The 139,703-nt window shown below is 36.7% G+C and overlaps 10 protein-coding genes and 1 pseudogene across 10 annotated transcripts; 8 read left to right on the forward strand and 3 right to left on the reverse strand.

The window, feature by feature from the left end:
• The first annotated feature begins 8,047 nt into the window (after positions 1–8,047).
• Positions 8,048–8,980, forward strand: LOC122697804 (olfactory receptor 2H2-like). Its single transcript, XM_043908802.1, has one exon. The coding sequence runs from the start codon at positions 8,048–8,050 to the stop codon at positions 8,978–8,980; it is 933 nt and encodes a 310-aa protein (XP_043764737.1).
• Positions 8,981–24,126: 15,146 nt separating this feature from the next.
• On the forward strand, positions 24,127–25,077 carry LOC122696810 (olfactory receptor 2G3-like). The gene has a single exon (XM_043906940.1). It carries the CDS (start codon positions 24,127–24,129, stop codon positions 25,075–25,077), a length of 951 nt encoding a protein of 316 aa, XP_043762875.1.
• A 6,475-nt stretch (positions 25,078–31,552) lies between these two features.
• LOC122696811 (olfactory receptor 2G3-like) lies at positions 31,553–35,585 on the forward strand. The gene is made up of 2 exons (XM_043906941.1): positions 31,553–32,468; positions 35,554–35,585. The coding sequence occupies exons 1-2, from the start codon at positions 31,553–31,555 to the stop codon at positions 35,583–35,585; spliced, it is 948 nt and encodes a 315-aa protein (XP_043762876.1).
• A 4,762-nt stretch (positions 35,586–40,347) lies between these two features.
• LOC122697805 (putative olfactory receptor 2B8) lies at positions 40,348–41,310 on the reverse strand. Its single transcript, XM_043908803.1, has one exon. It carries the CDS (start codon positions 41,308–41,310, stop codon positions 40,348–40,350), a length of 963 nt encoding a protein of 320 aa, XP_043764738.1.
• A 13,066-nt stretch (positions 41,311–54,376) lies between these two features.
• On the forward strand, positions 54,377–55,315 carry LOC122696768 (olfactory receptor 2W1-like). The gene has a single exon (XM_043906914.1). The coding sequence runs from the start codon at positions 54,377–54,379 to the stop codon at positions 55,313–55,315; it is 939 nt and encodes a 312-aa protein (XP_043762849.1).
• Positions 55,316–61,137: 5,822 nt separating this feature from the next.
• On the forward strand, positions 61,138–62,085 carry LOC122696765 (olfactory receptor 2W1-like). Its single transcript, XM_043906911.1, has one exon. It carries the CDS (start codon positions 61,138–61,140, stop codon positions 62,083–62,085), a length of 948 nt encoding a protein of 315 aa, XP_043762846.1.
• Positions 62,086–67,188: 5,103 nt separating this feature from the next.
• On the reverse strand, positions 67,189–68,133 carry LOC122696812 (olfactory receptor 2H2-like). Its single transcript, XM_043906942.1, has one exon. The coding sequence runs from the start codon at positions 68,131–68,133 to the stop codon at positions 67,189–67,191; it is 945 nt and encodes a 314-aa protein (XP_043762877.1).
• Positions 68,134–85,676: 17,543 nt separating this feature from the next.
• On the forward strand, positions 85,677–86,764 carry LOC122697806 (putative olfactory receptor 2B3). The gene has a single exon (XM_043908804.1). The coding sequence runs from the start codon at positions 85,710–85,712 to the stop codon at positions 86,670–86,672; it is 963 nt and encodes a 320-aa protein (XP_043764739.1). The 5' UTR covers positions 85,677–85,709; the 3' UTR covers positions 86,673–86,764.
• Positions 86,765–92,155: 5,391 nt separating this feature from the next.
• LOC122696781 lies at positions 92,156–93,099 on the forward strand (annotated as a pseudogene).
• Positions 93,100–99,928: 6,829 nt separating this feature from the next.
• LOC122696813 (olfactory receptor 2H2-like) lies at positions 99,929–100,873 on the reverse strand. The gene has a single exon (XM_043906943.1). It carries the CDS (start codon positions 100,871–100,873, stop codon positions 99,929–99,931), a length of 945 nt encoding a protein of 314 aa, XP_043762878.1.
• A 28,293-nt stretch (positions 100,874–129,166) lies between these two features.
• Positions 129,167–130,108, forward strand: LOC122697413 (putative olfactory receptor 2B3). The gene has a single exon (XM_043908235.1). It carries the CDS (start codon positions 129,167–129,169, stop codon positions 130,106–130,108), a length of 942 nt encoding a protein of 313 aa, XP_043764170.1.
• The last annotated feature ends 9,595 nt before the right edge of the window (positions 130,109–139,703 follow it).

Below are 139,703 nucleotides of genomic sequence, written 5' to 3' on the forward strand. Positions count from 1 at the left end.
AAAGAGCCACAGTTACCTAACCGTTTTTCTTATTTGGAGGATGGTTGATTCCAGTTCATTGACTGGAGGAATCTGGGATTAAGTACACCTGGGATTTTTCAGATCTCCTCTGCCCACAGGGAAAGCTTCCAAGGGCTATGAGCCATGAGATGAGTATTTCTCTTTCACACATGTCTTCTCTGCACAAAATACTCTCCCTTTCTTCTGATGAATTACTTAGCTTTATATCTGGAATCTAAGTAAATAAGCAAATAGAGCTTTAAGTATTGTCATTAAATGTGAATATTTAATTTGACAAAGTAAAGAAATATCTTCACAAAAAATGTCTTTTCTCTTATATGTTATTCACTTTTATACATAATATAATTTTACAGAATTTGCAAAATTGTTTTTCCTCATATTGAATATAACATTTTTATCTGTTCTAACAACATTCTTTAAAATATTGACTATTCCCCATATATCCACAGTCATTATTTATAATATATGATCAAGATCCTTCAGTCAGTTCAGTTCAGTTCAGTTGCTCAGTCATGTCCAACTCCTTGCAACTCCATGGAATGCATCATGCCAGGCCTCCGTGTCCATCACCAACTCCCAGAGTTTACTCAAACTCATTTCCATTGAGTTGGTGATGCCATCCAACCATCTCATTCTCTGTCGTCCCCTTCTACTCCCACATTCAATCGTTTCAGCATCAGGGTCTTTTCCAATGACTCTGTTCTTCACATCAGGTGGCCAAAGTACTGGAGTTTCAGCTTTAGCATCAGTCCTTCCAATGAAGACTCAGGACTGATTTCCTTTAGAATGGACTGGTTGGATCTCCTTGCAGTCCAAGGGACTCTCAGGAGTCTTCCCCAACATCACAGTTCAAAAGCATCAATTCTTTGACACTCAGCTTTCTTTATAGTCCAGCTCTCATATCCATACACGACTACTGGAAAAACCATAGCTTTGACTAGACGGACCTTTTTTGGCAAAGTAATGTCTCTGCTTTTTAATATGCTGTCTAGGTTTGTCATAGCTTTTCTTCCAAGAAGCAAGTGTCTGTTAATATCATGACTGCAGTCACCATCTGCAGTGATTATGGAGCCTCAGAAAATAAAGTCTGTCACTGTTTCCACTGTTTCCCCATCTGTTTGCCATGAAGTGATAGGACAGATGCCATGATCTTAATTTTCTGAATGCTGGGCTTTAAGCCAACTTTCTCACTCTCCTCTTTCACTTTTAACAAGAGGCTCTTTAGTTCTTCTTCACTTTCTGCCATAAGGGCAGTGTCATCTGCATATCTTCGGTTACTGATATTTCTCCTGGTAATCTTGATTCCAGCTTGTGCTTCCTCCAGCCCAGAAGACTATTGGTACCAAGCCAGCCTTTGCAGGGTAAAGAGAAGGCATACAAACTTAAAATTTTGCTCCTCAGAGGAGACACTTGTCCTTACTGTGTGAGCTGCTGTGTGAGTCGGCCATCATGTTGAGTTCCAAGGCAGTAGATGGATTGTTGTTTAGTTGCTGAGTTGTGTGCGACTCTTTGTGACCCCATGGACTGTGCCCACCAGGCTCCTCTGTCTATGGGATTTCCATGGTAAGAACACTAAAGTGGGTTGCCATTTCCTCCTCTAGGGTATCTTCCTGAACCAGGAATCAAACCCATGTCTCTTTTATTGGCGGGTGGATTCTTTACCACTGAGCCCCACCAGGGAAGTCCTTGAGCATCTTGCTCTCTTTCTGTAGACAATGATTGAAATTAAACTTTCTTTGTATGTCAATAAAGCAGAAATGGATGTTTTTCTGGAACTCTGTTGCTTTTTTGATGATCCAGCGGATGTTGGCAATTTGATCTCTGGTTCACGTATTGCTGAAGCCTGGCTTGGAGAATTTTGAGCATCACTTTACTAGCATGTGTGATGAGTGCCATTGTGCGGTAGTTTGAGGATTCTTTGGCATTGCCTTTCTTTGGGATTGGAATGAAAACTGACCTTTTCCAGTCTTGTGGCCAGTGCTGCGCTGTCCAAATTTGCTGACATATTGAGTGCGGCATTTTCACAGCATCATCTTTCAGGATTTGAAATAGCTCAACCAGAATTCCATCACCTCCACTAGCTTTGTTTGTAGTGATCCTTTCTAAGGCCCACTTGACTTCACATTCCAGGATGTCACACTTTAGGTGAGTGATCACACCACCATGATTATCTGGGTCATGAAGATATTTTTGTACTGTTCTTCTGTGTATTCTTGCCACCTCTTCTTAATATCTTCTGCTTCTGTTAGGTCTCTACCATTTCTGTTCTTTATTGAGTCCATCTTTAATGAAATGTTCCCTTGGTATCTCTAATTTTCTTGAAGAGATCTCTAGTCTTGCCCATTCTATTGTTTTCCTCTATTTCTTTGCATTGATTGCTAAGGAAGGCTTTCTTATCTCTCCTTGCTATTCTTTGGAACTCTGCATTCAAACGGGTATAGCTTTCCTTTTCTCCTTTGCTTTTCGCTTCTCTTCTTTTCACAGCTATTTGTAAGGGCTCCTCAGACAGACATTGTGCTTTTTTGCATTTCTTTTTCTTGGGGATGGTCTTGATTCCTGTCTCCTGTACAATGTCATGAACCTCTGTTCATAGTTCATCAGGCACTCTGTCTATCAGATCTAGTCTCTTAAATCTATTTCTCACTTCCACTGTATAGTCATAAGGGATTTGATTTAGGTCATACCTGAATGGTCTAATGGTTTCCCCACGTTCTTCAATATCAGTCTGAATTTGGCAATAAGGAGTTCATGATCTGAGCCACAGTCAGCTCCAGGTCATGTTTTTGCTGACCGTATAGAGCTTCTCCATCTTTGGCTGCAAAGAATATAATCAAACTAATTTTGGTGTTGACCATCTGGTGATGTCCATGTTTAGAGAGTTCTCCTGTGTTGTTGGAAGAGGGTGTTTGTTATGACCAGTGCGTTCTCTTGACAGAACTCTATTAGCCTCTGCCCTGCTTCATTCTGTACTGCAAGGCCAAATTTGCCTGTTACTCCAGGTGTTTCTTGACTTCCTACTTTTGCATTCTAGTCCCCTATAATGAAAAGGATATCTTTTTTGGGTGTTAGTTCTAGAAGGTCTTGTAGGTCTTCATAGAACCGTTCAACTTTAGCTTCTTCAGCATTCCTGGTCGGGGTATAGACTTGGATTACCGTGACACTGAATGGTTTGCCTTGGAAACAAACAGAGATCATTCTGTCGTTTTTGAGATTGCATCCAAGTACTGCATATCGGACTCTTTTGTTGACTATGATGGCTACTCCATTTCTTCATAGGGAGTCCTACCCACAGTAGTAGATATAATGGTCATCTGAGTTAAATTCACCCATTCCAGTCCATCTTAGTTTGCTGATTCCTAGAATGTCGATGTTCACTCTTGCCATCTCCTGTTTGACCACTTCCAATTTGCCTTGATTATTGGACCTAACAGTCCAGGTTCCTATGCAATATTGCTCTTTACAGCATCAGACCTTGCTTCTATCACCAGTCCCATCCACAACTGGGAGTTGTTTTTCCTTTGGCTCCATCCCTTCATTCTTTCTGGAGTTATTTTAGCATATTGGGCACCTACCGACCTAGGGTTTTCATCTTTTAATGTCCTATCCTTTTGCCTTTTCATACTGTTCATGGGGTTCTCAAGGCAAGAATACTGAAATGGTTTGCCATTCCCTTCTCCAGTGGACCACATTCTGTCAGAGCTCTCCACCATGACCCATCTGTCTTGGGTGGCCCCACATAGCATGGCATTGTTTCATTGAGTTAGACAAGGCTTAGGTCAGTGTGATCAGGTTGGCTAGTTGTCTGTGATCTTATCTAATATGAAAAACTCTCCTAGGGATATTAGGAAGTCCAACTTCCTTAGCATGATATATATCTGTCCTTTTGTGATATGGTCCTTTTTAAAATCTTTCACATGTATTTCTTGTCATTTTCTATTATACTCTTTCTCCCCTAGATATAATAGAGTACTTTAATTCCCTAAAAGATCTCCGTTTCTCATACTTTCATTAACTAGAACATGAAAGACACATTTGTGAAAGATGAGATTTAAGTTGGACTTTGAGAAGTATATGGTGTAATTTCCATAAATTTAATGAAAGGAAGAAATATTTGAAAACTGCTGGGTTTCTACTGAATGAACATAAGATGAATATTGTGAGAGACAGGAGTAAGGGTATGGAGAATCAAATTTCATGCTATTCAGACTTTTACTCGATGTTACAACAGAAACAATATGTTAAAGAAATATTAATAACCTCAGATACACAGATGACATGACTGTTATGGAAGAAAACGAAGAAGAACTAAAGAGTCTCTTGATGAAGGTGAAAGAGAAGAGTGAAAAAGTTCGCTGAAAACTCAGCATTTCAGAAAACTAAGATCATGGCATCCGGTCCCATTAGTTCATGGCAAATAGGGGAGAGACAATGGAAAACAATGGCAGACTTTATTTTCTTGGGCTCCAAAATCAGTATGGACGGTGGCTACAGTCATGAAATTAAAAGATGCTTGCTCCTTGGAAGAAAAGCCATGACCAAACTACACAACATGTTAAATAGCAGAGGTATTACTTTGGTGACAAAGATTGGTCTAGTCAAGCTCTGGCATTTCCAGTAGTCATGTATGGCTGTGAGAGTTGGGCCATAAAGAAAGCTGAGCACTGAAGAATTGATGCTTTTGAGCTGGCGTGTTGGAGAAAACTCTTGAGAGTCCCTTGGACTTAAGGAGTTCCAACCCAGTCAATCCTAAAGGAAATCAGTCCTCAATATTCATTGGAAGGACCGATGCTGACGTGGAAACTCAGGATATTTTGGCCACCTGATTCGAAGAACTGACTCTTGGAAAAGACCCTGGTACTGGGAAAGATGGAAGGCAGGAGGAGAAGCAGATGACAGAGGCTGAGATGGTTGGATAGCTGACTTGATGAACATGAGTTTGAACAGGCTCTCCATGCTTGTGATGGAAGGGAGGCCTGGCGTGCTGCAGTCCATGACCTGCAAAGAGTCAGACACAACTGAGCGACCAAACTGAGCTGAACTGAACTGAAAAGAGAAACAAAAGGCCCCAAATGGAGTCAGCTCTTCTGAGACCACTTCAGCAAACCAAGACCAAGTACCTAATTTAAACACACCATCCCCAAGCAATGTAGTCTTATTTAAATACACCATCTCCAAGCAATGTAGTCTTAATCAGTCTGCAATTTTCTAGTCAGCACCAGTGAGGTAACCTGACACATAGACCCAGACCATTCCTCTCATGCAAGTGAACTTATCCTGCAACAAGCCACTCTTTCCCCTTTGGCATATAAATTCCTCCTGTTTTGTACAGCTCTTCTCTACTTGATAAATGGGATGCTGCCCAATTCATGACTCATTCAATAAAACCAATTAGATCTTCAAATTTACTAGGTTGAATTTTTGGATACACTTCAAGATATGAACTTTATTTTCAAATTATATGCATGTATTATTCTACACATAAACTTATATCCACTTTAAAAATAAACTGCACACAGTAGATCACTTCACACAAAGCAGGAGATACACCATGTGTTTTAAAAGCAACTATAAAACAATGCCAATTCTTCCAGAAGTAATAACAATGCTATGTGTGTAGCATAAATCTTTTCTGATATAAAAACTATATGTTTAGCCACTTCTAAGAAGAGTTCATGAATTTAAAATAGTCTTTCCCCTTTTACACTAGATACTAGACTCCACTTCTTCCCCAAGATTTCCTCTTACCCAGAAGTCTATAGATATATTCTTGGATCTTCATGAATTGTGTGTAAACTTCAAGCACGTATGTCCAGATGTATGCATGTCTCCATATTATGTTCAAAACTGAGTTTAACTAATAACAATTTTAATGAATTAATTTCAAAAAGTAAAAGTCTTAAGATACTATCTAAATAACATTGACAATTTTGCGCATGTGTGTTTAAAAGTTGATGCACAATTGTCTTTCAGCAGCAACAGAAGCACAGTCTCCATGGCTCTGATCTCTCCGGGGAATGTCTTCCTCTCTATTATAATGACGGGAAGTTGCCTGGGAAGAACTCCAGAGGTGTGTGCAGAGTAAGCAAGCTAACCACCATCCATCTGAAGAGACTTGAACCATGAGATGACAGGAAAAAGGGAGCCAACCAACTGCACACGTAGGGTTCCTCCACTGCTTGTCCTAGATCTGTGATCATGATTGAACTTCTCATCAAAATCCCCAAGAACCTCCACAGATGGATTGCCATTCCTTCTGGAAAGTAGTACTTTGCTGTTTAGGTGGGGGAGGGAAAAAGAAAATCAATTTTAAAATTTGAGGAAATCCAGAGCTACTTGCCTTTAGCAGCGAACAAAAGCAGTTTTTCATGTATAAACTGACATTTATTCTTAATTATGGAATACTTCCAAGCTTCATCTCTTTGCAGATATAAATCCTTTTATCCTCATCTTGATTAAGAACAGAAACGTGAAAGGGAGTGAGACCAGATTTAGTGTGGTATCTGCTTGGAAATGGTTGGTTTTTCTTGTAACATAAATACATGAGAAAATAGTGTTACATTGTAGAGTTACATCAAGCAAAGTGAGACCACTCACCTGCTGTCTTTTCCCCAGGAGATGTTGGATCTTTCAAAAGCACAGTTGTTTTACACTTTACTGAATAATAGAGGAAATTTAGCCAGGTAAGGTCAATGTCAATTTTGGTGCATCATAACACTTGGGGTTTTAATTTTACCACCAAAATGCGTGGACAGATAGAAAAATGCTAACCAGTGCGACCACCAAGATCAGTTTCTTTCTTTTGCTATAGTTCGGGAAATAATTATCATCCTCTATGCAAAACACATGAGAGTTTTGTCTTGGCCAAAATTTAAAATGCAACTGATTATTTCTATGGATGCCAAAAAAAAAAAAAAAAAATAAGCCACTTATTCTCTCTAAACTGGACTGAGCAATAATTCCCTGAGAGGTGCTATAAAGGTGAGGAATTCTTAGAAGTAAGTTTAATTTTCTTGCTAGAATAATTAAGGGGAGATCAGTAATTGTCATTGAATGGTTTTGTTGTTTATTTAGTTGTTTTTAAGCAACTTGTTTAGATTCAGTATCCAAGATAAATGACTGTACCTGTTTTGAAGACTTCAAAATTGACCATTCGGAAGTACAAAGTTTCATACTTGTGTTTCTTGATCTTTGCAAGTTAATAGTGCAAAGACACTGATAAATTCAACATAACTTACTTGAGGGAAGGTCACTGGATTGCATTAGTGGCTGAATTCATGTACTCTTGTCACAAAACTACATTAAAGCATGTGAACTATTCATGTCATATGGGGTAGAGCTTGCTTTTTGGGGATTGTAAATAGAATTTCCTGGAGAGTATATTCACAAAATAGCAGAGCTGTGACTCAAAAGGGGAGATTCAGAAGTTTTCCTCCAACTTACTGTATCAGTATTTATTTGCTTCACAGAAAAACAATGAATGCTAATGTAATTATCATTAACACTTTATTTTTGAAAATTCTAACAATTCCTATTTTGTTCCACATTTTGAATTCTATATGCCTTGTTTCTCAGACTCTTCCTCACTCAGTGTATTTGTCAATATTTTTCTTTTATATCTGTCATCTATCATGTGTGTATACGTGTAACAGTCATCTTACTTTCCATTTCTTTGGTTTTTCACAATATGCCCATTGATGGCCCGTGTATTTTGTCTTCAGAGGATTTGGAATACTTCTCCAATCTGTTCTGGGTTATTCTCTAAAGTCTATTCTATGTTTATACATTTCCTTGCATTTGGTGCTTTTAGATTCTGTGTGTCTCTTTGTAAGTAGACAACCTATTATACTATTTATTTTGCATAATTTTACTCTGGTGTTTCTCTATATAAAAAAAAAACAGTGTCAAAATGCTCAGTGACTTAGTGCTCATAACTTAGTTTGTTATATATTTTGGGTTATGATATCTGACTTTCTTTCCCACAAGAAGAATATAGGAATGATCAGGAAAGGTGACTCACCATTAAGCAATGAAAGGAACAAATGATAGCACTCTAGCCGGTTTCATCTTACTGGGCTTTTCTGACCAGCCCCACCTGGAGATGGTGCTCCTTCTCGTCGTCTCTATCATATACATTCTGACACTGATGGGGAACACAGCGATCATACTGGTCTCGTACTTTAACCCCAAACTCCACACGCCCATGTATTTCTTCCTCTCTAATCTCTCCTTCCTGGACCTCTGTTTCACCACCAGTGTTGTCCCACAAATGCTTTGGAATCTCAAGGGGCCTGACAAGACCATTAGCTACATTGGTTGTGTGATCCAGCTGTATGTTGCTTTGGGGCTGGGCTCCACAGAGTGCATCCTGCTGACTGTTATGGCCTTTGACCGCTTCAATGCTATCTGTCGACCCCTCCACTATGGAGTTATCATGCATCCAAAGCTTCTCCAGCAGCTAGCAGCTCTGGCCTGGATCAGTGGTTTTGTCCAGTCCACGGTTCAGACCATCCTTGTTTTCCAGTTGCCTCTCTGCAGCCATCATATGGTGGATGATTTCATGTGTGAGGAGCCTGCCCTGATTAAGATTGCCTGTGTGAACACAACCTTCCTGGAAAATGAGCTCTCCATAGCTTCTGTTTTCTATGTGGTGATACCTCTGGGGCTTATTCTGGTCTCCTATGGCTGCATTGTTAGGAGTGTGCTGAGGATAAAATCCACTGAAGGCAGGAGGAAAGCATTTGGGACTTGTGGGTCCCACCTAATTGTTGTGGTGTTGTTTTTTGGGACAATAATTTCTGTCTACATCCAACCCAAAAGCAAATTCACACAGAATTACAGTAAATTCCTCACCCTCTTCTACACTGTAATGACACCCTCACTTAATCCTTTGATCTACACCTTGCGAAACAAAGAAGTTATGTGGGCACTAAGAAGGTTAGTGGGAAGTAATTCAAGCTAAGGAGAAATGTGAACTATCCTCACGCAGTCCCTCAGATGTTGGGAACTTTTAACATCATCCACTTCTGTTTCTCCTTTTACTTATGAGGATCACTGCTAAATCTCTTGAATAAAATGGTATGAAATTTTCTTTCAATGACATCCTGAAGTTACCAATTCTAAATTCTCCTTTCAGAAATGTGTCACTTTTTTCCAGCTATTTTGTAAAGCTTCTATTAATAAATAAATATTTATATTATGTGCATATGTATTTGTATTATGCTTTCATAAGTCTGGAGTTACTGATCTAGTGATTAACTAGTGACAGATACTCATTAATGATAATGATACTGTTTTGACAGATCTGCTTTCTCATCACAGAAGAAATCATCTGCCTCATCGTGGTAGAGCTCACATCATAGCTACAGATACGGGGGGTTACCTGAGACCTTCCTATCACTCTCCAGGTCTCACACTCAATAGTTCCTAGGCCGTATGTGTCCTGTGCCTAGTTTATATGAAAATGAAAAGGTTCGCTGAAAGAGCCACAGTTATCTAACAGATTTTCTTATTTGGAGGATTGTTGATTCCAGTTCATTGACTAGAGGAATCTGGGATTAAGTACACCTGGGATTTTTCAGATCTCCTCTGCCCACAGGGAAAGCTTCCAAGGGCTATGAGCCATGAGATGAGTATTTCCCTTTCATACATGTCTTGTCAGCACAAAATAACCTCTCCCTCCCTTTCGATCAATTATTTAGCTTTATATCTGGAATCTAAGTAAATAAGCAAATAGAGCTTTAAGTATTGTCATTAAATGTGAATATTTAATTTGACAAAGTACAGAGATATCTTTACACAAAACGTCTTTTGTCTCTTATATGTTATTCACTTTTATAGATAATATAATTTTATAGAATTTGCAAAATTGTTTTTCCTCATATTGAATATAACATTTTTATCTGTTCTAATAACATTCTTTAAAATATTGACTTTTTCCCATATATTCACAGTGTTTATTTATTTATAAAATATTATCAAGATCCTTCAGTCAGTTCAGTTCAGTTCAGTTGCTCAGTCATGTCTGACTCCTTGCAACTCCATGGACTGCATCATGCCAGACCTCCCTGTCCATCACCAGCTCCCAGAGTTTACTAAAACTCATGTCCGTTGAGTCGGTAATGCCATCCAACCATCTCATCCTCCTCTGTACCCTTCTCCTCCCACATTCAATCTTTCCCAGCATCAGGGTCTTTTCCAATGAGTCAGGTCTTCACATCAGGTGGCCAAAGTATTGGAGTTTTAGCTTCAACATCAGTCCTTCCAATGATTATTCAGGACTGATTTCATTTAGAATGGACTAGTTGGATCTCCTTGCAGCCCAAGGGACTCTCCTGAGTCTTCTCCAATATCACAGTTCAAAAGCATCAATTCTTTGGCACTCAGCTTTCTTTATAGTCCAACTCTCACATCCATACATGACTACTGGAAAAACCATAGATTTGACTATATGGACCTTTGTTGGCAAAGTAATGTCTCTTCTTTATAATACGCTGTCTAGGTTTGTCATAGCTTTTCTTCCAAGAAGCAAGTGTATGTTAATATCATGGCTGCAGTCACCATCTGCAGTGATTTTGGAGCCTAAGAAAATAAAGTCTGTCACTGTTTCCACTGTTTCCCCATCTATTTGCCATGAAGTGATGGGACCCGATGCCATGATCTTAGTTTTCTAAATGTTGGGCTTTAAGCCAACTTTGTCACTCTCCTCTTTCACTTTCATCAAGAGGCTGTTTAGTTCCTCTTCACTTTTTGCCATAAAGGTGGTGTCATCTGCATATCTGAGGTTATTGATATTTCTCCCAGCAATCTTGATTCCAGCTTGTGCTTCCTCCAGCCCAGCGTTTCTCATGATGTACTCTGTATATAAGTTGAATAAGCAGGGTAACAATATACAGCCTTGAATACTCCTTTCCCTATTTGGAACCAGTCTGTTGTTCCATGTCCAGTTCTAACTATTGCTTCCTGACCTGCTTACAGGTTTCTCAAGAAGCAGGTCAGGTGGTCTGGTATTCCCATCTCTTTCAGATTTTTCCACAGTTTATTGTGATCCACACAGTTGAAGGCTTAGGTTTCTCAATAAAGCAGAAATAGATGCTTTTCTGGAACTCTCTTGCTTTTTCGATGGTCCAGAGGATGTTGGCAATTTGATCTCTGGTTCCTCTGACTTTTCTAAAACCAGCTTGAACATCTGGAAGCTCACGGTTCATGTACTGTTGAAGCCTGGCTTGGCGAATTTTGAGCATTACTTTACTAGCGTGTGAGATGAGTGCAATTGTGTGGTAGTTTGAGCATTCTTTGGCTTTGCCTTTCTTAGGGATTGGAATGAAAACTGACCTTTTCCAGTCCTGTGGCCAGTGCTGAGCTTTCCAAATTTGCTGACATATTGAGTGCAGCACTTTCACAGCACCATCTTTCAGGATTTGAAATAGCTCAACTGGAATTCCATCATCTCCACTAGCTTTGTTCATAGTGATGCTTCCTAAGGCTCACTTCACTTCACATTCCAGGATGTCTGGCTCTAGGGTAGTGATTTCACACCATCGTGATTATCTGGGCTGTGAAGATCCTTTTTGTACAGTTCTTCTGTGTATTCTTGCCACCTCTTATTAATATCTTCTGCTTCTGTTAGGTCCCTACCATTTTTGTCTTTTATTGAGCCCATCTTTGCATGACATGTTCGCTTGGTATCTCTAATTTTCTTGAAGAGATCTCTAATCTTTCCCATTCTATTATTTTCCTCTATTTCTTCCCACTGATTGCTGAGGAAGGCTTTCTTTTTCTTTCATTTATTTTTATTAGTTGGAGGCTAATTACTTCACAACATTGCAGTGGGTTTTGTCATACATTGACATGAATCAGTCATAGAGTTATACATATTCCCCATCCCGATCCCCCCTCCCACCTCCCTCTCTACCCGATCCCTCTGGGTCTTCCCAGTGCACCAGGCCCGAGCACTTGTCTCATGCATCCAACCTGGGCTGGTGATCTGTTTCACCATAGATAATATACATGCTGTTCTCTCGAAACATCCTACCCTCACCTTCTCCCACAGAGTTCAAAAGTCTGTTCTGTACTTCTGTGTCTCTTTTTCTGTTTTGCATATAGGGGTATCGTTACCATCTTTCTAAATTCCATATATATGTGTTAGTATGCTGTAATGTTCTTTATCTTTCTGGCTTACTTCACTGTGTATAATGGGCTCCAGTTTCATCCATCTCATTAGAACTGATTCAAATGAATTCTTTTTAATGGCTGAGTAATATTCCATTGTGTATATGTACCAGAGCTTCCTTATCCATTCATCTGCTGATGGGCATCTAGGTTGCTTCCATGTCCTGGCTATTATAAATAGCCGTGCGATGAACATTGGGGTGCATGTGTCTCTTTCAGACCTGGTTTCCTCAGTGTGTATGCCCAGAAGTGGGATTGCTGGGTCATATGGCAGTTCTATTTCCAGGTTTTTAAGGAATCTCCACACTCTTCTCCATAGTGGCTGTACTAGTTTGCATTCCCACCAACAGTGTAAGAGGGTTCCCTTTTCTCCACACCCTCTCCAGCATTTATTGCTTGTAGACTTTTGGATAGCAGCCATCCTGACTGGCGTGTAATGGTACCTCACTGTGGTTTTGATTTGCATTTCTCTGATAATGAGTGATGTTGAGCATCTTTTCATGTGTTTGTTAGCCATCTGTATGTTTTCTTTGGAGAAATGTCTGTTTAGTTCTTTGGCCCATTTTTTGACTGGATCATTTATTTTTCTGGAATTGAGCTTCAGGAGTTGCTTGTATATTTTTGAGATTAATCCTTTGTCTGTTTCTTCATTTGCTATTATTTTCTCCCAATCTGAGGGTCGTCTTTTCACCTTACTTATAGTCTCCTTTGTTGTGCAAAAGCTTTAAGTTTCATTAGGTCCCATTTGTTTATTTTTGCTTTTATTTCCAATATTCTTGGAGGTGTGTCATAGAGGATCTTGCTGTGATTTATGTCGGAGAGTGTTTTGCCTATGTTCTCCTCTAGGAGTTTAATAGTTTCTGGTCTTACATTTAGATCTTTAATCCATTTGGAGTTTATTTTTGTGTATGGTGTTAGAAAGTGTTCTAGTTTCATTCTTTTACAAGTGGTTGACCAGTTTTCCCAGCACCACTTGTTAAAGAGATTGTCTTTTTTCCATTGTATATCCTTGCCTCCTTTGTCGAAGATAAGTTGTCCATAGGTTCATGGATTTATCTCTGGGCTTTCTATTCTGTTCCATTGATCTATATTTCTGTCTTTGTGCCAGTACCATACTGTCTTGATGACTGTGGCTTTGTAGTAGAGTCTGAAGTCAGGCAGGTTGATTCCTCCAGTTCCATTCTTCTTTCTCAAGATTACTTTGGCTGTTAGAGGTTTTTTGTATTTCCATACAAATTGTGAAATTATTTGTTTTAGTTCTGTGAAAAATACCGTTGGTAGCTTGATAGGGATTGCATTGAATCTATAGATTGCTTTGGGTAGAATAGCCATTTTGACAATATTGATTCTTCCAATCCATGAACACGGTATGTTTCTCCATCTGTTTGTGTCCTCTCTGATTTCTTTCATCAATGTTTTCCTCAAAACATTGATGAAACATTGAGGAAGGATTTCTTATCTCTCCTTGCTATTCTTTGGCACTCTGCATTCAAATGGGTATATCTTTCCTTTTCTCCTTTGCCTTTTGCTTCTCTTCATCAGGATCATCTAGATCCTTACTGGTTTTAATTCTAGAGCCTGGTTAGGCATACTTGCAACATGTGATTCTTTTATAAGTGTGGCTTTTGAATATATTTAATAGAAGCTAATCCTAAGGAATCATTTTAAGAAAGATAAGAAACTCTAGCTGAACATAATAGAAAGTTAAATGGAATGGTCAAAAGATATTCAACCATATTGGAGAAGAAAAACATGATGAAGTCAGAAGCCATTGATAAGGTAAGTTAAGTGTTATCTCTGTTTTTCTGTTATCTCTGTATTTCTCTAATTATGAGACAAACTTTGATTAGTATTAATTTGCAACCCTATGGACTGTAGCCTGTCAACCTCCTCTGTTATGGAATTCCCCAGGAAAGAATACTGGAGTGGGTAGTCTTTCCCTTCTCCAGAGGATCTTCCCAACCAGGGATTGAACCCAGGTCTCCTGCATTGCAGGCAGATTCTTTACTGCCTGAGCCACCAGGGAATCCCAATAATTATTATTGTAGTAATATTCAAATAAATTATTTCATTTATGGTTTAGGGCAGCCAAAGGTCTAATAAGCGATATGATTACCCAAATAATTTAAATTCTTATTATTTCAAATAGACATCACATTTTAAAAAAATAATAAAAATGACACTGTTATGCCCAATATTGCATGTATTTCCTTTTCTTTGTGCTTATTTTCCTGGGGGTAAGGGGCTTGACACATGCCTCCCCATTTGTTCTTCTACTAAATAGCCTATGTTCAAGTCCAGCATAGCTTCATCTCCTCTCTTGAACTTTCTTCCCAACAACTCCTCTCCCTTACCCCCATAATAGTCACTTACATGCCCCTTCCACTCTGTGTTTCCACCACTCTGTAACTGCTATTTGAACACTTATACTACCCCAAGGACAATTAATTGTTCATGTCTTCCTGAGCATAGTCTCAGACACAGACACAGAGTGAAGAATTTTATGAATGCTAAGCTTTACTCTGGTTGTCCATATATTCTGCCCATTGGCACATATTCTGTTTTCTGAAGTGAATTATGGATAAATCTCTCTTCCTCAAATATTTCAAATGTTATGGTTATTTTTCTCTCATTCTAATCATCACTATCAATTCCTAACAAAATATTGCTTGTTCTTTTTGTGGATGTACCACAGTTTAGCTTGTTCTTCTGAAATGTCATCAACCAAAATTCTAAACAAATTTTTCCATGAAAATGGCAGAAGGATGAAGAGGTTTTACTTCCATTCTTCTGGTCTCTATCTGTTCATTAGCCTCATCTGAGCTTAGGCTTTTATATTCATTCATAACACATTATTGTTTATTCCTCATTACCATTTGATGCCAGAATATAAAAAAACAATAGTATGTTTTTTGAGGTTCCAAATTATTATGAACAGCAAATGTACTGGGGTATTCACCAAAGAATATGTATAAAATGTGCATATACATGAACCCATGTACACTCACAGAAGCACACACATTCAAATCCATACTGAATAGCATAGAAATGGTTATTCTGGATATATTCTATCAGGGTTCAGCTCCTAGTACAGCCATCTAAACTAGGTTAAAAATTAAAATTTTCTTAAATATCTGTTTCTCAATTTTACCATTTGTAAAAGGATGTGATAATAATACCTACCTATTTGGGTTGCAATGAAGAGTAAGTGGGTTAATTCCCTTAAAAGCACTTAGAAAAATGGCAAAGTACTTAACAAGCATTAGCTACAGCAGTACCTATATATGATACAGGCACACTGTCATAATAAATTTACCTTCATATACACTCTCTCTTATCTTTCTGTATGCAGAGGCAACAGTTAGAACTGGACATGAAACAGTGGACTAGTTCAAAATTGGGAAAGGAGTACATCAAGGCTGTATATTGTCACCCTGCTTATTTAACTTATATGCAGAGCAAATCGTGTGAAATGCTGGACTGGACGAAGCACAAGCTGGGAATCAAGCTTGCCAGGAGAAATATCAATAACCCACATATGCAGATGACACCACCCTTATGGCAGAAGTTGAAGAGGAATTAAAGAGCCTCCTGATGAGGGTGAAAGAGGACAATGAAAAAACTGGCTTAAAAGTCAATATTCAAAAAACAAAGATCATGGCATCTGGTCCCATCACTTCATGGCAAATAGATGGGGAAACAATGGAAATGGTGACAGACTTTATTTTCTTGGGCTCCAAAATTCCTGCAGATGATGACTGTAGCATGAAATTAAAAGATGCTTGCCCCTTGGAAGAAAAGCTATGACAAACCTAGACAGCGTATTCAAAAGCAGAGACATTACTTTGCCAAGAAAGGTCCATATAGTCAAAGCTATGGTTTTTCCAGTAGTTATGTATGGATGTGAGAGTTGGAGCACAGAGAAGGCCAAACACCAAAGAACTGATGCTTTTGAAATGTGATGTTGGAGAAAACTCTTGAGAGTCCCTTGGACTGCAAGGAGATCCAACCAGTCAATCCTAAAGAAATAAATCCTGAGTATTCTTTGGAAGGACTGATGCTGAAGCTCCAATACTTTGGCAACCTGATGCAAAGAGTTGACTCATTAGAAAAGATTCTGATGCTGGGAAAGATTGAAGGCAGGAGGAGAAGGGGACAACAGAGGACAAGATGGTTGGATGGCATCACTGACTCAATGGACATGAGTTTGAACAAGCTCAGGGAGATGGTGAAGGACAGGGAAACCTGGCATGCTGCAGTCCATGGGGTCACAAAAAATCAGACGTGACTGATCAACTGAAAAATAACAACACATTCTTGTAGAATTTGATGTCACTATCCATAATTAGCCCCCCTGTTTATTATCTTCATCTCCAGTTCACATTTTTCTATTCATTTTCCATGATAAAAAGAGAAAAGCAAAAATACATATGTACATAAAAATTCCACCTAAATGTTCACAAAATTCAGGGTCAGTTAAGAAAATAAGATATCAGAAGTAGTGAAGGTCTGTAAGTGTTTTTAAATATTTAAACTGACAAATAATGATACTCTGTCTAGAAATAAATGCTAAATCATATAGAAATAAATACATAGGTCTCACTGGAGGTAAGGATACAAGCAACTGCAGTCAAATTCTCTTCTCAGTCCCTGTCACTTAGAATAATGCCAAACCAGGTAATATCTGATTTTTTCATTACACTTATACTGTTTTCAGGATTTATTCTATGCTGACCTTTGTCTGGAGACCCTGAGAGCCATATAGTAGAGGTCAGGTTGATGTACATACAAAGAAAGTTTAATTTCAATCATTATCTACAGAAAGAGAGTGAGATGCTCAAGGACTTCCTTGGTGGGGCTCAGTGATAAAGAATCCACCTGCCAATAAAAAAGACATGGGTTTGATTCCTGGTTCAGGAAGATACCCTGGAGGAGGAAATAGCAACCCACTTTAGTCTTACTTTGGAAATCCCATAGACAGAGGAGCGTGGCGGGCTACAGTCCATGGGGTCACAAAAAGTCGCACACGACTCAGCAACTAAACAACAATCCATCCGCTGCCTTGGAACTCAACGTGATGGCCAACTCACACAGCAGCTCACACAGTAAGGACAAGTGTCTCCTTTGGGGAGCAAAATGTTAAGTTTGTATGCCTTCTCTTTACCCTGCAAAGCCTGGCTTGGTACCAATAGCCTTCTGTTTACTTTCCCTAAGACAGTGTTGAATGCTCAAGTTCGTGTGTTTTCTCCCAGTTCCAGAGTTGGATCAGCTTTCTGCATAAACTCTGCAGCCATCTGCAAAGGCTTGCCTCCAGTGCATACATGAAACTGGCCACTGGCTAGCGAAGTATGTGGGTGAGGCATGCAGAGCCTCTGAAATACCCATGGACCCTCTGAGGGATCTTCAGATAAGGTATCCTCAGTGACTCAAGGCCAGGCTTTCTAAGGGGGTCCACGACTTGGTTAGGATCCCTGTCTCTTTGATGCACTCCAAGAGTCCTGGCTGCTGTTCTCCCAGCCTTTTCCTACCCACTAGTCATGCTACCAACCTCAGTATTCTAAAAGAAGTGGGTCTCTTTGGCAGCATCCCACACTGCCCAGGAAGCTGGGCATTCACTCCTTTGTCTCACTTTTCCCCATGGGAGAAATCACAGGCCAAGAAGATCTCTCTTGACATGAACTGGGCCACTGTGGGGGAGAGGTGACAAAGTAAAGTGAAACTGTTCTTTTACCTTTGTCAATGCCTGCATCCTCAGAGGCCCTGGATTCCTGGAGTTCCATAAAGAAAGTCTCAAAAATACTGTTAGTGGGGGAAAGATGGTAGAAAACGTCTCACCAATTTGATGATTTCACATTCTATTTACACATTAGTTTTCTGATATGCTTTAGTTCTTTGTGCATGGTCTCCTTTACCCTCAAATTATAATGATCACTTTTAAACATATTTTTCTACCAACTGTGAGAAGATATTAAAATGCTTAAAATGTTTTTATTCATTATTTCCTAGTTCTCATGCTCTTTGAAGTTTTTAAATAGTTTATAATTTTGGCTATTTTGTGTCTACCAGTTAATCTATTCAAGAAGGGTTATTAGCTTAATTTCATCTGCATATAACAATGCCCTTATTTTTAATCTATCATGTATATATATATATATATACACACATATATATATGGCTTGTTCTTTATAAGACATAATAAACTGAGGCCAATTTCAGGATCCTCTCAGAGTCATAAACAGATAAAGTTTCCTTTATCCTCCTCAGTCTAACCTCAGACATTTTATAATTACTCTCCATAAAATCCATGTTCATTGTAAAACTATAACCAGTCATTCCCAGGTGATGTGAATATCCAATTGCCTTTTTAAAACTTTTTAAATGTCCCTGAAAACTTGTCCCACCATCCTCTTTACACAAAATGTTCACAGCATTACTCAATAAAATGTTTTGTGGACAAATAATTTGGGGATATTCTGGAAGAAATCTAATGAAAGCAGGCATTGCCTTTACCATACCAGTGTACTTTGTGGATTTCTAAGGAGTGTATATGCTGAGTTTTTCAAACTTATTTGATCAGAGAAACTTTTGAGATTTTTTGGAAATGCTGGCCAAAGTAAATGTGTTACTACCAAGTCTTCTATTGGAGTCTCCTGTCCTATTGGCATACTTCAATTTGTGACACACGTACCTGTATTCCACTTCTGAGGTCTTGATGATTATACAGAGATTATTTAAACATGAAAATAATGGTGATAATTGTATGGAAATCATGCCTCTATACATACACTGGGTTTCCCTGGTGACTCAGACAATAAAGTGTCTGCCTGCGATGCGGGAGACATGGGTTCGACCCCTGGGTTGGGAATATACATACGCTGTGCTGAGAGTGAGAACTTCATTTTTACTTTTCTAAGATTTTATTTTAGCATGTGCATGGGGGTCTATAAGTCTTCAAGACTGAAGATCTGTGTGATCAGAAGTAGTTCTCTCCACATAGTTTTCCTATGAGACCTTTGTTCTTGGTCACTATTGGGCTTGGTATTAATTGCCCTATTAGGAATATAGAGTCCCTAAGGTTCCATTCCAGACTTAATATCAATTCCTGCTATAGTAACAAACTTTAGTTTATTCTGGCTCCAGAAATAAACACTACCACCTCAGCTTGGTTTTGGATTTAGAGATACATATTTAGAACCTTGTGGTTTGGAAAGCTCATGCATAAACATCACTTTCCTGGCTTATTTAATTAATTACAAGAGTGAAGGACAAAATTTTCAGAGGTGAGGAAATAATGAGAACCACATATTTTCTCTTGCCTATTTACATATTCTACAAGTTATCTACATAAAGGCAAAATAATAATTACTTTCCACAATCGTTCATGTCAGTCTTCCTTAAACCACCCTGGCCAATAATAATTCTCCCAGCTTTCATGTCCATTGTTTATAAAGTGTTTTAATTTCTGATCATTTTAAACTTACTATTTCAGAAGGGAGTTCAGTTTGAATTAAGCTATGTTTGTACAGCTCCTTTAATTTTGAAGAATGTACATTCAGGATGGGTAAATGCAGAAAAAGAAAACAAAGAAGGCATGCTGTCTCTACATTTGGGAGAATTTCCTTCTCACTCTTGGCTTTTGTAAATTATTTCCAGTTATACAATTTGTTAAGGTGTTGAAGATATGAACTCTTCTGATAAAATCATACATTTGGATACATACATATATGTATGTTTATGTTGTGTTTGTATGTATGTGTTTTTCCTCCCCTTAGTTTTGGAATCATTTTATTTTTTCAAGAATGGTAGAGAATTGAAGAGACTTCATTCATATTTAAATATATGCAGTTCAAAATGTGAAATGTGGGATGCAGTAAATTGTGATGCGCATTCATTCTATTTTCCTAGGGACAAGTTGCATAAACGGCACTGAGTTAATGAGTGAGTTAAATATATATGGGCACGGTCACTTTATCAGAAGAAATACTTGGAGATTTTATCTATCTATCTATCTATCTATATATCTTAGGAAAACCCTCTAACATTTCTGGGAAGTATATTTCAGAGTCTTGTGATATTGCTGCTGATGACATTAAAACTCACTGACTAAATAATGGGGGGAGTTGGTGCAGCAGTTGAATAACTGCTTTTGTCCTTTGAAATAGATACTTCATTTTTAAATTAACATTATTATATGTAGCTATGTTGCTTTATGTTTAAATATATGTTTTAAACACTTTTTTTGCTAGTTCAGGGGAAGCATGCTTTAGTAGAATTAGTAAAGGTATTAGTTTATTCAAAACATATTTATTTGGCTTTGACTATGTTGAAAAAAGACCTGCATGCTAAGAATGATACAAAAGATATTTAAGATAGATATCTTAGCCCATTAAGAGGTTACTTTCCATTTTATAACACTTGGCATGCTTAATGAAAAAGGTCCTTATGCATATTGACACAGTATTACAAAGTAATTCAGGATTTCAGAAGACAAGTGTATTGTACAGTGACGATGCAAGTGCATCTTAGAAGATGTTGATCTAGAGATGAACATTAACAGGTAAGTAGAGTTTGTTAAGAGTGAAAGAAATGGGTTAGACATTCAAAGGAGGAGACTTGGAGTTAGCAAGCAATTTTGGTACATTAGAACTTTAATGGAAACAGAGAGATTGATTTGGCCAGAACAAGTTCTAAATGATGGGACGTAATTCTGAAATCAGAAAGGAAAACTGAAAGTGTACAGAGCCTTAAAGTCAATTTTGCATTTTAAGAAATCAAAGTTGTATCTTGATAAACATCCCATTGTTGTATGATTCTGACAATCATATACAGGAAGGTAATGAAAACTACAAACCAAAAGATATGAGATCACTAGAATGTGTTGCCATCTAGGATGATGTGAAGTAAAAAGTCTTAAAAAGACTTTTTTCTAAAAGAAAATTAAATGAAATAAGAATATGTTGGTTAAAATGCATGAATGTAATAATCACATTCAAACTTAAATTTGGGTAGTTATGCTATCCAAATGATGAATATGATTGAAAGAATATTGCAAAGTGAAAAATATTTTTGTCAGGGAAAGTACTGAAGGTTTCCAATTATAGCAGAACTAAAAGAGCCTCTTGATGAAAGTGAAAGAGGAGAGTGAAAAATCTGGCTTAAAACTCAACATTCAGAAAACTAAGATCATGGCATCTTGTCCCATCACTTCATGGCAAATAGATGGGGAAACAATGGAAACAGTTACAGACTTTATTTTGGGGGGCTCCAAATCACTGCAGATGGTGACTGCAGCCATGAAATTAAGAGATGCTTACTCCTTGGAAGAAAAGTTATGACCAACCTAGACAGCATAGTAAAAAGCAGAGGCATTACTTTGCCAACAAAGGCCCATTTAGTCAAAGCAATGGTTTTTCCAGTAGTCATGTATGGATGTGAGAGCTGGACTATAAAGAAAGCTGAGCACCGAAGAACTGATGTTTTTAAACTGTGGTGTTGAAGACTTTTGAGAGTCCTTTGGACTGCAAGGAAATCCAACCAGTCCATCTTCAAGGAAATCAGTCCTGAATATTCATTAGAAGGACTGAGGCTGAAGCTGAAACTCCAATACTTCAGCCATCTGATGTGAAGAACCGACTCATTTGAAAAGTCGTGATGCTGGGAAAGATTGAAGGTGGGAGGAGAAGGGGGCAACTGAGAATGAGATGGATGGATGGCATCACCAAAGTGATGGACATGAGTTTGAGTAAGCTCCGGGAGTTGGTGATGGACAGGGAAGCCTTCCATGGGGTCACAGAGACTCAGACACGGCTGAGCGACTGACCTGAACTGAGGTATGTCCAAGTTGGATGACTTACGAAGATGTGTGACAAAGAATCAAAAGTAGAACTGAATCATGTTTGACATTCTTATCCATTCAATTTTATTAAAATCATCAACAGAGATATGTATACCTAGCGTTTTCTCTACAAAAATTTTTCAGCTTTCATGCTTCTCTGTAGATGACATCCAATTTTTCAAGAAATAAACCTGTGCCCCATTATTGACACTGCCTTCTCACTTTCTGCATCTGGAGTCTCAAGTTCGTCTAGACTTAATCTGCAGAGTCTGTCTAAAAATATAAATCTTCCCTGTTACCATCAAACCATCTGTTTCCTGAAGTACTGCAACCTAACCAGTTCCCTTGTTTCATTCACTACTTGTCAATCCATTCTGCAATCTGAGGCCTGTTGTTTTTTAAATGCAAACAACATGAGTGCAAAAGAATTGATGCTTTTGAAATTGCAGTGCTGCAGAAGACTCTCAAGAGTCCCTTGATAGCAAGGAGATCAAACCCATCAGTCCTAAAGGAAATCAACTTCAAATATTCACTGGAAGGACTGATGCTGAAGCTCCAATACTTTGGCCAACTGATGCAAAAAGCCAACTCATTGGAAAATACTCTGATGCTGGGAAAGATTGAAGGTAAGAAGAGAAGGGGGTGACAGAGGATGAGATAGTTGGATGACATCACCAACTCAATGGATATGAGTTTGAGCAAGCTCTGGGAGATAGTGATGAACAGGAAAGACTGGCATGCTGCAGTTTATGAGGTCATAAAGAATCGGACATGACTTAGCAAATGAACAAAAACACGTGCCAATTATTGACTCCCTCCTGACATTTGTACTTGACCTGTTAAAAGGCTTAAAGGCTAACCCTTAAGATCCCAGGATAAATCCAAATCTCAAATCTCAAACATTTCTCTTGATTATTTTGTTTGCTTACTATTGCAGTTTAACCATAAGATACTTTGCCCATCTTGTTCCTTATTCAGCAATATTCCTCAGCTGTTTCTCAGCTCCTCAATGCTTTCTTGGTTTAAAGCCTTACCAAGCTACTTCCTCTGCTGAAATAGTCCTTCCTTATCTTATCAACTAGTAAGCTCTTATTCACCCTTTACTTCACTTGCCAAAAAAGGCTGTCATTTTTAAAATGTACTGCATCTTTATTTGTCTCATTTCCAAAAATGTTTTTTGTCTGTTATCATCAAATTCTTCAACAGCGAGCCAGCAGTTATTATGAAATGAAAGTGTTATGAAGTTAGTGACATATCACAAAGGAATCAAACAGACTTGATATTCTGCTACTATATAATACAAAGATATATAAAGAAAAATTCAGAATACCCCAAACAGAGTTTTATGAAATAAATGAAATTTTTGAGAAGCTTTGAGTCCTTTAATTAATATTAAAATAAAATATCTGATTAAAAACAAACTGTTTTTAATAAGGTGCTAAACATTTACTTGCAACTTACAACAATACTTCTCTCTGAAGACTCTGTAACACCATTTAAACTAGACTACCCATTTTTTTATTATGAAAAAATGCTGAGAGAAAACTATTATATAGATGGTATCTATTAACTAATTAAACTCTATGATGATTAGGTTTTTCACATTAACCTTAGCATGAGTTTGAGAATTGCATGTGTTACTGTAGAGTATGGAAATAATCATATAATTTTTTTCAGAAAATATTCTTATTGCTATTTTTATTATTGACAACTGATAGAATGTCTACAAAGATGTTTTTTGATTGGATAACATCTCCTTATTTTCTTTAACTTACAAGCTTACAGGATGTTATTGGGGAATAAGAGGGTGGATTTATAAGAAAAAATGAAACACTTTGGGGAACTGAGCAATAATTAATGATTAATCATTTCTTATATAGTCCATGTTATGTCATCATATGTATAACAGTTTTCTGTAAGCTCTTACACACTTTTAATTTCCTCCTAGAGACAAACGGTTCTCTCTCCTCTCCCAAATGGCACACCCCTCTTATCTCACCTATGGGTCAGTTTCTCCTAACTGCAATTCTGATCTTAACTGTTTCTCACTATCTGACTTCTATATTTTCACATGTGCCTCTCTTCTTTTCAAGAGTAGGGTGATGACGACGATTAATGACAGTTTGGCAGGGGATTTCATACTGGTGGGCTTCTCCGACCACCCACAGCTTGAGAAGATCCTCTTTGTGGTTGTGTTAATCTCCTATCTCCTGACACTGGTAGGCAACACAGCAATCATCTTGATCTCTTGTCTGGATCCCATGCTCCACACACCCATGTATTATTTTCTTACCAATCTCTCCTTTGTTGACCTCTGTCTTACCACCAGCATTGCTCCCCAACTGCTATGGAACCTCCATGGTCCATACAAGACAATCAGTCCTACGGGCTGTGCCATTCAACTCTACGCATCCCTGGCACTGGGATCCACTGAATGTGTTCTCCTAGCTGTCATGGCATTTGATCGCTATGCTGCTGTTTGTCGACCACTCCATTATGCCACAGTTATGCACTCACGACTTTGCCAGTCTCTGGTAGGAATGGCATGGTTGAGCGGAGTGGGAAACACCCTAATTCAGGGCACCATCACCCTTCGCCTGCCCCGTTGTGGGAACCGCAGGATTTACCACTTCATCTGCGAAGTGCCTGCCATGGTCAAGTTGGCCTGTGTAAACATTCATGCCAATGAGGTCCAACTCTTCATGGCTTCCTTGGTGCTTCTCCTCCTCCCTCTGACACTTATCTTGATCTCATATGGATGCATTGCTCAAGCAGTAATGAGGATCAGGTCAGCTCAAGCCTGGCGAAAAGCCCTTGGCACTTGTGGGTCTCACCTCTTGGTAGTAACTCTCTTCTATGGAACCATCACAGCTGTCTATATCCAACCCAACAGTTCTTATGCTCACAGTCAAGGGAAGTTCATAACCCTTTTGTATACTGTTGTGACTCCCACCCTTAACCCTCTCATTTACACTCTGAGAAACAAAGATGTGAAGGGGGCTTTGAAGAGGCTGCTACAGAAAGACAGAGCGCAGCAGAGTGAGAAACTCTGATGAGGTAAAAGTAGAGATGTGGCCTGACTAAGGCTGAGGTGCCGAAGGAAAGATGCACCAGAAGGCATTATCTGGAGACAGCTTCACATATATGCTGCAAAACCAAATCTGCAAGACTTTCTAGAGAACCCATGAGCCTGAAATTGCTTTCTTTCATTTCCTTATTTAATGTAACTCTGTGGCTGATTCATGTCAATGTATGACAAAACCTACTATAATATTGTAAAGTAATTAGCCTCCAACTAATAAAAATAAATGAAAAAAATAAAAAACATAAAGTACTTGAGGATAAACTGTCTAAAAGGACGTCTTTGTTATCTGTCAGTCAATAAATTACAAGCATGACTTACTATATCCAGAACCTATTTTCTTCTCTCTCTGCCCTTTCTCTTAGGTGAGTCTTGGCTTTGCCTTGTTAAATGGAATTAATCTATTGGTTGATCCCTTTGCATAAATAAACAATGTGATACTCATGAGCTAGGTGTTTTCGAGTTACTCTTTAGCAGCTTATTTCTGGTGGTCTGCTGTAGGATTGCCCATCTGGATCCCACCTTTGGACCAGTAGAAGCCTGTATCTTGAAAATCCACCTTATCTGCACTGAACTGCTTGACTCTGCAACTCACCCTCCCTTGACCATTCTGTTTAGTTGTTAATTTTTTGTTTCTTTCTTACTGTTAAATTCTAATTTGAGTTTTTCTCAGGTCAGCTTTTCATTGATATTTTGAGTGTCCATAGCAATTGTGTCCACATGGGTGCCAGCAATGGTGGATTTTGAGTCTTCATTTTACATTTAGATGATTAAATGATTTCTGTCAGGTGACGGATCATAGGATCCAGTCCCTGCCATGTGAAAAGTGACAGGGCATAAATCTAATTCATTTCATGAGTGTGTGTTTGTGTGTGTGTGTGCATGTTTGTTTGAGGGTTCCAATATTTCTAGCAGCTATATTTCCTGACATGGGAGATATAGGGTTGAGAGGTTTTTTGTCCTTTGTCTTTCTAACTTTTGGAGGAATCATCTCTGTGTATTTTGTGTTTGCCCCAGTATGAGTGTTCCTACATCTTAACAGTTAAAACCTTTTTCCTGGTTATATGGTGATTGTTTAAATATGAAAGTGATGGTGATAATGATAGCTTATGGTGAATGGTGTTGGATTCGTGATCTCCAAAGAAGAGTTAGCTTTGGGACCAGGGACCAGGCTTGATCACTCAAGAGCTTTTGTGTAGCAGAGTTTTATTAAAGTATAAAAAGGGACAGAGAAAGCTTCTGACATGTACATCAGAAGGGAGATGGACTCACTAGTCTTAAGCAAGGGAATTATATACTTTTTAAATTAGTTATTACAATAAGTCACAAGAAAGTCTCAAGCTTGTAAAAAGTTTACTAGACCAACTCCCACAATTTACATTTTAGGATAACAGGATTAGAACTTAATAATAGAATGATCCCACCAGACCTACTCCCATAATATATATTCTAAGATATCAGGATTAATCAGAAGGCTTTAAAGAAGAAGAAACTGTCCTCAAGCAGGATATATTTTTGTTATATAATCCCTAGTACAGAGTTTAAACTGAGTTGTTTGTTGTGTAATTATCAGTTCCAGACTTACAGAAAAAAAAATGTTTGATGTGACTAAGACTAAGGAATGTAGAGGAGAAAGAAACATTTATCTTTTCCTTTTCCTTGAGAATTCCAGACCTGTATCTCCTTTTCGAGAACCCCAGAACCCTTTCTCCTTGGGGACCCCTGGACTTCTTATCAACCTGCCTAGGAAGTGACTTGCTCAATAATTGCATGGAAATCATGCCTCTGTACATACACTGTGCTGAGGTGGAGAACTTTAATTTCACTTTTCTAAGATTTGACTTTAGCATATGACTCAGGGTCTGTAAGTCTTCAAGACTGAAGATCTATGTGATCAGAAGTAGTTATTTCCATATAGTTTCCCTAAGAGACCTTTGTTCTTGGTCACTATTGCGCTTAGTATTAATTGCCCAATTAAGAAGATAGAGTCCCTAAGGCTCCATTCCAGGCTTAATATAAATTCCTGCTACCGTAACAAATTTTAGTTTGTTCTGGCTCCAGAAATAAACACTACCACCCCATTTAGTCTTGGATTTAGAGATCCATATTTAGAACCTTGTGGTTTGGAAAGCTCATGCATAAGCATCACTTTCCTGGCTTATTAAACTAGTTGGAAGAGTGAAGGACAAAATTTTCAGAGGTGAGGAAATAATGAGAACCACATGCTTTCTCTTGTTTATTTACATATTCTACAAATTATCTATATAGCGACAACATTATAATTTTCTTCAATTGCTCATGTAATTCTTCCTCAAACTGTGTGTATGAGTGTGTGTGCTCAGTCATTCAGTCGTGTTTGACTCTTTGCAAGCCTATGAACTGTAGCCTGCTAGGCTCCTCTGTCCACGGAATTCTCCAGGCAAGAATACTGAAGTGAGGAGCCATGCCCTCCTCCAGGGGATCTTCCCAACCCAGGGATCAAATCTGAGTCTTCTGTATGGGCAGGCAGACTCTTTACCACTGAGCCACCTGGGAAGACGCAAGGGAAGCCCCTTCCTCAAACTACCCTGGCCAATAATCCTCCAAGCTTTCATATCCACCTTCTATAAAGTGTTTTTATTTCTGAACATTGTACTAAATTTATTCTTACTCTTTTAGAAGGGAGTTCAATTTGAATTAAACTACATTTCTACCACTCCCTTAACTTTGAAGAATGTACATTCAGGAAGATAAATACAGAAACAGAAAATAAAGAAAGCATGCTTTCTCTACATTTGAAAGAATTCTCACTCTTAGCTTTCTTAAATTCTTTCCAATTATACAGTTTGTTAGTGTATTGAAGATATGAACTCTTTCTTATAAAGTTGTAACAAACATACATGGATGCTTGTTTACATTGTTTACATTGTGTTTGTACATGTATATTTGTATGTATGTGTTCTTCCTCCCTTTAGACTTGGAATCATTCTATTTTTTCAAAAATGGTAGAGAACTGAAGAGACTCCATTCATATATAAATATACACAGTTTAAAATGTGGGATGCAGTAAATTGTGATACTCATGTGTTCTACTTTCCCAGGAACAAGTACATGAATGGAACTGGGTTAAGGAGTGAGTTAAATATATTTAGGTACGATGATTGTATCAGAAAAAAGCGCTTAGAGATCATATATATATATATAATATATTTCAGAGGTTTACATTTTTTAAAACAGGTCTTCTAATATTGTTGCTGACTGAAATTTCTTGACTAAATAATGGGAGGAGTTGGTGCAGCAATCGAATAATGTAGGTCCTTTGTAGTAGATATTTAGTCTTCAGGTTAACATTATTATATGTAGTTATATTGTTTTATGTTTAAATATATATCTTAAACACACAGTTTTGCCATTTGGGGAAAAAGTGGTTTAGTAGAATTAATAAAGGTGTTCAGTTCAGTTCAGTCGCTCAGTCGTGTCTGACTCTGCGACCCCATGAACTGCAGCATGCCAGGCCTCCCTGTCCATCACCAACTCCCAGAGTCCACCCAAACCCATGTCCATTGAGTCGGTGATGTCATCCAACCACCTCATCCTCTGTCGTCCCCTTCTCCTCCTGCCCTCAATCTTTCCCAACATCAGGGTCTTTTCAAATGAGTCAGCTCTTGGCATCAGGTGGCCAAAGTATTGGAGTTTCAGCTTCAACATCAGTCCTTCCAATGAACACCCAGGACTGATCTCCTTTAGGATGGACTGGTTGGGTCTCCTTGCAGTCCAAGGGACTCTCAAGAGTCTTCTCCAACACCACAGTTCAAAAACATCAATTCTTCGGCACTCAGCTTTATTTATATTCCAGCTCTCACATCCATACATGACCACTGAAAAAACCATAGCCTTGACTAGACGGACCTTTGTTGACAAAGTAATGTCTCTGCTTTTTAATATGCTGTCTAGTTTGGTCATAAAATAAAGGTGTTATCTTATTCAAAACATATTTGTTTGGCTTTAACTATGCTTTAAAAAAGACCTGTGTGCTAAGGATAATACAAAAGACATTTAAGATAAAATCTTAACCCATTATCTAGAGGCTACTTTCCATTTCATAACACTTGGCATGCTTAATGAAAGAGGTCCTTATGCATACTGACACAATATTACACTGCAATTCAGGATTTCAGAAGACAAGTGTATTGTACAGTGAGGATGCGAGTGCATCTTAGACGATGTTAATCTAAGAGACAAATATTAACAGATTAGTAGAATTTGTTAAGGATGAAAGAAATACATTCATCAAAGGAGAAGAAAAGCAGTTAGCAAGAAGTTTCAATAAATTAGAATTTTATGTGAACAGAGAGACAGACTTTGTCAGAACAAATTATAAATGATGGGAGATAACTCTGAAAGCAGAAAGGGAAACTGAAATTGCACAGAGCCTTAAATTCAATTTTACATTTTAAGAAATAAAAGTTGTTTAAGATCCCAGTGTTGTTTGATTCTGACAATCATATAAAGGAAGGTAATGAAGAGTACAAACCAAAAACTAAGAGACCACCTAGATTGTGTTACCGTCTAGAATGATATGAATTAAAAAGTCTTTTTAGAAAATTAAATGATATAAGAATAGATTGGTTAAAATGCATGACTGAATGATCACATTCAAACTTAATTTTGGATAGTTATGCAATGATGAGTACAATTGATAGAAAATTTCAAAGTAAAAAATTTCTGTTAGAGAAGGTACTGGTGGTTTCCAATTACAGCATCCTGGGTATGTTCAAGTGGATGACTTAGGAAGATGTGTGACAAAGAATCAAAAGTAGAATTGAATCATGCTTGATATTCTTATTCATAAAATTTTTAAAAATCATAAAGAGATATGTATATCTAGCACTTTCTTTACAGATTTTTTCCACTTTCATGCTTCTCTATAGATGACACCTGATTTTTAAAGAAATAAACCTGTGGCCGATTATTGACACTTCCTTCTCACTTTCTGCATCTGGAGTCTCTAAGTTTGTCTAGACTTATTCTGTAGAGCCTGTCTAGAAATATAAATCTTCCCTGCTACCACCAAGCCATCTGTTTCCTGAAGTATTGCAACAGCCTCCTAACCAGTTCCCTTGTCTCATTTACTATTAGCCAATCCATTCATGCACTTCTCAAAGTCATGCTAATGATAATGTGAAATATCTAATCATCATAGCATTTTAGTTGCTTAATAGATACCATCTATATAATACTTTTCTTTCAACATTTTTTTATGAAAAAACTTAAAGGACAGTGTAGTGTAAATGATATTAGAGTCTTCAGAGAGAAACATTGTTGTAAGTTGCAAGTAAATGTTTAGTGCCTTATTAAAAACATTTTTTTAAATTAGATATAGTATTTTTATATTGGTTAAAGGACCCAAAGCTTCTCAAAAATCTCACTTATTTCATTAAAACTATGTTTTGAGTAGTCTGAATTTTTCTTTATATAACTTTATAGTATATAGTAGCAGAGGAACAAATCTGTTTGATTCCTTAGTGATATGTCACTAACTTCATAGCACTTTCATTACATACTTGCTGCTGATTGGCTGCTGAAGGATTTGAGGATAAGAGACAAAAACATTTTTGGAAAGGAGATTAAAAAAAGATGTAGTACATTTAAAAAATGACAGCCTTTCTTGGCAAGTAGAGAAGTAAAAAGTGAATAAGAGCTAACTAGTAAACAAGATAAGGAGGGACTATTTTCAGCAGAGGAAGTAGTTTGGTAAGATTGAAACTGAAAAACCATTGAGGAGCTGAGAAATATCTGAGGAATACTGCTGAATAAGGAACACCATGGGCAAAGTGTCTTATGATTAGACTGCAAGAGTAAGCGGAAAAAGGAATCAAAAGACATGTTTAAGCCTTGGATTTATCCAAAGGGTCTTAAAGATTAGCCTTTGAGGGATTTATAAACACATCAAGTGGTAATGAATGTCAGGAGGGAGCAAATAATTGACATATTGTTTGGGAGAAAAATAAAAGAAAACGTAGTCACTCAGTCCTGTCCGATTCTTTGGGACCTCATGGACTGTAACCCACCAGGCTCCTCTGTCCATGTCTAGGCAAGAATACTGGAGTGGGTTGCCATTCCCTTCTCCAGGGGACTTCCTGATCCAGGGATTAAACACAGGTCTCCCTCATTGCAGGCAGATTCCTTACCATCTGAGCCACCAGGGAAACCTTCGTTTGGGAGGACTAAGTAGCAATTAATGATTAATCATTTCTTATATGGTCCACATTATGTCATCATATGTTTAACAGTTTTCTCTAAGCTCTTGCACACTTTTAATTCCCTCCTAGAGACAAACGGTTCTCTCTCTTCTTATCTCACCTTCAGGATCAGTTTCTCCCAACGGTATTTCTGATCTTAACTGTTTCTCACTATCTGACTTCTATATTTTTACATGTGCCTCTCTTCTTTTCAAGAGTAGGGTGATGATGATGATTAATGAGAGTTTGGCAGGGGATTTCATTCTGGTGGGCTTCTCCGACCACCCACAGCTTGAGAAGATCCTCTTTGTGGTTGTGTTAATCTCCTATCTCCTGACACTGGTAGGCAACACAGCAATCATCTTGATCTCTTGTCTGGATCCCATGCTCCACACACCCATGTATTATTTTCTTACCAATCTCTCCTTAGTTGATCTCTGCTTTACCACCAGCATTGCTCCCCAACTGCTATGGAACCTCCATGGTCCATACAAGACAATCAGTCCTACGGGCTGTGCCATTCAACTCTACGCATCCCTGGCACTGGGATCCACTGAATGTGTTCTCCTAGCTGTCATGGCATTTGATCGCTATGCTGCTGTTTGTCGACCACTCCATTATGCCACAGTTATGCACTCACGACTTTGCCAGTCTCTGGTAGGAATGGCATGGTTGAGCGGAGTGGGAAACACCCTAATTCAGGGCACCATCACCCTTCGCCTGCCCCGTTGTGGGAACCGCAGGATTTACCACTTCATCTGCGAAGTGCCTGCCATGGTCAAGTTGGCCTGTGTAAACATTCATGCCAATGAGGTCCAACTCTTCATGGCTTCCTTGGTGCTTCTCCTCCTCCCTCTGACACTTATCTTGATCTCATATGGATGCATTGCTCAAGCAGTAATGAGGATCAGGTCAGCTCAAGCCTGGCGAAAAGCCCTTGGCACTTGTGGGTCTCACCTCTTGGTAGTAACTCTCTTCTATGGAACCATCACAGCTGTCTATATCCAACCCAACAGTTCTTATGCTCACAGTCAAGGGAAGTTCATAACCCTTTTGTACACCGTTGTGACTCCCACCCTTAACCCTCTCATTTACACTCTGAGAAACAAAGATGTGAAGGGGGCTTTGAAGAGGCTGCTACAGAAAGATAGAGCACAGCAGAGTGAGAAACTCTGATGAGGTAAAAGTAGAGACGTGGCCTGACTAAGGCTGAGGTGCCGAAGGAAAGATACACCAGAAGGCATTATCTGGAGACAGCTTCACACATATGCTGCAAAACCAAACCTGCAAGACTTTCTAGAGAACCCATGAGCCTGAAATTGCTTTCTTTCATTTCCTTATTTAAAGTACTTGAGGATAAACTGTCTAAACAGACATCTTTGTTATCTGTCAGTCAATAAATTACAAGCATGACTTACTATTTCCAGAACCTATTTTCTTCTCTCTCTGTCCTTCTCTTAGGTGAGTCTTGGCTTAGCCTTGTTAAATGAAATCAATCTATTGGTTGGTCCCTTTGTATAAATAAGCAGTGTGATACTCACAAGCTAGGTGTTTTTAAACCTAGTAGTTTTACTACTACTAAAGAGTAGTAGTAACTACTCTTTAGCAGCTTATTTCTGGCGGTCTGCTGCAATAGTGCCCATTGGATCCCACCCTTGGACCTTGGACCTTGGACCTTGGAAGCGTGTAGTTTGAAAATCCACCTTAACTGCACTGAATTCCTTGACTCTGCAACTCACCATCCCTTGGCCATTCTGTTTAAGTCTGCTGTTTAATTGTTCTCATTCTTACATTCTAATTTGAGCTGTTGTCAGGTTAGCTTTTCCTTGATATTTTGATTGTCCATAGAAATTGTATCCACACTGGTGCCAGAAATGGTGGATTTTGAATTTTCATGTTGCATTTAGATGATTAAATGATTTCTATCAAGTGACAGATTATAGGATCCAGTCCCTGCCATGTGAAAATTGACAGGGCATTTAAATCTAATTTTTATAAACAAGCTAGTCTTTTAATGGAAAACTGAGGGAAACCAATGCCATTATTAAAGGACATGGATTCTGAGAAAAGAGAATGTCCTGTCAAATTCAAAAGAGAGTCGTGATACCTAAGATTTCTCACCAATGAGGCCTCTTGAGACATCTAACAATATTTGATTATATGTCCTTATTTCTTTTTTCTTTACTATGTAGCAATGCTGTTTCTACTTTAAATCATTTTCTACTACATTTACTTATCAAATATTTATGAATTGATAAAATTTCAATTTTAATAAATATATATGTTTTTAAGTAAACAAATCAGTATTCCTTTTCTTCATGCAGAGGGAGATAATTAATTAAAATATAATTTCTTTTAAAATGCCATGGTGTTATGGCTGATTTACAAAGATAAGTTATGTGCTATATCAACCTAAAGCAAAAGAAACTTAGACTTCTAAGATCATGTATCATTTTGCTTTAAATTATGAATAGACTTTTTAGAATTTTTTTTGCTCAAATTGTAACTCCAAGTTAAAACATATTTTCTGAATCTGATTAATGGCTTTTATTATTGGCTACATGATAAAATAAAACTGTATCAAGCTGCATTATTTTTGAACAATTTTAAAGTTTTTAAATCTGATATGTAATTATGTATGGAAAACACATATGTATTATCATTACTTAAGTTTATTCTTTTGAAATGTTAGACTGCTTAATAATTTTGTCATTAAAAACTGCTCTATATATTTCTCTTTGTAAGAATGTTAGCATAAAGTTCTAGTTATACAATCTTGACATAAAGAAGAAAACACTACACATGACTGTCACCTTGATGATTAATCACAAAAATAAAATAAAAACACATGCAACCATTTCCCAGATATGAAACTTGAACATTATACACTCTCCAAGCCCCTCCCCATTCCAATTCCATTCACTATCTAATTTTCTTGCCCACATATAATTAGTACCCAGATAGCTAAAAACAAAGTTTGTTTTACATGTTTACAAACTTTGCATAGATTCAATAAAGCAGTACATAGTCTTTTCATTTCACTTGTTTGTGAGATTCATCCACAACATTGCATGTAGCAGTATTTTGCTTTCATTGCTGTATAGTTCTATATTATGAATATAAGACAATTTATTGATTATTTTAACTACTGAATATTTGATCATTTCTATTTGGTTTTATTATCAGTACTGCTTGTATGAGTGTTTTAATTTAAATATTTTGATGAGTGTATCTAGGAATAGAATTTCTAAGTAATATGGTATGCACATGCTAAGCTTTAGTAGGTGCACTGCCTAATAGTTTTCAGGTGGAGAAACCATTTTAGACTCCCACCAGCCATGTATGAGAATACCTTCTGCTCATATTTTTTAATCACACTTGGAGGTATTGGTCTGTCTTAGTTTAGGTATTCTGGGAATCTTATAGTAGTATTAAATTGTGAGTTTAACTTGCATTTCCATGATGACTAAAGTAGTTAAGCATCTTTTTTGTATATTGATTGGTAATTTAAGAATCAATTTTTGTGAAGCATCTATTCAAGATTTTAGGATTATGTTAGATTATCTGCTTTTTCTTCTTTTTGATTTGTAGATGTTTTTATTTTCTGGTCTAACTTTTGCTGTAGTAAGTTTATAAACATATTTTCCTGCACTATGGTTTGACATTTCACTTTCTTAATGGTATCTTGTGATTAGAAAAGTTGCTAATGAAATCTGATTTATCAATGACTTCCTTATATTAGTGCTATTTATGCATTATTTTTTTAAAAAAACTTTTCTTTCCAACCTCCAAATCATAAACATGCTCATCAGTATTATATTCCGATGGTTTGACGTTTTGCATTCACATTTATATTCTCTAAAATAATTTTTGTGAGAGAAATGTCAGTATTTATTTTTTATGAATACCCAATTGACAAAGCACTATTTAAAAATTACTGTTTCTTCTCTTCTCTTCAGGACCAAGTTTGTTATAAATCTAGTGTCTAAAATCATGTGGGTCTCTTTCTGGATTCTCCATTGTGTTTCATTATTTTCCTTGTCTATTCTTGTGCCCATAAGACATTTTATTAATAATAAATCTTGATATTAAGATTCCCAAGTCTTTCAAGAGAGGAAAATTATAGATCTCTCTCTCTTTCTCATGAACGTAATGAAAAATTCTAAGCAAATTATTAGCATTTGAATCTAAAATATAACAAAAGGAGAATAGATTATGACCAAGGTGATTTTATTCCAAGAATTCAAAGTTGTATTAATGTTGCAAGGTCAATCGATAGAATATGCTGTATTAACAAAAAAAGGGAAAAAAAACCATAGGATCATTTCAATAGGTGCAGAAAATTCCTTTGATAAAATTCAACATCCATTCAAGCTAACATAAAACCACATTTGACATACTAGCTTTAGAAGGGAACATTATTAATATGATAAAGTGTAGCTATAAACGTCCTACAAGAGAAGATCACTACTTATGTCTAACAATAGCTAGCACAATTTTGAACAGCCAATGAATGCTGGTTTAAAAGGAATTAAATCTTAAATTAGTTTAAACGGAATTAAACTATGTCCAAATTCATAGTTAAAATGTGTGACCAAGAGACAAAGCCCAAAATACTGGACCATATATGCAAGGATATTTGAAATATTTAACATCTTGTACCTCTCAAATGCATACATCAAATACATATACATATTAGAAAAAACAAGGAAATTTCTATTTTTATAGTGCTAAAGTATGTGAGGTTTTGAACAGAGGAGGAAGAATAAATTATATAGGTAAAACTTAAAAGAAGCTAGCTCTAGAAAGGCCACAGACTGGGAGAAAATATTTGCAAAAGAATCTCATAAAGAACTGCTGTCTAAAATATACAAGGAAATAGTAAAACAACAATAATTAAACATTTCGATTTAAAAGATGGGCCAGAGAGTTTGACATCTCATCAAAGAAGGTACTCGGATGGTAAATAAGCATATGAAAAGATGCTCCATATCACGTCATCAGGGAAATGCAAATTATGCAAATTAAAACAATGAGATACCACTATACACCTACAAGCACTGCCAAGATTCAGAACATTGACAACACTGAATGCTGGTGAGCATGTGGTGCACCAGAAATCCTCATTCATTGCTGATGGGATTGCAAAATGGTACATCCACTTTGGAAGATAGTTTGGCAGTCTCTTGCAAAATTAAACATATTCTTACCCTATGACCTAGCAATCATATTCCTTGGTATTTATGCAAGGGGGTTGAAAACCTATGTTCACACAAAACCCTGCACATGGATGTTTACAGTAGCTCCACTTGTAAATGTCAAAACTTGGAAGCAACCAGATATCCTTCAGTAAGTGAATAAATAAATGAAGTGTGATACTTCCAGGCAATGGACTCTTATTCAGTGCTAAAAAGTAATGCACTATCAAGCATTGAAAAGCCATAGAAGAAACTTAAATGCATATCAGTAAGTGAAAGAGGTCAGTCTGAAAAGGCTACAGCCTATAATGATTCCAACTGTATCATATATGGAAAAGGCAAAACTATGGAGATCGAAAAGATTAGTGTTTGCCAGGTGTTAGGGTGGAAGGAAAGTGAATAGGGAGAGCACAGAGGATTTTTAGGACAGTGAAAATATCTTGTATGATACTTCAATGGTGGACATATGTCATTATAAATGTATTCAAACTCATAGAATGTACAACACCAAGAATGAACCCTAATGTAAAGCACGGACTTTGAGAGATAATGATGTGTCAGTATAGGTTCATTAGTTAGAACGAATGTAGCACTCTGTTGTGGGATGTTGATAGTACGCGAGGCTTTGTCTGTGTCATGGGGTGGGGGGTGGGGGGTGGTGGTGGGAGGGAGGTGAGGCAGATATATGGAATATCTCTGAACCTTTTTCTTAAACTTGCTGTCAAACTAAGTGAAAGTGAAAGTCGCTCAGTCCTGTTAGACTCTTTGCGACCCCATGAACTATACAGTACACGGAATTCTCCAGGCCAGAATGCTGGAGTGGGTAGCATTTCCCTTATCCAGGGGAATCTTCCCAACCCAGAAATTGAAGCCAGGTCTCCCACATTGCAGGCTGATTCTTTAGCAGCTGAACCACAAGGGAAGCCCCTGTAGCTAAAACTGCTCTTAAAAAATACTCTGAGAAAAAAAGATGATAGGCATTTTATAACATCTTCAAGCAACTCACTTCCATACTCTTTAGGAGAAATAAACTATATATCCACTGCTGAAACATTATCTGGAAAGAACAAGGGTACATCACCATTAATTAAATGACCTATTGCATTACAATCTTTGAGAGTGGATTTTTTTTTTTTGTACTTTGTGCTAAATCCACTCAGTCTGCTTTTTTCTCCTATGTTTCCAATGTGAACATCACAATTTGCATAAGAAGGTAAGAAATGATGTGATGACTATATAGTGACATGTATCCAAGTAGGAACTTCTTTCAGATATTTAGGCTATTTTCAGAGTACATCCAAGAGGCTCTTGACTGTTTCAAGCCCTGACACTGTTGCTGAGAGGTAGGCTTTTCATCCAGACTTCCTTGGTAGCTCAGCTGGTAAAAATTCCTGGGTCAGGAAGATCCCCTGGAGAAGGGATAAGCTACCCACTCTGGTATTGGGCTTTCCTGGTGGCTCAGACAGTAGAGAATTCACCCACAATGTGGGAGACCTGGATTCAATCCCTGGGTTGGGAAGGTCTCCTGGAGGAGTGGCAACCCACTGCAGCATTCTTGCCTGGAAAATCCCCATGGACAGAGGAGCCTGATGGGCTACAGTATATGGGGTCACGAAGAGTTGGACAGGAATGAGTGACTAAGCATAGTACAGCATAGGCTTTTACATCCAGTAGTTATTATATAAAAACAGAGTTTGTAAAACATGGGTTTAGGGAAATACAACCTTGTAAAGAAGCTATATGATTTCCTGCATTTCAATTTCAAGAAAATATAGTTTTCCCATTTGGCCTGCTAAGAATAGCTATTACAATGCTGATAAAGATGATTGAGCACCAAGAATAAAATATATACTGTCTGGGCAACAAGATACTTTTAGATAAAACACCATTACTGAGAGATGTACACATTCCTCGTATGTTCAGTTCAGTTCAGTTGCTCAGTTGTGTCTGACTCTTTGTGACCCCATGGACTGCACTATGCCAGGCTTCCCTGTCCATCACCAACTCCCAAAGCTTATTCAAACTCATGTCCATTGAATCAGTGATGTCATCCAACCATCTCATCCTCTGTTGTCCTCTTCACCTCCTGCCTTCAATCATTCACAGCACGAGTCTTTTTAAATGAGTCAGTTGCAACAGGTGGCCAAAGTATCGGACTTTCAGCTTCCAGCACCAGTCCTTCCAATGAATAGTCAGGACTGATTTCCTTTAGGATGACTGGTTGGATCTCCTTGCTATCCAAGGGACTCTCAAGAGTCTTCTCCAACACCACAGTTCAAAAACATCAATTCTTTGGTGCTCAGCTTTCTTTATAGTCCAACTCTCACATCCATACATGACTACTGGAAAAACCAAAGCTTTGACTAGACGGACATTTGTTGGCAAAGTAATGCCTCTGCTTTTTAATACGCTGTCTAGGTTGGCCATGACTTTTCTTCCAAGGAGCAAGCGTCTTTTAATTTCAGGGCTGCAGTCACCATCAGCAGTGATTTTGGAGCCCAGAAAAATAAAGTCTGTAACTGTTTCCTTTGTTTCCCCATCTATTTGCCATGAAATGATGCCATGATCTTCATTTTCTGAATGTTGAGTTTTAAGCAAGCTTTTTCACTCTCCTCTTTCACTTTCATCAAGAGGCTCTTTAGTTCTTCTTCACTTTCTGCCATAAGGATGGTGTCATTTGCGTATCTGAGATTATTTCTATTTCTCCCGGCAATCTTGATTCCAGCTTGTGCTTCATCCAGTCCAACATTTCTCATGATGTACACTCTACATATAAGTTAAATAAGCAGGGAGACAATATACAGCCTTGACTTACTCTTTTCACAATTTGGAACTGTTCCATGTCCAGTTTTAACTGTTGCTTTTTGACCTGCATACAGATTTCTCAAGAGGTAGGTCAGATGGTCTGGTATTCCCATATCTTTAAGAATTTTCCACAGCTTTTTGTGATCCACACAGTCAAAGGCTTTGGCATAGTCAATAAAGCAGAGAAGTATATGTTTTTCTGGAACTCTCTTGCTTTTTTGAAGATCCTGTGGATGTTGGCAATTTGATCACTGGTTCCTCTGCCTTTTTTAAATCCAGCTTGAACATCTGGAAGTTCACAGTTCATGCACTGTTGAAGCCTGGCTTGGAGAATTTTGAGCATTACTTTGCTAGTGTGTGAGATGAGTGCCATGAGGAAAAACTTCTGTAGAATGACATGCAGAGTTGTAAAAATATTCTGTAAGAGGTTGCTAGCAGGGAAGGATAAGTGAACTAACAGTCAGAAGCACAGAGTTTTCTACAGGTATGCCCCTTTTCTTCAGAACAGTGTGGAGAACCACAGCATGCACTTGGCTCCCTGAGGAGCTTCCATTCTCATTTGATTTAAATTATATTACATATACAACAGCTACACTGACAGCATTTTAAAGAAAGTATATGAAAAGAAGAAATGAACTGCACTCTTCATGGTCTATAGGTGCATTCCGCATAATTTAGTCATTTCAAGTAGTCATTTTTCTGCTTTTTAAAGAAATCTCAAGATTGCTTCCTTAATCACCAGTTTTAGTATCATATTTGGATATTAATTTTTAAGTTTCATTAGAAAAGACAGAGTCAAAATGCAATATTTAATTAAAACCTATAAATATTCATTATCCACTTTTCAAGCTGCTTCATTATTTCAAGAGGAGAATAACCAACATTTGACTTTCTACGAAATACTTGGGTGATAATAGTAACAATCAGCCACTGTTACTTGGGAGTGAAAGGAATAATGAAAGTTGGTAAAGACATCCTGGGAGTGTGGTGTTTGAATGATAAGAGGACTACATTCTCCTAAGCCATGCTCCACCCTTGCTCTTGTTCTGTCCCCAGCAGCTTCTTTACTGCTTCCTTTACATCCTTATTCCTCAAGGTGTAGATGAGGGGGTTGAGCATTGGAGTTACAAGTCCATAGAAGAGTGCAAGAAGCTTGCCCTTCAACTTGACAGAATTGCTCTTGGGTGCCATATATGCATAACCGCTAATGGCTGAGCCATAGAACATAACGACCACAAGCAGATGAGACCCACATGTGTTGAAAGCCTTCTTGCGACCCTCAGAAGACTGGATTCTTACCACTGCCCTAACAATGTTAATGTAAGAGAACAGGATTAATCCCACTGGGATAACTTTTATGACCACCACAGCAGCATACATCTCCACTTCATTGATCCATGTATCAACACATGATAATTGAAGCATGGCAGGTACTTCACAGAAGAAATTGTCCACCTGATATTGACCACAGCGAGGTAACAGGAAAGTCAACACAGTTTGTACCAGAGAGTTGCTGAAACCTGTTACCCAAGCCACAGCTGCCAGTTGTTGGCATAGCCGAGAATGCATGATAACTGTGTAATGCAGAGGCTGGCAGATAGCTACGTAACGATCAAAGGCCATTACTGAGAGAAGGACACATTCAGTGGATCCTAAGCCAAGGAAGATGAATAGTTGAGCTATGCAGCCTCCATAGCTGATTTTTCTCTGGCCACCCTGTATGTTGACCAGCATCTGGGGGACAGTGGAGGTAGTATAGCAAAGGTCCAAAAAAGAGAGATTAGCCAGAAAGAAATACATTGGGATGTGGAGTCTGGGATCAAGGCACGACAAGATAATGATGGCTGAATTCCCAAGGAGAGTCATTATGTAGAAAATGGAGATGACCACGAAAAGAACCATTTCTAGTTTGGGCCATTCAGAGAAGCCCACCAGAACAAAGCCCTTGGAGTGATGAAGAGTGTTATTGAATCTTCTCATTGCTGTGACTCTACTTGCTGGACACACCACAGTCAGATTTTGGAGCTTGATTAGCCTTTGCTTAGAACTTAATGCTGGTTCATGAACCTACCTGTAACAGAGGAACTGGGTAGGGGATGCTGAAACAAATAAAATCATTAATATATTTCCTTTTACTACCTAGGCAAGAAGAATGAGAGTTAATGATAATATATCTATATTTTAACAACCATATTTTAAGCCATGACTTTCATTTGGTAAGCACATAGCTAAGTCGAGGTATTACAAAAGTAAATATTGTAAAGATGTATTACACAATACTCATTGCAAAAAGAAAGTGTTGGATCTGTTAAGATGGAGAGACACCAAGACTTCATTGGAGCTTCATTAAACCTCTAATTCACTCGATATATTTTTCTAACTTATTTTTTTCTCAATTCAGTTCACTTTCTTGCTGATCTTAATACATTTATATCATAGCAGATGAAATTTATCATCTTTGATAGGCACTGTCAGTTAAAGAATATAAATCCTCCTTTTTAATTACTGTATGTCTCCTTTCTGCTTATTGTAATTAAGTTAATATGGATAAAATTCCAAGGACCAAAGACAATCCCTTATAGAATTAATTTATTATCACATTTAGCCAAGAAATAGTTAGTAGAAGTTAACATAAGTGGGACTAAAATTTTCACTTATTTTACCTATGTTGAACACATTTTTACCAAATAGTATATATTTATCCAAAAAAGTTTTGATATATATGTCTATATATATATATATATTTATATTTAAAAAATTTGTGTTTTCCATGGATGTTTTTACTATTCCCTCCATTTAGCCACACTTCTAAGGATAAAAATTCTCAAAATGGGCCGTAGCAAAGTGGAGAAAGTTGTGAAAAATATTATACAAACTCTCTGGTGTGAGTCCTGGATTAGATAGGTAGTAAATGGCCTATAATTACATAGGTAGTAAATGGTAGTGTAAGCATCAGACTCCTTGTCTCTGCCTCTGACAAAATCCTGTTTTTTAAACACTATTGTATGCAGCCACAGGATTCATGAATAAACCTGTAACATATGAATAAACATTCACTTAATGACATCTTATTTGTCACATTGGATATTAGCTAGTAAATATAAAAAAAAAAAGATATGAAATCTGTTATCTTCAATTATCTGTATGCCTGGATTCAAGGATACTCTTGTCTGAACTTAGATATGGCAAAGTACATTAAGCAAAACAGGATCGTGTCCTGGAAAGATCAGTGAGATGGTTTATCAGCTAGCATAGTGAAATAATAAAATTAAATAAGAAGTAAAAGACTAGGAAGAATAAAATATTTTGACATAATTTATACATAATTACTATCCTGAGATCTAATTATTAAAAATCCTATTAAAATTAAGTCCATATAGCAAATAATTATTAATACTAAATAAAGGCGCAATTTCAAAAGATCAGCATATAAATGCAAATAAAATTTCATACTGAAAATTTTTAAACATCACCAATAATTTAAAAGAATAAAGGAATGTTATTTTAAGTGATATTAAAAATATCATTTGTCAACTTCTCCTTAAGAAAACACTTGAGATATAAAATACATATTTACATGCTAGGATAGGCATTGCTGGTATATTTACATGATTTAAAAAATCAGAAAAAATAACTTTAATGTTTCAGAATAGCAAAATGTTGAATATAATTTATCTATTGATTAGATGGTTATAGTCAATAAAATTAATTACATATATGCAATGCCTATTCATCATCATAATATTTTAGTATATGAAACATGCATAATATAAAATATGACATTTTTTAATATTGCTAAAAAACATGTAAATTATGCTTACTAAAGGATGAGAAAACTACAAAAAATAATTGGGTTTGAGATTACTAATGATTTTCATTACATAATTATGTTCCACTTTTCCAAATTATATTCAGTGATTAAGCATGCTTCTTGTGTGTGTGTGTGTGTGTGTGTGTGTATGTGTGTGTGTGTGTGTTTTAGGTGTTCAGTTGTATCCAACTGTTCATGATGCCTATGGACTGTAGCCCGCCAGGCTCCTCTGTCCATGGAATTCTCCTAGAAAGAATACTGGAGTATTCGTTTTTTATGATTAGTCAAATCCATAATACAAATATGCAGAATTATTTGACAGGCAGTAAGGAAAAAAATTAAAAGCTTAAACCCTTTGGATTAGCATAGTGTCCTGATAAAATTTATACTGTTTCCATATATACATCATTCACCATTCATATTGTGATCTCTTTGATATGAATATGAGAGTCATTTTTATGGAAAGAAGAGGTCCTTCTACAGCATATGTAATCTTCTATGCATGGATGGTTATGAGGGCAGTGTAGAAAACTTTCCAAACTGAGAAGGAATCATAATGGGGCATAAGACTATGAGACAGAAATGAAGTCACCAAAGTCAGAATTCAACTAATTCAAAAATTAGTCTGTGGCCAGTTGTAATGTTCACCTCTCAAAGGATATTATTCACTACTCCTTTTGGAAGGCAGGAAAGCAAGGACAGGAAGAAGAAAGAAAGGAAGGAAGGGATTCTGATTTTAATGTTTCCTGAAAAGAACAATTGCTAAGAATAGCAATTACTATATAGGGACATTTTCTGAAGACCAAGTGTCATATGATAAATATGATAAATATAAGCTGAAGATGTATTCAGAAAATACTTTTACATCCTACTTAATCTAAACAAATACCTCACAACAGTCATTCAAAACGTTTTTCCTCATGCTTTCTTAGTATATAGTAAGTTAGTATATGTTTTCTTACTGTATGCATTCTTAGAATAAAATAGTATAAAATGGAATTTTTTCTTTATCTTTGACAGAATAAGACATTGTGAACAGGAAGTATGTAATCAAATTGGTCCTAGAAACAAATACAGTATCTCTTTGTACCTTTTATGCTACCGAACTGGCATAATAATAAATTCACTGAAACTTGTGCAAGTTGCACATCAGCAAACTTTCTGTATTCTGTTGTCATGTTGCTGAGATGAATTTGTACTACCCCTAAATCCACTAGGAATCCTTTCCTGATTACAAATTACAAATATGTAGAAATATGGTTCCTTAGTAAATAGGAGCTCATCCACTTGATTATTTGGGTCATTTCCCAAAACTCTAAGATTTCTTACCAAATCTACATTGACTTGGGGCGAGAGATCAGTTCATGCTTTAGAAGGATTACTCAGCATAATTTTCCTCACCTGCCAGTGAGCTCTCCCCAAAATTAACAATCTCGGAAATTAAAAAAGAAAAAAAGTTACCCGATGGAAACTGAATACCCTATTCATTCTTACTATTCAAATATTTAAATATCATTATTCCTTTTTCTTTACCTCTAATTAATTTTATCTTTAATAAAATTATTTTAATTCCATGCCATCATTGTACCTCTCCCTTCTGCTGTTGTCTGTAGTCTCGGTCTCCACAAACAAACCTGTTGATTGTCAAAGTGGCAGTCTTCTAAGCAACAGTTTCTAAGACTAAGAATAGCACAAAGAGTAAAAGTAACTTCCCCTCTTTTGGAATCAAGTTTCCTTTTTCTCTGAAAGAAGCCTCTGCAGAGGCTCTGTGTCACTCACTTCTCAGTTTTGCTGCATTGTTCAGCTTGTAAGGTGTCTCACTCTCGCTAGTTCGTCCTAGCACAAATTCCTTGTGTCTAAATCTCATCACAATATTGACTCTCCTCTTTTTTTTATGCCATATTTAAAAGAATACAAGGATACCTAGGGTCTCCTTGTTTTTTACTCCTCAGGGAATGTAGTGACTTTGGATGGGGCATGCTAGAAATTCTGACCTTGGGGAACCAATCTCCCAGTTGCAATTAAAACTCATAGAGAAAAGTGCTTGCGCCATGGGGAAAATACAAAAAATAGCATCATAAACTGCTTACAAAGCAAGTGAATTATACATAGTTCTGCCATAGTATACACACTCATGAATCTTAAAATGAATAAGTGGTGTTTACTTTGTGCTTGAAAGTGAAAGAAAGTGAAGTGAATGCCACTCAGTCGTGTCCGACTCTTTGCGACCCATAGTCCATGGACTTCTCCAGGCTGGAATACCGGAGTGAGTAGCCTATCCCTTCTCCAGGGTATCTTGCTAACCCAGGAGTTGAACCAGGGTTTCCTGTATTGCAGGCAGATTCTTTACCAACTGAGCTATCAGGGCTTGGCAGCTTTTTATTAAAGCTTAATATGACACGCAAATTCGTGAAGCGTTCCATTCTTTTTAAAAAAGAAAAAAGAAAAAAAAAAAAAAGCTTAATATGAATTACATCATTTGGTAATCCAGAGCTTCACCAATATAGTATGTTGTCAAACTTTTGGATTTATTTTTCAACCTGATAGTTAAGAAACTGTATCTTTGTGTCACTGTATTTTGTATTTCTGTTATAATGAATGAGATTGCTGTTCTTTCTGTATGTTCAGATGCTGCTGCCTATTTGTGAAAAAGCTATTAGCATTTGAAGATGTTGTTGTCCATTTTACTTTGAGTTTATAAGTTTCCTCTTGGTTTGGGGAAGCTTTTTATATATTAGGAGACTGACCCTTTAGCAACAATATGAATATGATTTTTTTGGTTGTAATTTGTGGTCTAACTTCTCTTATTACATTTTTATTGTATAATAGTAAAACATATAGAGAAAAATGAAAAAGTCATAAATATAAGCTCAATGAATTTTTACAGAGTTGAAAGACTCCTGTGAAGTGGCACATAGAAGCAGGAGAGAATATATCCATCAGGTCAGAAGCTCCCCCTGTGTCTCTTCCTAGTCACGATCCCCTAAGACACTCTTTTGATTACCAAAACCATAAGCCTTATTTGCTTGGTTTTGAAATTTAAATAACTAAACTCATCTAAGATGTACAATTTTGTATCTCAATGTTGTGTCTGTAAGATTCATCTATGTTTTTACATGTACATTACATCATTCATTCTCATTACCAGATACTTATACATTTATGAATATAATGCAATTTATTTTTATTGCCTACATTTGGATAGTTTCATTGGAAGGCTATTACAAATAGTGTCAATATATACATTATTGGATATGTCTTTCAGTGGACAAATTTATGCATTTCTGGGGAATTTCCTGGTGGTTCAGTGGTCAGGACTCCCCACTTTCACTGCCAAGGGCCTGAGTTCTAACTCTGGTTGGGTAACTAAAATCCCACAAGCCACATGGCATAACCAAGGGGAAAAAAATCAAACATTTCTTTGGGTCTGTACTTTGGATTGAAATTTCTGGTTTAAATGGTATTGAGTATACTCATTTTTAATTAAAAACTGCCAGTAAATTTTCAAAGTTGAGCATTTATTTCCTTTATAGCCTCTTCACTTGGAAATGTCAACTTTTGGGAAAAAGTATTCTTTCTATTTGGTACATAAGGGATATCTCATTCATTATGATTAAATTTATATTTTCCTGAGGATTATGAGGACTTTTAAAAAGCTGTAACAAATATGTTTAAATTTTGAGTGGTGAAGGCAGACAATATTTATGAACATACAGGGAACTTCATCAAAGAGATGAGCATTATACAAAAAAGTGTCTAAGTATTAGATATAAAAAATATGGTATCAGAAAACAAAACACAGAGCATTCATGTTCTGTAGGATAAATCAACTCCTCTAACATATGAGTAATTGAAGTCCCATATCATGACAAGAGAAAAAAAGAATTAGAAAGATTATTTGAAAAGATAATAATGGTTTCAGTCAGTCAGTTCAGTTGCCCAGTCGTGTCCAACTCTGCGACCATGGACTGCAGCACGCCAGGCTTCCCTGTCCATCACCAACAGAGCTTACTCAAACTCATGTCCATTGAGTCAGTGATGCCATCCAACCATCTCATCCTCTGTCATCCCCTTCTCCTCCTGCCTTCAATCTTTCCCAATTGGGAAAGGGTCTTTTCCAATGAGTCAGTTCTTCCAGTCAATCCAGGAATCAAACTGTGGTCTCCTGCATTGCAGGTGGATTCTTTACCAACTGAGCTATCAGGGAAGCTGAATAATGGCTTGGAATAATACAAAATTGGTTAATAGCACACTACACATTTTTAAAATTTCACCAAAGCCAAATCTTGATAAATAAAAATAAAATTAATGTAGTCAACTTACATCTAACTGATGAAAACTAAAAACAAAGAGAAAAGCTTGAAAGAAGCCAGAGAAAAAGAAAGATTGAATACAAGGTGATAGTAATAACAGTGAGTGATTTATTATCAGAAACAATGAAAGCCAAAAGACAATAAAATGTCATATTTAAGGTGTAGAAAAAGCTATCAACTTAGAATATTATATTCAGTGAAAATTATCTTTAAAATTAAGGCAACATAAGACATTTTCAGATTTTATAAATGTTTAAAATAACTCATCTGCATGAGAAAAGCTGTACAAGAAAAGTTCAAGAAGCCTTTCAGGCTGAAGGGAAGTCTGAAAATACAGAACAAATGAGATACACAAGTATTAATATGTGGATAAATATATCAAAGATTTGTCTGTTTTATGTACGTATGTATGAATCGGTTTAAAGACAACTGACTGTTTAAAACATAAAAATGTGTGTGGAAAATGCACGTGTGTTATTTGGCATATATTGAAATAAAATCTATAGATGACAATAAGAGCACAAGGAAGAGAAACAACATGGAATTATATTGCTTTAGTTTTCTTTTATTGTTTCTGGATTAGAATAAAATGGCTTGATGGTGCACTCCTATCAGTTAAAAATATGTACTTTAACCACTAAAGCAACTTGAACAACAAAAAAAAGACACAATCTAAGAAGTTAATAAAGGAGATAAAATGAAATAATAAAAAAAAATGAATTCATACAAAAGAAGGCAACAAAGGAGAAATAAAACAAAAACAGAAGAATTGAGACAAATAGAAAACAAGCAAAAAATTGTAGACTTGAACCCAACCATATATTAATTCACTTACATTACACAAAAACAGAAATATCATTCTAAACTAAAGGCAGAAATTGTTATGCTTAATAAATAACAACACCCAACTATATCCTGTTTTCAGAAAAATAGACTTTAAAAATAAAAGATAAATTGACTCTTTTTAAACTCTTTTTACTAAAAGAGTTAGCAAAATATACCATACAAACACAAAGCTTTAAAAGCAGACTTAACTATGTTCATATCAAATAAATCAGACTCCAAGATAAGGAGCATTATAGGAGAAAAAGTGGAATATTATATAAAGTTTAAATTGTCAATCTATCTTAAATAGGTAACAGTCACAAGTGTGTGTGCAACTAATAAAATCTCAAACTTTATGAAGCAGAAGTTGAAAACATCAAAGGACAAATAGACAAATGTACAAATATCATTGGAACTATCAACACATTTCTCTCAATAATAAGTAGGACAACTAGACAAGAAAATAATAATGATATAGAATGTATTTGAAAACAACTCAGCCAACTTGAACTAGTTGAAGTGAATCAATTTTTTTTTTTTTTTTTACAAAACACATAACAGCATTCACCAAAATAGACTGTATAGTTAACATAGCAGAAACAAAGAGATAGGATAGTTAGGCTGGGGTCTGAGGATAAGACCTCTCTAAGAATGGATAAGGAAGCTGTGGTACATATACACAATGGAATATTACTCAGCCATTAAAAAGAATGCATTTGAATCAGTTCTAATGAGATGGATGAAACTGGAGCCCATTATACAGAGTGAAGTAAGCCAGAAAAATAAAGAACATTACAGTACACTAACACATATATATGGAATTTAGAAAGATGGTAATGATAACCCTATATGCAAAACAGAGAAAGAGACACAGATGTACACAACAGACTTTTGGACTCTGTGGGAGAAGGCGAGGGTGGGATGTTTCGAGAGAACAGCATTGAAACATGTATATTATCTAGGGTGAAACAGATCACCAGCCCAGGTTGGATGCATGAGACAAGTGCTCGGGCCTGGTGCACTGGGAAGACCCAGAGGGATCGGGTAGAGAGGGAGGTGGGAGGGGGGATCGGGATGGGTAATACATGTAAATCCATGGCTGATTCATGTCAATGTATGACAAAAACCACTACAATATTGTAAAGTAATTAGCCTCCGACTAATAAAAATAAATGAAAAAAAAAAAAAAAGACCTCTCTAAGGACATTTAGGAATCTTTCGAACTTGGACTTGGGATGACAGGCATACCAGGGAGCACTGCTGTGGAGAAGAGTGAAACGAAGACTTGAAGACTGGCAGGAAGACAATCTAAGAAGGAGCTGATGAGATCAAGCTTAGGACTAAGTAGCCTTGGTACTATAATACATGACTTTTTTCTTTTTCTGGTGGTGGTGTTGTTTTCTCCAAACCTTCCCACTTGTTTAGAGAAAGTTGGCTTTTCAGTTAGTTTTGAGTTCAGTGGATGGACATTATCTTAAGCATCCCCCTTTGATTGTTCTAGTTTTAGAAACCATTATTTAATTGTTCTAATTTTCAGATGTATCTTAGATTTTTGTATTTTATTCTATTTATTAATTTTGGGCTTATTTCTGAGAGAAGAACAGGGAAGTTCTTATTTAACTAGGAGATCACTGAAATTTTTACTTTCATTGATGATCAGTCTCTAAGATCATTACAGGACTGATACATGTGCTCCTACAAAATAAACCTTCAGGAAGGAAAACTAGGCAAAGCTGTTTTTCTAACCCATGTCTAGTGGTAGTTACAGTAGGTCACACTGTAAAATGTATTATGAATGGAAGAAGCAACATTTCTAAATTTTACACTATATTTCTAAGTTTACCTCTATCGATCATTATCACAGGTATGTCTGTGTTACATTTATATCCATTATATTTCTTTCTCCTCTCCTTCATTTTGATAAATTGCTATTATATGCTGAAATCATAAATATATTTGTCAATTACATATATTTCAAACTATTAGATTATTTATAAGATACATTCAACTAAAAAACAAATCATGGAGTCAGAAGATGTAGACGAATGCTTCACCTATACTGTTTACTACTTGGTCATGCAGGGCTTGTCACAAAACTTCTATGATACCCAGTTTCCACCCACATAAAAAAACAAAAGTAACATCCATTTAAAAGTTTTTAAGGATCAATAAGACATAACATACCAAAAATGCATATGACTAGTAAAGCACAATATAAAACCACTGTAATTATTTTCACTCCTATTAGCATCACTTACAAGGAGTAATAGTAATGATGATGTTAGTCTCAATCCAAAATGGACAAAAGGAGCTGACTTTTGAAATTGATAAATTCTCTTAAGGAAATTTGTTGGGGTTTTTTTGTTTGTTTTCCTTTGCTTTTGTGTTTCTGAACAATTATCAGTATACATTAATTGCTTATGAGATACTCTGGATCCCAAGGTATTTCATCATTGTTCAACAAATTTCATCATTGCTCTTAAGAGAAATCTAATTAGTTATTATTCACAGCACACATGTGTCTCTTTGTTGGATTCTTTTTCACTGGAGGAGACAAAAGTATTCTTATTAACTGTGCTTATGAACTAGGAATGGTGAGAGGCAGGGGCAGCCTCTGTCCATAAGCATGATGGTTCACAGTGAGAACTGGGCAGAAGTAGTGGAAGCCTAGGGATGGTTCTGCTCTATTTAGATATAGTAAAGAATATTCATTTCTATTTTAGAAAATAATATTTTTTCCAAATTTTTCTTGGCTGAATCATCAGTACTGAAAAGCTTACTCAGCTGAATTAAGGTAAGTGGAGGAGAAATTAAGTTGTCTTGGGTAATATTATAAGGTGTTTCTCAAAATCAAAATGATTTGCCTACAACCTCTGGCTTTCACACCAGTTCTCCTCATCATGTCACCTAGAACATCTATTGATCTCTAAACTAATATCTGTTGAAATGGAGATCCTAAAATTAAAAATTGCTATACCTTTCTGTTCATGTGCTCATGATTAAATATTTATCCCATCAGTTTAGTTCAGTTCAGTCACTGAGTTGTGTCCAACTCTTTGTGATCCCAAGGACTGCAGCACACCAGGCTTCCTGTTCACCACTAACTCCTGGAGCTTGCTCAAACTCATGTCCATCAATTCAGTGATGTCATCCAACCATCTCATTCTCTGTCAACCCTTTCTCCTCCTGCCTTCAATCTTTCCCACTATCAGGGTCTTTTCTAATGAGTTCCCATATTTATTAAGAACCTACTAGTTACTTTAGGGAGAATTCACCTAATAAAATTAATGTGCACCACACAAAAGAAGCAGTAGATTTGTTGTAGGAGTAAAAATCATGAACTCATTTTTGAACTGTGATGCTGTGAAATGAGATGTAAACCTGTGTGATATTGATTTAAAGCCCTGTGTTGATGTTGAGTACACTGGTAAAATTGCCTATCTGAAAGTAGAGAAGGAAAGTTGAATTAGTAAAGATATATGGCAGAGTGTGTATATATATATATATATATATATATATATATATATATATATATATACACACACACACACATATCTGTCCAGAGCTAGTAACTGAAGCTAACAAGAATAAAGGATCAATGAAGCAAAGAGAAAAGCAGAAATTGGTTATAGAACATTGGAGATAGCTGGAGGGGAGGAGAAATGAATGAGAAGATGCAGTGAAGGTAAAGAATGAACTGAAAAGAAGTAATAGCAGTGGTGTAACATCCTGCTTTAGGAGAGAGTGTATCCAATGAAAAACATGGCCCAGAAAGACACATGCACCGCAATGTTCGTTGCAGCACTATTAGCAGTAGCCAGGACATGGAGGCAATCTGGATGTCCATTGACAGAGGAATGGATGGAAAAGATGTGGTGCATATATACAATGGGATCTTACTCAGCCATTAAAAAGAACGAAATAAGGCCATTTGCAGCAACATGTATGGATCTAGAGAGTCTCATAGTGAGTGAAGTAAGTCAGATTGAGATGGAGAAATATCATATGACATCCCTTATATCTGAACTCTAAAAAGAAATGATACAGATGAACCTAATTACAAAACAGCAACAGACTCATAGATACAGAAAACGAACTCATGATTGCTGCAGGGTGGGATGGTTAAGAACTTTGGGAAGGTCAGGTACACACCGCTGTATTTAAAATGGACAGCCAACAAAAACCTATTGTATAGAACATGGAATTCTGTTCAATGTTATGTGCTAGCTTGGATGGGAGGCGGGTTTGGGGAGAATGGATATATGTATATGTATGACTGAGTCCCTTCACTGTTCACCTAAAACTATCACAACATTTTTAATCAGCTATACCTCAACATCGTAAATTAAATTTAAAAAATAAAAGAGGTTTGGAGCAACTTTTTTTTTTAAAAAAGAAGGGATATTATTGTTACAAATGCCCTACACTCCTAAATTCCAATATCCTGACCCTCAATGATATATCAAGTGTCTTCCAGTCCTTTTATTCCTGATTTTATTTAAGACTTGAATTTACTGTTGTATGTACAGAACTAGATGAGAATTGCTTTTTTGAGAAAGAAAGTGGGAGGTTATCTGCAAAAAGACACATGCATGGTGGTGAAGAGAAGGTCCTTGAGAAAGAAAGACCTGGTTATAAATCATAGTGCTCACTAAAATAAAGTGACAGAATAGGGAACAATGTTAATATAAGTTATATTATTATATTTCCCTCATTTTAGGGTATCCTGTTCCTGACATGTAAACACATATTTCAAGCTTTATTGTAATTATATTATAATAATGGGGTAAAAGAAGCAGGCTGATAACAGATTTCTACCTTCCTATGATTGTTAGAATAATAAGAATGGTTATTGTACCTATCTCCCAGTCAATTAATCAATAAGTTAATTAAACTTTTTAGAGAAGTACCAGGAATCTCTATATTTGAAAATAACTCCAAGAAACTTTTCTTCAGACAGAATCAGAAATTATTCTGTTTTATTTAATATTAATGACTTTGTTTCTTAATGGGATCTACATAAAATAATTATATATTAAAAGATAAAACAAAGCTAATGATTTAAATTCTTCATCTTTTAGCATGCACTGCTATGCTATATTATAGGCACAAAGAAAATTCTTTCAATAAAGAATCACATTAAATGACATTAAATTGAGCAAAGTTCTCTTTTAAACACTCCAGTCATTGATGTAGATTTCTAGGTTTTGTCAATCTCTCCATTATAATCCACATTTGGACATTTCATTAGATATTTGATGTAATAATCTATTCAGTTTAGTTCAGTTCAGTCCCTCAGTCGTGTCCGACTCTTTGCGACCCCATGAAACACAGCACACCAGGCCTCCCTGTCCATCACCAACTCCTGGAGTTTACTCAAACTCATGTCCGTTGAGTCGGTGATGACATCCAGCCATCTCATCCTCTGTCGTCCCCTTCTCCTCCTGCCCCCAATCCCTCCCAGCATCAGGCTCTTTTCCAATGAATCAACTCTTCGCATGAGGTGGCCAAAGTATTGGAGTTTCAGCTTCAGCATCAGTCCTTCCAATGAACACCCAGAACTAATCTCCTTTAGGATGGACTGTTGGATCTCCTTGAAGTTCAAGGGACTCTCAAGAGTCTTCTCCAGCACTACAGTTCAAAAGCATCAATTTTTTGGCGTTCAGCTTTCTTCACAGTCCAACTCTCACATCCATACATGACTACTGGAAAAACCATAGCCTTGACCAGATGGGCCTTTGTTGGCAAAGTAATGTCTCTGCTTTTTAATATGCTGTCTAGGTTGGTCATAACTTTCCTTCCAAGGAGTAAGCGTCTTTTAATTTCATGGCTGCAGTCACCATCTGCAGTGATTTTGGAGCCCCCAAAAATAAAGTCTGACTCTGTTTCCCCTGTTTACTTACTATCATACCTTAAATTTTGTATTATTTGTATCACTGAAAAAAATACATTTATGTGTTTGATAATAAAACTGTTATCTATATCATTCATATAATCCTGATTTGAATCTGATAGTGAAGTTTCTGATTATACCCATATGATTTCTATTATATTGATAATTCTACTTTCAGAATTGCTATTAAGAAAAAAGAAAAGAATGATCAATGACAGCTACTTTGGTGGATTTCTACTCCTTGGATTCACAGGCCAGTCTCAGATGGAGATGATTATCTCTTGGGTTGTATTTTTCTTCTACATCATTGCCCTGATGGGAAATATGGCCATCATCCTACTGTCTTTTCTTGATGACCATCTCCAAACTCCCATGTACTTCTTCCTTAGAAGTTTGGCCATTTTGGATCTCTGCTATACCACAAACATAGTCCCTCAGATGTTGGTCAATATCTGGGGCAAAGACAAGAGAATTACCTTTGGTGGCTGTGCTTTCCAGCTTTTCACTGATATGGTTCTCTGCTCAGTTGAATGCATCCTTCTGGCGGTGATGTCTTATGACAGGTTCAGTGCTGTCTGCAAGCCTCTGCACTATATGACCATAATGAACTCCCAACTTTGCCAGGGCCTTGTAGGCACTGCCTGGGTTGTTGGTGTTATTAATTGCATGATACTTTCCCCCTATGCCATGAGTCTTCCTCGATGTGGAAATCACCACCTGGATCACTTCTTTTGTGAGATGTCTGCAATGATCAAGATTGCATGTGTGGACACGACAGCCATGGAGGTAACCACATTTGCCATGTGCCTGATTATTGTTCTTGCTCCTCTTCTTCTCATTCTGGTTTCTTATGGCTTCATTGCTGTAGCTGTGCTCAAGATCAAATCTGCAACGGGGAGGCAAAAAGCATTTGGGACCTGTTCCTCCCACCTCATTGTGGTATCCATCTTCTATGGAACTGTAGTCTATATGTACATCCAGCCAGGAAACAGTCCAAATCAAAATGAGGGTAAACTTCTCAGTATCTTTTATTCCATTGTTACTCCCAGCATGAACCCACTGATCTATACTCTGAGGAATAAGGAGTTCAAGGGGGCCATAAAGAGACTGATTGGGAAAAAGCAAGTTCTGTGGAAACAATAGGACACTGATTCTTCCTCCCAGAAATTTCCAGTACGGAAATGTGTCCTCTACAACTTTTATATGTAGACAATTTATGTTGTGTCATCACCTGAGATAAAGTACATGAAAGTGAAGTCACTCAGTCATGTCCAACTCTTTGCAACCCCATGGACTGCAGTCTGCCAGACTCCTCTGTCCATGGGATTCTCAGGCAAGAATACTGGAGTGGGTTGCCATTTTCTTCTCTGGGGATCTTCCTGACCCAGGGATTGAACCCGAGTCTCCAGCACTGCAGGCAGACTCTTTACCGTCTGAGCTACCAGGGAAGTCACTTCTCACCTGAGAGAAGTACCCATGAAATATACAGAAAATTATTATCAAATCTAATGCATTATTGAATAACTAATGTATGATGATACATGTACAAAAAATATTTAAAATAAGTTGTAAACTGAGGCATCAAAACTAAAACTAATTTATAGTATGCTCTGATTCTTTTAGATTATACATGTCCAAATTTTAATTACATTTCTCAGTTAATTGTAATACTTTCCTTTCATTATGCTAACTAGATATTCTCATAATTTTAAGGGGTTAGAAGCAGTTCTTTACTGACAGCAGTAAAACCATTATTAACCAAGAAGATCAAGAGTTCTACTTATCAATCATCTTCATAGTGATGCAATGTTAATTGACCACATCAAAAATTTCTTTCCTTTGGTATTTTCCTCTACCCATATAATTACTCCAAAAAGTAATTGTGATCACAAAATGAAAGGCATTTTATTCACATACCACTAACCATCTTTAAGATATCAATACTAATGCTTTTATTTTTCCCACTGATTTTCCAAATTTCTTATTTTAGGGGTCAGCATGGGGGTATCACCGTGGCACCTGTTTTGAGAAAAGGTAAAATTCTTGCTCTGATATTTGGAAAAACTGGCACAAGTAAAGGTGATTTTACTGGTCACTGAAATGACCTCTTTTTTTTTATTTAGAGAAATGTCTATTTAGGCTTTCCACACAACTTTTGATTGTGTTGTTTTGTTTTTGATATTGAGTTGCATGAGGTGTTTGTATATTTTGGTGATTAATCCCTTTCAGTTGCTTCATTTGCAAATATATTCTGCCATTCTGAGGGCTGTGTTTTCATCTTGTTTATGGTTTCCTTTGCTGTGCAAAGCTTTTAAGTTTGGTTAGGTCCCATTTTGGAAAGGAAGGCCTCTAGACTATGAGCTCAGGCAACCAACAGGCAGAGGATTAAATCTGAAAAAGTGAGTCCATGTGTCCATAAAAAAGATTTAAAGGAAGAACAGGATTTTCCTCAGCAGAATGCCCTCCCCCACATGACCCACTCATCCCAAGGCCAACATCTACAATTACCTTTTCAGTCATCTACTTTCACACCTGTTATCTCATTTACTCTTTGCAGTAATTCTAGGAGACATTATTAGCCCCATCACATGTATCATGCCTTTGAAAACCAGATACTCCTTCTGATGAAGAATGTTTCTCTGCTTCCCAGGTCCTAGGGTTGACCTCCATGTGGGTGTGGACACTGGCTCCTGTTGATGGAGGGTACACAGCTATTACAGCCGTGGGTCTCAGGGCCCTCAGAGACAGGTTCTGGGGCCACAGTGTCTTTCCCGTAGGGTTGTCGTGAGGCAGTGTGCAGTTTTTAAACCACATATTCATAAAGATATTTGTAATTACTAAATGAAACATTACTATGTCTCCTGCTTTGCAATCTACTTTTTTATGTTTAAAAATATTAACCTATATCATAATTTAAAATGACTATGAAATACCCTATATACAGATATAACAAAAGATACTAAATTTATTCCTGTTTCTGAGCATGTGTTTCCAGTTCCTCACTATTCTACATGTTTCTATGAGTGTGCTGTTACATGTACCGCTGAGATGATATGACAAGAATACCAGGACAGATGGTACCTCTGCGGTGTTCTTTCCAAAAATCCATAGCCCCACTCTAATCATGAGAAAAATACTAAAACAGAATGAACTGAGGGACATTCTGTAAAATACCTCACAGTATGCCTCAAAACTGTCAACATCATTTTAAAAATGGGAAAAAAGGAGACAGAAACTGTCACAGACCAGAAGATAGTGAGACATAACAGTAAATGCAATGTGGCATCCTAGATTGGATCCTGGGACAGAAAGAGGACACTAAGGTAGAACTGGTGAGATCCAAATGATGTCTGGAGTCTGCTTCATAGTAACACTTTTTTTTTAAAAAAAGATTCTACATACAAGTGATATAAATGAACTTATTTACAGAGCAGAAACAGACCCACAGACAGAGAAAACAAACTACGGTCACCAAAGGGAAAAGCAGGGGGAGGAATAAATAGGAGTTTGGCATTAACATATATACACTACTATATATAAAATAATCAACAAGGACCTACTGTACAGCACAGGGAATTCTATTCAATATTGTAAATTAACTATACTCCAATATAAAACAAAAATTAAATTAAAAAATGAATGTTCCTTCAGACCCAGGGTTGTTTGTAGAAGTGAGTTTTCTAGGCTATAATTTTATGCTGTCAACTAAGATTTTCTACATTAAGTCTTTTCACAGTGCAGTCTTACTCATGTCCAGTGATCAAACAATAGACTGTATCTTTCAAATATCATTTAGCTCAGTGGTTTCTTCTTAGCTTCTTCTAGAAGTCATTTCAGGGTTAGGAACTCTCCCATTGATAATGCCTCATTTCCTGTTCCTGTTGTTTTAATGAGTCAGATAATTCACCGCAGGCCATATCCACAGAGATATGAGTTCTTTCAGCTATTTGCAGTAGTGGGCATCCTTTACCTGCATTGTTCCACACCTGTCTGGCCTTCTCTAATTCTAGAATATTTTTGTATTTTATGATCTATGTTTCAGAGGTCAGATTTTGAAATGAAGTTTGCATTTATGCTTTTATTATTTTCCTTGTTGAGGCAGTTTCTCAGAGAAGAAGAAGTAATGATTTTTCATCATACTACTAATAGAATTTTAATCTGCCATTACAAATAATCTTAGGATCACTGACAAGGCTTACATTTTCTGATGTCATTACTAAAACTATTCAACAGCAAAAACTGCTGAATATTTTTTGGAATTACATACATATAAAATGGCAATTTCCAGGGAGTGTGTAATTGATCTGTGTGCCCTCAATGGAAGTAACAGGTAAATGTTTAAATAATAAATTATGGTTTTCAATCTTAAAGCTATCCAATGATGGCCAGCATAATTTTCTCACCCTTTCTGTCTGTGGTAGTGAGTCTGGTACACTTCTATGAGGCTCACCTATTGCTGAAATTGTCCTTCTTTGCCAAAATTGGGTATTTCATTGTTATGAAAATATATTTGAAAGTTAGGTTATACAAATTAGAGGTGATAGAAAATATAAAAACTACAATTACTATCATATGTAGGTTTGTGTGTCTCATCTGTGTTGTTCATTATGTCTGTTACCTTGTGATAATCTATAACTTCTTGACAAGCAATGTTCTCCCATATAAAGTAGAATAATAAAGCCATCAATAAAAGTACTTTATTTATCAAACCACATATAAGAAATGTATACTGACTTGTAAAATTGTCGTTACTTATTTAATCTTTTATTAATAGTATTAACTGGGGGAATTTCTCCTGGGAGATTTTTTTTTTTAAATGATCTTCTTCCTTGGATAATTATACAATACACATTTAATTGCTAATGAGTAACGCAATGTCCCCAAGGTCTTCCCAGACTCAACAAATTTTATCACTGCTGGTTAGGGAAAACTACTTGTTATCTTTCACACTGAAGATGTTTTCTTCTCTGAAATGTGTAATGGGAAGGTTCTTCTTGAATGGGTACATGAACTACAAAAGATGACAGGCAGTGGCTGCCTCCGGCCACTATCACATTGGATCTCAATGGCAAGTGGGAGGATTGGTATAATGAGCTATGTAATCAAGAATTACATATTCAGCCTTATTTAGGTAAAGAGACAAAGAAACTTTTCCTACTTAAGAAGAGTTAGATTTTTCTTATCCAGAAAGTCTTTGGTTAAATCATCACCACAGAAAAGCTCCCTAAGCTTAATTAGGGTAAGTGGGGAAAGAAATTATGTTGTTTTTAAAACATTTGATAAGATTTCCAATTTAAAGAATTTTCATGAAAGTTTATTGTTTCTATAGCAAATTTTTTTCTTCAAAGTTTTAAACATACATTAAATCCTAAATTGATTTCACATGAAAATGTGTATTTGTGTTTTTAATTTCTACCCCCCAAATTCATAAATTTATTTTAACAAGCATTTGTTAAGAACCTAGGAGATACCTTATGAGGCAGCTATATGGATTAAAAGCTTTTGTTTTAAGATATAAAACAGAATGAATTCAATTTTGCATATATGATTGATATGGGAGTAAAAGCCAGTGGAAATCCCCACAGATTAGCTAAATTTGTAAATTTGAAGCTGCAAAAGATGAAGGGACCAGAAAAAATAGAATTCTTAGTTATGTGTACAGAATTAGTAACTGAAGTCACAGAGGCAGAGGAAATATGGGGGAAAGGAGATCCATTAGAGAATGTTGTTTATAAATACAGGAAGAAAGGAGGAAAAGAATGGAAATTCCACTGAGGGAAATGGTAGTGAAAAATTGAAAAGAACTATTTATGACGGCAAAGGGCAGGTCTAATATAGAAGGCATTAACCTGCCATAGAGAATTCAAGCAGAAAAATAATTTAGAAAAGACCACCAGTTTAGAAACTAGGAATCCATTTGTGTGCTTGAGAGACATTTTCGTAGTAGAAATGAGTTTGAAAAAAGACACTAGTTTTGTTAGATAGGAAAAGAAGTGTCCATGTGTGGTCATCAAAGCCTCTTCGGACCAACATCAAGTGTTTAAAGATTTTTTTTCTGTGCTAATCCTGAGAAAAGTCACTAGAGATATAAATATAAAAATAACACGATCCCCCCTCCTGAAGTTGTTTAACATTTTAAATGCATAAGTAGTAGAACTGGAGCTCCTGTAAGATGAGGGATAGGACACAAATAAATATTAATGAATGAGTATAAAACTAAGAAATGGGTACATTTTAAAAGAATTACTTAATAGGAAATGATATAATTTGGAATCAAAAGTACAGTTGAACTACAATATTGTAAAGTAATTAGCCTCCAATTAAAATAAATAACAATTTAAAAAGAAAAAAAGAAAAAAGTGGTGTCTGCAATGAAAGAGGGAGAATGCTCTTTCTGGGGAGGGATGGAAAAAGAAAAATAATGTTTGGAAATACAAGTTTTTAGCTGAAAGGAAAGTTTGCATTTTAAAATATAAGATCAGAAGATTTATATAGAAGAGTGAACATGAACAGCAGGATTGAACCTTTGTGCGTAACTATTGGAAAAGTCATAACAGTTATGCAGCCTTCATTTTCTATGAACCCTTGGATGAAGGAAGCAACAATGTGCTGCAGATTCCCAACCCCCTTTCAGCATCCTGATTTGTAAAGGGAAGTTCATCTGGCCTCATTCAACCATTTTTCTCAGGATTTTCTTCTGAGACTTCTCAGTTTTTTGCCTTGACATAGGAGACAAAGTAAATGAAGGTATAAACTCTGGAGGCAAATTGCCCTTTAAATACATTTTATACCAAATTGGATAAACAGGAAAGTTAGAATAATTATGAGATTTAAATACTAATTTTTTAATTGTGTGATGTTTATCTTAGCAATATATACCTGTAATATTGTTTAAAAACATACTCACTATGGTTTCCAATATGTTAATATTTTATTTTCACAGCTGATATTAAGGAAATAAGAAAATGATCAATGATAGCTACTTTGGTGGTTTTATACTCCTTGGTTTCCCTGGGCAGCCTCAACTGGAGATGATCGTCTCTGGGGTTGTCTTTTTCTTCTACACTATTGCCTTGATAGGAAATATCGCCATCATCCTGCTGCCGTTACTAGATGAACGTCTCCAAATTCCTATGTACTTCTTCCTTAGAAATTTGGCCATCTTGGATCTCTGTTATACCACAAATATAGTCCCACAGATGTTGGTCAATGTTTGGGGTAAAGACAAAAAAATCTCTTTCAGTGGCTGTGCCTTTCAACTTTTCATTGATGTGACATTATGCACAGTTGAATGCATGCTCCTGGCTGTGATGTCCTATGACAGATACAATGCTGTCTGCAAACCTCTACATTATATGACAATAATGAACCCTCAACTCTGTCAAGGCCTAGTGACCATAACCTGGATAATTGGTATCATTAATTGCATGATACTCTCTCCCTATGCTATGAGTCTTCCTCGATGTGAAAACCACCACCTGGATCACTATTTCTGTGAGATATCTGCAATGGTCAAAATTGCATGTGTGGACACCACAGTCATGGAAGAAATATTATTTGCATTGTGTTTTTTTATTTTCCTCCCACCACTTCTTCTCATTCTGGTTTCATATGGCCTCATTGCTGTAGCTGTGCTCAAGATCAAGTCTGCAGCCGGGAGACAAAAAGCATTTGGGACCTGTTCCTCCCATCTCATTGTGGTATCCATCTTCTATGGGACTGTTATCTACATGTACATCCAACCAGGAAACAGTCCATCTCAGGATGAGGGTAAACTGCTCAGTATCTTTTATTCCATTGTTACTCCCAGCTTGAACCCACTGATCTATACACTAAGGAATAAGGAGTTCAAGGGGGCCATGAAGAGGTTGATTAGGAAAGAAAAACTTTCTAGAGAAACAATAGGACACTAATATTTTTTCACAAGGCATTTCCAATAAAGAAATTGGCCCCATGTAACCTTTAATTCATTGTGAAATTATTTTAGTAGCAGCCATTACTTAAAAGTAAAAAATAATACCTAGAAAAATGTGCGTATATTTTAATGTCCTTGTCCTATAATGCCAAGGGTTGATTCTAAACTAAATATGCCTTTCAAAGTCACTAGCTAATGGCCAACAGGCACATGAATAGATGCTCAAAATCGTCAATTATTAGAGAAATCCAAATCAAAATTACAATGAGGTATCACCTCACACTGGTAAGAATGTCATCATTTAAAAGTCTACAAATAATAAATGCTGGAGAGGATGCGGAGAAAAAAAGAACTCCCTTACACTGGATGAGATGGCTGGATGGCATCATCAACTCGATGGGCATGAGTTTGAGTAAACTCTGGGTGTTGGTGACGGACAGGGAGGCCTGGAGTGGTGCGATTCATGGGGTCGCAAAGAGTCGGACACGACTGAGCGACTGAACTGAACTGAATGAACCTGTTGATGGGAATGTAAGTTGGAGCAGCCACAATTGAAATAAGTATGGAGGTTCCTTTAAAAACTAAAAACAGAGTTATTATATGGGCATGTATCTGGAGAAAACTCTAATTCAAAAAAAGGAATATATGCACCCCAGTGCTCATGTGTGTGTATGTGCTCAGTCACGTCTGACTCTTTGCAACCCTGCGGACTGCTGTTCTCCAGGCTCCTCTGTTCATGGGGCTTCCCAGGCAAGAATACTGGAGTGGGTTGCCATTTCCTGCTCCACCAACCAGTGCTCATAGCAGCACAAGATACAATAGCCAAGACATGGAAGCAACCTAAGTGTCCATTGACAGAAAAATAGATAAAGAAGCTCTGGTATATGTGTTATAGGTTATTATAATAAAGGTTATTGTTGTTGTTCAGTTGTCCAGTCTTGTCCGACTCTTTGTGACTCTATGGACTGCAGCACACCAGGCTTCCCTGTTCATCACCAACTCCCGGAGCTTATTCAAACTCATGTCCATTGAGTCAGTGATGCCATCCAACCATCTCATCCTCTGTCATTCCCTTCTCCTCCTGTCTTCAATCTTTCCCAGCATCAGGGTCTTTTCCAAAGAGTTAGCTCTTCACATAAGGTGGCCAAAGTATTGACGTTTCAGCTTCAGCATCAGTCATTCCAATGAATATCCAGGACTGATTTCCTTTAGGATTGACTGGTTTGATCTTGCAGTCCATAGGTTATTACTCAGCCATAAAAAATGAGTAAAAGAAAAAAAAAGAATAATGCCATTTGCAGCAACATGGATGACTTAGACATTATAATACTAAGTAGAATAAGTCAGACAAAGATAATTATATGATATCACTTATATGTGGAATCTAAAAAAATGATACAAACAAACTTTTTTACAAAACAGAAATATGCTCACAGACATAGAAAACGAACTTATGGTTACCAAAGGGGATGCGGGGAGCTAAAGTAGAATTTGGGATTAATATATATACACTACTATGTATAAAATAGATAAACAAAGACCTACTGTAAAGCACAGGCAACTATATTCAATATCTTATAACAGCCTATAACCCAAATGGAAAAGAATCTGAATCTATATATATATGCTCATATATTATATATATTCAGATATATACATATATATATTTGAATCACTTGGCTGTATACCTGAAACTAACACAACAGTGTAAATTGACTACCCTTCAAGTTAAAAAATGGATGAAAAGTAAAAGAAAAAGCCCTCACTCATCATTCCTATTCTGTAAATCATGTTCCATTCTTTAAGCGTTTTCCTTATAGTTCAATTCAAGCTTTATCAAGAAGCTGAAATATTTCAGCACTGACCACACAGTATGAGTCAGATGATTCCATCCTCAAGCTAGTATCACAGAAAGATGTGAATTTTGATAAAATTTTCTAGGCAGTTCATTAATAAAAGAATAAAATGCATAATACATTTTAACAGTTGAATCGGGTTTTAAGTATAAATAATATATTAACAGATACAAAAATCCAGTAACATTCAAAGGCAGATGAAATAGGCATTTGAATATTTTTTCAGAATAATAATATTGTTGTTAAAGTATAGGCTATCTTGGTAGAGAGAGAAAAGAATCCAAAAGGTAAATTTAAGCCCAATTGTTAATAAAAACTGTGGAGTCTATACTTTCAAATATTTCTCTGATGATCAGTGACTTTTGCTTTTATTGTTCTTATTTGCTCTTTCAAATGCTTTTCTTACTGAATTCTCCTATTGTTAACCTGAAAAGGGGCAAGATTTATAACTTTTATAATAGCCATGTTTTAGGTGCTACTTTTTTCACATATATCTGAATTTCTATGGCTACACACTAAAAAAGGCAGACATGCAAACAAACACAGGTACGTATATGAACATACCACTGATGATGGTTTTTATACTGGTGAACATATGTTCCTGTCCTCTAGCAGGTCCTATGTTCAGGACTTCGGGTGGATTACAGGACAATATATAAACAGAACTTACCATGCAAGCATCAGAAGGTTCAATCTACCACCATCTACAACACATGTGCCAGAATATGGCACTAAATTTCAAAGGAATAAAATGCCTGAATCCATAATATAGCCAGTCTTTTCCTGAATTAGTGACTTATACAAGGAAATATTGGTTGTTATCTAGAATATCTTAAAGGAATCAATATTTTCTGACTTTTTTGTGGTTTTATAACAGTGCCTGGATCTCAGTATACATTCCATAAAAATTTGTGACTAGAGTGGAAAAAAATCATATCAACAAAAATGTCAGTGCAAAGCTAAATCCACAGTGCCTCTGACCACTATTTCTTTACTCATATCCCAAAATGTAAATGCATCTTGATCATCTACATTTTCCCATGCTGTTATTCCCATAGTGGAATCCCTTTCCTTTCCCATATACCTGCCCTTATCCTTCCTAAAACCTTCCGATGTACCACTGGGATCGCCTGTCCCATAATTAATAATTCACCTATATCCTCAAATAATTTAGTTAATATTTTCTATACCTTTATTTTTCAGTTCCTATGTTAACTGAATTGAGACCCTCTCTTGAAGACAATATTTCAACCACAACTCCCTTATGAGAAAATAATCCCACCCTCACTTCTTCAGAAAGCGGGATTTGAGTTATTGGTTTTATTCTATTTCTAGACCATTCTTCCCTTTGCTCCTATTTTTAAAATATGTGGATTCATTTGAAGCTCATGTCATTTTGGCTGAGCAACTATCTAGTCTGGAACTTCCCACAGTTGGTCCCAGACGGCTTGCATCAGAATCACCTATGGTGTTGTTTAAAATGTCCATCCCAGGGCACAATCAGATGCTTTAAATCAGCAATTCTGAGTATGAAACACAGTACTTTAATTTTTAACAAGTATACCATGTGAATCTTATGAATTCTAAAGTCTGAGGAACTGTATATCTTCCCTTCTTACTGCTCTCATTTACTGGTATCATGGCCTCTCTCCACATGCATTTACATTTTGGCATCAGATGCACAGCTTTCCTCTTACTAAAGGCCTTGGTATCATTTCAGGCTGTGTCAAAAGTAAGATGAACTTTTGAAAATGCCGGCATCCCTGTTTCCATCTCGAAGGTAAATACCACTTCTCAGTCTCAGGAACTCATTACTATGTCCACATCATAAATCTCATTACTTCTAGAGCTGCTCCAGCTGTAAAATCTTAAAGCAAAATATCACAAAACAACCTCTGTCCTTTTAGATTTCTTCCCATTTACTCTTTTTAATCTTTGAATTGAGTGAAAAGACAACAAAATGATTATATAACCATTGTTCTCATCAACAGTGAGAAATATTATGTCATTCCTGACCAGTTTACTGTTGGTTTCAGTAACAGTAGTTTTTTAAGTTTGCAAATAAGAATTTAAGTTTTAAAAAATTTTGGTATGAAATCTCCAAATCAGAAACAAGTGGTACAGTTTATCAGTACAGGAAAATGGGATGGAATACAGCTTAATACTAATTCCATCTATCATGAATTAGGCATAAGCAGATGGGAGACATATTTGATTAGGCAATCTTACAGGAGAATCAACAATTTATACCTGGATTTCAGTGAAATAAACTAGAGTAGTGAACACTCATAAGCAGTAGCTAAAAGGCATCAATAAATAAATTTTGGTGGGTGGATAATATTCAAAAGGCACATGGCATAGTGATCAGATGTAGGCAAGAGATGAAGAATAAGTCTCTATTAAGCTGATAAAAATATTTTGCTTAATATCTCTTTATACCATTGGACAGTAAGTTCCATAACCTCGATGAATTTTTATATCTTATCTACCATTATATACCCAGGATCTGGTACAAAATAGAAGCCTAATTTAAAAAATCAACAAATATCTCTGAGATGAATGAATAAGAATTGGATCTGATAAAAGTTATGACAGAGACTCAGAATGAAGAAAAAAGAAGGCTGTTCCCATAATTGGTGGCCCATAATATTGGGGCTCAGACTAAGAAACTTGGACACACCGGGTTGTAGAGCCGCAGCAGTACCGGGAACAATAAGTACTGACCTCTGCTTGGCAAATACTTTGGCACTGGGGATTTCTAGGTACATTACACATAGAAAAAGGACAGACTGAGGCAAGGAGGCAGAAGTAACTCAGAACCAAGAACCACTGATTAGATTTCCTGAGTGTTTATTAAACAATCCCTGAAAATGTTAGGAGCCTTGCTGGGACTAGATGGTTAGATGAAAGGAGTGGTTGGGTTTGGAGGAAAATAGACCAAAGCAAAAAGAAATCAATGTAAATGCATGAGACATTTCACTTGGTCTTTTATTTTGCAAGCTTGTGTTTCTTTTGTTGCCCCTATTCAACTATATTATGTGTTCTTTAATATGACTAATAAATATATTCATTTCTACCACATACTGTGCCTAAATAAGCATCATGAAGCAAATAAGGAACTCAGTTTGAACAAAATGCAGCTCTTTACTACTTTAAGGTTGGGAGGTATATCTTCAGATTTTTTGAAGACCTCAGAGAGAACAAGGTCATTTTCTCTTCTCAAGTTAAGCAGAAGTCCAACATTTTTAGTTATTCCAAATATCCCAGGTCCTCCTCCCTAGTCTTATTAGTGCCCCCTTTACCTTCTTGTTCCTTAGAGTGTAGATGAGTGGGTTAAGAGTCGGTGTTACAACAGTGTAGAAAAGGGTGAGAAACTTGCCCTGTTCATGAGCATAGTGACTCTTGGGTTGAAGATAGACAGCTGTGACAGTGCCATAGAAGAGGGAGACTACAAGAAGATGAGAAGCGCAGGTGCCAAATGCTTTCTTCTTGCCTGAAGTTGACTTTATTCTCAGCACAGCTTTAGCAATAGCAATGTAAGAGGAAAAGATAATAATCAGGGGCACCACCAGGAGAATAATACTGGCTATGGACATCTGGATTTCATTATAGATGGTATCTGCACTAGAGACTTGAATGAGGGCTGGAACTTCACACACAATGTCATCCACCCTCCGGTTAGAGCAGAAGGGTAACCGGAGGGTAGCAGGAGACTGAATCAGAGACTGAATCAGGCCAGTCCCCCATGCTAGGACGGCCAGCTGCAGACAAAGTTTTGGGTGCATGATAGTGGTATATTGGAGTGGATGACATACTGCCACATAGCGGTCCACAGCCATGATGACAAGAAGGATACATTCAGTGGCCCCAAGCCACAAGAAGACATAGAGTTGAATGGCACAGCCAGTGTAGCTGATGGTCTTCTCTGGACCCCAGAAATTAACCAACATCTGTGGAACACAGCTGCTGGTGAAACAGAGATCTAGCAGAGATAGGTTGGAAAGAAAGTAATACATGGGGATGTGGAGTTTTGGATCCTTCAAGGAGGCAAGAATTATGACCAAATTTCCTGTAATAGTCAAGCAATAAAAGATCAGGATCACCCAGAAAAGTGTCTTCTCCAAATATGGCTTGTCAGAGAAGCCCAGGAGGATGAAATCACTATGGCTGTCATTACAAATTGTGAACATAGCTGCTGGAGCAATTGTCTTTTTAGGAAGTAGTTCAAAAGTAGTTGCTCAAAGGCCTGTACAGAGACAGGGAGAAAGGCAGTGTGAATTATTTGATTACTTTCTACTCAAGGGCTCAAGGGTGAGATTTTTCCCTCCTATATTTAAAAAAATACAAAATTTAGTAATCCGTTTTAATCATTCATATCCATAATTTGTTTTCTTTATTTTTCTCATCCTCTTTCCCACCTTGTTCATATTTTGTATCTGATTAGAACTTTATATTATAAATATTACATAAATACTGAATACCTTCTAGTTAAAATATCTTTGATAAGTATTATGAGATTATTTTATCCTTGCTCTCAGAGACTACACATTTATTACATTTACTGCATAGATTTTTATATAAATTACTGTTCAATAACATTCTCTTTCTCTTTTTTCCTTTTGTTTTCATTTTTATGTTTTTGTATCCCAATTTGTCTGAATACTTTTCTCCCATCCCAGTCTTCATTCCTCTATCTTCCTCCTACCTTTCTCTTCTTCATTCCCCCTTTCCACTATCTCTCTTGATTTTTTAGCTTGAATTGTTCCTCAGACACTTTATGATATGTGATCTAAGGAAGTTATTTAAACTTACTCTTCTCAGTTATTTCTTTATGTTATCTTTTGAAAAATGGAGGGGAGGTGGAGGAATCATAGAACCTACTTATGCCTGTTGGACAAGCTAAGTATGGGGACTTCCTGGGTGGTCCAGTGGTTAAGACTCTGCCCTCCCAAGGCAGGGTGTGGGTTCCATGCCTGGTCAGGGAACTAAGATCCCACATGCCATGTGTGGAATGTGCCCCCCCCCCAAAAAAGAAACTAATGTGAAGGGAGTTCCTGGCCCATAATAACTGCTCAGTGTTTATTACGTATCATAATCCTGATGATACTTTTCAGTTGATTGTTCCAGAAGCGAAACATCAAAATATAGAAGCAAAGTTTTATAGAGAATATAAGTTATATCATTTAGAAAAAAGAAATGTCATATATCTACCTTTTCTCCCTTGAAAAGTAATTGGACCCACTTCTCATCACTTTAAATAATCTATCTTTATATTGCAGTGCAGACATATCAGTTTTTAATATAGTTTTCTTCCCATAAAGCCTGAGATTACAAAACAAATTTGAAATATGTGTTATCTATTATTTATCTTTCTAGTAGATTAAAAAAAGATTTGGGGAAATATTCTTTCCACTCAATCACTAGTGGTATTTCCTTAACATCCTAAAGAAAGATGACACCCTTAGTGCCTTTTCCTTCTTCCTCCCTTTTTCTGTTGTTAATTTTTAAAGATTCTGTACCTCTTTCCTTCACCTTCCTGCTTCTCTCTTCCCTACCAGTTTTCCTATTAGCGTAGCATAACAAAATCTGTCAGTTCCTCAACTTTAATACACTTAAAGCTTAATATACTTTTTATATTTTTAAGTATTTTCATTTACAATAAGCTTTTGCCAAGGGAGTCTCCCAACAAGACTCACAGAAGGAAAATAATCAAAATTAAAGATTTGAAAAAGATTGTACAAGTCTATGCCCTTCAGTGACTCCCTTTAGCTTCCAGTCCGTCAAGAAATGTAAACTCTTGGACTCCATTCTCTCATCCAAATCAATGTTTGATAAAGTATTACTTATGCCAACATTTAAATAAAGGTATTCCTTTTCCAAAACAGTTAATTCCCTGGTGGCTTACATGGTACAGAATCTGCTTGTAATGCAAGAGACTTGGGTTTGATCCCTGGGTTGGGAAGATCCCTTGGAAGAGGGCATGACAACCCACTCCAGTATTTTTGCCTAGAGTCCCCATGGACAGATGAGCCAGGCAGGCTAAAGTCCATGGGGTTGCAAAGAGTCAGACATGACTAAGCAACTAAGCACACAAACTAAATTATCAAAATTCTGATGGCAAATTTCAGGTGCTGTATCTATCACTTTATTCATAATTTATTCCTTATATACCAAATCATTCCACAAACACAGACTTAAGAAAATGTACATAGATTCAATGGATAGAAAGAAATTTTAATCAGAGATCCATAAACTAAATAGACATTGTTAAGCAGTAGCAGCAGCCAAACTCAGCTTGACTGAGTTCTTACCAGGTAACTTGATAGTTTGATAAGTGGCTTAGCACTTATTTAATCCTCACACATAAAAAAATGTATCAGGTAGTGAAATTTGCCTGAGTCATCTTCCTATATTTTGTCAGCAATTATGCTACATATTTTTATCACTTTAAAATAATTTAAAAAATGAAAATGTGAACTAGAGAAAATCAAATGCATGGAAAGGAAATGTGTTGAAAACATTTAAAATCATATGGTAAAGAATCTGCCTGCAAGGCAGAAGACCCAGGTTAAATCCCTGGGTTGGAAGATCCCCTGGAGAAGGGCATGGCAACCTACTCTAGTACTCTTGCCTGGAGAATTCCATGGACAGAGGAGCCTGGCAGGCTACAGTCCATGGGGTCGTAAAGAATCAAACACAACTGAGGGACCAATATTTTCACTTTCTTTTCAAAAATAATACATTGTGTCAAATGGGCCACTCAAGCCAAGATTCTAAGAAAAATTATGATATGCCCTGATATCTGCAATCTATTATATGAATTCATAGGGGTGAATTCTTAATCTCAGTCTAATATAGTTTCAACAACATGATACCATGCAGCTTTTTACATCAGTATATGTTTTTACTTTTACACAGCTTGCTGGAAGATATTTCCTGAATATTCTGGTCCTATTGTCTTCTATCTATCCATCCTACTCTTACCCACCTATCATGAATCACATTTGATTTTAACTAAATACTAAAAGTAGATTTATTTGAAGTTCTCTCAATCAATAGTTCTCATTAGTACCTCTTACAAGATAGTAATCTATAAGAACTCACAAACACAAATATTTTGAAAGGAATTAAGATGCACAAGATCCCTCATATCTCATATCTTTATTTTACTTAGCTTTTTTTCTTTAAAATAATACCAATTTTTGAAAATCCATATATACTTTCTGAGCCTCTATTCTTTTTTCTGTGCCATTGTTCCTTTATTTTTGTAATTTTTGCAAACTAGAGTTGAAATGTCACCACTTTGATTATAAATCTGAGTTCAATATTTAGTAGAAGAAACAAGTTAATGTTTTAAAAACTCTGAGTTGATGATTTTCCCATCTCCAAAATCAAAATACCTCCTATTTCATCTTATGACTTTTATCTACTTCCAGTAACTTTTGGTTTGTGTTCTTTGTATAAATCTAGATTGTTCTACTTTTTCCGGTTTTCTTTGTCTTTTAAAAGATATTCTCTGTATGTATATGTCTATTTATATTTCTATCTAATACATTTGTGTCTCCGTTCATCTATCTAAGCTCTTGTCTAATTACAAATCATTGCAAGAGGTCTATCCCCTGCCCTGTCCTGGATCAACTATTCTCAAAAGATTCTTGGGTAGGAGGAGAGAGTCTTAGTTTAGCTCATATCCACTATGCAAAATACCATAAGAATTCTCTTTATATCTATTTCTGTTGAGATTGTCTTCTCACAAACGTCAATTTTGTCTGTGCTTTTCTTTTAGTTCATCTCCTCTGCTTCTGAGAACAGTATCTAGAGGAGATTTCATGGAGAGCCAATGCATCCCAATTAATGTGGTTACAAATGTGGAATACAATATTTACATCTCACCTTCTAAAACAGATGCCTCTGGTGAAGTATATCTCAATGTACAGCCCATCTCTGATTTCAGCAGAACTTTAGTGGGCAGTTCTGTGTGAATTCAGATTCATCTCACCCACCCTGACAGTGTCTTAGTTCAAGCATGCTGTATATGTCTTCTTGGTTGGCCCCAGCCCTTGTGTAACACTGTGGGACTCTACTTGGCACAAAGTGCTGCTCAAAAATGCTAGAGATTTAATGACCCTAGAGGAAACTTTCAAACAAGGGAGAATGGTAGCAAGTGGATAAGTGTTCCAGCAATTCTTCCTTCATGTGAAAAAATCATATGTTTTCCAGGAGGTCCCGGGAGAACTGATCTCCCATTGCACACAACCTGACTAATATGCCCTTACACTCTCTGTTTTTCTTACCTGTCTCAATTTCCCTGTCCTTCACTCATTATTCCTGAAGTTAGTTGCTTGAATCTAATTTCTATTCTCAAGCTCTGCTTTCTGGAGGACCTAAATGGAATTGGTCTGGAAGCAGTATTTGAAAGCAGACTCTTAGAAGAGTATTCAGGAAATAAATCACTCACCAGTCAAATCGTGACAAACCCTCCACTGATAGGGGTAAATGGAATAGTGGTAACTCAACATGCTCTAACATTACTATTACTAATAGTCTTACATGTTGTGGTTTGGCATACTGATAGAAGGGAGCATTGGAGTACATCTAGCCCTTGAAAGATATGAGGGTAATGATACTTAGATAATTGTCAACATTGCGGGCTTTCATTGACTATCTTGGAAGCCTTGAAAAAAAAAAGAGTAGCATGCTCCAGTCAGTCAACCAATTACCAGCCTAAGGCCATGGTTCTCAAACTGTTGGTTAAAATGCAGATTTCTGGGTCCCACATCCAGAGTTTATGATTCCCTAGGTTTGGGGTAAGGCCCAAGAATTGGCATTTCTAATAAAGTCCTAGTTGATGATAATGAAGCAGGTCCAGGGAGCAACTTTGAGAACCAATAACTAGGAAATGCTACAAAAGCAAGTAAACTTCCATGGAAGCACTTAAAGAGATTCTCATGTCCTGCATAGGAAAGAGGGCTGAAAATCAGATCCAGGACTTGGTTATAAGAGTGACAGGACTGCAAAGAAGAAAAATACACATCTCAACAGACTGTTTATATTAAAGTCAGGACTCTGGAAGGGATGAAGCCATACCCTTACACCTAAGATGATGGATATGTGTTGCACCTCAAAAACGTGAACTTACTTTCAGATTTTTCTGAACCTCTAAAACTGACAAAAGCAGTCTCCTCCCTCTTGTTAGAGGAGAGAAAACTCCACTTGTCAGAGATCATGTACTTGTTCCTTGCAAGATGCTTCAGACCTTCTCACAATCTCTCATTGTCCTTACTCAACAACTCCAGAGCAATAACTATGATCCCTACTATAAGAGAAAATAGATTATTCTAAAATCTGTTGTACCTGGCTAACATATACCATCAGTAACTTCTCTTTGAGGAGAAACAGAATACAAATCTGGGTATGGAAAAGTTTATAGACATTGGAACACTTTTGCAGTACTTAGGAATTCAATTTCTTGAAAGGAATGCTGGATTCAGTTCTAATATATTAATACTACAGGGATGTAGTATAAAACTTTTATAGATTTATATGTACAGTGAATGTGATAGCATTGCTGCAGTTGCCTTGACAGAATAATAAAATGTAACAGGGTTCAGAGTTAGGAATGTTAGAATGGATTTATGATGTACCAACAGAGAATCTACCATCTCACCACACTTCCTGTGATGTCCCAGAGGACACACTCTATTAAGTGAGTAGAGAATGTACTAGTAAAGGGGCAAAGTATCTCTGGGAAGCTTAATGTCCTCTGCAGACCAAGATTAACAAGAGGAGATGCTTTCAAGAAACTAGGATCCCTACTAAGAATGTGAATGATAAAATTTCAAATAAGCAGAGGCAAAATGGCAGCTCTTCACTACCTGAACCCAGGTACAGTTAACAGAATGAACAGCAGTGAGAGAGCCTTAATACACAAATATCTATGGTGATGGCTAGTAGATTATAATATTCCTAGGGTTGAGACATACATAGAGACAATTACAAAGTTGGTGGAATAGATTTGTCAAAATATTGAGTTGGTGAAACAGAAATGGTAACAGCAATAAAAATAATGATCCTTCACCCAGGTCTCACATCTAAGTCTGTTCTCAGACCTAGATTCCATCAATTAAAGGAAAGGGCAATTCCCTTAAGAAAGAACTTTGAAATGCCACTTCAAGAATATACAATAAATAATCTACTTAGCATTTCTCCAATGCCCTATAAGTTTTCCCTTGTGGCTCAGCTGGTAAAAAATCCACCCGCAATGCAGGAGATCTGGGTTTGATCCCTGGGTTGAGAAGATCCCCTGGAGAAGGGAAAGGCTACCCACCCCAGTATTCTGGCCTGGAGAATTCCATGGACTGTATATTTCATGGTATCGCAAAGAGTCAGACACGACTGAGCGACTTTCACTTTCACTTTTCTAATGCAACTTATGGCCATTTACCAAATTAACTGAACAAGGGGAAAGACAAGTACTGAGACCAAAATTGTGAGGGCCATCCAATATCGAGTCTTATTTGATGCAGGGCACACAAAATGTCATAATGACCCCCAATGATAGCGAAGGCTTAGAGGCATGAGAGATAAATGAAGTCTTGGCCTAAGTTCAGTTTACAATTAGTCCAGAAGGCTTGTGGACTTGCTCCATGGTATTTAATGGTCTCTGAATGCATAAAGAGGACAGATATATTTAGCCAATGGAAGAATCCTCTTGTTGATGCCCTAATGGAATAAAAGCCAAGGGAAAATCCATAGACCTGCCTTTCATCAGCCAAGATCAGAAGCAATACTGTGTCCTGAATAAAATTCATGGATTAGTTCAGACTTTGAACCAGAAGATGTAGAATAAACTGATAATGGCTCCCATCTACTCAGTACCAGGGGTACTAAGGCACATGAAAGTACATGACCTTAAACCTAACAAATGGTTGCCTCATTTGCAGCTGTGTATCTGTTGTAGAATCTTAACAAGAAAAGATTAATATAGGCTCTAGCATATGGTTGATCTATCGAGTGTATCATTTTTAATCCTCATCAGTACAGAGAATTAAAGGCAATTTACATTTATGTGAGGACAATAGGACATACTCACTGTCCCACCTTGGATCTAAATCAACTCTCCCTTTTCTGACAAAATATAGTCTGCAAAAATCTTGACTGTCCTGATATTTCATAGAACATAATTATTTCACAATATTGATGGCAGCATCCTAATCAGATCTAAGTGAATGTGAAAGTTGCTCAGTCGTGTCCAACTCTTTGTTTACACAGTCCATGGAATTCTTTTGGCCAGAATACTGGAGTTGGAGCTTATCCCCTTCTCCAGAGGATCTTCCCAATCCAGGAATCAAATTGGGGTCTCCTGCATTGCAGGCAGATTCTCATCAACTGAGCTGTCAGGGAAGCCCTAAATTAAATATAAGGAGCAAGAAATTGCAAGAAGTCTGAATATACTATGGCATGCATGTCAAAGGGTGGAAGATAAACCTTACAACGATTTAGGGTCCTCCACATTAAGTGAAGTTCCAGAAGTTCAATCATCTTAGGTGTGCTTGTACATTCTCTCTAATATTAAGAAAAACATATTTCATTTTTGCTACTTAATACAAATAGGCTCAATATTTGATGGAATCCAGTGGATTTGGAGGCAGCACATGCCACACTGAATATTCTGCTATAAACTATCAGGTGACTGAGAAGGCTGTAAGTTATAAATAGATCTAAGAGCAAGAGAGAGATTTTTAGCAGGTAGAAGCAGTGGTGAAAGCTATCATGTTGCTTAAAACACGTAACAAAATATATTTGTGGTACTAGTAGTATCTGTGATAGGTAAGCACTTTTCATATGGTATCCCTGAAAGCCAAAAGAAAAGAGTGGCATACAGACTTTTAGAGTTTTGGACCAGGGAAATGCCTCACACAAGAGAAAATTAGATGTATTAAGTTGGTGTAAGGGTAATTGCTGTTTTGCATTGTTGACCTCTGTTGTTTGATATTGAAATACATTCTTAAATATATGTGGTTATGTTATACATCATTTTAATTGGCATTTCTCACTTTATGATTTTTGCTAATGACATTACTTGCTATTTAATTTATATTTATTTTACACTATAGAAATGATGTTAGACAAAAAGCAAATTTGAGCAATTCTTTTTATTTGAAATCAAAATGGGTTGTAAGTAGCAGAGACAACTCACAACACCAACCCATTTGGCCCAGGAACTGCTAACAAACATACAGTGCAGTGGTGGTTCAAGAAGTTTTACAAAGGAGACGAGAGCTTTGGGGATGAGAAGCAAAGTGACTGGCCATGAGAAGTTGACAACAACCAACTGAGAGCAATCATCAAAGCTGATCCTTTTACAACTACATGAAAAGTCGCCCAAGAACTCAATCTTGACCATTCTGTGGTCATTCGGCAGTTGAGGAAAATTGGAAATGTGAAAAAGCTCAATAAGTGGGTGCCTCATGAGCTGACTACAAATTTAAAAAATCATCATTTTGAAGTGCCATCTTCTCTTATTCTACACAACAAACTATTTCTCAATCAGATTGTGATGTGCAACGAAAAATGGATTTTATATGACAATGGACTGGTCTGACCAGCTCAGTGGTTGTACTGAGAAGAAGCTCCAAAGCACTTCCCAAAGCCATATTTCCACCCCATCCCCCCCCCCCCCAAAAAAAAAAAAAAAAGGCCATGGTCACTGTTTGGTGGTCTGCTACTGGTCTAATCCACTGTTATAGCTTACTGAATACCAGTGAAACTATTACATATGAGAAGCATGCTCAGCAAATCGATGGGAGGCGCCGAAAACTGTAATGCCTGCAGCCAACATTGGTCAACAGAAGAGGCCCAATTCTTCTCCAAGACAATGCTTGACTGCACATCACACAACCAACACCTCAAAAGTTGAAGGAATTGGGCTACAAAGTTTTGCCTCATTTGCCATAACCACCTGACCTCTCGCCAATCGACTACCACTTCCTCAAGCATTTTGACAACCTTTTGCAAGGAAACCACTGTCACAACCAGCAGGAGACAGAAAATGATTTCCAAGAGTACACTGAATCCTGAAGCACAGATTTTTATGCTACAGAAATAAACAGACTTGGACTTCCTGATAGCTCAGTTGATAAAGAATCTGCCTGCAGTGCAGGACACCCTGTTTGATTCTTGGTTCGGAAAAATCCACTGGAGGCAGGATAGGCTACCCATTCCAGTATTCTTGGGCTTCCCTTGTGGCTCAGCTGGTAAAGAATCTGCCTGCAATGCAGGAGACCTGGGTTCAATCCCTTGGTAGGGAAGATCCCCTGGAGAAGGGAAAGACTACTCACTCCAGTATTCTGGCCTGGAGAATTCCAGGGACTGGGTCGCAAAGAGTCGAACACGACTGAGCGACTTTCACTTTCACTAAACAGACTTATTTCTCGTTGGCAAGAATGTGTTGATTGTAATGACTTCTATTTTGATTAATGAAGATATGTTTGAGACTCGTTATAATGCCTTAAAAATATTTACAGTACAAAACCTTAATTGTTTTAGCACTAACCTAATACTTTCAAAGCTTCTATTCTGATGTAGTATAGACATCAAGTGATTATGCAACTGGGGCTTCCTATTAAGCTCGATATTGTCAGATCCACCATTGCATAAGGTTGGATTCATGCAGTAAAAATTCAGCATACAACTGGAAACCAAACATTTGAATCTGACCAGAGCATGTTCAGAGGACATAAATTATGTGAACTAAGGGTACAGATACTTATCACCTACCTCTGTCATCAGTGCTGCACTCTTAAACTATACTTTATGGTCTCATGAGAATCCCCAAATGACCAGATGTTGGAGGAAAAAAATTCAGGACTTACCGTACAATTGCACTCATCTGACACTCTGGCAAAGTAATGCTCAAAATTCTCCAAGCCAGCTTTCAACAGTACATGAACTATGAACTTCCAGATGTTCAAGCTGGATTTAGAAAAGTCAGAGGAATCGGACATCAAATTGCCAACATCTGCTGGATCATCAAAAAAGCAAGAGAGTTCCAGAATAATGTTTTTTCTGCTTTATTGACTATGCCAAAGTCTTTGACTGTGTCAATCACAACAAACTGAGGAAAATTCTTAAAGAGATGGGAATACCAGACCACCTGACCTGCCTCCTGAGAATACTGTATGCAGGTCAAGAAGCAACAGTAGAACCAGACATAGAACAACGGGCTGGTTCCAAATTAGGAAAGGAGTATAACAAGGCTGTATATTGTCACCTGTTTATTTATTTTATATGCAGAATACATCATGCAAACTGCTGGGCTGGATAAAGCACAAGCCAGAATCAAAACTGCTGGGAGAAATAGTAATAATCACAGAGATGAAGAAGACACCAACCTTATGGCAGAAAGTGAAGAGGAACTGAAGAGCCTCTTGTTGAAAATGAAAGAGGAGAGTGAAAAAGCTGGCTTAAAACTCAACATTGAAAAAAACTAAGACTATGGCATCCAGTCCCATTACTTCATGGCAAATAGATGGGGAAACAATGGAAACAGTGAGAGACTTTATTTTCTTGGGCTCCAAAATCACTGCAGATGGTGACTGCAACCATGAAATTAAAAGACGTTTGCTCCTTGGAAGAAAAGAATGACAAACCTAGACAGCATAATGAAAAGCAGAGATATTACTTTTCCAACAGAGGTCTGTCTAATCAAAGCTTTGGTTTTTCTAGCAGTCATGTATGGAAGTGAGAGTTGGACTGTAAAGAAAGCTGAGAGCCAAAGAATTGATGTTTTTGAACTGTGGTGTTGGATAAGACTCTTGAGAGTCCCTTGGACTGCAAGGATATCAAACCACTCAATCCTAAAGGAAATCAGTCCTGAATATTCATTGGAAGGACTAATGCTGAAGCTGAAACTCCAATACTTTGGCCACCTCATGCGAAGAACTGACTCTTTGGTAAAAACCCTGATGATGGGAAAGATTGAGGGCAGGAGGAGAAGGGGACGATAGAGGATGAGATGGTTGGATGGCATCACTGACTCACTGGACATGAGTTTAAGCAAGCTCCAGGAGTTGGTGATGGACAGGGAAGCCTGGTGTGCTGCAGTCCATGGGGTCACAAAGAGTCAGACACGACTGAGAGACTGAACTGAACAATAGGGACAAGTGTTAAGAAATATAATAATTTAGAAAATGATTATATTCTACACAGATGATTTTACAATTTATAAAAAATGCATTATACAAAAGAGAAACAAGTGAAAAATACATGAAACTACTAGCAAAAATGTTTTTTGAGATTGTATCTATGCTGAAGCTTAGTTCAATTTCATCATGTCATCTTAGGTGAGCACCTATCAAGTTATAAATCAACTTATTTTCAAAAACTATTACTGTTTCAATTCCATACATTTCTACTACAGTTGACCCTTGAACAATGCAGGAGTTAGGAGTGCTGACTCCACACTCAGTCAAAAATCCATGACTTTTGACTTCCCAAACTTAAGTGTTACTAGCCTACTGTTGACTTATTGATAATATAAACAGTTTATTAACACCTGTTATATGTATTCTATAACATATTCTTTACAACAAAGGAAGCTAGAGAAAAGAAAATGATATTTAAAAAGCATAAGGAAGAGAAAATACATTTACAGTACTGTACTGTATATATCGATACCTTAAGTTTACATCTTCTGTTTACAAGATGAATCATCTGTCAGTACCTACATTAATATTGCCTTATATGATACAAAACACTGTATACATGTATTACTAGAAATCAAAAAATAAAAAGACAATTCAAAAAATAAATTCATATTTATTTAAAGGTATAATGACATACATTGATAACAAAAAAGGAGATAGATAATTACTTTATGTTTTATAAATAAATAAATAACTGATATAATTGCTTCACAGTAGCCTACCTTATACACTAATAAGTGAATCATTATAAAATGTTTATGGTATATGTTATACAGTCATATTCATAATACAGTATTGAGAATACTGTTATTTTTTTTTAAAAAACTACTTACCTGTGATGATAGGCTGAAACATAGTTTCTTTAACTGTGAAAGAGAGAAAAAAGTATACTGTATGATAATATAATTCTTTGAAAGCAAAGTTACAAGCAATAAAAAACTAAATTATTAATTTTATATTAAGTATCACTCATGCCTACATGAGGATATGCTATCCTCTTCCACACAAGTCTTACACATGATGCTCTATACATTTATTTTTATATATTTATTGAAAAAATCTGTGTATAAGTGGATTTTGCAGCTCACGCCCATGTTGTTGGAGAGTCAGCTATAATTCTGCTCCAGTGAATTCATGGTAACCTTAAATTTATGTGTTAATTTTTATGTTGGAACTTTGTATGATATAGTTTTTTTAACATGGAGCTCTCTAGCAGGTTTCGACCAAACACATTCATCACAAAAACAATAACAGTAGAAATACTATTATCCCACATACACCATTTGTGGTCTCAGTATTTGACCGTGAGACTATTTAAAAGAATGGATTAAAAGTTCATGTAGTCTTGTATTTTTCTGATTAAACAATCCCAAGCTTATTTTTCATGGTTTATGCGTCATGATTAGTATTTTCAATCTAGTTTTTAATATGTGTGAACCACCTATGGGCCAGTATTATGCTACCTGTACAGGTGGGAATAGAGTTCACATAGTTTCACTCTGGACACAATGACCAATTAAACTTGAGGGACTCTGGAATCCCTAGGGCTAAAAGAGCACAGAGCATTGTATGAACGGTAAGCCTTCAGTTAAAGCTAAACCTTCTCTCCCCGACTCTATCACTGTTGCTGGTATTTATAAAATCAGCTTCTCATTGTATTAGGAATTTGGTGAGAAGAGCCAGGCTCAATCAAAAACACCTGAATGACTGAAGGCACTATATCTAATATACTTTTACCTCAACATATGAACTTTTCTCATATGTTTTTGATTCAGTCCAGTTATGTGCTAATTTCATTCTCAGTCTGTGGACAAAATGTCGCTGAATAAGAACTTCACAAGAGGTGAAATGTCAAAAAATCACTGCATTTTTCATCCTGTCTTTGGACTAAACTTCCTTCGAAACATGGCATAAAGAATGGGGTAGACATCTTTTCGACACAAGAAAAAAGGAAAGGTGAGTGATGTCTACTGAAGCGAATTATGTTATTACCATTGAATGGGAAAGATCTCTCAAGATCATTTCATATACTTCCCTGCCTTTAGGTTGCTTCACATTAAACAACCAGCGTTCAATTTGCTTCCTGGGAATCTTGAAATAAAGATCAAATATTTTCAGTGGCTCCAAAAATACTTGCTATCATTTCACTCCTTTGAACGAATGTTTGCCCTTTATATTGTCATACAAAAAGAAAAAAAAAAAGAGTCAGCAGAATTTTTAAGCCAAAAAAAAAAAAAAATTAGGAGTATTTCAGGATTCTTTTAATTAGTAGAGAATATAGAAATGGGAGAAGTGTTATGATGACAGTGGGATGAAAATATCCTTTTCAAAGGGCAAGTTCATTTTTCTGGTAACGTAAAAAGGGAACTAATGAATGAGCTGACATTAGTGTCATACAAAATGTGGGAAAGAGTATTGAATAAAAGATGTGAAAAAACAGAAATAGGAAAAAAAAAAAACAGCTGATGAGTAAAGCATTTTTATCTCTCATGTCCAAAGGCAACTCAATATCTCCTACTAACCATTGACTTGACTGTCATTTAAGTGGAAACGATGTTCTCAGTATTATGCTAGAAACAAAGAAAAAATGACTTGTACATTTAAAAATTTCATACTATAATATTAGAAAATTATAACAAGTTATGGCTCCACCGATAGTAATTTGGTTGTCTGTTTTTTCATATACACAAAAAGTGGAGATAATGATATATTATTTCTATTAATACTTACTGATAATGATTAATGCTCTTGATGCTATTAGTGGTAACTAGTTCACATTCACTAAATGTTTACTATGTTCCAGAGCTGTCCTAAGTTCAGATGTGTAGGCATTGCTGCATTAGATATACAATAACACTCATTATCAATACAGAATCTTTGAATTTTGAGCACAAGGATATTCACCAATTTGCCCAGAGCCATATTCAGACAGTAAAGAATCTGCCTGCAATGCCGGAGACCTGGGTTCGATCCCTGGGTTGGGAAGATCCCCTGGAGAAGGGAATAGCTACCCACTCCAGTATTCTTGCCTGGAGAAACCCATGGACAGAGGAGCCTGGCAGGCTATAGTCCATGGGGTCGCAAAGAGTTGGACTCAACTATGCAGAGTATGTCACAAGAAACATTGGGCTGGAAGAAGCACAAGCTGAAATCAAGATTGCTGGGAGAAATATCAATAACCTCAGATATGCAGATGACACCACCCTTATGGCAGAAAGTGAAGACGAACTAAAAAGCCTCTTGATGAAAGTGAAAGAGGAGAGTGAAAAAGTTGGCTTAAAGCTCAACATCCAGAAAACTAAGATCGTGGCATCTGGTCCCATCACTTCATGGGAAATAGATGGGGAAACAGTGGAAATAGTGTCAGACTTTATTTTTGGGGGGCTCCATAATCACTGCAGATGGTGATTACAGCCAAGAATTTAAACGATGCTTACTCCTTGGAAGGAAAGTTATGACCAACCTAGATAGCATATTAAAAAGCAGAGACATTACTTTGCCAACAAAGTTCCGTCTAGTCAAGGCTATGGTTTTTGCAGTGGTCATGTATGGATGTGAGAGTTGGACTGTGAAGAAAGCTGAGCACCAAAAAATTGATGCTTTTGAACTGTGATGTTAGAAAAGACTCTTGAGAGTCCCTTGGACTGCAAGGAGATCCAACCAGTCCATCCTCAAGGAGATCAGTCCTGGGTGTTCATTGGAAGGACTGATGCTGAAGCTGAAACTCCAATACTTTGGCCACCTCAGGCGAATAGCTGACTCATTGGAAAAGACCCTGATGCTGGGAGGGATTGGGGGCAGGAGGAGAAGGGGACAACAGAAGATGAGATGGCTGGATGGCATCACCGACTCGATGGGCATGAGTTTGAGTAAACTCAGGGAGTTGGTGATGGACAGGGAGGTCTGGCGTGCTGCGATTCACGGAGTCGCAAAGAGTCAGACACGACTGAGCGACTGAACTGAACAACAAACACTTTCACTTTTGCTTATACAGATCAAAAATAAAATGTTGGGAGATTCTAGCTACAGAGGCAGTGTTCTGAAAAGCTAACTTTTAAGGTGATTTTTTAAAAACATTACCTAGTGAGTAGACAACATAGAATTTCCCTCTTTTGATTTTTCTTTATTGATGAAAAAGTTGCATATCTTTTCTAATTTCACCTTTGCTTCATATTTTTTCTTCTCCAACATGTTTGTTTATATCCACTGCTCTTTTTTTTACTAGAGTTTTAGTCTTTCCTCATAATTATTAGGTACTAACTACTTATATCTTAATATGTTAACCATTTTTGCCATAAACACTGCACATTTTTAATCTTGCATTTATCCTTTATCACTGCATGAACTTATTCATGTGAAAATTTAAAAGTACACACAATCTGAGAGCTGTCTTTTCACCTTGCTTATAGTTTCCTTTGTTGTGCAAAAGCTTTTAAGTTTCATTACGTCCCATTTGTTTATTTTTGCTTTTGTTTCTAATATTCTGGGATGTGGGTCTTAGAGGATCCTGCTGTGATTTATGTCGGAGAGTGTTTTGCCTATGTTCTCCTCTAGGAGTTTTATAGTTTCTGGTCTTACATTTAGATCTTTAATCCACAACTAATAAAAATAAATGGAAAAAAAAAGATAAAAGTAAATAAAAATAAAAGTACACACAAATAAGTCTTACATCCTTTTCTATTTTTCTTTTTTTTTCATTTATTTTTATTAGTTGGAGGCTAATTACTTTACAATATTGTAGTGGTTTTTGTCATACATTGACATGAATCAGCCATGGAGTTACATGTATTCCCCATCCCGATCCCCCCTCCCACCTCCCTCTCCACCTGATTCCTCTGGGTCTTCCCAGTGAACCAGGCCCGAGCACTTGTCTCACGCATCCAACCTGGGCTGGTGATCTGTTTCACCATAGATAATTACATGTTTCTATTTTTCAACTGAAAGTGTATTATTGGTATTTACTAAATAACAATGTATCTGTAGCTAAAAAGCCAAAATTAAAACTACATCTAATGGAAAGAACTACAGATCTTAGCACCATCTCTTTTCATTCTCATGTAGCCATCCCATGCTAAAGTTTTGGTTTATGTATCAGTGCAATGGCACCCCACTCCAGTACTCTTGCCTGGAAAATCTCATGGATGGAGGAGCCTGGTAGGCTGCAGTCCATAGGGTGGCGAAGAGTCAGACATGACTGAGTGATTTCACTTTCATTTCTCACTTTCATGCATTGGAGAAGGAAATGGCAGCCCACTCCCGTGTTCTTGCCTAGAGGATCCCAGGGACAGGGGAGCTTGGTGGGCTGCCGTCTATGGGGTCACACAGAGTCGGACACGACTGAAGCGACTTAGCAGCAGCAGTTACTAACTTGGGGGGGCAAGTATCCCATTCTGGTATAAAGTATGTCAATTCTTCTTATTTTACCTTCTTTCTTAAATCAATCTAGCAGCACTATCTATTTTTATATTTGTAAATTCAAATGGGATAGGTCTAACCAGTGACAATTTAAACATGCAAAGTAGGCTGAAGGACTTTACGTGCCCTTGGGTTATATAACTAAATAACTGATAACTTCCACAGACTGAAGAAAATCAACTTTATTTGAGTTTTCATTCCTTAATTCCATTGACTACCACTGTTGTGTCTTCCTTTTGTGCTTTTTCTTTTTTTTTTTCTTTTGTGTTTTTTCTATATTTAGGTGGAATTAAGGTATATATAAAAAAGAGAATGGCCTTTAAATCCTGGTTTTGAGTCTTGGCTTCAAGATTACAGAGTGTGCAAATTATTTATTCTCAATGAGTCACTGTAGCAGTAAAATGTAGATCATATCTATTAATAGGGTTTTGGTGAGAATTAGAATTATTTCAGTCATTAAACAATGCCTGTCACATGGTAGTAAGTCAACAATTAGCTTATGCATTTTACAATTTTCATCAAGGTATTTGAAGATGCCAGATGTCAACTCTGAATATCATTATAAATCACAAGTTAACCATAATTTTTTTTACCATGAATCAAAGCATCTCATACTTATGATTGCTCTGTGGGAATGGATGTTCATATATGTCACTTAAGAGAGGCAGCTCAAAATATACCAGGAAATTACTACTAAAACAAGTATAATTTCTTTAGATCAAGTTCAGTTTTACATGATTCTCTTATAACCTCTATATTATTCAGCATTTTGAGCTTGAATTAAAAATTATTTGATCAAAACAGCATTTATTCTTAAAATACTTATTAAGGTAAGTTAGAAGTTAAGAAAAGGAAGAAGAATTGAATAAATTGAGCACATATAACTGTCCATGTTTTACACATACAAGTTCATATTATGGCATTTAAATGTGATAATTTGCTTCATAAAGTCAAACATAAGTACAAAAATAGAAGATTTGTTTTCTAACCATATGATACACATATTACATTTCACGGGATTCTATCTAATTGACTATATACTTGGCAATGAATGATTTACTATAATTATGCTAAATTCAGTTCTGTTACAATAAGAGTAGTCAATATTATCTATTGACCACTTTCCTATTTTATACTTTTTAGGAATGAAAAATAAGTGCGTCATCATGAATTGGGCAAATGAGAGCTCCCCAAAAGAATTTGTATTACTTGGCTTTTCAGACAAGCCCTGGCTGCAAAAGCCCTTTTTTGTGTTACTATTAATATCATACACAACCACCATATTTGGCAATGTGTCCATCATGATAGTGTGCATTCTGGATCCCAAGCTTCACACTCCCATGTATTTCTTTCTTACTAATCTGTCCATCTTAGATCTCTGTTACACCACAAGCACAGTCCCTCATATATTGACGAATATTTCTCACAACAAGAAGACTATCAGCTATGCCGGCTGTGTGGCCCAGCTCATCATCTTCCTGGCCCTGGGTGCTACTGAGTGTCTCCTCCTTGCTGTTATGTCCTTTGACAGGTATGTGGCGATTTGCAGACCCCTCCACTATGTTGTCATCATGAACCCTTGGTTCTGCTTGAGGATGATAGCCTTCTCCTGGTTCACTGGCTTCAGTAACTCAGTGCTGCAGTCCTCCTTGACCCTTAACATGCCACGGTGTGGTCATCAAGAAGTGGACCACTTTTTCTGTGAGGTTCCTGCCCTTCTCAAGTTGTCCTGTGCTGACACAAAGCCGATTGTTGCTGAGCTTTTTTTCTTCAGTGTGTTAATTCTGCTGATTCCAGTGACATTGATCCTCATCTCCTATGGCTTCATAGCTCAAGCAGTATTGAGAATCAAATCGGCAGAAGGACGACGAAAAGCTTTTGGGACGTGTGGGTCTCACATGGTTGTAGTCTCTCTCTTTTTTGGAACAAGCATATACATGTATCTACAACCACCTTCTTCTACCTCTAAGGACTGGGGGAAAATTGTTTCTCTCTTCTATGGGATATTCACACCCATGTTGAACCCCCTCATCTATAGCCTTAGAAATAAAGATATGAAAGAGGCCTTTAAGAGGCTGATGCTATTAACATTTTACTATAAGAAGTAAGAAGTGTTCCATCATGATGAGAATCTTCTAGGCTCATTTTCTCTTAAAAATAGTAATAATGTTTGAACTGATTTTTCTATTTTTCAGGCTCTTACTAGTTTATGGAATTAGGCCAATAGTTAGAAAAGTCTTCCTTGCTTCAGGAAGTAATGCTCAGACCATAAACATATTTTTCTAAATTAAAAGCTTCTTTGCTTTCTATAAGGTTCCTCAATGTACTTTGTTTTTGAGGCCAAGTCATGCTAATTCCCTCCTGTCAATGCTGACTATTCAGAACACTTGGATGGTTTACCTTCCCACTTATATACTATATGTTGGAGAACTATCTTATCTACCACCTTGGTTAGGGATTTCCACGTCTTTCTGACTAAATAACAAGCAATCATAAGCAAGTTGTTTTCCCATAGCAAACAAGTCCTCATATGCACCCTTCAGAACGGTTCCAAGCATGTAGTCTGTCCCAAATCTAGTAATAGCTGGCTTTAAACTAGCTAAGTGTGTGCCTCTCATCCTAGAAACTGGACATATCAGTTGAATTTTAAAATATTTATTTATTTATTTTTCACTGTGCTGGGTCTTCGTTGCTACACACAGGCTTTCTCTAGTTGCAGCGAGCAGTACCTACACTGCAGTTGCGATGAGAGGACTTAATGCAGTGGCTTCTCTTGTTGTGGAGCACAAGTTCCAGGGCACGTGGGCTTCAGTAGTTGTGGCACACAGGCTTACTTGCTCTGTGGCATATGGGGTCTTCCCAGGTCAGGGATCAAATCAGTGTCCCATGCATAGCAAGGCGGGTTCTTAACCACTGGGCCATCAAGGAAGCCCTCAGTTGAATTTTATTTCCAACCCTCTTTTTAATTCATCCCTTTATTTCTGATGAATTGCATTTTTTCCCTTTATTCCTTCATTCCCCAAATTCTTACTTGTCCCAAGCTCTGCACCAAACACACAGGATCCCCCCTAAATTATGATGTTATTTATAAAAATGTTGATCGGAAGTTTTTCTAATATTGATCTTATTAATTCATTCTTTATGTGGGTAGTCACTCAATAAGTATTTATTGATCACTAGGTAGCACTAGACCAGAGAGAAAACAATCACAGTTCCTCTGCTAAAAAATATTCTAGTTCGCAGAGGAAATGACTCTTAAACGCAGATACTTAAATGATTACTTGCAGTTAGCAATGTAAGGGCATAGGTGGGACAACATTTTAGGCAGCAGAGAATAGGTTACAAAACACACAAAAAGAGGCTGGAGATGATAACTGAAAAGTTTGGACTTTATCCAGTTATGAAAGCAGAATACTTAGAGCACAGAAGGTAGCAGTAGCACAAACTATCTAAAAACCTAAGTACAGACTACAGCAGAATATATAATAAACATGTGTTTACTAAATGTGACATTTCAAATAAATGGGTAAGGGAAAAAGTTTAAATATATGGAGTTTAAAATGTTTGTTTAGCACAAAAAGAAAGCAATAAGCATTTAAAGATGCCGTGAATGAACGAATACAATTATATCTCAGTATAGGTGCCTTTTAAAAAATTTCCCAACCAGTTTGTACCACTGCCATATGATAGACATTTCCAACTCAACACAATCAAAAGCTGAACACCTGCTCTTTCCACCACAAAGCCTTCTTCTAAAGCTCACTATTTTAGTAAATGGATTCACTTTTTGTGAAGTTTCAAATCAGAAACCATTAGCCATATCTTAAACCATCCCCTGCATAATTTTCCATATCAAAACCATTACCAAGACAAATCAGTCATTCCTCTTTTGTACTTCCCACCCCTCCATTCCTTTCCACCTTCACACTCCTGGTTCCATCCTCTTTTATCTAGACCTATCTTATTACCCAGCCTGTCTTTATGCAGTCCTGCCAACTCTGCAACACACTTTAGGAAATACAGCCAGGGTCATCATTTCAATGCACATATGATCTTTCCACTCTTCCTACTTGCACTAGAGATTACCTGTGGCTTTCCATTGCTCATGAGTTAAACATAAATGTTTATTTCCCAGCCATACAGCCGTCTGTCTTGCACTGAACATTTTTCCTTAAAGCACAGAATATTTGAGCATTCTTATCCTGCCATGCCTGGCATGCTGCAGACCATGGAGTCGCAAAGATTTGAACACAACTGAGCAATGGAACTACAACAAATCCTTCCACCTAAAATATTCTTCCCACCCACCTGTATCTAATTATTAATTTCTCAGACATCATCATTTATTAGAAGATCTTTTTGTGGTCTCCCCGATTTAGTCAAATACCCACAAATTTACTTGCTCACCATGTACCTCTCATTTGTGGCATTTATGCTTCTAAGTGATCATTTGATAATTGCCTTTACCTACTACTAGACTGTAACAAAGAGCAAAGTTTGGTTTTGCTCACCAAGACACTCACAAAACTTAATTTTAGAGACAAAAATTAAAATATTAGTTGTCAAATCTATGAATAATTTTAGCTAATATCCAAATTTTCATTTTCTTTTAAAACAATTTTCAGAGATATAAAACTCTCTGGAGTGAGGAAAGTGGTCATATGAAATTCCACGGTGGGATATAAATTTAAATTCTCAAAGGCTAAAGAAATTGAATTTCTCTGTAGAAAATGAAAACCTAGTGATTGTCACATATAGTTATTAGTACTCTTTTCTCTTTTAAAAATTACATAAATGCATTACCTCTATTTTAGGACAAGCAAACAGTTTTATGGAAGAGAATTTATCCTTAAATTTACTATATTTAACTTCATCATTGTTGACATATTAGTTTATCCCTCTAGGAATAATGGTTATGGTTTCTTTTTACACGCATTATATCTTACTAGTATACCTAGATTCTTTTTTTTTTTATTTTTTTTATTTTTTTTTTCCAGTGGGTTTTGTCATACATTGATATGAATCAGCCTAGATTCTTTTAATTAAAAGAAAGTTTCTTTAAATTTTTTAGTACTTTACAGTTTTCATAAGTTTCACATACATCATTCCATAAAATCCCATAAAAACCCTTTTCATCCCTATGCCTATGTTGCACTTTCCACTTTCCTCTCCTCACTGATAACTACTTGTTTGCTCTCTGTATCTGTGAGTCTGCCTTTTTGCTACAGTCACTAGTTTTTGTGTTTTCTAGGTCCCTCACATAAGTGACGTCATACAATATTTGCCTTTCTCTGTCTGACTTATTTCACATAAAATAATGCCCTCCAAGTCCATCCATATTTCTGGAGATGGCAAAGTTTAATTCTTTTTGCTATATCTCCTCAAGCAAGGGAAATGAAGGCAAAATTTTTAAGAGGGGACTACATCAAACAAAAAAATCCTTTCCACAACAAAGGAAACTATCAACAACAAAAAAAGACTGCCTACTGAATGGGAGAAAATATTTGCTAACAATATATCTGACAAGAAGCTAATATTCAAAATATACAAAGAAAGCATAACTCAAAAAATCTGATTTGAAAAATGGGCAGAGAACCTAAATAGATATTTTCCAAAAAACTCCATACAGATGACTTACACTCAAAAGAGGCTCAAAACCACTAGCCATCAGATAGAGGCAAATCAAAACCACAATGAGATATCTCCTCACACCTATCAGAATGGCTATTATCAAATGGACAACAAATAACAAATGTTGGTGAGGATGTGGAAAAAAGGGAACCCTCATGCACTGTTGGTGGGAATGTATATCGGTTTAGCCACAGTGGAAAACATATGGAGGTTCCTCAAAAACTTAAAAACAGAATGTTTAAATTAAAAAAAAAAAAGATTCTAGAGCAAAACACTGTCTCAGAAAATAAATAGAACTACCATATGATCCAGAAATTCCACTCCTGGATATTTATCCAGAGAAAAAAAATCACTAATTCAAAAAGATATATGTAAAACTGATTCACTTTGCTGTACAGCAGAAACTAATACAACATTGGAAATCCAATAAAAGTTAATTTAAAAATTAAAAAATAAAGAAGTACCTCCAACCATCCCCCCCCCCCCCACAAAAAGATATATGCACCCTTATGTTCATTTGCAGGTTAATTTACAATAGCCAAGACAGGGAATCAACCTACATGCCCATCAGTAGATGGATAGATAAATAAGATGTGGAATATATATACAATGGACTATTACTTAGACAAAGAATGAAATATTGCCATTTGTGACAACATAGATGGGCCTAGAGGGTATTATGAGAAGTGAAACAAGTCAGATAGAGAGAGACAGTGTGATTTCACTGACATGTGGAATCTAAAAAATAGTACAAATGTACAGACATGACTGAACAGAAATAGCATCCTAAATACAGAGAATAAATAGGTAGTTGCCAAATGGGAGGGGGTTGGAGGGAGGAAAAAGTAGCTGAGAGAAATTAACAGGCACAAATTTACAGTTACAAAATAAATGCATCATGGGTATAAAATGTACAGTGTGAAGCCTATAGTCAATAGCTGTGTAATAGCTTCATATGATGATAGATGGTACCTAGATTTACTGTGGTGATCATTCTGAAATGTATAGAAATATGCTGCACATCAGGAACTCATTCAGTGTTGTAGTTCAATTATACTTCAACAACAAACTCATAGAAACAGAGATCAGATTTGTTGTTATTAGGGCAGGGTATGGGGTCGCAAAGAGTCAGACACAACTGAAAGACTAAACCGAACTGAACTGATAGGGGAGGAGAGAATTGAATAAAAGTGGTCAAAATGTACACATTTCCAATTATAAGATAAAGAAGTTATAGGGATGTAATACACAACAGGATTAATATAATTAATATTGCTGTATGTTATATATTAAAGTTGTTATGAGAGTAAATCCTTAGAGTTCTCAGGACAAGAAAAAATACTTTTAATTTCTTTTGTTTTTTATCTTTGTAAGATAATGGATGTACACTAAATTTACTGTGGTCATCATTTCGTGATATATCATTATGCTGTACAACTTAAACTTATACAATGCTCTATGTCAATTATATCTCAAAAAAATTGACAAAAATTAAAATATATATGTTAAAATCAGACAGAATCAGAAATTATTGTTTTATTTAAATTCTTCATCTTCTGGCATGAACTGCTATGCTATATTATGGACACAGAGAAAATTCTTCCAGTGAAAAATCACATTAAATGACATGAAAGTGAGCAAAGTTCTCTTTTATACACTCCAGTCATTGATGTAGATTTCTAGGTTTTGTCAATTTCTCCATTATAATCTACATTTGGACATTTCATTTGATATTCAAAAATTTATATAATGATCTATCACTTAACTATCATACCTTAAATTTTATTTTATTTGTACCATTGAAAAAATACATTTATGTGTTTGATAATAAAGCTGTTATCAATATCATTCATATAATCCTGATTTGAATCTCATAGTGAAGTTTCTGAATATACCCATATGATTTCTACTATATTGATTATTCTACTTTTAGAATTGCTATTAAGAAAAAAGAAAAAGAATGATCAATGACAGCTACTTTGGTGGATTTATACTCCTTGGATTCACAGGCCAGCCTCAGATGGAGATGATTATCTCTTGGGTTGTATTTTCCTTCTACATCATTGCCCTGATGGGAAATATGACCATCATCCTGCTATCTTTTCTCGATGACCATCTCCAAACTCCCAAGTACTACTTCCTTAGAAGATTGGCCATTTTGGATCTCTGCTATACCACAAACATTGTCCCTCAGATGTTGGTCAATACCTGGGGCAAAGACAAGAGAATTACCTTTGGTGGCTGTGCTTTCCAACTTTTCACTGATATGGTTCTCTGCTCAGTTGAATGCATGCTTCTGGCTGTGATGTCTTATGACAGGTTCAGTGCTGTCTGCAAGCCTCTGCATGATATGACCATAACGAACCCTCTGTCAAGGCCTAGTGACCATGACCTGGATAATTGGTATCATTAATTGCATGATACTCTCTCCCTATGCTATGAGTCTTCCTTGATGTGAAAACCACCACCTGGATCACTATTTCTGTGAGATATCTGCAATGGTCAATATTGCATGTGTGGACACCACAGTCATGGAAGAAATCTTATTTCCATTGTGTTTTTTTAATTTTCCTCCCACTGCTTCTTCTCATTCTGGTTTCTTATGGCATCATTGCTGTAGCTGTGCTCAAGATCAAGTCTGCAGCCGGGAGACAAAAAGCACTTGGGACCTGTTCCTCCCATCTCATTGTGGTATCCATCTTCTATGGGACTGTTATCTACATGTACATCCAACCAGGAAACAGTCCATCTCAGGATGAGGGTAAACTACTCAGTATCTTTTATTCCATTGTTACTCCCAGCTTGAACCCACTGATCTATACACTAAGGAATAAGGAGTTCAAGGGGGCCATGAAGAGGCTGATTAGAAAAGAAAAACTTTCTGGAGAAACAATAGGACACTAACATCTTTTCACAAGGCATTTCCTATAAAGAAATTGGCCCCGTGTAACCTTTAGTTCATTGTGAAATTATTTTAGTAGCAGCCTTTACCTAAAAGTGAAAACAGTACCTAGAAAAATGTGCTTATATTTTAATGTCAGTATCCTAAATGCCAAGTTGATTCTCAACTAAAAGTGCCTTTCAAAGTCACTAACTAATGGCCAACAGGCACAAGAAAAGATGCTCAATATCACCAATCTTTAGAGAAATCCATATCAAAATTACAGTGAGGTATCACCTCACAACAGTCAGAATGGCCATCATTTAAAAGTCTACAGATAATATAAACAGTGCTGCGATGAACATTGGGTTAGAAAGATGATAATGATAACCCTATATGCAAAACAGAAAAAGAGACACAGATGTACACAACAGACTTTTGGACTCTGTGGGAGAAGGCGAGGGTGGGATGTTTCGAGAGAACAGCATCGAAACATGTATATCATCTAGGGTAAAACAGATCACCAGCCCAGGTTGGATGCATGGGACAAGTGCTCGGGCCTGGTGCACTGGGAAGACCCAGAGCGATAGGGTAGAGAGGGAGGTGGGAGGGGGGATCGGGATGGGGAATACATGTATATCCATGGCTGATTCATGTCAATATATGACAAAAACCACTACAATATGGTAAAGTAATTAGCCTCCAACTAATAAAAATAAATGAAAAAAAAAGTCTACAGATAATAAATGCTGGAGATGCTGTAGAGAAAAAGGAACCCTCCTAAGTTGTTGGTGGGAATGTTAGTTGGAGCAGCCACTATGGATATCAGTATGGAGGTTCCTTTAAAAACTAAAGATACATCTGTGTCTCTTTTTCTGTTTTGCATATAGGGTTATCGTTACCATCTTTCTAAATTCCATATATATGCATTAGTATACTGTATTGGTCTTTATCTTTCTAGATTACTTCACTCTGTATAATGGGCTCCAGTTTCACCCATCTCATTAGAACAGACTTTTGGACTCTGTGGGAGAAGGTGAAGGTGGGATGTTTCAAGAGAACAGCATCGAAACATGTATATTATCTATGGTGAAACAGATCACCAGCCCAGGTTGGATGCATGAGACAAGTGCTCGGGCCTGGTGCACTGGGAAGACCCAGAGGGATGGGGTGGGGAGGGAGGTGGGAGAGGGGATCGGGATGGGGAATACATGTAAATCCATGGCTGATTCATGTCAATGTATGGCAAAACCCACTACAATATTGTAAAGTAATTAGCCTCCAGCTAATAAAAATAAATGGAAAAAAATAAAATAAAAACTAAAGATAGAGTTACTATATAATCTTGAAACCCCATTCCTGGGCATGGGAGAAAACTTTAATTTAAAAAGATATATGCACCCCAATGCTCATAGCAGCACAAGTTAAAATAGCCAAGACATGGAACCATACGTAGCTTCTAGATGTTCAAGCTGGATTTAGAAAAGGCAGAGGAACCAGAAGCCTTTGACTGTGTGGATCACAACGAACCCTGGAAAATTCTTAAGCAGGTGGAAATACCAGACCACCTGACCTGCCTCCCGAGAAATCTGTATGCAGGTCAAGAAGCAACAGTTAGAACTGGACATGAACCAACAGACTGGTTCCAAATTGGGAAAGGAGTACATCAAGGCTGTATATTGTCACCCTGCTTAATTACCTTATATGCAGAGTACATCATCAGAAATGCTGGACTGGATTAATCACAAGCTGGAGTCAAGATTGCTGGGAGAAATATAAATAACCTCAGATATGCAGATGACACCACCCTTATGGCAGAAAGTGAAGAAGAACTAAAGAGCCTCTTGATGAAAGTGAAAGAGTAAAGTTAAAAAGTTGGCTTACAACTCAACATTCAGAAAACTAAGATCATGGCATCTGGTCCCATCATTTCATGGCAAATAGATGGGGAAACAGTGGAAACAGTGGCAGATTTTATTTTTTGGTGCTCCAAAATCACTGCAGATGGTGACTGAATCCATGAAATTAAAACACACTTGCTCCTTGGAAGGAAAGTTATGACCAACCTAGACAGCATATTAAAAAGGAGAGGCTTTACTTTGCAAAAATGTTCATCTGGTCAAAGCTTTGATTTTTCCAGTAGTCATGTATGGATGTGAGAGTTGGACTATAAAGAAAGCTGAGAGCCAAAGAATTGATGCTTCTGAACTGTGGTGTTGGAAAAGCCTCTTGAGAGTCCCCTGGACTGCAAGGAGATCCAAACAATCCATCCTAAAGGAAATCAGTACTGAATATTCATTGGAAGGACTGATGCTGAAGTTGAAACTCCAATACTTTGGCCACCTGATGCAAAGAACTGACTCATTTGAAAAGACCCTGATTCTGGGAATGATTGAAGGCAGGAGGTGAAGGGGATGACAGAGGATGAGATGGTTGGATGGCATCACCAACTCAAGGGACGTGAATTTGAGTAAGCTCCGGGAGTTGGTGATGGACAGGGAAGCCTGGCGTGCTGCAGTCCATGGGGTCACAAAGAGTCGGACACGACTGAGCGACTGAACTAAAGACACGGAAGCAACCTAAATATTCATTGACAGAAAAGTAGATAAAGAAGCTGTGGTATATGTGTTCTAGGTTATTATAATATAGGTTTATTTCAGTTCAGTCGCTCATGCGGCTGTATAACTGAAACTAACACAACAGTGTAAACTGACTATATTTCAATTTAAAAAATGGATGAAAATTAAAAAAAAAACTTCATTCATCATTCCTATTCTATGAACTCATGTTCCATTCTTTAAGGATTTTCCTTATCATTCAATTCAACAACTTTATCAATAGGCTGCAGCATTTTAGCACCGGCCACACAGTATGAGTAAGATGATTCTATCCTAAAGCTAGCATCACAGAAACATGTGAATTTTTACAAAATTATCTAGGCAGTACATTAATAAAAGAATAAAGTTTATTGAGAAGGGCATAATACATTTTAACAGTTGAATCTGGTTTTAAGTATGAACAATATATTAACATATACAAAAATCCAATAACATTCAAAGGCAGATGGAATAGGCATTTGAGTGTTTTTGTAGAATAATAATGTCACTGCTAAAGTATAGGTTATCTTGGTAAGAGAGAAAAGAATACAAAAGGTAAATTTAAGCCCAATTTTTAAAATCTGTGAATTCTACACTCATAAATGTTTCTCTGATGATTAGTGATTTTTGCTTTTATTGTTCTTATTTGCTCTTTCAAATACTGCTCTTACTGAATTCTCCCACTGTCCACCTGAAAAGGGATAAGTTTTATAACTTTTATAATAGCCACATTTTAAGTGTTATTTTTTTCACATATGATTCCTTTTCTGTGGCTACACACAGAAAAGGCAGACATGCAAACACATAGGTAAATAAATGTACATACCACTGATCATGGGTTTTATACTGGTGAACGTGTATTTCTGTCTTCTAGCAGGTCTTATGTTCAGGAACTTGGATGGATTACAGACCAATATATACACAGAACTTACCTTGAAACCACCAGAAGTTTCAATCTGCCACCATATACAACACATGTGCCAGAAAATGACACTAAATTTCAGGTGTTGCCCCACCCCATTCTAGAGATTTAAAAGTAATAGAATGCCTGAATGCATGATATAGTCAGACTTTTCCTGAATTAGTCACTTATCCCAGGAAACATTGACTATCATCTAGAATGTCTATGAAGGAGTCAATATTTTATGACTTATTTATTGTTTTATAGCAGTGCTTGGCTCTCAATATTCATTCCATAAAAATTTGTGATTAGGGTGGAAAAAAAAAAATCATGTCAACTAATAAGTCAGGACATAGCTAAGTCCACAGTGCCTCTCATCACTGTTTCTTCAGTCATCTCCCAAAAGGTGAATGTATTTTGGCCAGCATATTAAAAATCAGAGACATTACTTTGCAAACAAAGGCCTGTAGAGTCAAAGCTATGGTTTTTCCAGTAGTCATATGTGGATGTTAGAGGGCACCTTAAAGAAGGTGAACACAGAATTGATGCTTTTGAGCTGTGGTGTTGGAGAAGACCCTTGAGAGTAACTTTGACTGCAAGGAGATCAAACCAGTAAATCCTAAAGGAAATCAATCCTGAATATTCATTGAAAGGACTGATGCTGAAGCTGAAGCTCCAATAATTTGGCCACCTGATGTTAAGAACTGACTCATTAGAAAAGCCTCCGATGCTGGGAAAGATTGAAGGCAGGAGAAGAAGAGGACGACAAAGGATTGGGTGGTTGGATGACATCACTGACTTAATGGACATGAGTTAGGGCAAGTTCTAGGACATGGTGAAGGACAGGGAATTCTGGCATGTTTCAGTCCATGTGGACACAAATAGTCAGACATAACTGAGCCACTGAACACAACAAACATTTTTCCATGCTATTAGACCCATAGTAGAATCCCTTTTGTTTCCACACATCTGCACTTATCCTATAACCTTCCAATGTACCATTGGGATCTCCTCTCCCATAATTAATAATTCACCTGTATCCTCAAATAATTCACTTAACATTTTCTATACCTCTTAGTGTTAACTGAATTAAGACCCTCTCTTGAAGACAGTATTTCAACCACAACTCCCTTATGAGAAAATAATCCCACACTCACTACTTCAGAAAGTGGGATTTGAGCTATTGGCTTTATTATATTTCTAGATCATTCTTCCCTTTGCTCCTATTTTTAAAGTACATGGATTCATTTGAAGCTCGTGTCATTTTGGCTGAGCAACTATCTAGACTAGAACTTTCCACAGTGTGGTCCTAAACAGCCTGCATCAGAATCACCCATGGTGTTATTTTAAATGCCTATCCCAGGGCACAATCAAATGCTTTAAATCAGAAATTCTGAGTATGAAACACAAGTACTTTAATTTTTACCTAGTACACCATGTGAATCTATGAATTCTAAAGCCTGAGGAACCGTGTACCTTCTTCCCTTCATATTGCTGTCATTTACTGGTATCATGACCTCTCTCCACATGCATTTACATTTTGGCATCAGATGCACAACTTTTCACTTATTAAAAGACCTGGCATCATTGCAGCCTATGTCAAAAGTAAGATGAACTTTTGAATATGCTGGCATCCCTGTTTGCATCTCCAAGGTAGATACCACTTTTCATTTCAGGTACTCATTACTATGTCCACACCATAAACCTCAACATTCCCTAGAGCTGCTCCAGCTTTACTATCTTAAAGCAAAATGTCACAAAACAACCTCTGTCCTTTTAGATTCCTTCCCATTTACTTCCTTTAATCTTTGAATAGAGGGAAAGATAACAAATGCTTATATAACCATTGTTCTCTTATCAACAGTGAGAAATGTATTGTTATTTCTTACCAGTTTAGTGTCGGTTTGAGTAGCAATAATTTTTTAAGATCATGGATAAGAATTCATCCCTTAAAAATTTTGATATGAAATCTCCAAATCAGAAACAAGTAGTACAGTTCATCAGTATAGGAAAATGGGATGGAATAGGGCCTCATAGTAATTCCATCTGTACATGCAATAGGCATCAGCAGATGGGAGGTATAGTTGATTAGACAATCTTACAGGAGAATCAACATACCCTTGATTTCAGTGAAACAAACTAGAGTAGTGAACACTTGTAAGTTGTAGATAAAAAACATCAATAAATAAATTTTGGTGAATAATATTCAAAAGTCAAAAGGCATGAGGCATGGTAATCAGACCAAGACAGGAGTTGAAGAGCAAGTCTCTCTCCATTAAGATGATAAATTAAAAATATTTTGGTTAATATCTCTATACAGCTTTGGACAATAAGCTCCATGATGTTGATGATTTTTTGTGTCTTGAAAAGCGAAAGTTGCTCAGTCGTGTCTGACTCTTTACAGCCCCATGGACTATACAGTTCATGAAATTCTCCAGGCCAGAATACTGGAGTGGGTAGCCTTTCCTTTCTCCAGAGGATATTCCCAATCCAGGGATCTAACCCAGGTCTCCCACATTGTAGGTGGATTTTTTACCAGCTGAGACACAAGGGACTTATCTATCATTATATACCCAGAATCTAGTACAAAATAGATGACTAGTAAAAAAAAAAAAAAATGAATAAGAATTGGATTTGATAAAAAGAAAGCCATTTCATTATGACAGAGACTCAAAATGAGGGAAAATGAAGTCAATTCCTATCATTAGAAGCCCAGAATATTGAGTCTCAAACTAAGAAACTTGGCTACAGGTTTGTAGAGCAGCAGCACCAGACAGCAGTAAGTACTGACCTCTGCTTGGCAAACACTGGTGAACTGGGGATTTCTAGGCACATCACACATCAACAAAGGACAGACTGAGGCAAGAAGGCAGAAGTAACTCAGAACTAGAACCACTGATTAGATTACCTAAGTATTTCTTGAACACTCTCTAAAAATGTTAGGAGCCTTGTTGGGACTAGATGTTTAAACGGAAGTAATAGTTGGGAAATAGAAACACTATAGTGGAGGAAAACAGAACAAAGGAAAGAGAAATAATGGAAAGGCATGAAATGTTATATTTACTCTTTTATTTTGCAAGTTTGTGTTTCTTTTGTTGCCCCAATTCAACTATATTATGTGCTCTTTAATATGACTAATAAATATATTCATTTCTACCATATATTGTGCCTAAATCAGCACCATGAAGCAAATAAGGCTTAATTAGTGATTGATGAATAGGACTGAAATCTCAGCTTGAACAAAATGCAGCTCCTTCTCTACTACTCTAAGGTTGGGAAGTATATCTTCAGCTTTCTATGATAAAGTTATTTTCTTTCTCAGGTTAAGAAAACATCCAACATATGTCAACATCTTTAGTTATTCTGAATATTCCAGATCCTCCTCCCCAGCCTTATTAGTGCCCCCTTTACCTCCTTGTTCCTTAGAGTATATATGAGTGGGTTAAGTGTTGGGGTTACAACAGTGTAGAAAAGGGTGAGAAACTTGCCCTGTTCATGAGTGTAGCGACTCTTGGGTTGAAGATAGACAGCTGTGACAGTGCCATAGAAGAGGGAGACTACAAGAAGATGAGAAGTGCAGGTGCCAAATGCTTTCTTCTTCCCTGCAGTTGATTTTATTCTCAGCACAGCTTTAGCAATAGCAATGTAAGAGGAAAGGATAATAATCAAGGGCACCACCAGGAGAATAATACCAGCTATGAGTATCTGAATTTCAATGTCGATGGTGTCTGCACTAGAGACCTGAATGAGGGCTGGGACTTCACACACTATGTCATCCACCCTCTGGTGGGAGCAGAAAGGTAACCGGAGGGTAGCAGGAGACTGAATCAGAGACTGAATCAGGCCAGTCCCCCATGCTAGGACGGCCAGCTGCAGACAAAGTTTTGGGTGCATGATAGTGGTATATTGCAGTGGATGACATACTGCCACATAGCGGTCCACAGCCATGACCACAAGCAGGACACATTCAGTGGTCCCAAGCCACAGGAAGACATAGAGTTGAATGGCACAGCCAGTGTAGCTGATGGTCTTTTCTGGACCCCAGAAATTAATCAACATCTGTGGAACACAGCTGCTGGTGAAACAGAGATCTAGCAGAGATAGGTTGGAAAGAAAGTAATACATGGGGATGTGGAGTTTTGGATCCTTCAAGGAGGCAAGAATTATGACCAAATTTCCTGTAATAGTCAAGCAATAAGAGATCAGAATTACTGAAAAGAGCATTCTCTCCAAATATGGCTTGTCAGAGAAGCCCAGAAGGATGAAATCACTGTGGCTGTCATTGCAAATTGTGAACATAGCTTCTAAAGCAATCGTCTCTTCAGGGAATGGTTCAAAAGTAGTTGCTTAAAGACCTGTGGGGTTCCAGTACAGAAACAGGAGGAGGGGCAATATGAATTATTTGATTCCTTTTTACTCAAGAATGAGATTTTTGCATCCTTATTTTGGGAAAACAATACAAGATTTAGTGATCTGTTTTAATCCTTGATACTCATCACTCTATTTTTTTCTTCTTCCTTTACATCTTCTTCATATGTTGCATTTTTATAACTCTGCGTTAGAAACAATACATAAAATAAATAGTAAATATATGTATCAGTAAAATTGACTTTATTAAATATTATAATATCATTTCATCTTTGCTCTCAAAGTTCATATGTTTATAACATTTATCATAAAGTTTTGATACACCTTAACATTGAATCATTTTCTCTTTAAACTTCTTTATTCATTTTGTGCTCTTATTTCTCTGTGTCCTTGTATTGCAATTTGTATGAATACCTTGCTCCCATCCCTCAGTCTTCATTCCTCCTTCTCCCTTTCTCTTCCTCATTCAGCCTTCCCACCACTCTCTTGATTTCTGAGCTTGAATACTTCCTCAAATCCCTTGCATTCCTATACACTTACAGTGAGAAAACAGAAAGAGAAATTAAGGAAACAATTCCATTCACCATTGCAATGAAAAGAATAAAATACTTAGGAATATATCTACCTAAAGAAACAAAAGACCTATATATAGAAAACTATAAAACACTGGTGAAAGAAATCAAAGAGGACACAAATAGATGGAGAAATATACCATGTTCATGGATCAGAAGAATCAATATAGTGAAAATGAGTATACTACCCAAAGCAATCTATAGATTCAATGCAATCCCCAGTAAGCTACCAACAGTACTCTTCACAGAACTAGAACAAATAATTTCACAATTTGTATGGAAATACAAAAAACCTCGAATAGCCAAAGCAATCTTGAGAAAGAAGAATGGAACTAGAGGAATCAAACTGCCTGACTTCAGTCTCTACCACAAAGCCACAGTCATCAAGACAGTATGGCACAAAGATAGAAATATAGATCAATGGAACAAAATAGAAAGCTCAGAGATAAATCCACGTACCTATGGACACCTTATCTTTGATAAAGGAGGCAAGAATATACAATGGAGAAAAGATAGTCTCTTTAACAAGTGGTGTTGGGAAAACTGGTTAACCACTTGTAAAAGAATGAAACTAGAACACTTTCTAACACCATACACAAAAATAAACTCAAAATGAATGAAAGATCTAAATGTAAGACCAGAAACTATTAAACTCCTAGAGGAAAACATAGGCAAAACACTCTCTGACATAAACTACAGCAGGATCCTCTATGACCCACCTCCCAGAATATTGGAAATAAAAGCAAAAATAAACAAATGGGACCTAATTAAAACTAAAAGCTTCTGCACAACAAAGGAAACTATAAGCAAGGTGAAAAGACAGCCTTCAGAATGGGAGAAAATAAGCAAATGAAACAACAGACAAAGAATTAATCTCAAAAATACACAAGCAACTCCTGCAGCTCAATTCCAGAAAAATAAAAGACCCAATCAAAAAGTGGGCCAAAAAACTAAACAGACATTTCTCCAAAGAAGACATACAGATGGCTAACAAACACATGAAAAGATGCTCAACATCACTCATTATTAGAGAAATGCAAATCAAAACCACAATGAGGTACCATCTCACGCCAGTCAGAATGGCTGCTATCCAAAAGTCTACAAGCAATAAATGCTGGAGAGGGTGTGGAGAAAAGGGAACCCTCTTACACTGTTGGTGGGAATGCAACCTAGTACAGCCGCTATGGAGAACAGTGCGGAGATTCCTTAAAAAACTGGAAATAGAACTGCCATATGATGCAGCAATCCCACTGCTGGGCATCCACACTGAGGAAACCAGAATTGAAAGAGACACGTGTATCCCAATATTCATCGCAGCATTGTTTATAATAGCCAGGACATAGAAGCAACCTAGATGTCCATGGGCAGACGAATGGATAAGGAAGCTGTGGTACATATACACAATGGAATATTACTGAGCTAATTAAAAAGAACACATTTGAATCAGTTCTAATGAGGTGGATGAAACTGGAGCCTATTATACAGAGTGAAGTAAGCCAGAGAGAAAAATACCAGTACAGTATGCTAACGCATATATATGGAATTTAGAAAGATGGTAACGATAACCCTGTAAGCGAGACCGCAAAAGAGACACAGATGTATTGAACAGTCTTTTAGGCTCTATGGGAGAAGGTGGGCGAGGGCAGGATGATATGGGAAAATGGCATGGAAACATGTAAATTCATATGTGAAATGAATCGCCAGTCCAGGTTCGATTCATGATACAGGGTGCTTGGGGCTGGTGCACTGGGATGACCCAGAGGGATGGGATGGGGAGAGAAGCGGGAGGTGGGTTCAGGATGGGGAACACATGTACACCCATGGTGGATTCAAGTCAGTGTATGGCAAAACCAATACAATATTGTAAAGTAAAATAAATAAATAAATAAATAAAAGAAAACTTTATGGTTTGTGATGAGGAAGTTGTTTAAACTCACATTCTTATCTTAGTTTTTTCCTTACATTATATGTTTGAAAAATGGAGGGGAGGTGGGAGAATCATAGAACCTGTCTATGCTTGTTGAGAAACTAAATGTGAAGGAGTTCCTGGCCATAATAACTCCTCAACGTTTGTTACTTATCATGAGCCTGATGATGATACTGTTCAATTGATTGCTCCGGGAACAAAACATCAAAATATAGAAGCAAGCTTTTATAGACAGTATAAGTTATATCAGACTTCCCAGGTGGCATTAGTGGTAAAGAATCAACCTGCCAATGCAGGAGACATAAGAGACACTGTTTTGACCCCTGAGTTGGGAAAATCCCCTAGAGGAGGGCACAGCAATCCACTCCAGTATTCTTGCCTGGAGAATGCCATGGGCAAAGGAGCCTGGTAGGCTACAGTCCACAGGGTCGCATAGAGTTGGACATAACTGAAGCGACTTAGCACGCAGCACACACACATAAGTTATATCACTTAGAAAAAAGAAATGTCATATATCTACACTTTTCCTTGAAAGAACTGAAAAGTAATTGTACCCACTTCTCACCACTTTAAATTATCAATCTTTATATTGCAGTATAGACATAACTATTTTTAACATGCTTTTCTTTCTATAAAACCTGAGATTACAAAACAAGTTTGAAATATGTACTATTATTTATCTGTCCAGTAGATTAAAAATGATTTGAGGAAATACTCTTTCCACTCAGTCACTGGCAGTATTTTCTTAACATCCAAAAGAAAGATGGCATCCATAGTTCCTTTTCCTTCTTCTTTCTCCATTTTTCTTTATTAATTTTTTTAAACTTCTATATTCTCTTCCTCCACCTTCCTGCTTTTCTGTTTCTTACCAATTTTCCTATTCATATATCATAACAAAATCTGTCAGTTCTTCAACTTTTACATAGCATTTTTTACAATTCCAAGCATTTTCATTTACAATAAGCTTTTGCCAAGGGAGTCTCCCAACAAGACTCCTTGAAGGAAAATAATAAATGTTTATGATTTGAAAAGGATTTTACAAATTTATGACCTTCAGTGACTCCTTGAACTGCATATCCTTCCAAGAAATGTAAACTCTTGGGCTCCCTTCTCTCACCCAAATCAATATGTTTCATAAAGCTTGACTTATGCCAACATTTAAATAAAAATATTCCTTTTCCAGAACAGTTTTCAGTTTACCAAATACTAGAGAACTGAACTAAATTATCAAAACTCTGATGGGAAATTCCAGATGTTTCCATCACTTTATTCATAATTTATTACTTATTTACCAAGTCATTTCACAAATATAAATTTAAGAAAATGTACATATAATCAATGGATAAAAATAAATTTTAATTAGAGATCCATAGATGAAACTGACACTGAAAATCAGAAGCAGCAGCATATCTCTGCTTGACTGAGTTCTTATCAGGTAACTACCAAGTTGCTAAATCAATTAGGTTATTTAATCCTCACCAAAAAATTATCAGATGGTTAAATATGCCTGGGTTAGCTTCCTATATTTTATCAGCAGTTATGCTTTGTTTTTTATCATTTTAAATAATTCTAAAAATGATAATGTGAACTAGAGAAAATCAAAAGCTTGGGAATATCATTGAAACATTTAAATTCCTATAAAAATAATACATTGCATCAAATGGAACACTCAAGCTAGAATTCTAAGAAAAAATATGACATTATCTGATATATACAATCTATTATATAGTCACAGGGGTGAATTCTTAATCTCAGTCTAATGCAGCTTCAATAATGTAATGATATCATGCAACATTTTACATCAGTATATGTTTAGGAATTACCTGGTAGCTCAGTCAGTAAAGAATTTGACTGCAGTGCAGGAGAACTAGGTTCAATCTTTGTGTCAGGAAGATCCCCTGGAGAAGGAAATAGCAACCCACTCCAGTATTCGTGCCTGGAAAATCTCATGGACAGAGGAACCTGGCAGGCTACAGCCCATGGGGTCACAAGAGTCAGACATGATTTAGTGAATGAACCACCAGCACATATTTTTGCTTTTACACAGCTTGCTGGAAGATATGTCCTGAATATTTTAGTCCTATTATTTTTTATCTACCCACGCTATTCTTACCCATCTATCATGATCACATTTGACTTTATCTAAAAACTAAAAGTAGATTTATTTAAAGTTCTCTCAATCAATAGTTCTCGTGCTTACAGTATATTAATCTACAAGAAACTCACAAGCACAAATATTTTAAAGGGGATTAAGACGCTAAAGGATCTCTCATGTCTCATATTTTTATTTTTCTTAGATTTTCTTCTTTTCTTTTTCTATTTTTACAATGACATGTATTTTTAAAAATCCACATATACTCTTTGATCCTCTATTCTCTTTTCTGTGCCACTGTTCCTTTATTTTATGTAAAATTTTGCAAATTGGAGTTGAAATGTTAGCACTTTGATTATGAATCTGAGCTCAATGTTTAGTAGAAGAAATAAGTTGATATTTTAAAAAAATCTCAGAGTCTTACAGATTTTCCCATCTCCAAAATCAAGTTACCTCTTATTCCAATCTGTGACTGTTATCCACTTCCAGTAACTTTCAGTTTGTGTTCTTGTATAAGGTTAGATTGTTTCACTTTTCCTCATTTTTCCTTCTTTAAAAAAAAAAAGTATTTTCTATATGTATATATCTACCTAAATTTCTATCTACATATTTGCATCTCCATGAATCAACCTTTTCTCTCTAAGCTCCTGTTTAATTACAGATCATTGGAAGAGGTATATCCAATGACCAGTCCTTGATCAACTGTTCTCAAAAAATTCGTGGATAGGAGGAGAGAGTCTTAGTTTAGCTCATATTCAGTATGCAAAATACTATAAGAATTCTCTACTTCTGTTGAGACTGTCCTCTTCTCACAAACATCAATTTTGCCCGTGCTTTTCCTTCAACTCACCTCTTCTTCTCAAAATAGCATCTAGAGGAGATTCTGTGGAGAGCAAATGCATCCCAATTAATGTGGTTACAAATGTGGAATACAATATTTACATCTCACCTTCTAAAACAGATGCCTCTGGTGAAGTATATCTGAATGCACAGACCACCTCTGATTTCAACAGAACTTTAGGGGACAGTTCTGTGTGAACTCAGATTCATCTCACCCACCCTGACAGGGTCTTAGCTCAAGCATGCTATATACACCTTCCTGGTTGGCCCCAAGGCCTTGTATAACACTGTGGGAGTCTAATTGACACAAAGACAAGTGCTGCCCCAAAATGCAAGAGACTTAATGACCCTAGAGGAAACTTTCAAACAAGGGAGAATGGTAGCAAGTGGATAAGTGTTCCAGCAATTCTTCCTTCATGTGAAAAAATCTTATGTGTCTTCCAGGAAGTCCCGGGAGAACTGATCTCCCATTGCACACAACCTGACTAATACGCCCTTACACTCTCTGTTTTTCTTACCTGTCTCATTTTTCCTGTCCTTTACTCATTATTCTTGAAACCAGTTGTTTGAATCTAATTTCTATTCTCAAGCTCTGCTTTCTGGAGGACCTAAATGGAATTGGTCTGGAAGCAGTATTTGAAAGCAGACTCTTAGGAGAATATTCAGGGAATAATTCACTCACCAGTCAAATTGTGACAAACCTCCCACAGGTAGGGGTAAGTGGAATAGTGGTAACTCAACATGCTCTAACATCACTACGACTAATAGTCTTACATGTTGTGGTTTGGCATACCATACAGGTAGAAGGAGAAGCACTGAAGTACATCTAGCCCTTGGAAGAAATGAGGGTAATGATACTTAGATAATTGTCAACATTGCGGGCTTTCACTGATTATCTTGGCAGCCTTGAAAAAAAAGAAAGAGTAGTATGCTCCAGTCAGTCAGCCAATTACCAGCCTAAGGCTATGATTCTCAAACTGTTGGTTAAAATGCAGATTTCTGGGTCCCACATCCAGAGTTTATGATTCCCTAGGTTTGGGGTAAGGCCCAAGAATTGGCATTTCTAATAAAGTCCTAGTTGATGATAATGAAGCAGGTCCAGGGAGCAACTTTGGGAACAAATAACTAGGGAACGCTACAAAAGCAAGTAAACTTCCATGGAAGCACTTAAAGAGATTCTCATTTCCTACATAGGAAAGAGAGTTGAAAATCAGACGCAGGACTTGGTTTTAAGAGTGACAGGACTCCAAAGAAGAATAAATGCACATCTCAACAGACTGTTTATATTAAAGTCAGGACTCTAAGAGGGATGAAGCCAGACCTTGCCACCTAAGATGGTGGATATAGGTACGATTGCACATCAAAAATGTGAACTTACTTTCAGATTTCTCTGAATCTCTAAAACTGACAAAAGCAGTCTTCTCCCTCTTGTTAGAGGAGAGAGAACTCCAATTGTCAGAGATCACGTAAACATGTTCCTTGCAAGATGCTTCAGACCTTCTCACAGTCTCTCATTATCCTTACTCAACAACTCCAGAGAAATAACTATGATCCCTACTATAAGAGAAAATAGATTAGGAATACGTGTAAATCTATGGCTGATTCATATCAATGTATGACAAAACCCACTGAAATGTTGTGAAGTAATTAGCCTCCAACTAATAAAAAAAATAAAAAATAAAAAATAAAGATAATATTTTAAATAAAAAAAAATAAATAAATAAAATCTGTTGTACCTGGCTAACACATACCATCAGTAACCTCTCTTAGAGGAGAAACAGAATACAAATCTGGGTATGGAAAAGCTTATAGACATTGGAACACTTTTGCAGTACTTAAGAATTCAATTTCTTGAAAGGAATGCTGGATTCAGTTCTAATATATTAATACTACAGGGATGTAGTATAAAACTTTTATAGATTTATATGTACAGTGAATGTGATAGCATTGCTGCAGTTGCCTTGACAGAATAATAAAGTGTAACAAAGCTCAGAGTTGGGAGTGTTAGAATGGATTTATGGTGTACCAACAGAGAATCTATCATCTAACTGCACTTCTTCTTATGTCCCAGAGGACACACTTTATTAAGTGAGTAGAGAATGTACTAGTAAAGGGACAAAGTGCAGACCAAGGCTAACAATAGAAGATGTTTTCAAGAAACTGAGATCCCTACTGAGAATGTGAATGATAAAATTTCAAATGAGCAGAGGTGACATGGCAGCTCTTCACTACCTGAACCCAGCTACAAATAATATAATGGATAGCAGGGCTGGCTCAGCACTAATAGTGTCTTAATCCACAAATATCTACGGTGATGACTATTAGAGTATAACTTTCCTAGGTTTGAGACATACATAGAGACAATTACAAAGTTGGTGGAGTAGATTTGTCAAAAATATTATGTTGCTGAAGTGGAAATGGGAACTGCAATAAAAATAATGATCCTTCACCCAGGTCTCATATCTAAATCTGTGCTCAAACCTAGATTCTAAGGCTTAAAGGGAAGGGCAGGTCCCTTAAGAAAGAACTTTGAAATGCCATTTTAAGAATACACAATAAATATTCTACTTAGCATTTCCCTAATGCACCCTAGGGCTTCCCTTGTCGCTCAGATGGTAAAGAATCCTCCTGCAATGTGGGAGATGTGGGTTTGTTCAATCACCGGGTTGGGAAGATACCTGGAGAAGGGAAAGGCTACCCTGCCCAGTATTCTGGCCTGGGGAATTCACAATTAGTCCAGAAGGCTTATGGACTTACTCCATGGTTTCACCCCAAAACAATGAATTTCACATTTTTCTCAAGTGCACATGGAACATTATCCAGGATAGATCACATCCTGGGCCATAACTCTAGCCTTAGTAAATTCAAAACAAGTGAAATTATTTCAAGCATCTTTTCTGATAACAATGAAGTAAGATTAGCTGTCAACTACAGATGAAAGTGAAAGAGGAGAGTGAAAAAGTTGGCTTAAAAGCTTAACATTCAGAAAACTAAGATCATGGCATCTGGTCCCATCACCTCATGGGACATAGATGGGGAGACAGTGGAAACAGTGTCAGACTTTATTTTGGGGGGCTCCAAAATCACTGCAGATGGTGACTGAAGCCATGAAATTAAAAGGCGCTTACTCCTGGAAGGAAAGTTATGACCAACCTAGATAGCATATTAAAAAGCAGAGACATTACTTTGCCAATGAAGGTCCATCTAGTCAAGGCTATGGTTTTTGCAGTGGTCATGTATGGATGTGAGAGTTGGACTGTGAAGAAAGCTGAGTGCCGAAAAATTGATGCTTTTGAACTATGGTGTTGGAAAAGACTCTTGAGAGTCCCTTGGACTGCAAGGAGATCCAACCAGTCCATCCTAAAGGAGATCAGTTCTGGGTGTTCATTGGAAGGACTGATGCTGAAGCTGAAACTCCAGTACTTTGGCTACCTCATGCGAAGAGTTGACTCATTGGAAAAGACCCTGATGCTGGGAGAGATTGGAGGCAGGAGGAGAAGGGAACAACAGAGGATGAGATGGCTGGATGGCATCACCGACTCAATGGACATGAATTTGAGTAAACTCTGGGAGTTGGTGATGAACAGGGAGGTCTGGCGTGCTGCGATTCATGGGGTCACAAAGAGTCGGATACGACTGAGCAACTGAACTGAACTGAACAGGAAAGAAACTATCAAAAATACAAATATGTGGAGGCTAAATAATAGTCTTCTGAAAAACCAACAAATCATGGAAGAAGTCAAAAAGGAAATCAAAATACACATAGAAACAAATGAAAATGAAAACATGACAACCCAAAACCTGAAAAGGTTAGGGGAAGGGGAAGGTTCATAGCAATACAAGCTTACCTCAGAAAATCATTCTAATTCTGACTCTTACCATCCCATTTCTCTCACTTGCATGTGGAATCTAATTGCCACAGCAGCAACCAATAAATAAATAAATATAAAACTTCAAAAAAAAGAGAAAGATTAATAAATAATCTAATGTTACACCTAAAACAACTAGAAAAAGAAGAAATGAAGAACCCTTGGGCTAGTAGAAGGAAAAAAGTCATAAAAATTAGGACAGAAATAAATGAAAAAGAAACAAAGGAGACCATAGCCAAAATCAACAAAACTAAAAATTGGTTATTTGAGAAGATAAATAAAATAGACAAACCATTAGCCATACTCATCAAGAAAAAAAGGGAGAAGAATCAAATCAACAAAATTAGAAATGAAAATGGAGAAATCACAACAGAAAACACAGAAATACAAAGGATTACAAGAGACTACTATCAGCAACTATATGTTACTAAAATAGACAACTTGAAAGAAATGGATGAATTCTTAGAAAAACATAACCTTACAAAACTGAACCAGGAAGAAATAGAAAATCTCAACACACCCATCACAAGCACAGAAATCAAAACTGTAATCAAAAATCTTCCGACAAACAAAAGCCCAGGACCAGATGGCTTCACAGCTGAATTCTGCCAAAAATTTAGAGAGAAGCTAACACCTATCCTACTCAAACTCTTCCAGAAAATTGCAGAGGAAGGTAAACTGCCAAACTCATTCTATGAGACCACAATCACCCTAATACCAAAACCAGACAAAGATGTCACAAAAAAGAAAACTACAGGCCAATATCACTGATGAACATAGACGCAAAAATCCTTAACAAAATTCTAGCAAACAGAATCCAACAACATACTAAAAAGGTCATACATCATGACCAAGTGGGCTTTATCCCAGGGATGCAAGGATTCTTCAGTATTCACAAATCAATCAATGTGATACACCACATTAACAAATTGAAGGTTAAAAACCATATGATTATCTCAATAGATTCAGAGAAAGCCTTTGACAAAATTCAACATCCATTTGTGATGTTGCTCTCCAGACAGCAGGCATAGAAGGAGCATACTTCAACATAATAAAAGCCATATATGATAAAGCCACAGCAAATATTATCCTCAATGATGAAAAATTAAAAGCATTTACCCTAAAGTCAGGAACAAGACAAGGGTGCCCACTCTCACCACTACTATTCAACATAGTTTTGGAAGTTTTAGCCACAGCAATCAGAGAAGAAAAGGAAATAAAAGGAATCTAGATTGGAAAATAAGAAGTAAAGCTCTCACTGTTTGCAGATGACATGAGCCTCTACATAGGAAACCCTAAAGACACCACCAGAAAATTACTAGAGCTAATCAATGAATATAGTAAAGTGGCAGGATATAAAATTAATATACAGAAATCCCTTGCATTCCTATACACTAACAATGAGAAAACAGAAAGAGAAATTAAGGAAACAATCCCACTCAACGCTGCAATGAAAAGAATAAAATACTTGAGAATATATCTACCTAAAGAAACAAAAGACCTATATATAGAAAACTATAAAACACTGATGAAAGAAATCAAAGAGGACACAAATAGATGGAGAAATATACCACGTTCATGGATCAGAAGAATCAATATAGTGAAAATGTTATACTACCCAAAACAATCTACAGATTCAATGCAATCCTGATCAATCTACCAACGGTATTTTTCAGAGAACTAGAACAAATAATTTCACAATTTGTATGGAAATACAAAAAAATTCAAATAGCCAAAGCAATCATGAGATAGAAGAATGGAACTGGAGGAATCAACCTGCCTGACTTCAGACTATACTACAAGCTACAATCATCAAGACTGTATGGTACCAGCACAAAGAAAGAAATATAGATCAATGGAACAAAATAGAAAGCCCAGAGATAAATCCATGCACCTATGGACACCTTATCTTTGACAAAAGGGGCAAGAATATACAATGGAGAAAAGACAATCTCTTTAACAAGTGGTGCTGGGAAAACTGGTCAGCCACCTGCAAAAAAATGAAACTAGAATACTTTCTAATGCCATATACAAAAATAAATTCAAAATGGATTAAATATCTAAATGTTAAGACCAGAAACTATAAAACTCCTAGAGGAAAACATAGGCAAAACACTCTCTGACATAAATCACAGCAGGATCCTCTATGACCCACTTCCCAGAATAATGGAAATAAAAACAAAAATAAACAAATGGGACCCAATTAAACTTAAAAGTTTTGCACAATGAAGGAAACTATAGCTTTTTCACAATGAAAGAAACTATAAGTAGGGTAAAAAGACAGCCTTCAGAGTGGGAGAAAATAATAGCAAACAAAACAACTGACAAAGAATTATTCTAAAATGTACAAACAGCTTATGCAACTCAATACCAGAAAAATAAATGAGCCAATCAAAAACTGGGCCAAAGAACTAAATAGACATTTCTCCAGAGAATACATACAGATGGCTAAGAAACAAATGAAAACATGTTCAACATCACTCATTATCAGAGAAATGCAAATAAAAACCACAGTGAGGTACCATCTCATGCCAATCAGAATGGCTGCTAGCAAATAGTCTACAAATAATGAATGCTGGAGAGGGTGTGGAGAAAAGGGAACCCTCCTACACTGTTGGTGGGGATGCAAACTAGTATAGCCACTATTGAGAACAGTGTGGAGATTCCTTAAAAAACTGGAAACAGTACTGCCATATGACCCAGAAATCCCACTGCTGGGCATCCACACTGAGGAAACCAGAATTGAAAAGACACATGTACCCCAATGTTCATCACAGCACTGTTTACAATAGCTAGGACCTGGAAGCAACCTAGATGTCCATTGGCAGACAAATGGATAAGAAAACTGCGGTATATATACACAATGGAATATTACTCAGCTATTAAAAAGAACACATTTGAATCAGTTATAATAACATTGATGAAACTGGAGACTATTATACAGGGTGAAGTAAGTCAGAAATAAAAACACCAATACAGTTTATTAATGCATATATATGGAATTTAGAAAGATGATAATGATGACCTTATATGAGAGACAGCAAAAGAGACACAGATATAAAGAACAGACATTTGGACTCTGGGAGAAGGCAAGGGTGGGATGACTTCAGAGAATACCACCGAAACATGTATATTACCATACGTGAAATAGATCACCAGACCAAGTTTGATGCATGAAACAGGGCACTCAAAGCCGGTGCACTGGGGCAACTCAGAAGGATGGAACGGGGAGGGAGGTGGGAGGGGAATTCTGGATGGGGGACACATGTACATCCATGCTGATTCATGTCAATGTGTGGCAAAAATCACCACAATATTGTAAAGTAACTAGCCTCTAATTAAAATAAATTAATTATTATTTTTTTTAAAGCCAAGGGAAAATCCATAGATCGGCCATTCATCAGCCAAGATCAGAGGCAATACTGTGTCCTGAATAAAATGCATGGATTAGTTTAGACTTTGAACCAGAAGATGGAGAATAAATTGTTTAATGACTCCCATCTACTTAGTACCATGGGTACTAAGGCACATGAAAGTGTATAACCTTAAACCTAACAAATGGTTGCCCTATTTGCAGCTGTGTAACTGTTGTAGAATCTTAACAAGAAAAGATTAATATAGGCTCTAGCATATGGTTGATCTATTAAGTGTATCATTTTCAATTCCCATCAGTACAGAGAATTAAAAGCAATTTACATTTATGTGAGGACAATAGGACATACTCACTGTCCCACCTTGGATCTAAATCAGCTGTCCTTTTCTGACAAAATATAGCCTGTCTGCAAAAATCTTGACTGTCCTGATACTTCACAGAATATAACTATTCCACAATACTGATGGGCGCATCCTAATCAGATCTAAGTGAAAGTGAACGTTGCTCAGTCATGTCTGACTTTTTGCGACCCCCGTGGACATTCTTCAGACCAGAATACTTGGGTGGGTAGCCTATCTCTTTTCCAGCGGATCTTCCCAACCCAGGAGTTGAAACAGGGTCTCCTGCATTGAAGGTGGATTCTTTACCAACTGAGCTATCAGGGAAGCCCTAAATCATATCAAAAGAGCAAGAAATTTCAAGAAGTCTGAATACTCTATGGCATGCATGTCAGAGGGTGGAAGATAAACCTTACGAAGATTTAGGGCCCTCCACATTAAGTGATCTCTAGTCTTTCCCATTCTATTGTTTTCCTCTATTCCTTTGCATTGATCACTTAGGAAAGCTTTCTTATCTCCCCTTGCTTTTCTTTGGAACTCTGCATTCAAATGGGTATATCTTTCCATTTTTCCTTTGCCTTTAGCCTCTTTTCTATTCTCAGCTATTTGTAACACCTCCTCAGACAACCATTTTGCCCTTTTTGCATTTCTTTTTCTTGGGGTTGGTCTTGATCACTGCCTCCTGTACAATATCATGAACCTCTGTCCATAGTTCTTCAGGAACTCTCTCTCAGATCTAATCCCTTGAATCTGTTTGTCATTACCACTGGATAATTGCAAGGGACTTGATTCAGGACATACCTGAATGGTCCAGTGGTTTTCTTTACTTTCTTCAATTTAAGTCTGAATTTTGCAATGAGGAGTTCATGATCTGAGCCACAGTCAGCTCCTGCTCTTGTTTTTGCTGACTGTGTAGAACTTCTCCATCTTTGGCTGCAAAGAATATAATCAATCTGATTTTGGTGTTGACCACAGGGTGATCTCCATGTGTAGAGTCTTTTCTTGTGTTATTGGAAGAGGGTATTTGCTATGGACCAGTGCATTCCCTTGGCAAAACTCTATTAGCCTTTGCCCTGCTTCATTTTATACTCCAAGGCCTAAATTGCCTGTTACTCCAGGAATCTCTTGACTTACTTCCTACTTTTGCATTCCAGTTCCCTATAATGAAAAGGACATCTTTCTGGGGTGTTAGCTCTAGAAGGTCTTGTAGGTCTTCATAGAACCATTCAAATTCAGCTTCTTCAGCATTTCTGATTGGGGCACAGACTTGGATTACTGTGATATTGAATGGTTTGCCTTTGAAACGAACAGAGATCATTCTGTTGTTTTTGAGATTACACCCAAGTGCTGCACTTCTGATCTCTTGTTGACTACCAGGGCTACTCCATTTTTTCTAAGGGATTCTTGCCCAAGTGAAGTGAAAGTTGCTCAGTTGTGCCTGACTATTTGCAACCCCACAGACTATACAGTCCATTGGATTCTCCAGGCCAGAATACTGGAGTGGGTAAGCCTTTCCCTACTCCAGGGGATCTTCCCAACCCAGGGATCAAACCCAGGTCTCCCGCATTGCTGGTGGATTCTTTACCAGTTGAGCCACAAGGGAAGCCCTTCTTGCCCAAAGTAGTAGATATAATGGTCATCAGAGTTAAATTCACCCATTCCAGTCCATTTTAGTTCATTGATTCCTAAAATGTCGATGTTCACTCTTGCCATCTCCTGTTTGGCCACTTCCACTTTACCTTGATTCATGGACCTAACATTCCAGGTTCCTATGCAATATCGTTTTTAAAGCATCAGATTTTACTTCCATCACCAGTCACATCCACAACTGGGTGCTGTTTTTGCTTTGGCTCCATCTCTTCATTCTTTCTTTAGTTATCTCTCCACTGTTCTCCAGTAGCATATTGGGCTAACCTACCAACTCGGGGAGTTAATTTTTCAGTGTCCTATCTTTCTACCTTTTCATACTCTTCATGGGGTTCTCAAGGCAAGAATAGTGAAGTGGCTTGCCATTGCCTTCTCCAGTGGACCATGTGTTGTTATCACACTTCACCATGACCTGTAAATCTTGGGTGACCCTACATGGCATGGCTCATAGTTTCACTGAGTTAGACAAGGCTGTGGTCCATGAACTGGTCCAAGGCAATGCCAAAGAATGCTCAAACTACCGCACAATGGCACTCATTTCACACACTAGGAAAGTAATACTCAAAATTCTCCAAGTCAGGATTCAACAGTACAAGAACCATGAACTTCCAGATGTTTAAGCTGGATTTAGAAAAGGCAAAGGAACCAGAATCAAGCTGTCAATATCCACTGGATCATCAAAAAAGCAAGAGAGTTCCAGAAAAGCATATACTTCTGCTTTATTGACTATACCAAAGACTTTGACTATGGATCATAACAAACTGTGGAAAATTCTTAAAGAGATGAGAATACCAGACCACCTGACCTGCCTCCTGAGAAATCTGTTTGCAGGTCAAGAAGCAACAGATAGAACTGGACATGGAACAACAGACTGATTCCAAATCGGGAAAGGAGTACATCAAGGCTGTATATTGTCACCCTGCTTATTTAAGTTATATGCAGAGTACATCATCAGAAATGTTGGACTGGGTTAATCACAAGCTGGAATCAAGATTGCCTGGAGAATACCAATAACCTCAGATATGCAGATGACACCACACTTATGGCAGAAAGTGAAGAAGAACTAAAGAGCTTCTTGATGAAAGTGAAAGAGGAGAGTGAAAAAGTTGGGTTACAACTCAACATTCAGAAAACTAAGATCATGGCATCTGGTCCCATCATTTCATGGCAAATAGATGGGGAAACAGTGGCAGATTTTATTTGGGGGGGGGGCTCCAAAATCACTGCAAATGGTGACTGCATCCATGAAATTAAAACACACTTGCTCCTTGGAAGAAGAGTTATGACCAACTTAGACAGCATATTAAAAAGCAGAGACATTACTTTCCAAACAAAGGTCCATCTGGTCAAAGCTTTGATTTTTCCAGTAGTCATGTATGGATGTGAGAGTTGGACTATAAAGAAAGCTGAGAGCCAAAGAATTGATGCTTTTGAACTGTGGTGTTGGAAAAGACTCTTGAGAGTCCCTTGGACTGCAAGGAGATCCAACCAGTCCATCCTAAGGAAATCAGTCCTGAATATTCATTGGAAGGATTGATGCTGAAGCTGAAACTCCAAATGATGTTAAATTCCAAATGAAACTCCAAAGGACTGATGCTAAACTTCAACTCCAAGCTGAAACTCTGGCCACCTGATGCAACATACTGACTCAATGGAAAAGACCCTGATGCTAGGAAAGATTGAAGGGGCATGAGAAGGGGATGACAGAGGATGAGATGATTGGATGGTATCACCAACTTGATGGACATGAGTTTCAGTAAGCTCTGGGAGTTGGTGATGGACAGGAAAGCCTGGTGTGCTGCAGTCCATGAGGTTGCAAAGAGCCGAACACAACTGAGCAACTGAAGTGAACATTAAGTGAAGTTTTAGAAGTTCAATCATCTTAGGTGTGCTTGTACATTCTCTCTGATATTCTGAAAAATGTATTGCATTTTTGCTACTTCACACAAAGAGGCACAATATTTGATGGAATCCAATTGATTTGGAGGTGGCATATACCACACCAGGTAATCTGCTATGAACTATCAGGTGACAGAGAAGGCTATAAGTTATAAATAGAGCTAAGAGCAAGAGAGAGATTTCTAGGAGGTATAAGCAGCAGTGAGAGTTATCATGTTGCTTGAAACATGTAAAAAAATATATTCATGGTGCTAGTTATATCTGTAATAGTTAAGTAAACACTTTTTATATGGCATCTCTGAGAGCCAAAAAGGAAAAGCATTGTCATACAGACTTCTAGAGTCTTGGACCAGGGAAATGCCTCACATAAGAGTAAATTAGATGTATTAGCTTGGTGCAAAAGCAATTGCTGTTTTGCATTGCTGAACTTTGTTGTTTGATGTTGAAATACATTCTCATATCAATGTGGATATGTTATACATGTTTTAACTGGCATTTGTCACTTTATGATTTTTGCTAATGACATTACTTGAGTTTACTTTATATTTATTTTACACTATAGAAATGATGTTAGACAAAAAGAAAATTTGAGCAACTCTTTTTATTTGAATTCTTAATAGGTTGTACATAGCATAGAAAACTCACAATATCAACCCATTTGGGCCTGGAACTGCTAACAAATGTATGGTGCAATGGTGGTTCAAGAAGCTTTGTAAAGGAGATGAGAGCCTTGGAGATGAGGAGCAAAGGGGCTGGCCATCAGAAGTTGACAACGACCAATTGAGAGCAATCATTAAAGCTGATACTCTTGCAACTACATGAGAAGTTACCAAAGAATTCAACATTCACCATTCGGTGGTCGTTCAGTATTTGAAGCAAATTGGAAAGATGAAAAAGCTTGAAAAGTGGGTGCCTCACGAGCTGACTGAAAATAAAAAAAATAATCATTTTGAAGTGTCATCTTCTCTTATTCTACACAACAACAAACCATTTCTCAGTCGAATTGTGATGTGCAATGAAAAGTGGATTTTATATGACAAATGGCAATGGTCAGCTCAATGGTTGTACTGAGAAGAAGCTCCAAAGCACTTCCCAAAGCCAAATTTGCACCAAAAAAAAAAAAGTCAGGGTCACTGTTTGATGGCCTGATGCTGGTCTGATCCACTATAGCTTTTTGAATCCCAGTGAAACCATTACATCTGAGAAGTATGCACAGCAAATCAATGAGATGCATCAAAAACTGTAATGCCTGCAGCTGCCATTGGTCAACAGAAGAGGCCCAATTCTTCTCCACGACAATGCCTGACTGCACATCACACAACCAACACTTCAAGAGTTGAAGGAATTGGGCTACAAAGTTTTGCCTCATCTGCCATAACCACCTGACCTCTCTCGCCAACCAACTACCACTTCTTCAAGCAGCGTGAAAATTTTTTGCAAGGAAACAACTATCACTACCATCAGGAGGCAGAAAATGCTTTCCAAGAGTTTGTTGGATCCCAAAGCATAGATTTTTATGCTACAGGAATAAACAGACTTATTTCTCATTGGCAAAAATGTGTTGATTATAATGCCTCCTGTTTTGATTAATAAGGATATGTTTGAGCCTAGTTACAATGCTTTAAAAAAATTTACAGTCCAAAACCACAATTACTTTTGCACTAACCTAATACTTACAAAGCAGTTATTCTGATGTAGTATAGGCATCAAGTGATTATGTCACTGGGGCTTCCTATCTGAGCTTGATGTTGTCAGATCCACCATCTCATAAGGTCAGATTCATGCAGTAAAAATTCAACATACAACTGGAAACCAAACAGTTGGATCTGACCAGATCATGTCCAGAGGACATAAATTATGTGAACTAATGGCACATAACCGACGTCTGTTACATCAGTGTTGCACTCTTAAACTATATCTATGGCCTCGTAAGGATCCCCAAATGACCAGATCCTGGGGAAAGAAAAATTTCAGGACTCTGATATATAGTCAGCTTTATATGTTGTTGTGAGCCATAAGTGAACAAATGCTACAAAAGATCCTAACTTAGGTGTCACCCCAAAGGGCAATAGTGAGAGGAAATTCTCTCAGGGGGTAGAGCTATTAATACATACAGCATATTAAGTTGTCTCCTACAGCTCAAGGAGAAATTGAGCATACACAAGCTATTGGAGAGAGGAAAGGGCTTGTCTATTGATTAGAGGCCTAGAAAAGGCAAGATTTAAAAATCAGAGGCAAGGCAGTCTGGTGGAAGTGCATGCAATGGTCTACAGGAGTGGGAACAAAGCATGTGAACTTATATGTTGCATGTCAATGCCCACCAGAGAACAATGACCATAGAAGAGGCATTCCCCAAACAGTTTATTTTATTTTTATTTTTAATGTTATTGATGCATAATTGACATACAATATTATACTGGTTTTAGGTGTAAAATATCATGATTCTTCATTTGTATACATTGTGCAATGATTACAACAATAAGTTTAGTTACCCTGTGCCACCATACAAAGATAATATAATATTATTAACTTCAATTCCTATGCTGTATATTACATCCCCATGACTTATTTGTTTAATAACTATACATCTGTACCTCTTCATCCCTTTATCCTGTTTTCCATTCCCTGACCCCTCTTTCCCTCTGGCAACCACCTGTCTATTCTCTGTATCTGTGACTCTGTATTTGTTTTGTTTTCTTTTAGATTCCACATACAAGTGAAATCATATGTACCTGTCTTTCTCTGGCTTATTACACTTAGCATAGCACCCTCATGGCCCATCCATGTTGTCACAAAGAGCCAGATGTCTTTCTTTTTACCTCTGAGTAGTATTCCATTTATAGTCATGCAAAACAGGAACAGACTCACAGATATAGAAAACAGACTAGTGATTATGCAAAACGGAGAGGGGCATATTTGTGGTATGGGGTTTACTATGTATAATATAGATGAGCAACAGGGATGTATAGTATAACACAGGGAATTATAGACATTGTCTTATAATAACTTTTAATGGAATATAACCTATAAAAATACTGAATCATTATGATGTACACCTGAAACTAATATAATGTTGTAAATCAACTAGAGGTCAATAAAAAAGGAAATGCAAATATTTAATAGGAAAATGGTAAAGTATATAAATAATTATAAATTATTAATTTTTAAAAGAATGTTGTACAATAAGGGTTGGCTTATAGTGGAAAAGGCAAAAAGATATGACACTGAAAGATGAACTCCCCAGGTCAGTAGGTTAGCCCAATATGCTACTGGAGAAGAGTGGAGAAATGACTCCAGAAAGAATGAAGAGATGGAGCCATAGCAAAAACAACACTCAGTGGATGTGACTGGTGATGAAATAAAGTCTGATGCTGTAAAGAACAATATTGCATAGGAACCTGGAATGCTAGGTCTATGAATCAAAGCAAATTGGAAGTGGTCAAACAGGAGGTGGCAAGAGTGAACATCGACATTTTAGGAATCAGTGAACTAAAATGAACTGGAATGGGTGAATTTAATTCAGATGACCATTATATCTACTGCTCAGGCAAGAATTCCTTAGAAGAAATGGAGTAGCCCTCATAGTCAACAAAAGAGTTCAAAACGTAGTACTTGGGTGCAATCTCAAAAACAACAGAATGATCTCTACTTCCAAGGCTAACCATTCAATATCACAGTAATCCAAGTCTATGCCCAACCACTAATCTGAAGAAACTGAAGTTGAAGACCTACAAGACCTTCTAGGATTAACACCCAAAAAAGATGTCCTTTTCATCATAGGGGACTGGAATGCAAAAATAGGAAGTCAAGAGACCTGGAATAACAGGCAAGTTTGGCCTTAGGCAAAGGCTAACAGAGTTTTGCCAAGAGAACACATTGGTCATATCAAGCACCCTCTTCCAACAACACAAGAGAAGACTCTACACATGGACATCACCAGATGGTCAATACCGAAATCAGATTGATTATTCTTTGTAGCCTAAGATGGAGAAGTTCTATAAGGTCAGCAAAAACAAGACCAGGAGCTGACTATGGCCTAGATCATGAACTGCTTATTGCAAAATTCAGACTTAAATTGAAGAAAGTAGGGGAAACCTCTAGACCTTTCAGAGAAAAGAAAGTGAATGTGTAGCCACTCAGTCGTGTCCAGCTCTTTGCAATCCCACAAACTGTAGCCCACCAGAATTGTCTGTCCAGAATTCTCTAGTCAAGAATACTGGAGTGGATTGCTATTTCCTTCTTCAGTGGATCTTCCCAATCCAGAGATCAAACCTGGGTCTCCTGCACTGTAGGCAGATTCTTTACCATCTAAGCCACAAGGGAAGCCCCAGACCATTTAGTTATGACCTAAATCAAATCCCTTATGTTTATACAGTGGAAGTAACAAACAGATTCAATGGATTAGATCTGATAGAGTGCCTGAAGAAATATGGATGGAGGTTCATAATATTGTACAGGAGGAGTGATCAAAGTAATCCCCAAAAAAGAGAAATGCAAAAAGGCAAAATAGTTGTCTGAGGAGACCTTATGAATAAGCTGAGCAAAGAAGGGAAGCTAAAGGCAAAGGAGAAAAGGAAAAATATACCCATCTGAGTTCAGTGTTGCAAAGAATAGCAAGGAGAGATAGGAAAGCCTTCCTAAGGGATCAATGCAAAGAAATAGAGGAAAACAGAATGGAAAAGACTAGCGATGTCTTCAAGAAAACCAGAGATACCAAGGGAACATTTCATACAAAGATGGGCACAATAAAGGACAGAAACAGTATGGACCTAACAGAAGCAGAAGATATTAAGATGAGGTGGCAAGAATACATAGAAGAACTATACAAAAAAGATCTTAATGACCCAGATTATCACAATGGTGTGATCACTCACCTAGAGCCAGATATCCTGGTATGCAAAGTCAAGTGGGCCTTAGGAAGCATCACTACGAACAAAGCTAGTGGAAGTGATGGAATTCCAGCTGTGTTATTTCAAATCCCAAATGATGATGCTATGAAAGTGCTGCATTCAATACACCAGCAAATTTGGGAAACTCAGCAGTGGCCACAGGACTGGAAAAGGTCAGTTTTCATTCCAATCCTAAAGAAAGGCAATGCTGAAGAATGTTCAAACTACCACACAATTGCACTCATCTCACACACTAGCAAAGTAATGCTCAAAATTCTCCTAGCTAGGTTTTAACAGTACATAAACTGAGAACCTCCAGATATTCAAGCTGGATTTAGAAAAGGCAGAGGAACCAGAGATCAAATTGCCAACATCCATTGGATCGTAGAAAAAGCAAGAGAATTCCAGAAAAACATCTACTTCTGTTTTATTGACTACGCCAAAGCCTTTGACTGAGTGGATCACAACAAACTGGAAAATTTTTAGAGATGAGAATACCAGACCACCTGACCTGCCAACTGAGAACTGTCAGGAAGCAACAGTTAGAACTGGACATGGAACAACAGACTGGTCCCAAATTAGGGAAGGAGTACATCAAGGCTGTATATTGTCACCTTGTTTATTTAACTTATATGCAGAATACATCATGCAAATTGCTGGACTGGATGAAGCACAAGCCAGAATTAAATGTCGGGAGAAATATTAGTAACCTCAGATATGCAGATGACACCACCCTTATGGCAGAAAGTAAAGAGGAAGTGAATAGCCTCTTTATGAAAGTGAAAGAGGAGAATGTAAAAGCTGGCTTAAAACTCAACATTCAAAAATCTAAGACCTTGGCATCCAGTCCCATCACTTCCTGGCAAATAGATGGGGAAACAATGGAAACAGTGAGAGACTTTATTTTCTTGGGCTCCAAAATCACTGCAGATGGTGACTGCAGCCATGAAATTAAAAGACACTTGCTCCTTGGAAGGAAAGCTATGACAAACCTAGACAGTATATTAAAAAAGCATATTACTTTTCAAGAAAGGTCTGTCTAGTTAGCTATGGCTTTTCCAGCAGTCATGTGTGGTTGCAAGCATTGGGCTGTAAAGAAGGCTGAGCACCAAAGAATTGATGCACTTTTACTGTTGTGTTGGAGAAGACTCTTGTGAGTCCCTTGGACTGCAAGTAAATCAAACCAGTCATTCCTAAAGGAAATCAGTCCTGACTATTCATTGGAAGGAATGGTGCTGAAGCTGAAGCACCAGTACTTTGGCCACCTGATGCAAAGAACTGACTCATTAAAAAAGTCCGTGATGCTGGGCAAGAAATTGAAGGCAGGAGGAGCAGGGGACGACAGAGGATGAGATGGTTGGATGGCATCACTGAATCAATGGACATGAGTTTGAGCAAGCTTCGGGAATTGGTGATGGACAGGGAAGCCTGGTGTGATATGGTCCATGGGGTTGCAAAGAGCTGGACACAACTGGGTGAGTGAACTGAACAATAAGGGCAGGTGCTAAGAAATGCAACAATTTAGAAAATGATTATATTATACACAGGTGATTTTACAATTTATAAAAAATGCATTATACAAAAGAGAAGCAAGTGAAAACAAATACATTAAACTGCTGGCAAAAGATATTCTTTGAGATTATAGCTATGCTGACAGTTCAACTTCATCATACCAAATCTTATGTGAGCACATATCAAGTAATAAATCAACTTATTTCCAAAAACTATTCCTGTTCCAATTCCATATGTTTCTACTACAGTTGACCCTTGACAATGCAAAAGTTAGGAATGCTGACTCTGCAGTCAATCAAAAATCCATGACTTTTGACTTCCCAAACTTAACTACGACTAGCCTACTGTTGCCTTATTGTTAATATAAACAGTTTATTAACACCTATTATATGTATTATATAATGTATTCTTACAACAAAGGAAGCCATAGAAAAGAAAATGTTATTAAAAATATGAAAGGATGAAAAAATACATTTACAGTATGTACTGTATTTACTGATACCATAAGTTTACATCCTCTGTTTACAAGATGAATCATCTGTCTGTCAGTACCTACATTAATATTGTCTTATATGATACAAAACACTGTATATATGTATTATTAGAAATCAAAAAATAAAAAGACAATGTGAAAAATAAATTCTTATTTATTTTAAGGTATAATGACTTATACATTGATAACAAAAAATGAGCTAATTACTGATGTTTTATAAATAAATAACTGATTTAATTGCTTCACAGTAGCCTACTTTATACACTAAGTGAATCATTTTAAAATGTTTATGGCCTATGTTATATAGTCATATTCATAATACAGTATTGAGAATATTATATATTTTTTAAAAACTACTTACCTGTGGTAATAGGCTGAAACAGTTTCTCTATCTGTGAAAGAAAGAAGTATTCTGTATGATAATGTAATTCTTTGAAAGCAAAGTTATAAGCAATAAAAAACTAAAGTATTAATTTTATATTAAGTATCACTCATGCCTACATGAGGATACACTATCCTCTTCCACACATCTTACACATGATGCTCTATACATATATTTTTATATATTTATGGAAAATCTGTATATCAGTAGACTTCCCAATCATGCCCATGTTGTTCAAGAGTCAGTTGCAATTCTGCCCCAAGGAATTCATGCTAACCTTAAATTTGTGTGTTAATTTTTATGTTGTAACTTTGTATGATATAGTTTTTTAATGTGGAGTTCTCTAGCAGGTTTAGACCAAGCACATTCATCAAAAAACCAATGAACACTGTGAAGTAATTAGCCTCCAACTAATAAAAAAAATAAATAAAAAAAAAAAAAAAACAATGAACAATAGAAATACCATTATCCCATATACACCATCAGTAGTCTCAGTATTTGACCTTAAGACTATTTAAAAGAATGGATTAAAAGTTCATGTAGTCTTGTACTTTCCTGATTAAACAATCCCAAACTTTTTCATGGTCTATGCTTCATGACTAGTATTTTCAATCTAGTTTTTAATATTTGTGAACCATCTATGTGCCAGTATTATGCTACCCTTACAGAAAAAAGAGTTCATATAGTTTCACTCTGGACACAATGACCAATTAAACTTGAGGGACTCCGGAATCCCTAGGGCTAAAAGAGCACAGAGTATTGTATGAACGGTAAGCCTTCAGTTAAAGCTAAACCTTCTCTCCGTGACTCCATCACTGTTGCTGGTATTTATAAAATCAGCTTCTCATTGTATTAGGAACTTGCTGAGAAGAGCCAGGGTCGATCAAAAACACCTGGGTGACTGAAGACACTATCTCTAATATACTTTTACCTCATCATATGAACTTTTCTCATATGTTTTTGATTCAGTCCAGTTATATGCTAATTTCATTCTCAATCTGTTGGCAAAATGTAGCTGAGTAAGAATTTCACAAGAGGTGAAGTGTCAAAAAGTCACTGCATTTTTCATCCTGTTTTTGGACCAAACTTCCTTCAAAACATGGCACAAAGAATGGTGTAGACATCTTTTCAATACTAGAAAAGAGAAAAGGTGAGTGATATCCACTAAAGAGAATTATGTTATTACTATTAAGTGGGAAAGATCTCTCAAGATCATTTCATATACTTCCCTGCCTCTAGGTTGCTTCACATTCAATAACCAGAGTTCAATTTGCTTCCTGGGAATCTTGAAATAAAGGTCAAATATTTTCAGTGGCTCCAAAAATACTTGCTGTCATTTCACTCCTTTGAATGAATGTTTGCCCATTATACTGTCATACAAAAAAAGAGTGAGTGAGATTTTTTAAGCAAAAAAGAAAAAGGAGTATTTAGGATTCTTTTAATTAGTAGAGGATATAGAAATAAGAGAAGAGTTATGATAACAGTGGGCTGAAAATGTCCTTTACAAAGGGTAATTTCATTTTTCTGATAATGTAAAAAATGGACTAATGAATGAGCATCATTGGCATCAATGACGTCAGTGACATACAAAATGTGGGAAAGAGTATTGAATAAAAGATGTGAAGAAACAGAAATAGGAAATAAAAAAAGCTGCTGAGTAAAGTGTTTTTATCTCTCATGCCCTCAGGCAGCTCAGTATCTCCTACTAACCATTGACTTGACTATCATTTACTGGGAAACAATGTTCTCAGTACTATGCTAGACACAAAGAAAAAATGACATGCACATTTAATCATTTCATACTATAATATCATAAAATTGTAATGTTTTGTCTCCACCAACAGTAATTTGTTTGTCTGTTTTTTCATATACACAGGAAGTGGAGATAATGATACATTATTACTATTAATACTTACTAATAATGATTAATGCTCTTGATGCTATTAGTGACAACTAGTTTACATTCACTAAATGCTTACTATATTACAGAACTGTCCTAAGTTCAGATGTGTAGGCATTGCTGCATTAAACCTATACAATAACTCTCTTATTATCAATACAGAATCTGTGAATTTTGAACACAAGGATATTCACCAATTTGCCCAGAACCGTACTCAGAGAGTAAAGAATCTGCCTGCAATGCCAGAGACCTGGGTTCAATCCCTGGGTTGGGAAGATCCTCTGGAGAAGGGAATAGCTACCCACTCCAGTATTCTTGCCTGGAGAATCCCATGAACAGAGGACCTGGAAGGCTACAGTTCACCGAGGTTGCAAAGAGCTGGACTTCACAGTGCGGCTAACACTTTCACTTTCACTTATACAGATCAGATATAAAATGCTGGGACACTCTAGCTACAGAGGCAATGTTCTGAAAAGCTAACTTTTAAGGCGATTTTTTAAAAACACTACCTAGTGAGTAGACAGGAGCAGGAAATGGCAACCCACTCCGAGCACTCTTGCCTGGAAAATCCAATGGATGGCGGAGACTGGTAGGCTACGTCCGTGGGGTCGCAAAGAGTCGGACACGACTGAGCGACTTCACTTTCACTTTTCACTTTCATGCATTGGAGAAGGACGTGGCCACCCACTCTAGTGTTCTTGCCTGGAGAAACCCAGGGACAGAGGAGCCTGGTGGGCTGCCATCTATGGGGCCACACAGAGTCGGACACGACTGAAGCGACTTAGCAGCAGCAGCAGCAGTGAGTAGACAAAGTAGCATTTCCCTGTTTTGATTTGTTTCTTTATTGATGAAAAAGTTGCACATCTTTTCTATTTTCACCTTTGCTTCATATTTGTTCTTGTCCAAACCTGTCTATTTATATCCACTGCTCTTTTTTTTAATTGGAGTTGTGGTCTTTTCTCATAATTATTATGTACTAATTACTTATATTTTAATATGTTAACCATTTTCATCATAAACTGCACATTTTTCATCTTAACTATCCTTTATCAATATATGAACTTTTTCATGTGAAAATTTAAATGTACACACAAATAAGTCAAATCTTACATCCTTTTCTATTTTTCAACTGAGAGAGTATTATTGGTATTTACTAAATAATGTATATTTGTAGCTAAAAAGCCAAAATTAAAACTTCATGTAATGGAAAAAATTATAGATCTTAGCACCATCTCTATTCATTCTCATGTAGCCATCCCATGCTAAAGTTATAGTTTATATATATCAGTGTTACTATCTTGGGGAAAAAAGTATTCATTCTGGTATAAAGTATGTCAATTCTTATTTTATCTTCTTTCTTAAGTCAATCTAGCAGCACTATCTATTTTTATGCTTGTAAATTCAAATGGGGTAGGTCTAAGCAATGATAATTTAAACATGCAAAGTAGACTGAAGGAACTTAGGTGCCCTTGGGTCATATAACTAATTAACTGATAACTTCCACAGATTGAAGAAAATCAACTTTATTGGATTTTTGGCTCCTTGATTCCATTGTTTACAACTGTTGTGTCTTCCTTTGCTGCTTTCTCTATATTTAAGTGGAATTAAGGTATATATAAAAATGAATGCCCTTTAAATCCTGGTTTTGAGTCTTGGCCTTAAGATTACAGAGTATGCAAATTATTTATTCTCATTGAGTCACAGTAGCAATAAAATGTAGATCATATCCATTTATTAGGGTTTTGGTGAGAATTAGAAAGAATTATTTCAGTCACTAAGCAATGCCTGTCACATGGTAGTAAGCCAACAATTAGCTTATGCATTTTGCAGTTTTCATCAAGGTATTTGGAGATGCTGGGAGACGTCAACTGTGATCATCATTGTAAATCACAAGTTAGTCATAATTTTTTTACCATGAATCAAAGCATCTAATACTCATCATAGCTCTTTGTGGGAATGGATGTTCATATGTGTCGTTTAAGAGAGATAGCTAAAAAATATCCCAAGAATATACTACTAAAACAAGCATAATTTCTTTAGATCAAGTTCAGTTTTACATGATGGTCTTATAACCTCTATATTACTCAGCATTTTGACCATGGATTAAAAACTACTGGATTAAAACACCATTTATTCTTAAAATATTTATTTAGGTAAGTTAGCAGTATAAGAAAAGGCAGAAGAATTGAAATGTATTGAGCACAAGTAACTGCCCATGTTTCATGCATACAGGTTCATATTGTTGGCATTTAATGTGATGATTTGCTTCATAAAGTCAAACATATATACTAAAACAGAAGACCTATTTTCTAACCATACAATACCCATATTATATTTCACAGGGTTCTATTTAATTGACTATATATTTGGTGTTGAATCATTCACTATAATTATCCTAAATTCAGTTCTGTTACAATAAGGGTAGTCAATATTATCTATTGATCGCTTTCCTATTTTATACTTTTTAGGAATGAAAAATAAGTGCATCATCATGAATTGGGCAAATGAGAGCTCCCCGAAAGAATTTGTACTACTAGGCTTTTCAGACAAGCCTTGGCTGCAAAAACCTCTTTTTATGTTGCTATTAATATCATACACAACCACCATCTTTGGCAATGTGTCCATCATGATGGTGTGCATTCTGGATCCCAAGCTTCATACTCCCATGTATTTCTTTCTTACTAATCTGTCCATCTTAGATCTCTGTTACACCACAAGCACAGTCCCTCATATGCTGACAAATATTTCTCACAACAAGAAGACTATCAGCTATGCCGGCTGTGTGGCCCAGCTCATCATCTTCCTGGCCCTGGGTGCTACTGAGTGTCTCCTCCTTGCTGTTATGTCCTTTGACAGGTATGTGGCGATTTGCAGACCCCTCCACTATGTTGTCATCATGAACCCTTGGTTCTGCTTGAGAATGATAGCCTTCTCCTGGTTCACTGGCTTCAGCAACTCAGTGCTGCAGTCCTCCTTGACTCTTAACATGCCACGGTGTGGTCATCAAGAAGTGGACCACTTTTTCTGTGAGGTTCCTGCCCTTCTCAAGTTGTCCTGTGCTGACACAAAGCTGATTGTTGCTGAGCTTTTTTTCTTCAGTGTGTTAATTCTGCTGATTCCAGTGACATTGATCCTCATCTCCTATGGCTTCATAGCTCAAGCAGTATTGAGAATCAAATCGACAGAAGGACGACGAAAAGCTTTTGGGACGTGTGGGTCTCACATGGTTGTAGTCTCTCTCTTTTTTGGAACAGGCATATACATGTATCTACAACCACCTTCTTCCACCTCTAAGGACTGGGGGAAAATCGTTTCTCTCTTCTATGGGATATTCACACCCATGTTGAACCCCCTCATCTATAGCCTTAGAAATAAAGATATGAAGGAGGCCTTTAAGAGGCTGATGCTGTTAATATTTTACCACAAAAAGTAAGAAGTGTTCCATCATGATGAGAATCTTCTGAGTTTTTTTCTTTTCAAAATAGTAATAAGGTTCGAACTGATTTTTCTATTTTTCAGGCTTTTACAAGTTTACAGAATTAGGCCAACAGTTAGAAAATCTTCCTTGCTTCAGGAAGCAATGTTGAAACCATAAGCTATATTTTTCTAAATTAAAAGCTTCTTTGCTTTCTATAAGTTTCCTCAATGCATTTTGTTTCTTGAGGCCAAGCCATACTAATTCCCTCTTGTCAATGCCTATTTAGAACACTTGGATGGTTTACCTTCCCACTTATACTACATGTTAGAGAACTATCTTGTCTACCACCTTAGTTAGGGAGTTCCATATCTTTGTGGCTACATGACTAGCAATCCCAAGACAGAAGTTTTCCCATAGCAAACAAGTCCTCATATGCATTCTTCAGAACTGTTCGAAGCATGTAGTCTGTCCCAAATCTAGTAATAGCTGGCTTTAAACTAGCTAAGTGTGTACATCTCATCCTAGAAACTGCAAATATCAGTTGAATTTTTTAAATAGTTATTTATTTATTTTTCACTGTGCTGAGTCTTTGTTGCTACACATAGGCTTTCTCTTGTTGGGGTGAGTGGGGCCTACACTGCAGTTGCAATGAGAGAACTTCTCTTGTTGTGGAGCACAAGTTCCAGGGCACGTGGGCTTCAGTAGTTGTGGCACACAGGCCTACTTGCTCTGTGGCATATGGGGTCTTCCCAGGTCAGGGATCAAATCAGTGTCCCTTTCATCGCAAGGCGGGTTCTTAACCACTGGGCCATCAAGGAAGCCCTCAGTTGAATTTTATTTCCAACCCTCTTTTTAATTCATCCCTTTATTTCTGATGAATTGCATTTTTTCCCTTTATTCCTTCATTCCCCAAATTCTTGCTTGTCCCAAGCTCTGCACCAAACACACAGGATCTCCCCTAAATTATGATGTTATTTATAAGAATGTTGATCGGAAGTTTTTCTAATATTGATCTGATTAATTCATTCTTTATGTGGGTAGTCACTCAATAAGTATTTATTGATCACTAGGTAGCACTAGACCAGAGAGAAAACAATCACAGTTCCTCTGCTAAAAAATATTCTAGTTCGCAGAGGAAATGACTCTTAAACACAGATACTTAAATGATTACTTGCAGTTAGCAAAGTAAGGGCATAGGTGGGACAACATTTTAGGCAGCAGAGAATAGGTTACAAAACACACAAAAAGAGACTGGAGATGATAACTGAAAAGTTTGGACTTTATCCAGTTATGAAAGCAGAATACTTAGAGCACAGAAGGTGGCAGTAGCACAAACTATCTAAAAACCTAAGTACAGACTACAGCAGAATATATAATAAGCATGTGTTTACTAAATGTGACATTTCAAATAAATGGGTAAGGGAAAAAGTTTAAATATATGGAGTTTAAAATGTTTGTTTAGCACAAAAAGAAAGCAATAAGCATTTAAAGATGCCGTGAATGAACGAATACAATTATATCTCAGTATAGGTGCCTTTTAAAAAATTTCCCAACCAGTTTGTACCACTGCCATATGATAGACATTTCCAACTCAACACAATCAAAAGCTGAACACCTGCTCTTTCCACCACAAAGCCTTCTTCTACAGCTCACTATTTTAGTAAATGGATTCACTTGTGAATTTGCAAATCAGAAAGCATTAGCCATATCTTAAACCATCCCCTGCATAATTTTCCATATCAAACCATTGCCAAGACAAATCAGTCATTCCTCTTTTGTACTTCCCACCCCTCCATTCCTTTCCATCTTCACACTCCTGGTTCCATCCTCTTTTATCTAGACCTACCTTATTACCCAGTCTGTCTTTATGCACTCCTGCCATCTCTGCAACACACTTTAGGAAATACAGCCAGGGTCATCATTTCAATGCAAACATGATCATTCCACTTTTCCTACTTGCACTGGAGATTATCTGTGGCTTTCCATTGCTCATGAGTTAAACATAAATGTTTATTTCCCAGTCATACAGCCTTCTGTCTTGCACTGAGCATTTTTCCTTAAAGCACAGAATATTTGAGCATTCTTTTTTTTTTTATTTTTTTTTATTTTTTTATTATTATTTTTTTTTTTCCAGTGGGTTTTGTCATACATTGATATGAATCAGCCATGGATTTACATGTATTCCCAATCCCGATCCCCCCTCCCACCTCCCGCTCCACCCGATTCCTCTGGGTCTTCCCAGTGCACCAGGCCGGAGCATTCTTATCCTTCCACACCTGGCATTTGAGCATTCTTATCCTTCCACACCTGGCATGCTGCAGACCATGGGGTAACGAAGAGTCAGACACAACTGAGCAACTGAACTACAACAAATCCTTCTGCCTAATTACTAGTTGCTCAGGCCTCATCATTTATTAGAAAATCTTTTTGTGGTCTCCCTGATTTAGTCAAATACCCACAAATTTACTTGCTTACCTTGTACCTCTCATTTATGGCATTTATCCTTTTAAGTGATCATTTGATAAGTGCCTTTACCTACTACTAGAATGTAACAAAGAGTGAAGTTTGGTTTTGCTCACCAAGACATTCACAAAACTTAATTTTGGAGACAAAAATTAAAATATCTGTTGTCAAAACTATTGATAATTTTAGCTAATACCCAAATTTTCATTTATTCTTTTAACAATTTTCAGAGATATAAAACTCTCTGGAGTGAAGAAAATGGTCATATGAAATTCCACGGTGGGATATAAACTTAAATTCTCAAAGGCTAAAGAAATTGAATTTCTCTGTAAAAATGAAAATCTAGTGACTGTCACATATAGTTATTAGTAATCATTTCTCTTTTAAAAATTACATAAATACAGTACTCTATTTTAGTAAAAGCAAACAGTTTTACGGAAGAGAAATCATCCTTTAACATTGTTGGCATATTAGTTTATCCCTCTAGGAATCAAGGTTATAGTTTCTCTTCATGTGCATTATATCTTACTAATATACCTAGGTTTTTATTTATTAAGTGAAAGATTCTTTAAATTCTATAGCACTTTACAGTTTTCAAGATTCACACACATGATTCCATAAAATCCCATAAAACCCTTTTTTCCCTACCCCTATATTGCCCTTCCCACTTTCCTCTCCACACTGATAACCACTAGCCTGTCCTCTGTATCTGTGAGTCTGCTTCTTTTTTGCTATAATCACTAGTTTTTGTGTCTTCTACGTCCCGCACATAAGTAATATCATATAGTATTTGCCTTTCTCTGTCTGACCTATTTCACATAAAATAATGCCCTCCAAGTCTATCCATACTGCTGGAGATGGCAAATTTTAATTCTTTTTGCTATATCTCCTCAAGCAAGGGAAATGAAGGCAAAATTTTTAAGAGGGGACTACATCAAACAAAAAAATCCTTTCCACAATAAAGGAAACTATCAACAAAACAAAAAGACTGCCTACTGAATGGGAGGAAATATTTGCAAACAATATATGATAAGAAGTTAATATTCAAAATAGACAAAGAAAGCATAACTCAAAAAATCTGTTTTAAAAAATGGGCAGAGAACCTAAATAGACATTTTCCAAAAAATTCCATACAGATAACTTACACTCAAAAGATGCTCAAAACCACTAGCCATCAGATAGATGCAAATCAAAACCACAATGAGATATCTCCTCACACCTATCAGAATGGCTATTATCAGATGGACAACAAATAACAAATGTTGGCAAGGATGTGGAAAAAAGGGAACCCTCATGCGCTGTTGTGCTAAACCAATGCAAATTGATTTAGCACAGTAGAAAACATATGGAGGTTCCTCGCAATATTAAAAACAGAAAATTAAAAAAAAAAAAAGATTCTAGAGCAAAATACTGTCTCAGAAAGTAAATAGAACTACCATTGATCCAGAAATTCCACTCCTAGGTATTTATCCAGAGGAAAAAAATTACTAATTCAAAAAGATATATGTAAAACTGATTCACTTTGCTGTACAGCAGAAGCTAACACAACATTGGAAATCCAATAAAAGTTAATTTAAAAATTAAAAAATAAAGAAGTACCTCCAAACCACTCTCCCCGCCCCCCAAAAAAGATATATGCACCCTTATGTTCATTTGCAGATTAATTTACAATAGTCAAGACATGGAATCAACCTACATGCCCATCAATAGATGAATAGATAAGTAATGGAATATATATAAAATGGACTATTACTTAGACAAAGAATTAAATCTTGCCATTTGTGGCAACATAGATTGGCCTAGAGGGTATTATGAGAAGTGAAACAAGTCAGATAGAGAGAGACAGTGTGATTTCACTGACATGTGAAATCTAAAAATAGTACAAATTGTACAGACATGACAAAACAGAAACAGAGTCCTAGATACAGAGAACAAATAGGTAGTTGCCAGATGGGAGGGGGTCGGAGGGAGGAAAAAGTAGCTGAGAGAAATTAACAGGCACAAATGTACAGTTACAAAATAAATGCATCATGGGTATAAAATGTACAGTGTGAAGCCTATAGTCAATAGCTCTGTAATAGCTTCATATGATGATAGATGGTAACTAGATCTACTGTGGTGATCATTTTGAAATGTATAAAAATATGCTGTGCACCAGGAACTCATTCAATGTTGTAGTTCAATTATACTTCAACAAACAAACTCACAGAAACAGATCAGATTTGTTGTTATTATGGGCAGGGTATGGGGTGGGAGAGAACTGGATAAAAGTGGTCAAAATGTACAAATTTCCTATTATAAGATAAATAAGTTATAGGGATGCAATGCACAACAGGATTAATATAATTAATATTACTGTATGTTATATATGAAAGTTGTTAAGAGAGTAAATCCTCAGAGTTCTCAGCACAAGGAAAAATATTTTTTAATTTCTTTTATTTTGTATCTTTGTGAGATAATGAATGTACACTAAATTTACTAAATTATTTTCATGATATATCATTATGCTATACAACTTAAACTTATATAATGCTCTATGTCAATTATATCTCAATAAAGCTGAAAAAAATTAAAATATAGATGTTAAAATCAGTGGGTTAAAATTTTTTTTTTAATTTTGAGCTATTCTTTATTTTTTTAATTAAAGGATAATTTCTTTACATAATTTTGTTGTTTTCTGTCAAACCTCAGCATGAATCAGCCATAGGTATACATATATCCCCTCCCTTTTGAACTGCCATACCATCTTCCTCCCCATCCCACCCCTCTAGGTTGTTACAGAGCTCCTGTTTGAGTTTCCTAAGCCATACAGCAAATTCCCATTGGCTGTCTATTTTACATATGGTAACATAAGTTTCCATGTTATTCTTTCCATACATCTCATCCTCTCCTTCCCTGTCCCCATGTCCACAAGTCTATTCTCTATGTTTCTCCACTGCTGCCCTGTAAATAAATTCTTCAGTACCATTTTTCTAGAGTCCATATATGTGCATTATAATACAATATTTATCTTTCTCTTTCTGACTCATTTACTCTATAATAGGTTCCAGGTCCATCCACCTCATCAGAACTGACTCAAATGCGTTCCTTTTTATGGCTGAGTAATATTCCATTGTGTATATGTACCATCATCAAAAATCTACAAACAATAAATGCTGGAGAGGGTGTGGAGAAAAGGGAATGCTCTTGCACTGTTGGTGGGAATCTAAATTGATACAGCCACTATGGAAAACAGTATGGAAGTTCCTTAAAAAACTAGGAATAAAACCACCATATGACCCAGCAATTCCACTGTTAGGCATATACCCTGAGGAAATCAAAATGGAAAAAGATACACGTATCCCATTGTTCACTGCAGCACTTTTTACAATAGCTAGAACACGGAAGCAACATAGATGTCCACTGGTGGGTTAAAATTTGATCAGGATCAAGATACTTATATAATTTCAGGCCTTTCCCGTCTAGTTACATTTTAATTTCCAAGGAAAAAATATCATAACTTGTCATAGGAGAGACCTGGGAGACATCACCTTAATCAAATGACTGAACTTAACAGCATCAACTTTAAGACAAACCAGCCTCATGTACCTTTCTGTAATGATTGGCTCCTGCGTGGGGAACAAAATAAAGCACATTTTGGAGATAATCAACAAGATTTGAATATAACTTGTGGATTAGGTAATAGTACTGTTATATTGCTATAAAATATCCCAGTTTTGATAAGTGTAGTAGCTATGTAAGAAAATGTGCTATTCTGAGTAACTGTACACTGTACTTGGAAAACTATAAGACACTGATGAAAGAAATTGAAGGCAACACAAACAGATGGAAAGATAAACTGTGCTTATGGATTGGAAGAATTAATATTGCTAAAATGACCCTGGGGAAGACATGGCCAGTGCTCACTTCAGGTCCAGCTGTCTCTCCAAACACCCTGGGCACACATAGACTGACAGGGATGAACCCACACAAAGACACACCTCCAAAATTGAGATAGGTAACAGTTTCACATAATTTCACTGAGACAGAGAGAGTTAAACAAAATAAGATGACAAAAGAATATGTTTTAAATGAGAGACCAAGAAACAACAGCCCCTGAAAAAACTCTAATGAAACAGGTAATAATTTACCTGATAAAAAGTTCAAGGCAATAGTAATAAGAATGTTAACTGAACTGGGTAAAAAATAGATCAACACAGTGAGAATTTTACCAATGAACTGGAAAATATAATAAAGGACCAGTCAGAGCTAAAGAATATAGTATGTGAAATGAAAACTTCAGTAGGAGAAATTAATAGCAGATTAAATAATATAGAAGAATGCATATGCCACCTGGAAAAATGAATGCAAATCACCCAATTAGACAGAAAAAAAAATTTTTAAACAGAAAACCATTTTGTTTGAAATGAGAATAGTTTATAAGAACTCTGGGACAACATCCTGCACATTACCATTCATAATATAGGGATCTCAGAAAAAGGAGAGAGAGAAAGGAGTCAAAAATGCATTCAATAAAATTAGGTCTGAAACCTCCCTGAACCTGAAGAAGGAAACAGGTATTCAGATATAGGAAGCACAGAGATTTCTATTGTAAGATTTCACTCATATGTGGAATCTAAAAAATAAAACAAACAAAACAAAAATAAACTTATAGGTACAAAGAATAAATTAGTGGTTACCAGAAGGGAAGTGTACTGGGACATGAGTAAATCGGGTGAAGGAGGTCAACTGTAAGATGATGAATGGCAAGTAGACTTGTGATGGTGATTACTTTCTAATGTATACAGATGTCAAATTATAATGTTGTACACGTGAAAATTATATAATTGCTTAAAACCACCAATGAAAATCTTGTTTTACCACATATTGGTTTGCCCTTTGTGAGTTATTTCACTAATATTTCTATAATTCTGGAGCCAAGTTTACTGGCATACTGCAAATAAGCATCAATCTATTACTTCTCTATTACAAATAAGTTTCATTACAGCAAATTTTTGTCTGTAATTTTTTCAGTGTTATATTTGAAGCAACAGGAAAAGTGACTAATACATAGCAGGCACTCAACAAATATTTATTGCTTAAATAAATGAATGAAACACTGAAACATTAATTTCTTCTTGACACATTTTTAATTGTTTAAACCAAGTGTGGAACTTTAACATAGTCAGCATTAGGTCAGGTTAAAGTCTATACTATACCATGCTACTGCGGGAGAAATATTTGAAGACAAGAACTTTTTGTTCCTTAAAAATAATATTAGAAGGTGACTGCCTCTTCTCTCTCTGTGTGGAAATAAAATTATTTGCAGGAATCTCGAGAAATAATATCCTGAGGAAAAAAATAAAAGAAAATTGTATCTTGACCCCCAGAATAATTGTCTTGAATTTTCTCTGTTATCCAAGGAGATTTTCCATGAAATTTTTTAGGTAGATTGAACTTTCTAAGATTCTTAGTCCTAAATTCATTTTTCCTAAATTCATTCAACAAGGAAAATGCCAAAATTTATCATTTCACTTTACTATGGCAAGAAGAAAGAAAGTAGTATACCCATTAGGGAATTTCTATCATGTTTCTTGCCAAGATATTTCCACTGAGGTTTATTACCTGTATGGAGAAAATGTCCCACAGCTTTATATAAAGAGGAAGAACCTTTCCTGAGCAATTATTTTAGAGTAAAATGGGTTTTCATATCTAAACATATTTAAGATGCTTCAAATCAAATATACATACAATGTTAAGCACCTACAATAAGAAGTAAATGTACTGAACACAGAGAGAATATACAGTCCTTATCTCCAATTAATCCTGATGGAAAGTATATATAAATGTCAATAAAGGGAAGTACTACTATTGAATATCAACATTGATTTAAAGTAAGTATTATATGTAAGTGACTGTGATCTGTTTAGCTTGATTGATTTATATCATTTTGTACAAGTTTTTGTGCAAAGCTGCATACTAAAAATAAAATGTGTAAGTAAATTGGCACCTTTAGTATTAATAGTATTGAAATGCTCCTATTTTGGAAAAATAAATCTAGAGATACTGTTTGCATTAGTGGTCATTTTCATTAATTTAAATATATGTGTGCTGACATAAAATCTTAAAATCATTAACATCATGTTAAAGCCAAGGGATATGAATAATTTGTGGAAATGAAAGGGAAGAAAATGCAAATCTTATGAGATTTCTTTTGGTGGAGATAAGTACAGTGTTAATATTTGGATACAACCTAAGAAAAATTAATTAGAAGACAGAGACTCCTAATCAACCTAGACACTATATATCATGAAAATAACTAACCAAACATTAAGTATTACTTACAAAAGTGTAGCCACACATATTGGATTGGTTAATTCTAATAGCACAGCAAGGTAGATAAGGGAGATTCCAAATATTTAAGTAGTGCATAAAAGTACATTTGTTAATCATTACAGTGAAATGGATCCAGTTCTCTGATTTCATATCCTACTACACCAGTGCTTTTTCAAATATTTTACCATTGCCTAAAGCAAGTTTTATATTTTATATACTAAGCCCAGTCACACATGTATACATATACTTACACTTGCAATGGAAACAAATATTATAAAATCAATAAAATTGTATATAACTGTTAAATGTGTGATAGATTACAACTCACAGTATGAAAAGCACTAATATATATCATACTGTATTTTTAAGAACTGATACCTTTAATAATCTTATATAGCCAGTCTGTACAATCAATTATTGCCTGTCTTGTTTTTTTAAGTTCTGAACATGTTGCAAGAAATCATTTTCTTTTAGGTGTACATTTCCTTTTATGACAAAATTTTACTTTGGCAAAAGTCATTTTAGGATTTGAGGTATAGGATTAAGGAAAAGCACTATGTCTTATTTCTGTGTAAAGCAGATGAATCCAGCTGGAGCCCAGTGAATTCTGAAATTACCCAGAAATCAGCTCAAAACTTCAATCAGAGAATGATGAAGCTCAACTGAGTAAGGAAGAAGGAAATGAACCCAGGCAGTAAGTCAGCATGGATGGTTCTTGGGAAACAGTCTTCTATTTTGTTATTTTCGCTAATATAAGAGCAATTGTGAGTCCCCCTTTCTCTAATAATTAAACTATGAAAATTTGCTATATTTCATTTCCTAGGTAAAATAT

Source organism: Cervus elaphus, chromosome 7, assembly GCF_910594005.1.
Source record: "Cervus elaphus chromosome 7, mCerEla1.1, whole genome shotgun sequence".
NCBI lineage: Eukaryota > Metazoa > Chordata > Mammalia > Artiodactyla > Cervidae > Cervus > Cervus elaphus.

Excerpts from the sequence above, each read along its gene's own strand:
- LOC122697804 (XM_043908802.1), top strand. The coding sequence starts at position 8,048 with ATGAAAGGAACAAATGATAGCACTCTAGCCGGTTTCATCTTACTGGGC.
- LOC122696810 (XM_043906940.1), top strand. The coding sequence starts at position 24,127 with ATGACGACGATTAATGACAGTTTGGCAGGGGATTTCATACTGGTGGGC.
- LOC122696811 (XM_043906941.1), top strand. The coding sequence starts at position 31,553 with ATGATGATGATTAATGAGAGTTTGGCAGGGGATTTCATTCTGGTGGGC. Across the intron at positions 32,469-35,553 it reads GGCTTTGAAGAGGCTGCTAC|GATTTTATTCCAAGAATTCA; the intron begins AGAAAGATAGAG and ends TATGACCAAGGT.
- LOC122697805 (XM_043908803.1), bottom strand. The coding sequence starts at position 41,310 with ATGAGAAGATTCAATAACACTCTTCATCACTCCAAGGGCTTTGTTCTG.
- LOC122696768 (XM_043906914.1), top strand. The coding sequence starts at position 54,377 with ATGATCAATGACAGCTACTTTGGTGGATTTCTACTCCTTGGATTCACA.
- LOC122696765 (XM_043906911.1), top strand. The coding sequence starts at position 61,138 with ATGATCAATGATAGCTACTTTGGTGGTTTTATACTCCTTGGTTTCCCT.
- LOC122696812 (XM_043906942.1), bottom strand. The coding sequence starts at position 68,133 with ATGTTCACAATTTGTAATGACAGCCATAGTGATTTCATCCTCCTGGGC.
- LOC122697806 (XM_043908804.1), top strand. The coding sequence starts at position 85,710 with ATGAAAAATAAGTGCGTCATCATGAATTGGGCAAATGAGAGCTCCCCA.
- LOC122696813 (XM_043906943.1), bottom strand. The coding sequence starts at position 100,873 with ATGTTCACAATTTGCAATGACAGCCACAGTGATTTCATCCTTCTGGGC.
- LOC122697413 (XM_043908235.1), top strand. The coding sequence starts at position 129,167 with ATGAATTGGGCAAATGAGAGCTCCCCGAAAGAATTTGTACTACTAGGC.